The sequence below is a fragment of the Artemia franciscana genome, chromosome 6 (genome assembly GCF_032884065.1).
Source record: "Artemia franciscana chromosome 6, ASM3288406v1, whole genome shotgun sequence".
In the NCBI taxonomy this organism is placed as follows: Eukaryota; Metazoa; Arthropoda; class Branchiopoda; order Anostraca; family Artemiidae; genus Artemia; species Artemia franciscana.
This window is the reverse complement of record NC_088868.1, coordinates 28,276,879-28,421,057: the sequence shown is the minus strand read 5'-3', so window position 1 is coordinate 28,421,057 and position 144,179 is coordinate 28,276,879. Positions and strand designations below refer to the sequence as shown.

Sequence of the window (144,179 nt, the reverse complement as noted above, 5' to 3'; positions counted from 1 at the left end):
TTCTCTAAAAGGAGTGTGTTATGCACCCACCCACCCCCCTCAGAGTCAATTCTTTATTCAGTACGACTGCCACTATTTATTTGGATTTAAAAATAAAATTTTTCAGTAATACAGACAATGGCAAAATCGAAACGAAAATGGTGCATTTCAAACAAAAGTAATAAGCGATTTCAAAACTTAGAATTAACATAAATAATCATAAATAACGTCGTTTAGGCTAAAATTTAGCATTGGTTTCGGTAAAAGCTTATGCACGAAACAATAACTCTCCCGAAGTATCCATATTGAATGCCTAGTTTAAATATATTCCTTTCAACGAGGAGAGATTATATGGAGAGGGGATGTTATTTCCATATCACTCTGAATGATTTTCAAGCAGTTAAAAATTTGGGTTTATAAACTCACTGTTTGAAACTACAATCACCCCTCCTCTAGAAAGATCCATTAACCCCTCCTCAAATCCATAGAAGTTGATTTTTAACTAACCAATACAGTTAGTAAATTAATGGTAAATGAATCAACTCAGTCAAACGAAACCTACAAACAGTTATCCATGCAAATCGTTCATTTCGCTTGGACTGCGTGTAAGTTTAAAACAATTGCCTTACCCCAGTATATTTTCAAAGATAGATTATCTAACCATTTATTTTGTGGAAGATAAGAAACTTAGGGGTGTTTTGTTCATTTTCTAGATTAATCAACCATTCTTATGCTAATACCTTTTGGCAGATAAATTTAAAACTAATACTTGGTGCGTATTTGTAACTAGTTTGACAAGTAAATTATTTAATGTGTATAAATATGTTTTATATTATAACACTGTATATTAAACACAAAATACTTTTAGACTTATAATGTGCATTATTTAATGTATTATATTGTTTTTAACATCAGTTTATTAGACTAAATATATGCAAGAAGAAATTTTTGCACATTTAATAGCAGAGGAGATGCTTTTTCATGCATAACAGATAACTTAATGAGATTTTCCTGCCCCCCTGGAAACTAAAGTCAGATTTAGTTTTGTTAGACAACCTTTAAACTTAAAGCAGAATTCCCTTCTCAAGCAACAAGTCTTGTTGACTTCTCTCAGTTTAAAACTTCCAAAATATAATGGGGGGGGGGGCGAATCAGATGTAACAGATCAGAGAGAAGACATCAGACCTTTAATGAGCGATAAGTAAGGAGCAACCTTTGTCAATATTACCCAAAGCTGTATAAAAAACTGCTGCTCTGAAAATTTAATAACTTAAAAAATTTTAATTTTTATACTGATTCCATACATATAAAATGTATGAAGTTTTAAGTTGCCTGTCGAATTTTATCAGCAGAATGAATTTGTATAGTTTTAGAAAAAAGACAAAAAAAACCTGAAAAAGGGGCGTTACTTAGATAAAATTGCAACATCAAATTCAAAATGTTTGAGACACAAGATCGTTTTTTAGTCGTATTTTGAGTAGTATTGTCGCGGATCCTTCAAGATGGGATCGTTTAGAATTAGATAACACAAGAGGTCGTTTCACAGTTGGGTGTCGTTGTCAGCTATTTTGGCCGTAAAGCAACAACTTCAACCCAAGATGGCAAAAATGCTTTTCACTAGTTTTTGAGGAAAGGTGACTGCGGTGTGGCGCATGCTGTCTTTAAACATGCAAGAAGTCCTCGTCAAATAAAGGCTTAGTACAGACATTAATTAGAAGTTCATTTGAATGAGATGATTCATTTGGGACCCTATCTATTTAAGAATAATAGTGGAGTTGAACATGAACTTTTAAGGAAAGTTAGTAAATTTCACTTAGGGGAGTATTTAAAAATAAATCTAGGACAAATTTTCACAGTTTTTATGGGAGATTCTTTAGATCAATATGCATTGAGTGGTAATTTAGTCTCTAATCTCTCTTCATTGCAAGCAAATTATATAGAATCTGCTTTAATAATATTTTTTGAATAGTGGTGGTTATCCTTATTTGTGAAATGGAATATTTTGAGTACAGAAGAGAATATTGTTCTCATCTGCTTCCTTCGCTGAGGGATGGAGGGGTATATAAGATCTCCACAAAATAAGCATTTGCCTGACAAAAAAACAAACCCTTGAAAAAAGAATATTATATTATAAATTTCAAAGTTAAGCATCTCAGCAAACCCCACACCTTTTGAAAAAGTGCGAAGGTGCGCTTTTCTAGGTAAGCTTTTCTAGAACATATTAAACCAAGAGTTTCAGAAGGTTTAAATTTAAGAAAGAATTCAAGAATTACAGTTGAGAGAGAAGAAAATTGAAAAATCACAGTGCCTTTTTAACTAGTTTTCTAAAATTTTGCCCAGCATGGTTACAATAGTATGTCATTTTACGCTCCATGGTTTCAGGTGATGTTTCCTGAATTAAATATTAACTTAGCCAGCATATTTCACCCTTAAACAAATACCTGGTCCGTATAAAAAAAAGATTATAATAGACTGATGTATAAAATAGAAGACAATAATGAGGACTTTTCTGAAGATATTGAATAAAACCCAACATGCGACCTAAGCCAATTTTCGGCTATATGAGTAAAAGCCGTCCTAAGCGAAATACAATGTAAAACAAAGAAACCAGTAAGAAACTAACTCATTCAAAAACTCATCGACGAAATACTAATGAGCATAAGCCATCATTAATCTACTAACCGCATAAATATACCATAAACAAGAAAATAAAACCATTGTTAATATATAAAGATTATGATAGAGTCTTAGCTTCATTACCCTAAAAATATTTTGCCAAGACTGAAAAAAAGTAATGGATTCAAACTATTCGATTTTGTTAAAATTTAAAAAAAAATTCAATTAAAATTTTAATAATTTAAACAGCTTATTTGATCTTGTTAAAGTTTATTGCAATTTTTCTCTTTTTGCTGCTAGCCTTGTATATATTAAATAAAAAAACTGGTTTTTTTAACTGAAAGTAAGGAGCGACATTAAAACTTAAAACGAACAGAAACTACTACGTGTATGAAAGGGGATGTTCTCTTCTCAACGCCCTGCTCTTTACGCTAAAGTTTGACTCTTTCTCTCAATTCTACTTTATTAAACAGTAAAAAACTTTAGCGTAAAGAGCGGGGCGTTGAGAAGGAACAACCCCTTTCAAAGACATAGTACTTTTTGTTCGTTTTAAGTTTTAATGTCGCTCCTTACTTTCGGTTAAAAAAAAAAACAGTTTTTTTATTTAATATATACAAGGCTAGCAGCAAAAAGATAAAAATTACAATAAACTTTAACAAGATTAAAAATTCTTTTTTTTGGCTAAATAACTTTCTCTTAGTTTTGATCAGACGATTTTGAGAAAAAAGGGGTGGGGGAGGAGGCCTAGTTACCCTCCAGTTTTTGGTTACTTAAAAAAGCAAATAGAACTTGTATTTTTTTACGAACGTTCTTATTAGTAAAAATATGCGTAACTTACGAATTAACTTCCGTAACGAACTTGTATATTCGTATGTTTTTACTACGTATATGAGGGGGTTCGCCCCCTCGTCAATACCTCGCTCGTTACTCCAAAGTTTAAATTTTGTCCCAATTCCTTAAGAATGACCTTAAGAGTTTTCAAGTATAATACTGTCAACCAGCGTGTGTTCCCCGGGGAGACCCTCCAACACAGGTTGACAACAATTCAACATTGTGGAGTAACATGCATGAGAGGTGTAGTATATGTGGGAGTTGGTAACGATGGCAATGAAGGGGGAGGATTTTTTCGGTTAATTAAAATGGCAACTAAAACTTTTAATTTTGTAACGAAAAATTTTTATTAGTAAAAAATATACTTAAGAATATATACTTAAGTAACTTAAGAATTAACTTACGTAACAAACAGACTTCTATGTTTTTATATTTCACTATGTATATGAGGGGGGTTTGTCCCCTCGTTAATACCTCGCTCTTTACACTAAGCTTAAATTTTGTCCCAATTCTTTAAGAATGACCCCTGAATCAGAAAGGCCATATAATAAATAGTTGAAATTACTAAAAAATACTTTAGCATCATGAACGAGGTATTAAGGAGGAGAAGAACCCCTCATATGCTTAATAATATCTGCTCGTTTTAAGTTTTAATGCTGCTCCTTACTTTAAGTTGAAAAAACTTTTTCATGTTTATTTTTTTAATTTTTTTTCTATAATAATACTAGAACATCCTGCAACTATCATTGAATTTCTCTTTCCCCATGATATATTCCTCCAGGGAAAGATCCTCCCACATAGTCCCCTCCCCTCAACCCCACCCCCAAGCGAAAAAAATCCTCCTGGAAATATCTGTAAACTTCCCAATAACCATTACTATATGTAAACACTGGTCAAAGATTGTAACTTGTTCATCCCCAAAGACATAGTTATTACGGTTTTCGACTATGTTGAATGAAATGGCTATCTCAAAATTTTGATCCGTTGACTTTGGGCAAAGAATGAGCGTTGGAGGAGACCAAAGTGCCCTCCAATTATTTTGGTCACTTAAAAAGGGCACTAGAACCTTTTCATTTCCGTTAGAATGAGCCCTCTTGCGACATTCTAGGACCACTTGCTTGATGCGATGACCCCTGGGGGAAAAACAAAAAACAAATAAACACGCACCCGTGATCGATCTTCTGGCAAAATATGCGAAGTTCCACATTTTTGTAGATAGGAGCTTAAAACTTTTGCAGTAGAGTTCTCTGATACGCTGAATGCGATGGTGTTATTTTCGTTAAGATTCTGTGACTTTTAGGGGGTGTTTCCTCCTATTTTCAAAAGAAAGGCAAATTTTCTCAGGCTCGTAACTTTTGATGACAAAGACTAAATTTGATGAAACTTATATATTTATAATCAGTATAAAAATACGATTCTTTGTTGTATCTTTTAGTATCAAAATTCCGTTTTTTAGAGTTTTGTCTACTATTGAGCCGGGTCGCTCCTTACTACAGTTCGTTAGTTAAGGGTAAACTCACTCAAGTCTATATTGAAGAATGAATTATTCTTTAAATTTTCATTATATTTTGTATGATTACAATACTGTTTGGTCTTCGCATTATTTAACTGACCGACGATTATGATCCCGTTTATTTTCTTATGTTCGGAATGGCTGCTCCCCCTCAAAAATACATTTATACTCTTAAATCTATATTATCTAGAGTTTAGTTGGCCTCTTCTATTTATCCTAGGTTGAAATCCAATTTATATAGCATTTTTTTTTTCGATAAAACAATAGATAACACCAAATTTAGCCCCTAGAGTGATAATGACAAACATCTGGACACACATTTTATCTGGCCGGCTCTTATAGAATTAAATAAAAAAATACATTTTTTAAAACTGAAAGTAAGGAGCGACATTAAAACTTAAAACGAAAAGAAATTATTCCGTATATGATAGGGGTTGTCCCCTCCTCCACTCCCCGATCTTTACGCGAAGGTTTGACTCTTTCTTACAACTCTACTTAAAAAAAAAAAAAACTCTTCTTAAACAACTCTTCTAAAACAACTCTTCTTCGTTTTAAGTTTTAATGCTGCTCTGTAGTTTCAGTTAAAAAAAAACTTGTTTTTTATTTAATCTCTGTTATTTAAATTATGCTGGAAAGTCTGGCGTCCCCCTTCATGGAAAATTCCCTTCCCCCATGAAAAGATCTTCCATGTATATGTCTTCCCAAGTAACCTTCTCCCTCGACCCCCCACCAGCAAAAATCCCCCTAAAACATCTGTATATTTCCCAATAACCATTAACACATATATTAACAATGGACAAAGTAGGCGACTTGCAGCCCTTCCCACAGGGACTGTGGGGGATTACGTCATCCTCGAAGACATAGTTATTAAATTTTCTAATAAAATGTTTTATTAGTTATTTTCATATTTATTAGCTATTGTTTGGTTATTATATTTTTATTACTGAACAAAATGGCTATCTAAAAATTTTGATTGGGTGACTTTGGAAAAAAAATGAGTGTGGAAGGGGATCTAGTTGCACTCCAATCTTTTTGTTCCTTTAAAGGGCTCCAGGACTTTAATTTTTCAGTCAGATGAGCCCTCTTACGATATTCGAGGACCACTGAATGGACATTGTCGCCCTTGGGACGAAAAACCAGACAAAAAAGAATAAACACGCACCCGTGATCTTTCTTCAGGAAAAAAAAATACAAAATGCCATACTTTTGTAGATAGGAGCTTGAAACCTCTGCAATAAGGTTCTCTAGTATGCTGAATCTGATAGTGTGATTTTTATTGAGATTATATGACTTTTAGGTGGTGTTTCCCCCTTTTCCAAAAATAAGACAAATATTCCCAGGCTCGTAACTTTTGATGGGTAAGACTGAACTTTATGAAACTTATATATTTGAAATCGGCATAAAAACCAGGTTCTTTTAATACATCTATTGGTAAAAAAAAACCTTTTTTAGAGTTTCGGTTACTATTGAGCCGGGTCGTTCATGACTTGCAGTTCATTACCAAGAACTATTTGAAATTTATACAAGACCTACGTTGCCTAGGCAACGTGAAGTGTTGCGGCAGCCTTTGTCGGCTTCGCCGATTAAAGTGTTGCGAGAGCAACACTTTGGTTTTGTTTCTTCGCTATCGGTTAAATGCTGAAGTTGTCAAAACTATAAAAGCATTCAAAACGGCATATTCAAAGCAGAACAAAATTAGTAATCACATGATCAAATTCTTCAGCGTTGAAAAAATAACATCAAAAGAATATCGGAAGAAGGGACTAAATTGAGTTTGCAGCCAGTTGAACTTTATCCTTTTCAATCGTAGACATCGTGACGGATGGAAACTTGGAATATTATCTTATATAATCTAGTTGGTATTATAAAGCTATCCGTAGCTTTTCAGGATCAAAAGACCATAGATGTGTACCAATTTGCACAAATTTGTAGCCCTTCATCAGCCTCCTCTAGCAACCGATTCTTACTTACAAGTCCCTCTCCCGTGATATACATCAAGTTTACCGGAAACAAATAATGGGTACACCAACTGGCAAAAGTTGCAAACCCCTCATCACTGAAGATCATTGTAGCGTAACAGCTGATTATTACTTACAACTCCCCTATATGTCTTACAATCGGGAACCAAGTTGTTCTTACCATCAATTACACCAAAAACAGATAATAGGTACACCAATCAGCAAAAGTTGCAAACCCCTCATTGCCAAAGATGATTATAAGCTAATAGTCGACTGTTTCTTGAAAGTCCCCTACATATTTCACAATTGGTATCGGCCCATTTTTGGTTTAAGTGTGTACCTTAAAACTGAAGTTGTCAACCCCTTGAAAATTTCAAATTGATGTATCTCATGATACCAGAAAATGGATGACATATACTTTGATCAGCTCATCAAGGTCTATCGATTGCCGTTGAAAAAAAAATTCTATCTGTCTTTGGTCAAAAGTTGACTTTTTTGCCGGAGACCAACTTTCTAACACCACCACTTAAAAAGGAGCAAAGGATAAGCTCTAATTTCATTAGCAATGAGAGAACTTTTAAAGTTTAAGAGGCATATCCGATACCATTTCTCTATTGCAATCTCAAGTAGAAAAAAAAAAGAATGGTAAAGTCAGCTGAAATCACGAACAGAAATGGGTAGAAACAATAGATGGCAGCACTTTCGGACCCGTGGGAAAATCGCACTTTTTTGTTTCTGTAAATTTTTCTATGTATCACTCAAAGAAGATATATTGGCTGTTGGGCCGGGGAACTGTCGCATATATTTAACACTTATAGATTTTAGTCCATCTTCAATTTGAAATTGGTGCCTGCCTGCTTGCCTGCTAGAACGGAGCTTTCCACTCGAAAGCAGAAACATGATTTGATGAAACAAAAGCTTGGCATCACAACTTCAGATACTCCTTTCTGACATAGGCTATACAACTCCACTTCATTTCGCACACCATAGGCTCTGGCTCGGGACAAGCAATAACCATCCTTTTTGGCCCCAGGCAAGAGTTCTACGGAGCTTTCCAAAATGTAATGTCATATTCATCAATCCAGCTTGAGGTCCACACTTTCCATAAAAACCGCACAGGTTAGACCCTTACCAGTTTCCAGGAATAAACTGAGATAGACGGCATAGGAAAAAAAAAAAAAAAAACGGGACAAAACCAAAGTGTTGCTCTGGCAACACAATTACTTATCACTGATGACATTCTGATTTAGATGATAAACAATTTTTCTTCCCAACAATTTTGTAATAAAAATTTCTTTTCTTCCGTTTGACCAAATGAAAAGAACAATTTTAGAAAAAATTTGAAGATTCTTTCCACTTGGGAGACGAGACTGGAACAGTGAAGCCAACTTGAACGACAGAGCTAAGTAATTCATAAAGAACTAGGAAAATATTGATCGATATAGCTTGCCATATCCTATTTTCGTCGATTTAACTCGATAGGAAGTAAATTGGTGACGGCAGGAGATACATGAGGTGAAGAAGCATCTAAAGGTGAAAAATGGATTCATTTTTCATTTTAGATAAAGTGCTGGGAAATATATGGAGCGAAAACCAAATTAGATGGTAATGTTTCCATTTTATTGGTCTTTTGTAAATTTAAGGTGGCATTTCTAACAATTTGTTTTCAAAACTTCGGTGTTGAATTCATGAGCATATTTTTTCCATGAAATGGATTTAGAAGAGAGTATTACTAAGCAAAAGACCAATCTACAAATCCGTAGTGTTTTGCAAAAAGGGGATAAGTCTACTTTTCCTAATTTTATAGGAGAGAAAAATAAAAATGAAGAAACATAATAAAAAAATCTTCCTCATAAATCAGAATTAAATAAATGTTGAGACTTTAAAGACCGATTTCTAGTTAACTTCTTGGTCAGAATCCGCTGGAAATTTTCAAATTGCTGAATTGTTCGTTACTTTAAAGATTACGCCCTTTTGGAACAATATGTAACTTAAACAGTTTTAACAATAAACCTGTTTTCAAAACACCAATCGATAGATTTCTTCAAGCTCTTTCAAACTATATGCTTAACTTATTTAAAAAAAAAATGGACTTAGCCTCTTTCTGTAATAAAATAAAAAAAAAACAAGTTTTTTAACTGAAAGTAAGGAGCAACATTAAAAACTTAAAACGAACAGAAACTACTTCGCATATGAAAGGGGCTGGTCCCTCCTCAACGCCCCGCTCTTTACACTAAAGTTTGACACTTTCTCTAAACTCTACTTTTTAAAACAGTAAATTATTTTAGCGCAAAGAGCGGGGGGTTGAGGAGGGACCAGCCCCTTTCATATACGAAGTAGTTTCTGTTCGTTTTAAGTTTTAATGTCGCTCCTTACTTTCAGTTAAAAAAAACTTGTTTTTTTTTATTTAATTTCTGAACGTTTTTGAATTAATGCATGTTTTGATTTTGGCTCTCCGCAGATGAATAATTAAAACGAAATTTGCATATTTTTTTTTTTTTGGCTAAATGGCTTTCTCATAGTTTTGATCGAATGATTTTGGGAAGAAAGGAGCGGTGGAGGAGGCCTAGACCCCCCCCCCAGTTTTTGGTTACTTAAAAAGGCAACTGGAACATTTAATTTCTTACAAACGTTTTTATTAGTAAAAGATATACGTAACTTACGATTTACCTTATGTAACGAACTTTTGTATTCGTATGTTTTTATTACGTATATGAGGGGGTTTACCCCCTCACGAATACCTCGCTCTTTATAACAAAGCTTAAGTTTTGTCCCAATTCCTTAAGAATGACCCCTGAATCACAAAGGCCGTAGAATAAATAGTTGAAATTACTAAAAGTATTTTAGTGTAAAGAGTGATGTATTGAGGAGGGGAAGAATCCTCTCATATGCGTAGTTATTTTTGTTCGTTTTAATGCTGCTCCTTACTTTCAGATATTTTTTATTTATTTTTTTATTGTTATTTTTTTAAATAATGCTAGAAAATCCTGCGCTCCCTTCATGGAAATTTTCTTCCCCCATGACAAATTACTCCATGGAAAGTTCCCCCAACATATCCCCCTCTCCTCAAAACTCTCTCCCCCCAACCAAAAAATCCCTCTGAAAACGTCTGTAGACTTTCCAATAACCATTACTATATGTAAGCACAGGTCAAAGTTTGTAACTTGTAGCCCCTCCACGGTGACTGTGGGGGGATTAATTCGTCCTCAAAGACATAGTTATAATGTTATTCGACTATGCTGAATAAAGTGGCTGTCTCAGAATTTTGATCCGATGACTTTGGGAAAATGAATAGCGTGGGAGGGGGCCTAGGTGCCCTCCAATTTTTTGGTCACTTAAAAAGGGCACTAGAACTTTTTAGTTCCATTAAAATAAGCCCTCTTGCAACATTCTAGGACCACTGGGTCGATACGATCACCCCTGAAAAAAAACAAACAAAAAAAAACAAATAAACACGCATCCGTGATCTGCCTCCTGGCAAAATATACAAAATTCAACATTTTTGTAGATAGAAGCTTGAAACTTCTACAGTATGGTTCTCTAATACGCTGAATCTGATGGTGTGATTTTTGTTAAGATTCTATGACTTTTGGGGGGTGTTTCCCCCTATTTTCTAAAATAAGGCAAATTTTCTCAGGCTCGTAACTTTTGACGGGTAAGACTAAACTTCATGAAAGTTATATATTTAAAATCATCATTAAAATGCGATTCTTTTGACGTAGCTATTGCTAACAATATTCTGTTTTTTAGAGTTTTGGTTACTATTGACCGGGTCGCTCCTTACTACAGTTCGCTACCACGAACTGTTTGATTATCGAGGATATACAGGGATTATTATTAGAGATGCAATATTCATGAGCCTCATCGTTATTTGAGAAGATTAAGCAAATCCAATTCGGTTTTTCTTTACGCTCAGTTGGAGAAATGCCTGCACGCTGTGGGTGAAACATCTCGAGACATTTTGTGCATTGCAGGGTGATCCCCTTGCCACAAGATCGACCACAGCCAAGACAAATAAATATTGACATTTCTCACTCCTTAGGTCTGGGGCTAAGTAAGCAAGGACAAAAGAAAGACGGCAAAAAAAGTCGCATTTACCGTTCCATTAAACTTATAATGCAATAAAATCCTTCAGGTTAAACTTGCAACAGTACGTCTATGCGGTACGGACACTCAGATATTCAAAGCCAAAGGGGTGTGTGACTATCCCCCGTTAACAGAATATAGTTGAGAGAGAAATGAATTTATTCAATTCAGATCAAATCAGATACACTAATCTGCTCATATAGTTATATAAATTTAGTCACACTAAAGTAGACCGGTTTTACTCATAGTTCATAAATATCCAATTCAAACCAAATCCTTTTACTTTGAACTCTAAGTAAAAGGATTTGTAAACTGGTAAACCAGTAAACTGGATAAATCAATATAATCCAGTTATTTGAGATGTTCTTACTTTGAAAGCTAGTTCAGTACTAAACTAGTACTGTAAACTAGTACTGAACTGTGAACTAGTACTGAATATAGTAGAAGATTTTTATGGATTACGTCCTGTTATTTACCTTGGATACTTTCTTAGAGTTTCAATTTTGAATTCTTGTATTTACTTCATGAAAAAATTAGCCTTTTTATTAACTTTTCAACTTTTATTAAATTTTATTAAAGGTCTGATTCTAAAATGTGGCCTCTAATTTTCATTGTTGAAAGATAAACTGTAATTGTTTTGAACAATTTTCCGAGAGTTCTAAAATAAAGATATTGGTAATTCTTATTTTTAATTAGAGTTCTCAACTGCAAAAAATATGGCTTAGTACAATTTTGAGTTATCCTGTCCGAGTGTTTAGCAGGCTATACTTGAATCCTTTGTTAGTAACAAAGGATTGAATTCTTTGTTAGAATCTTTTGTCAGTGGTGTGATTTTTTATGCTTAGCCAGAGTCAACCTAGATCTAATTTAAATAAAAAAAAAACAAGTTGTTTCAACTGAAAGTAAGGAGCGACATTAAAACTTAAAACGAACAGAAATTACTTTGTAAATCAAAGAGGCTGCTTCCTCATCAACGCCCCGCTCTTTACGCTAAAGTTTTTTACTGTTTTAAAAAGAAGAGTTGAGAGAAAGAGTCGAACTTTAGCGTAAAGAGCGGGGCGTTGAAGAGGAAGCAGCCCCGTTCATATACGAAGTAATTTCTGTTCGTTTTTGAATCAATGCATGTTTTGATTTTGGCTCTTCGCAGAGGAATAATTAAAACGAAATTTGTATATTTTTTTTTGGCTAAATGACTTTCTCATAATTTTGATCGAATTATTTTAAGAAAAAACGAGCGGGAGATGGAGCCTAGTTACCCTCCAATTTTTCGGTTAATTAAAGAGGCAACTAGAACTTATAATTTTTACGAATCTTTTTATTAGTAAAAGATATACGTAACTTATAAATTAGCTTACGTAAAGAACTTTTTATTCTCATGTTTTTATTACATATATGACAGGGTTCGCCCCTTCGTCAGTACCTCTCTCTTTACACTAAATCTTAAATTTTGTCCCAATTCATTAAGAATGACCTTTACTTTACTTTTTTACTTTAAGAATGACATTACTAAAAATAATTTAGCGTAAAGGGCGAGGTATTACGAGGAGGTGAGCCCCTCATATTGGTAATAATTTCTGTTCGTTTTAAGTTTTAATGCTGCTCCTTACTTCCTGCTGAAAAAAACATTTTCATATTTATTTTTTCATTGTTTTTTTTTAAATAATGCTATTAAATCCTGCGCTCCCTTCATAGAAATTTTCTTTCCCCGTGAAAAAATCCTCGATGGAAAGTTCCCCCAGCATATCCCCCTCTTCTCAACCCCTCCCCCCAGCCAAAAAATCCTCCTGAAAACGCATGTACACTTTCCAATAACCATTACTATATGTAAGCACTGGTCAAAGTTTTTCAACTACGCTGAATAAAATAGCTATCTTAGAATTTTGATCCGTTGACTTTTGGAAAATAATTAGCGTGGGAGGGGGCCTAGGTGTCCTCCAATTTTTTTGGTCACTTAAAAAGGGTGCTAGAACTTTTCATTTCCGTTAGAATGAGCCCTCTTTCAACATTCTAGGACAACTGGGTCGATACGATCACCACTGGAAAAAAAAACAAAAAACAAACAAACAAAAAAATAAACACGCATCCGTGATCTGCCTTCTGGCAAAAAATACAAAATTCTACATTTTTGTAGATAGGAGCTTGAAACTTCTACAGTAGGGTTCTCTGATACGCTGAATCTGATGGTGTAATTCTCGTTAAGATTCTATGACTTTTAGGGGGTGTTTCCCCTTATTCTCTAAAGTAACTCACATTTTTTCAGGCTCTTAACTTTTGATGGGTGAGACTAAACTTGATGAAACTTATATAATTAAAATCAGCATTAAAATGCGATTCCTTTGATTAGCTATTGGTATCATTCCATTTTTTAGAGTTTTGGTTACTATTGAGCCGGGTCGCTCCTTACTACAATTTGTTACCACAAACTGTTTGAAACGCCACGGAAGCTCTGCATGGTTATTAAAGTTGCTAGGGGCCTCCAAGAAAAAGCCTAAAATGATACTTTTTTTAAGGTGAATAAATGCAAAATATGCTAAAAGCCTGTTCATGTTTAACATTTTTTCTAAGAAGATAATAATGCTAGGAAAAGGAATTAATTTAATATGTTTTTTTTAAGTTTTCGGTAAATATTGTTTTTCTTACATTATTACCTTCTTGAAAACATAGCCTCCAATAATGTCAAGTAACAGAAATTAGTATAAAGAAACGGTAAAAAAAGAGGTCTTTAAGGCAAAACAAAAATACGGAAAAACAAAACGATTACTTTGAAAGGAAAACTGCCTCTCTTCTTCAGTACGAACCAAAAAAAAAATAACATTTAAGGGAAATGCCAAAAAGGGGCAGAGAAAAAATAAAACAAACACGGAGGGTGGGAAAAAACCAACGAGCGAGTACCAATGGAAAACAAAAATTAAAAGGTGGCTAAAATTCAGTAAATTGAAGAAATCGAATGGTCGTAAGGTTTTTAGCTTTAATTCTTCTAATTTTGGCTTTTATCGAATTTTATTCGTTTTTTAATTTCGTTTTTTTATTGGTTTTATATTTCATTAGTTTAAAAGTGGTATTTTCATTTCATGTCGAAGATCTCGATTCAACATAATAGTTAGTATTGTGTTTAGTATTGTGTTTTATGCTAGTTAGTTAACATTGTGTTAGTTGGTAAGTTATTATTGTGTTATTATGTGTGTTCCCTTTTTATTATTATTAGTTTAAAAAACTATTTTCACAAAATGTGTTTTTCAAAGAAAAGGAAAGTGCTTCATTTAGCCAAAAATGAGCAGAAATAAAGCCAAATAATCTCCCAAGCGTAAAACTACCACAAACCGTTATCAATAAATAAATGAAACTAAAAAGACAGAACTTAAATAAATAATTGAGTCAAACTGAAACTGAACAGAAATTAATAACAGTAGGTCGGATAAGCCCCATGTCTTCTCAAGACCAGAATATGATTTGCGCTTTACTAAAAAAACAAACAAAACAAAATAAACAACAAATAACCGTGGATTATCAGTTTAATCAACACATACTGATGGTTATTCCTTAGAATTTGATAATTTTCATTTAAAAAAAAGAGAACATTTAAAAAAAAAATTTTCGGTAATGAGTAAATTATGATCTGATCTTGAGAAGGCATGTGGGTTATCATCCCTACTCATATTAATTTCTGCTAGTTTTAAGTTCGACTCGGCTACTTATTGTAATTTCTGTTCGTTTTGAGTTTATTTCTGCTTGATTTTGTCTAAATAGAGCTCTTTACTTTTATTTGAAAAACTTGCTTTGTGAAAACATTTATATTAATTTCTGTTTGTTTTTTATAGCATAGTCTTTTTCATTTAAAAAATAATATTTAGACCTTTTCATTTTATTTTTCTTTAAGAATCCATAGTTTGGGTTGCTATTTTTATGTTGGAGAAACTTTTCTACAATTTTTAATCTTGACAAAAACATTATTTTTTGAATTTATAACTCCTGACCTGAAAAATAAAACTTAATGTCATCCCCAAGAGATTCTACATAAACTGTGTGACAACATGATACGGTTACGTTTTATTTATTTTAATTGTAAGAGCAGAAAAAGTAATAGTAGTAGTTGCGACTTATTAAGGGATATTAAGGGGGATATTATTAAGGGGATATTAAGGGGATATTATTAAGGGGATATTAAGTTACGACTTAATATCCCCAGTCTATTTTGAGTACTGCTGCTGCTACTAACAAATCACTGTAGCACCAAACTACGTCAAGCCAACACAGATTCGCACCCCCCCCCCCTTATTCATGTACGGTCAGATTTCTGTTTAGTCAGAAGGTGCAAAGCCAAAAATATTTTTTTGGCAATCTGTCATCCTTCATCTGCAAAAAATGACCTTGCCATTTTAACCTTTCTTTCGTCATGGCCCAATAACGTGGGATAGAACTACATTTTTCTTAGAGCTGACTGTTTTAAATACGGTCAATTACATGGGTACCCAAAACAATCCATAGACAATTTCTCTGAAAAAAAAAACTATATTAGCTGATCCCTTGTTAAAATAGCTCCTTCCATTTACTGGAGGTTAGAAGACTACCATACCTCTTTGAGATCCCAGTTATTATAAAGAGAACCAAGCTATTTCCTTTATTTGTCTATTCTATTCTTCTATTCTAATTCTATTTTAAATTTTTTCGTCTGTTCTATTCTTCTATTCTATTCTTCTTCTTTTATTGAAGGGCTGAATATTCTTCTAATGAGGGAAAAGTACACGGACATGAATCCTTGTGGGTTGCAGAGTTTAAAGGGGGGTATGGCAAAATCACTAAAAAGAGGTGAATCGTATGAACTTTGTGAAATCGCAAAAAAATGGAGACGTGACTTCTCAAAGACCCAGTTATTTCTCCAGTACACAGACTTAATGCACTCGATATTCACCTTTTCTCGAAAATAATTAAGGCTTACAACCTACTAAATAATGATATTCCCGCAATTATTTTGCTACTTTTCTTAACTAAGCAATTTTTCTAAAGATTCCATCAAAATTTTCAAAAGATCCATTGTCATAAAAATCGGCTCTCTGCTGTCTCCAATACTTTAATCCCCATTCTCTCCTTCTACTTTCTATAAGGTGATGACCAAACGGTAATCTTTTAACATCTTGTTTCTTTTCCAGTATTCCTTAAGGCGTTTTTCCCCTTCATTGGTATAAAGTGAAGGAAAAAAAAACAAGAAGAATTTGTTTTATATTCTCACTAAATTTGGGTTTCTACACCCCTTATCTTATGTGTTTAAAACCAGCAAATGTGGTTTGTCCATATTTCTTATATAAAAACCACCGTCTTGAATCGAACCAGTCCTAATTGTAACACAAGAATTGCTCTTATGGTCTTGAATGAAGTGTATGGTGAATGCAAACTAAAAATCTCAGTAGCTCTATTTAGTAGCTTTTAATCTCAGTAGCTCTATTGGAATACAATCCATGTTGGTTGTTAATAATCTCTAGGCTATAATAAGGATTCATCCCATAGCGACCATTAGCCAAATAATAGAATACGTTGGGATAAATACTTAAATAGCAAGAGAAGAATGATAATAAATATGACAGCATACAAATTTGTGTGCAATTAGAGTTTCTCTCTAGTTTCTAATGCATAAGAAAAATTTGCAGTCCTTACAAAGCAGCTGGTGTGTGGACAATATCGGTGAGTACGGTGTATGGTGTGTATGATGTGTATGGTGTATGGTGTGTGGCCTTTAGGATCCCCAAAAACCAAGTAAGTTATTTGTTACACGAAGTATACAATATTGTCATAGGACGGCATGGGTTTCATACGAAGCAAAATATAGCTGAAATCCATTTCCATTACTGGAATAATTTTAATTAATGAAATTCCATTACTGGAATAAACACTGTTAACAAGTTTGCACTAAGAAGATGAAGATATAAATAAAGCTCTTGAAGAACAACGATAATGTCTAGCCCTTTTCCAAACTCACTCTAAAACGCACCAATTGACGCTCAGCAAAAGTAAAGCTAAACCTAGTTTGGTTGTACCATTAATGGGAAACAAGAGCTGCTTGCTGCACTAAAGCATCACAAAAACTAAAGCTGCACCGTTAATTCAAACAAACACAGCAGCATCAACATTAGAACACTGCTACTAGAAGGAGCACTATAGACATAGTTTGCACCAAGAAAGATGAAGAATAAAGCTTTTGAAGAATAGCGATGATCTAGGGGAAATTTTCCAAACTATCTCTAAAACACACCTACCCAGAAAACCAAGATCTAAACCCAATTTGCCTGCACTATCAATTGGACCGGAACTGCAATAAACCATCACCAAAATTTATGCAGTGCCATCAATTCAAAAACTAGCTCTGAAGAATTAACATTAAACAATCTCATAATGACACTGACGAGGAGCTAATGAACATTAAATCTAACTTAATCAAGAATTTTATGCAATAAATTCTCTCGAAGACAAAATTTCCAGGGTAGGAGATAGTTAGAAGAATTCATTACTTTATAGCCAAACTTTCCATGGGGTGAAACCTAGCCCCACTATTGAATTGGTTGATAATGATAATGAAGCAATAATGCAACACTTCATTCAGCAACATTCTCTGAAAGCTTCACCTCTGCCTTTTTGGACACCTTTTTGCCTTTTGATGAAAAGGAAAAATAAGTAATACATAAAGACCACTTTGTTCTTTACTTAGGCGTTGTGGTTGCAGTGCCTATGATGAAAGTATCATGAACTATCAAATTCACCTCACAATTTGACGCTAGAATGATTTGTTTTGATCATGCAAGTTCTAGCTGAAGTGCCCGATAAAACTCGAATATGCAAAATCGATTTTTTTCACAAATTTGCCATTTGGAGATTTGTCGAATTTTATCTTGATTTATTAATCCTTATCTAAATTCATTGTTTTTAATCTTAGCTTTTTGATGTAATTACTTAGGTCGTTACTGAATCAATTTCTTTCCAACTATTACGAAATATTATTTCAGTAATTTAACACTAATTTTTTTCCTTTTTTTTCTTGCTTTTAGCGTCATCCCAATAATTCCTTTTGCTCAATTATATGTTTATAGTTTTATAAGTATTTGGCAGGTAGAGTCGAATTAAATCCTACTTCTGGGGACATTTTATCCCATAGGTACATAGGATTAAACAAAAACTTTTTGACGTAGTAAGGGTAGTGAATAATTCTGCAGGCTATGCCAACAAAAGTAGGCTATTGTAAATATCCTTGTAATTTCTATGTTTTATATATAGGATAGGATGACCAAGGATATGATTATCTTTTGTTACTTCAACTTAACATTCAGGGCCTCTCCTTATCGATAGACAATTAAAATTTCTTATTGGGCAACCTGACATAATTGGCTTGTTTTTGTAATTTTGGGACTCTGACAGTGAAATGCTATTGGATATTCCTGGGTATACAACGGAACAAACAGGACGATGCAGGAAAGCAAACAATGATTATCTAGCTTGAATATATCTTCTAATTTACTCTACTGTGAAAGAGCTAAAAATTCTCAGGGTGTCTTTGAGTCACTTAATATTGAAATTAGGTTTCATGATGGGCTAGTCATCTTAGTTTCTGCTCATTGTAAATTTGACTCAGTTATTTACAGTATTTTTTGTTCGTTTTAGGTTTTATTTATTTATTGATAGTGATTTGCGATGTTTTAACGCTTGGGAGATTATTTGACATTATGTCTGCTCATTTTTTGGCTTAGTTGAGCTCTTTACCTTTCTTTGAAAAACTTGTTTTGTGGAATTTCTTTAAATTAATGTCTGCTCGTTTTTTATTGACATAGTCTTTTTCATGGAAAAAATAACATTTTATATCTTTTTGTTTATTTTTCTGTAAGAATTCATAGTTTGGCTTGCTATTCGTAATAGTTTTGTTTTTGTAGTAGTTTGCTAATTTGTAGCAGTTTTACGATTTGAAAATTATTTGAGTTTATTTTGGCTCATGTTTGGTTTAATGTAGTTCTTTACCTTTCTTTAAAAGACTGAATTTATGGAAGAAACTTTTTTAAGCTAATTACACTAAAGGTTGACTTTTCCATCTCAATATTTAAATAACGGTTGTTTTGACGCAATGGCAGTGTGATAAAAAGTTTAAAATTTTGTATCAAAATAATATTTCAAGAATTAAGCTTTCGATAAAACTTTACTTCTTTTTAACAAAAGCAATTTTTGAACGTTTTCTTTGGCGTAAACAACCTTTGAACTGATTAAATAAAATAAAAGGTTTATTCGACTGAAAGTAAGGAGCAATATTAAAGCTTAAGACGAACAGAAATTATTGTTTATATGATGGAGGTTGCCCTCTCCTCATCCCCTGTCTTTTTACGCTAAAATTTTTTAGTATTTTTAAAAAAAAGCTTCTTATTGTTCTAATTAAACGACCATTGTGTTTCAGGAGTCGTTCTTAAGGAATGAGGACGAAAATTCAAAATTAAGTGTTAACAGCGAGGAGTTGAGGAGGAAAGAACTCCCTTCATATACGTAATAATTTCTGTTCGTTTCAAGTTTTAATATTGCTCCTTACTTTCAGTTGAAAAAGTTTGTTTTTATTTAATTTCTGATTGTTTTCAAATAATCCCAGGAATTCTTGCCCCATCTCCACTGAGAAATACCCTTCCCATAGAAATATCCTCTAGATAATTATATCCTGGTGAAAATTTATCCAGGAAAAATACCCTTAAAAACTCTATGCGTAAAACTGAGACTGAAAAGAGAACGCAATTTTGTAAAAGAGAAGAATTTTACCAAGGAATTCTTACAAATTCTTCAATTCGCCCTGACAAGTTCACCCCCTGAAAAATTCCCTCCCCATGGAAAATTCCCCCATGAAAAAAACACCCAGCAGAAAAATTGCCCCCTTTCCCATCCTAAAATGTATACATGTTTTCCAATAACAAATACTATGCGTCAGCAATGGGCAAATTTACAACTTAAAGATCTTTCCCCTGAAACTGTGGGGGTTTTGTTAAATCCAAAGGCATAGTTATTAGGCCTTTCAACTATGATGAAAAAATGGCTATCTCAAAATTTTGACCAGATAATTTTGGGGAAAAGAGGCGGGGGAGATGGCCTAGTTGCCCTCCAATATTTTTGTTCACTTAAAAAAGGAACAGGTAATTTTTATTTCGTTCAAATGATTCCACTCACGATATTATCGAACTACTGTATCGATACAATAACCCCTGGGGAAAAAACGTGCCTCTGTGATCATTCTTTTGTCAAAAAATACCAATTTCTACATTTTTGCATATAGGAGCTTAATACCTCAACTGTAGGGTTTACTCATACGCTGAATCTGATGTTGTGATTTTCATTAGAATTTTATTACTTTTAGGGGGTGTTTCTTCCTTTTTTGGAAAATCAGCCAAATTTCCTTAGGCCCTTAACCATTAACGGGTAACACTTAACTTAATGAGACTTATATATTTTGAATCAGCATATTAAGCTGATTCTTTTAATATATGTATTGGTATCAAGATTGCATTTTTAGAGTTTGGTTATTATTGAGCCAGCTCACTCCTTACTTACAGTTCATTACCACGAACTGTTTGAAGCAAACCAAAAAATATTGATGCAAAAGTGTGTTTGCTAAGTGAAAAATCTGTGAAGTTGTTTATCATTTGTTTATTAATATTGATACATAGCTGTCAGTCTCTTGGCATAGTATGAGGCCTTTTCCCCGACAAGACAATTCTTGAAATATAGTTTGAAGAATTTCATGACTTGGTTTCAAGATACAGATGTATGAGTGGATCAAAAAAAATCATAAAACCAGATAATAAACTGAATTCTCAAAATGTAAGCAATTGAACAACAAAACATATAAACCTGGGAACCTAGACCAACGAACCGACAAAATCCCTAATCTAAGATTATGATCTTGCTTTCAAGTAAGATTGTTAAGCTCTAACTCTAGGTCATGAGCTTGCTATTCCAATTCTTAATGTAACAGGATTTTCAGTTTAGTTCAGTTCAGTTCTTGATTTCGATTGTCAGTTGAATACCGTTGTTTTATACCAGGTACAAAATTATAGAAAACTAACCAAGGGGAAAGTACGTTGAAGGACAGTCAGTTCAAAAGAAAGTTATTCAAATAATTTCGATCCATAGGATGTGACAATTTTGATTTAAAGGGTTTTATTTATTTACCTCTTCTTCCCTGATCTTTGAGCAGAGCGGGCAGATGTGGTTGGCTAAGAGTATAATTCGCTATCGCTGCAGACAGAAAATGTCTGCAGGCATCAGAAAAGATCATTGCATCTACTCTTTTGTATGTTTTTTTAGGGGGTGCTTTTGGGTGTGACTACCGTAATGAGTGGGATGCACAAAAGCGAGGTATGAATCTTGCATTTACGGTAAAGTAAATATCCTGGGTTTCAGGCGGCAACATTTGATGAACAGGATAAATGTAACTGTAAATGTAAATAACAGGATATTGAATTTAGCGAATTAAGGAAACGTTTTAGCAACTTCAAAATTATCTACTAAACTTTTGTTTTATTTTCAAAGTCTGGTGAATTTTTTCAGCTCACTTCATGGTGAGTAAAACTCTAAAAGTAAAAAAGCAGACTTGATAGTTAACTAAGTTTTGTTAAATCTAAAGCGTTTCTAGAAGCCGACCTATAACATAAATTCAAGGTTCAAATTTGACTTGCTAACTGCGAGACGCTTAAAACATCCAGCAATACCTTCTAGAGCCTAAATAGGTATTATTATTTTTTTTGGTTCATTTGAATTTTTACAAATTTCGAGTTTCGAGGAGCTAATCAACCTAATGATTTTCAGCAATCCTTATTAATGAACGATATGAAATTTATCTACGGTTAAATAAATTAAAACCCATGGAAACTAAGAAATGTATCATAAAATAAAACTAAGTTTCTTATAAAAATAAAATTGATAGAAATAAAGAATTGAAATAAATTATTTGAAGTACTCTAATCTTTAAAATCAGTTTGTGATTCATACCGAAGCTATGGTTTTTCAGTAAATTTTTAGAAATAAAATATAAAAATGACCTTTCTTCGATGTTCGATGATGGTAGTATCTATAAAATCCCTTCTCTGATGATTTTTTGACCGTAGGCTAATCTACATTAAATGTATGCAAAAACACACCCCATCACGACACCGATGTGATCTTGGACAAAGTATGAGTTGAAATTGTGACACAATCGAAACTTCTTTAAATGTATGAAGTCACACACTAAGTATTTCCTTAGATTGTTCATAAAGTTGAAAGTTTAAGTTATGTGTGCATAATGGGTATTGAAATAGTTATTACAGATCCCGTCAAGGTAATTGGGTATATGTCCCATAATTCTATGAGGTATTATTTATATCAGGATTTCCTAAGCTTATGGGGATGTTACGACCTTTAGCGGCCTAGAGGGTAGACTTTTCCCATGAAGCCTTGTCAGTATTGTTCACGTACTAATATCTCTCGAAAAACTATATTATCGAATTAGAAGAGCTATGAGCAAAGGCCCCATACTTGCTTGGATTTGAATAAACTTATTTCTTGAGACACTTACTTTAGACAAAGATAGGCAACTAGTCATATGTCATAAATACAAAACCTAATTCAAGAAAAATCGCCTTCTTGAAAGCAGCAATCGTTAATAAAACATTTCTTTGTCTCGTGGTGAACACTTCTGTAATCTCAGAAAAGATCAAGGAAAACAGAAAAATGTAAAAAAACCCTTAATCTGATTGAAAAAACAAAAGTATAGCAGAAGTCTGGATTGGGTGGACGTGACAGTCGACTGCAAAAAAGATTACCTTTAGGCACGGAAAAGTTCTTATAGCACAAAAGAAAATATTGAATTAACAATTAAAACAAAATCTATATGTACACATTTTAGTCCACGTGTCCCCTCTATTCTCAAAACAGACCATACTTTCTAACTGAAAATAGACCTTGTCCCCAGTAAGAGATGTATTCAGGATTCACAAATCTATGGTGAATGACATGTGGGTCAAAAAATTATGGCTGTTCATAGTAACTTTTAATTTATCAAAGGAAAGTTCGTTTGAAACACTGATTAGGTAAGGTTCCTTTACAATAACAAACTTTCCTTACTTTACAAACGTTCGTTTGATACAGTAATTTTACATTAAACTCTACTATTGATAAATAAAAATATTTTAACCCACCATCCCTGGCTCTGAAATACTTAACGCATACGAAGAGTGCAACATTTACAACACCAGAAAAGTGTTGACACTTTTCAGGCAGCAGAAACAAAAGTTAACCCTCACAGAAGAAATCATGGCAGACTTATCACAAGCTGAAAAACTTGATGCGGCAACCGATACATTCGTCATCAACTTGAAGCCAAAACTTGAAGCAAAACTTCATCAACCCAAAACTTGAAGCCGATAAAAAAAAAGTAATTTGCACCAACTTTTATTTCCATTCTCATAAAATAAATTGCGCAAAGTTGTATAAAAGCCAGTGCATATTTTGTCAATTGGAATTTTCTTTGCATATCTTCTTTGAAACTGACGTGATTTCTTATTAGGAGCAAATGGGTATAACAATAACCATACTTGAACTATTAATTACATAAGTAAAGGACTGAGAGGGGGGATTCTTATAAATTAGTATATATATTCTTATTGCTGTCTAATCTGGGATTCATGCCATTTGTGCCTAATATAAAAAAAAAATCCCACTAAGGCCTGGTAGGTGATGTGCCAAAAAAAACAACAACCTCAGTAAAAAAAAACAAAAAAAAACAAAAAAACAATCAGCAGACAGGTCCTGCGTCAATTTTGTTAATAAGGCTGCTTAAAGAAAGTTTTAGGCTATCAAAGCTGGAATGTATTTTCTGTGAAGCGGGGCGAGACGCAGGCTTTTACCACCACAAAATTATGTCGTTATAACTTCGTTGAATGCTTAATAAAAACGGAGATCAACAACTAGAGAAAAAAAATCATTTTTGAGAAATTTTATTTCTACAGTTTTGGATCCGGAGGTGAATCTGGCCTACATGTGATTAGTTTCCTCCTTCAGCAAAAAAGCTGAGTCGACTTTGCTTAAATGGGAGTCAATATGAAAACAGGTTACGCAGATCAGTATGCTTCAACATCCCTTCAATATGACAATCATGGCACTTACGCATCTGTCCTTGGGTAGCCTTGGGTAGGAAAGATACCTTTTATGACAAGATGCAGAATACAATTGATAGGTACCCAAAATGAGACCAGCTGCTGCCTAGAGATGATTTAAACAACGGGATTAGCGCATCCTGAAGACATTACATTTTACATGGAAATCGAGAGCCAGCCATTAGTTTGCTTGGGTGGATAAAATATTAATCTTCCAGAGAGAGAAGTCATCGTTAGTCATTTGTTGAATTTTCAGGGAAGTCGACCCCAGTCAAAGAACGGCTCAGACCATTTCCATCTTGCGGCTACATTAAAGCTGAAGCCATGAATCCACAAGAAAGCCAAACTACTTCCTAGATATTACACTGACAAACTAAAAATTCAAAAAGTCAGGGTTGAGTTTAAGATTTAGTTGAGGACTGCTTTCCAGTTCCGGTACAAGCATAACAAGAAAAACAGAGTCCAGAAGAGGAATTCATTGAGAGGAACCGGTTGGAGATTAAAGATATCACTACTCAAATCCTTTGAAAGAGAGCAAAATATGCTAAAAAATGGTGCCAAAGAAATCATTGTCTAGCATGAGAAGAAAACAGCATCGAACAAGTTGGAATTCAGAGAGCTCTGTAAGAAACCTCATATGCAGGCATAGAGAGAAGAAAATGCTTACAGTTCAAAGCTGGCTACTGAGTTAGCCTGTGGCTAGAAAAGAGACACGTAAATAGCATAGAATTCTTTGAACACTGAACTTTAAAAAGCAAAAGAATACCATGACGAAAAATGTGAAAAGGTAAAATGGGACATCACAAGACGATGAGTAAGAATGAACTGATGAAAAGACCATTACAATGACTTGTTAGAAATGAAACTTCATGTTGCACCCAAAATTTCTTCCGCCGAGTGGAGTGAAAATTTGTAGCCAGCCACTTCATCAGCTCTGGAACGGTATCCTTGCAATTTATCTTGATATTCAATAGGGAAAGTCAGAGCTACCGTGAAGTGGCTCAAACAATATAAACCCTGGGTGAAGATGCCCTATCAGCTGGAATTAACAAGTTAATCCTAACACTCGTTGACCCTAATGAGCCTACTTAGCAAAGATGAGAAGTTTAATATATTTCCCAGGACCAGTGCAACAATGCTATATGCCATGTATTCAAGAAAGATGATGAAGGAATTTGTAAAAATTGCCGGGGAATCTCACTAATGTGTTTAAGTGGGATTATTTTGCAATTGCTATAGTGAGCCGCTTTAGAAAAGTGCGAGAGCAAAGAACATGGAAGAAACAAGCTGGCTCCCACTCTGGAATGGGATGCGTAGGCCATATGTTTATCCACTGTCTTCTTCTTTACCAACGTTTCACGCACAGATTGGTCAGCTTAGTAATCTTTCTTGACTTCATTGGCACACTCTACCCCGAATTACGGCCCCCACTGTGACAAATTTTATAATACTTTTAGAATATCTTTAATAGCGCACAAATATATGGTTAGCTATTGGAATTACTTGAAATCCTAGATGTCGTCTACCAAGGATGTTTGCTATCGCCAATTTCTTTCAACTATATCATTGATTGAATCATGAAAAATGCATCAAAGGAAGTTGATGATGTTTCCATCTCTGTACAAGAAACCATTGTTGACCCGGCACTGTATATTCTGAAAATGACACTCTATTCAAAGCCTTCGTCCAGAACAAAAAACACAGGATATGACGGAAAAATCGGTAACAGCAGCTAGAGAGACAGAACTTGCGATTATTATTCTCAAAACAAATTATTTCTCAACCAAAGGGAATGCTTTTTCTTAATGGATAGCTGAGAGACAGAGTGGAAGAGTTCAAATGTCCCGGTCATTGATGCACGCAAAAGATACAGCATAGCAACATTTAAGGCAGGATTAGCAAAGTTTGCTCCGTCTTTAACTAGCTCCACAATCAACAATAGACTAGAAGAAAAATCAAGCTCGTGACAAAACTCTAATCTAATCAGCATGAGTGCGTTCAATTTTGTTATATGGTTGTGAGACTCACCCCTTATTGGAGGAATAGCTTCAAGTTGACAATTTTGACCGAAATTCCTCTTTGAATGGGGCCATAACAACATAGCCTACGAATGTCACAAAGATTCAGCATTCAATCGCTGACAAAAAAGTGCAGACAAAAATTTTACTTTTCCAGTTTAATCATGAAAAAGGCTAGGCCTCGTAACGTGGAACTTCAAAGAGCCCCTGGCACGCCAGGTACTATTAGAATCCCCCTTTCCCTTCTTTATGGAATAAAAAGCAAGATGGCCCGATTGAATTTTTAAATTTAGTCATCAAGCAGGATGTCGAAGTTCTAGCAGGTTTCCAGAAGCCTAGTCACAATGAGACAATGCGTGGATGAAATTTGTTCAACCTCACACAGGAAATAGAAACTAATGTAAGCATTTAATCCAGCCAATTTTTAATACTGAGTTGAGATGAAGACCCTGTGCCTTGTCGTCAAATCTGCACGTATTAGACTAACAATGTTTTGATCAAGTTCTAAATCCTTCCCTCTTTCTTGGATTGACGTAGAAAGACAAAAGTTGTAGAAAGGGATAGAGGGAAAAGAGAGTGCATAATGAAAAGAACAGAGAGATAGAGAAAGGGAGAGAGAAAAGGAGAGAGGGAGAAGAAGATACATAGAGAAAAGAACAGAGAGATAGAGAGAGAAAGGAAAAGAGAGAAAGGGAGAAAGTGAGGAGATGATTCATAGAGAAAAGAACAGAGATAGAGAGATAAAGGGAGAGAGGGAGAAGAAGATCCATAGAGAAGAGAACAGAGAGATAGAGAGAGAAAGGGAAAGAGAGAAAGGGGGAGAGGGAGAAGAAGATGCATAGAGAAAAAAGATGGAGAGAGAAAAAAGTAGTTTCTGATTTTGGTTCAACACTTATTTCCTATTAAAAATGACTTAAAATTGAAAAAGCACAACACGCTGTTCCTAAATGTTCATAAAATCTGGATGTTCGCTCAATCTAGAATGGTCAACGTTTTTACTTGAAATGTTTTCAAATGCTAAATCGTTTGCTACAGTAAAAAAAAAATGCATGACTTAGACTTGACTGAGAGCTTGAATGATTGGCTCCTTCAGTCGTGCACAAGAGCAGGGGGGGGGAAACTAATTTCCTAGAATATAAAGTTATAAATAATCTTCCCTGTACTTTTCTAAATACATTATGCATAATTTGCTTGTACTTTTTCAAGTGTTTTTAAAGATCAAAGCCTTTCTTGATCACCAAGTTTCATGCTGTCAAAAGCTCTGTCTAGTTATAGAAGCGTTACATCTTCTTTGGGGTGAACTAAAGGGAGGAAAACTTCGAATTTTAATAGAAAAACACACATCAAAAGCGAAGCATCTAGAATTCAAGCTAAAAGGGGGGATATTAGTTGAGAAATATTTACAGTGCCAGCTTTACTTCTGGCCTAAGGCTAATATCCAGTCATTTTGGCCCACATATACTTGTTTGTTATAATATTTTGTTTTATTTAATGGTAATTTTCAAAAAGTACTTCATTTTCTTCTTTTACGTACCAAATACGTGATATTTATAGACTATACAATTTGAAATCTCAGCTGTCTCCTGAAATGTTTTCCCAGCACCTGATTGTCAAAACATTGAATTCAGTATTGACTAAATACAGCTTTACCATGAACAGCTTTTTATTTTAATGAGTCCTTGAACCACTTTTTAGCTTATAATGCTTTGATTACTTATTTCTCACATTAATTTACTCTAAAGCTTGAAAGCATAGGTTGTTGATCGGCATATCTTTTAAACTGTATTTTAAAAGAAGAGCTACGTTTTTTCCTTGTATGTTCGTTTTGTTTTCACCTTCTTTCACTACGTTAAAATAAATGTATAATGACGTTACAGTTTTACAAATAACGTTACTACGTTACATTGTTAACTACGTTATAATAAAACTGATGAGTAAAATAAGAAAACAACAAAACGACAGATCATCACTGACACGACAAAATTTAAGCCACCCCCCCCCCTTATTAAATTGGCACTTTTAAATAGCAATTAATTAATGATTTCTTCCTTCTGACATTTTAAATTTTCCATTATTTTGCCAGTTTTAAGTGTAGGCCTATCATTCTTTTTCAGACTTTTTTATTTCTGCCCTCTTTTCGGTTATTAACCTAAATATTTGAATTTGGCCCTTTAGGGCTTACAGTAGTGAGTTTTGAAAACAAATTTCTTATCTATCTAATATTTTCTGTCTTAACGATTGATGTGGCTATTTTTTTTTAATTTCTGTTCATTTTGTGTTTAATTTATTCATTGATAATAATGGATGTTCATTTGAAGATTTAACTATTATGACTTTATATCTGTTTGCCTCAAGTTTTAATAAAGACCCACCCCCGATTGTTTATTCAAGTCATAAAAGCGTAACAAAAATACATATAAAAATTTTTAATGCGTCCTTAATGTTTTTTTTGTGTGTATCCCCTCTCCCAAAAAAACGGGATACGGCAGGAAGCCTTTCAAAATCAGTCGCTATTTCAATACCAGTCTTTATAGATGTCGTTGAGTTGCATGCACTAAAAAGTATCGGTGTCTATCCTTCAGCTATTCCGAGCAGGCGTGGCTGCTGAGCTCATTAAGATATAGCCTGTAAAAACAGTTTTGGGCTCCTGCATCCAGTTTTGTAGAACCCCGTTTTTCATGCAAAAGTATGTCTAATTATAAATAAATTGCCCCTTAAAAACTAAAAAAAAATAATTAAAGCGTAAAATTTTCTGTTTGAATAAGCTACCTCTCAAATAACATACCATAAGAAAGGGACCTAGCCGGAGTGGATCCCTGCGAATGCAATGATCTTTGAGTATGATGAACAGCATCTGATAATCCTATCTCAAGGATGTTTCTATCCAGCAAAGCGTCTAAATCTGCACCGGCCTCTAAAGCCAAAAGATCAGTAACTCGAAAACCAGTTTGAGTTTCTGCATCTAATCTCGAACGTCGCTTTTTACCCAAAGGCATTTTACCGAAATACAAATATCCCGTAAGTCCAAAATATTTAATTATTCACTCTGGCATATCACGCAATTGCATCACTTAATCTATATCAATTGATGTAACACAATGTGAATTAAAAATAAGGGAGACCGTCCAGGGAGCAACTATCTTTGGACTTTCCAAAGAGATCGTTGAGTCTTTAAGGGCATGCGTCAAGAAACCGGGAAACTCAAGAACTAAATGCAAATATTCAGGTTTCCTATTGAATTGCTGAGAAAGCGGGGAAGACAAACTGATTATTTATATATGTTGGTAAACTTATATCGATGCTGCTATTCGACCGCGTGGTTTGAAATGAAAACTGTTTAGCTCACATAGCATAAATCTATAATATATTTGGGATTTGTACATATTTTAAATTTGAAACAATATCTTAATGTTTCTCATTAAGGCTTCTTTACAACTTCCGGTTACACTTTGTGATTTGCTTAACTCAAGCCCCCATGACAATTTTGCATTTCTACTTCAGAGCTGAAGTTATGTGACTTAGTATGGGACCTCGTCTTGTGATCAGTCGGTCACAGAAATGCTCACCGATCGAAGATCAGTTTAAAAACAAGTTGTTGTTTTTTTTAACTGAAAGTACGGAACGATATTAAAACAAACAGAAATCATTCCATATATGAAAGGGATTGTCCCCTCGTCAACGCCCCACTCTGTACGCTAAAGTTTGACTCTTTCTCACAACTCTACTTTCTAAAACAATAAGAAACTCTAACGTAAAGAGTGAGGCGTTGAGGAGAGGACAACCCTTTCATATACGGAATAATTTCTGTTTGTTTCAAGTTTTAATGTCGCTTTTACTTGCAGTTAAAAATACTAGTTTTTTATTTAATTTCTGAACGTTTTGGAATTAATGCATATTTTGATTTTGGCACACCACATATGAAAAACTAAAACAAAATTTGCAAATTATTTTTTTTTGCTAAATGACTTTCTCATAGTTTTAATCGGACAATTTTAATAAAATAAAGGAGTGGGGGAGGAGGCCTAGTTGTCCTGCAATTTCTGGTATCTTAAAAATGCAACTAGAACCTTTTTTACGAACGTTTTTATTACTAATAAATATAAGTAGCTTACGAATAAACTTACGAAACAAGCTTCTATATTTGTACATTTTTATCACGTATATAAGAGGGTTTAATCCCTCGTCAACACCTCGCTCTTTACACTAAAACTTAAATTTTGTCCCAATTCTTTAAGAATGCCCCTGAGTCACAAAAGCCGTAGAGTAAATAGTTGAAATTACTAAAAACATTTTAGCATAAAGACCGAGATAATGTGGAGGAGACGAACCTACTTGTATACGTGATAATTTATTTTTGTTTTAGGCTTTAAAGCTGCTCCTTAGTTCTAGCTGAGAAAAACTTTTTTTCATTTATTTTCTCATTGTTTTGTTTTAAATAATGCTAGAAAATTCTATGGCCCCTTCATGGAAATTCTCTTCTCTCATAATAGATTCCTCCAAAGAAATATCCCCCCACTTAATAACCTCCCCTCGACCCCCCCCCCTTGCAACACAAAAAAATTCCCCCTGAAAACATCTGTACACTTCCCAATAATCATTACAATATCTAAACAATGGTTAAAGTTTCTAGCTTGCAGCCCCTCCCCCAGGGACTGTGGGGGAGTATGTCGTCCTGAAAGACATAATTATTAGGTTTTTCAAATATGGTGAACAAAATAGATATCTCAAAATTTTGATCCAGTGACTTTGGGAAAAAAATGAGCGTGGGAGAGAGCCTAGGTGCCCTCCAATTTTTTTGGTCACTTAAAAACGTCACTAGAGCTTTTAATTTCCGCTATAATGAGCCCTCTCACGACAATATTACCCCTGGCGAAAAAATAAAATGAACACGCATCCGTGATCTGTCTTCTGGCAAAAAATACAATATTCTACATTTTTGTATATAGGAGCTTGAAACTTCTACAGTAGGGTTCTCTGATTCGTTAATATCATATGACTTTTAGGGGGTATTTCCCCCTATTTTCTAGAATAAGGCAAAGTTTCTCAGGCTCATAACTTTTGATGGGTAGGACTAAACTTGATGAAACTTATATATTTAAAATCACCATAAAAATGTAATTGTTTTGATGCAGCTATCGGTATCAAAATTCCATTTTTTAGAGTTTCGGTCACTATTGAGTCGGGTCACTCCTTACTACAGTTCGTTACCACAAACTGTTTGATGCTCAGAAAATAATATGAAATAATTGTATAATTAGTCCTACGCCGGTCAAAGCGAAGGGTATCAGTTTTCTTAGACAGTGCAATTCCGCTGCCTAAGAGAAGAGGGATACGGCTTTAATTCACTTTTTATTTTTCCCATGGTACTTCGAATGGAAGGAGTTGTCGTAAATATTTCAGAGAGGGCTGATTTGACTCAAAATTATAGATTTTAGTGTTCCCAATTCTAGTATCCTGGTCTATTGCACATTTCTATACATTTTGGAAGTAAAATCACCCTTGAATGTATGAATATTTCTTTATGAAGGTGAAAGACTTGTTTCCTAGGATTATAATTTCGTAATTATAACAGATATTTCTAACTTCATACATATACACGGGGCTCAGGATCATTGCCTCCTTATTTGTCCAAAAACTTTACAACTGTACTCTTTTTGTAGGGGTTTGACAAAATTGTACACCTCTCCGTATTAAAATGTGACAATCCTCGCCCTTAAGCGTATTTATGCATATATGCTTGCAAAACTAAGCCTAATAGTTTAACATTCCTGGTTATTGGGTATACAAAACTGACTTAGGTAAAACAATGAAATAGCTACCAATCCTATCTTTTTGTGTTGGGCAACATTCTTCCAGTCTTCTAACATTAAGTAACCAAAAAAAAAATTGGGATATAGAAACCAAATATCGAATTTCTACTTACCAGGAGTCGTGGCAAAAGTACTAGTTGTCTCTGAAGATTTCATGTTCTATCTAGGCTGCTTGGAATAGAAATAATATGTATAGATATGGAACATATTAGAACAGAGGGACTATATTATTTGATTAGACTGAACTAAGTACTACTTATGTAGTGCAAATAATCTTGTTCAATCATTTAGAGATAAACAAAGGGAACCCTATTTCAAGAGAATATTGGCCAACATTTGCCTACAATTGTGCCTACAAACTTTTAATATTTACTAAATAATTTCTTAGAACACACAACCTTTCCGTTTACGAATAAAATTTAAATATAGAAAAATGGGTTACTATCAATATTATATTTCAATTAAGTATTGAATTAAAATGTTATTCTTCAATATACTTCAAATTACTATCAATATTATACTTGAATTAAATGCTAAATTGGAATATTATACTTCATTAGATTTCAAATCACTATGAATATTAAACTTCAATTAAGTATTGAATTGAAATATTATGCTTCAATATGCTCCAGATCACTATCAATACTATACTTCAATTACGTATTGAATTGAAATACTATATTTCAATATACTTCAAGTTACTTTCTGTATTATACTTCAATTTAGTACTGAATTGAAATATTACACTTCAGTATATCTAATTAAGTATAGTATACTTCAATTAAGTATTGGATTGAAATATTACGGTTCAATATACTTCCAATTTCTAACAATATTATGCTTCAATATTTCAAATAAGACAGTGATCGATAACGAAAAGATCTTCTTTGAATTACACTAATAAAAGTTCGACTCTTTCGGCTTCACATCCAGAAGCCTTTATCTACGAAAAAAAAAAAATAAACTAAACTAAAAAATACGTGTAAAGAAAAAGGAAAAACAAGAATACAAGCGATCAACCGACAAAATTTTAGGAAAATGTTTACCATGCAATATCACTAAAAAAACACAAGTTGGACATATTAGGTTGTCTCTATAGTATATCACGGTGCAATAAAGTAAGAGCAAAGATATAGTTGGCTGCTGGTCTAATAATCTTTCATTATCAAACCACCAGCCACCTGTCTCCCTGCTGTTGCCGTCCAAAATACCCAAAATTTTATTATTATTTGTGAGAAGAAGTTTATTTGCCATTATCTTATTTAAATTATTTACCCATTTTTCTATATTTTTATTTTGTTTAATTCAATATTTACCATGAACTTGAGCACAGCTTAAGGCTATCAATTTGAAGCTAAGATATACCAAATTAATCCTAGATGTGTATCTGTAGGTGTGGAGCCTTTCTAAAGTGACCCTCCGAGAACCCAGCTCTAAAAAAGGAATCCTGAGGGAGCGACATAGAATTAAATAAAAAAACAAGTTTTTTTTAACTGAAAGTAAGGAGCGATATTAAAACTTAAAACGAACAGAAATTATTCAGTATATTAAAGGGGCTTTTCCCTCACGCCCCGCTCTTTACGCTAAAGTTTGACTCTTTTCTCAACTCGACTTTTTAAAACAGTTAAAAGACTTAGCGTAAAGAGCGGGGCGTTGAGGAGGGAACATCCCCTTTAATACACGGAGTAATTTCTCTTCGTTTTAAGTTTTAATATCGCTCCTTACTTTCAGTTTAAAAAAACCTGTTTATTTTATTTAATTTCTGAATGTTTTTGAATTAATACATATTTTAATTTTGGCTTTCTGCACATGAATAATTAAAACGAAATTTGCATATTAATTTATTTTTATGGCTAAATGGCTTTCTCATAATTTTGATCGGACGATTTTGAGAAAAAAGGAGCGGGGGAGTAGGCCTAGTTACCCTCCAATTTTTTGGTTATTTATAAAGGCAACTAGAACATCCAAAGAAGGGAGGGAACATCCCCTCCCTTCAACCTCTCCCCAATCAAAAAAATCCCCCTGAAAGCGCCTGTACACTTCCCAATAATCATTACTATGCGTAAAGACTGGTCAAAGTTTGTAACTTGCAACCCCTTCCACGGGGACCTTTGGGGAGTAAGTCGTCCGCAAAGACATAGTAATTATGTTTTTTGACTATTTTGACTAAAATGGCTATCTCAGAATTTTCATCCGGTGACTTTGGGAAAAAATTGAGCGTGGGAGGGGGCATAGGTGCCCTCCAATTTTTGGTCACTTAAAAAGGGCACTAGAACTTTTAATTTCCATTAGAATGAGTCCTCAAACGACATTTTAGGACCACTGGGTTGATACGATCAGCCCTGGGAAAAAAAAAACAAAAAAATAAACACGCATCCGTGATCTGTCTTGTGGTAAAAAATGCAAAATTCTACATTTTTGTCGACAGGAGCTTGAAACTTATATTGTAGGGTTCTCTGATACGCTGAATCAGATGGTGTGATTTTCGTTACGATTCTATGACTTTTAAGGGGTGTTTCCCCTATCTTCTAAAATAAGGTAAATTTTCTCTGGCTCGTTACTTTTGATGAGTAAGTCTATACTTAATATAAACTTATATATTTAAAACCAGCATTGAAAAGTGATTCTTTTGATGTAACTATTGTTATAAAAATTCCATTTTTTAGAGTTTCAGTTGCTATTGAGCCGGGTCACTCCTTGCTATAGTCCGTTACCACGAACTGTTTGAAAGATCTGATTCCAAATATTTTGGCTAATGATATAAGCTATTTGGAATAATTCGACACCTCAGGCCAGACTCTACAAAATTCATAAAAGTACACGATAAATTTGGGTAGTTTTTTTTCAATTCGACATATTTTGTATATTTCAACAAAGTAAAGTGATTTGAACCAAGTAACTCACAACGCAAAATGACTCAGCTCAAATCAACAGTTGATAATTCAACTTATCTCAGTCCAGAAGGTTTGACGTGCGAACAATTGTAATTCAATTTACAACGTGAAGCATAATCACTTACCGGGAACAGCAGAAATCAATAAACTAGAACAAACCTGAGCCAAATTTATTTGATACTCCTGTAAAATTTATTTGACATTAAGTTCTGTTTTTGTACCACTTCAGCAACTTCTGAAATATCTCAGCTAATCTACGAGCTAATTCAAAAAACACACTGAGAAATAAGGAATCTCGGTATCGTTGTATTCAGATATCGTTGCTTGGCAGGTGCTGATCAGTTGTGAACGATTACTCCAAAAATACCACTTTACTAATTAGCCCTCCAAATAATGCATTTCGAACTTGAGCATAAGCTACAATAGAAACCAAACGACCATCCAAAGGCGAAGTTGGGTATGCGGTTCAATTTTTAGTTCCAGATGTATTGATATATATATATATATATATATATCGTATATATATAGTATATATATATATATATATATATATATATATATATATATATATATATATATATATATATATATATATATATATATATATATATATATATATATATATGAGGACTCATTCTAACGGATATTAGAAGTTCTAGTGCCCTTTTTAAGCGACCAAAGAAATTGGAGGTCACCTAGGCCCCCTCCCACGCTCAGTTTTTTCCTAAAGTCAACGAATCATAATTTTGAGATAGCCATTTTGTTCAACATAGTCGAAAAACCTAATAACTATGTCTTTGGAGACGGGTTACTCCATCACAGTCCCCGGGGGAGGGGCTGCAAGTTACATGTCTGTGTTTGATCTGTGTTTACGTATAGTAATGGTTGTTTGGAAGTGTACAGACGTTTTCAGGGGGATTTTTTTCTTGGTTGGGGGGAGGGTTGAGGGGATGGGGTTACATGGAAGGATCTTTCCATGGAGGAATTTGTCATGGGAGAAGATAATTTCCATGAAGGGGCTCAGTATTTTCTAGTATTATTTAAAACAAAAACAATCACAAAATAAATATGAAAAAGTTTTTTCAACCGAAAGAAAGGAGCAGCATTGAAACTTAAAACGAACAGAAATTATTAGCCATATGAGCGGTTCATTTCCTCGTTAATACTTGCTTTTTTCGCTAAAGTATTTTTAGTAAATTCAAATATTTATTCTACGGCCTTTGTAATTCAGGGATCATCCTTAAAGAATTAGGATAAAATTTAAGCTTTAGTGCAAAGAGCAAGGTATTAACGAGGGGGCAAACCTCCTTATAACGTAATAAAAATATAAGAATATAGAATTACGTTATGTAAGTAAATTCGTAAGATACGTATATTTGTCTTTTTAAGTAACTAAAAGATTGGAGGGCAACTAGGCCTCTTCCCCGTCCCCTTTTTTTAAAATCGTCCAATAAAAACTAAGAGAAAGCCATTTAGCCAAAAATAAAATAATATGCAAATTTCGTTTTGAGTATTCATGTGAGGAGAGCCAAAATCAAATCATGCATTAATTCAAAAACGTTCAGAAATTAAATAAAAAAAAACTATTTTTTTTACTGAAAGTAAGGAGCGACGATAAAACTTAAACGAAAAGAAATTACATCGTATATGAAAGGGGCTGTTCCCTCGTCAATGCCCCCCTCTTTACGCTAAAGTTTATCACTGTATTAAAAAGTAGATTTGAGAGAAAGAGTCAAACTTTAGCGCAAAGAGCGGGGCGTTGAGGAGGGAACAGCCCCTTTCATATACGGAGTAATTTATGTTCGTTTTAAGTTTTAATATCGCTCCTTACTTTCAGGTGAAAAAACTTGTTTTTTTTTATTCAATTATTTTAAGGACGAAACATATTGAAGAAAAATACTAGATACTATTGCTTGGTGTAATACATGCGTCTGTTACCAAATTTAAGTGGGTGATATCCCATCCATCAGATATATTTGTTGATTACTTGAACCGAAGCTCTAAAACTGCATAAAACCTAGTGATTAAGCTGGAAAAAAGGAGTAACGATATTTCAGGGAGAAGTTGTTTGCTTGGTGCAGCCGAATATGAAAAAGAAATCTTTAACCGTATTATCGTTTGCTATGAATATCTCACAGAATGCATTTTCTGTTTTCTAAATGAGACCCAGAAACCTACATAATTGTGTATTATGTATTATATAATATACATATACACTACATAATTATATATATATATATATATATATATGTATATATATATTATGTATATGTATATATAGTGTATACATATAATATACACTACATAATTGTGTAGTATATAATATATATATATATATATATATATATATATATATATATATATATATATATATATATATATATATATATATATATATAGCGACATTCTAGGACCACTGGGTCGATACGATCACCACTGGAAAAAAAAATAAATAAACACGCATCCGTGATCTGTCTTCTGGCAAAAATACAAAATTCCACACTTTTTTAGATAGGAGCTTCAAATTTCTACTGTAGGGTTCTACGCAGAATACGATGGTGTTATATTCTATGACTTTTAAGGGGCGTTTCCCCCTTTTTTCGAAATAAGGCAAATTTTCTCAGGCTCATAACTCTTGACAGGTAAGACTAAATTTGACGAAACTTCTATATTTAAAATCATCATGAGACATGTTCGGCAAGATTTTTTCTTATTTTTCAGAAAACGCAAACATTTTGTCTTTTTGCCAAGCACACTCGTACATTTCGTCTGCTTCGTGATTAGTTCAGACCAATCTATTTTATCTTAATTTTTCATCTAAATTTTTCTTTCGTAATTCAATAGCCTGCCCAATGAAAAAGATTGAGCCCAGCCAAGGTTGTATCCAGGGGGATTACGGGGTTTGACCCCTCCCCTCAAGAAAAAATTATGTTCAAAAAAAAAGGAAAATGCACATAAGTATTTTTTCCTTTTTAAAAGTTTTTTTGTAACCACCACCCAAAAAACCTTTCAAACAAGAATCAGGTATACACTTTTGAGGCCAACTTAAAGACCTCTGAACGAACAGAAATGGAGTCTCACTAATTTTAGAGTTTCTAAATTGAATTCAAGGAAAAGTTAGTTTCAACAAAAAAGCATGGCTAACTTATAAGAGTGTAAACTGGTGCTAGTGTTGACAAAATAACCATCAATGCCATCTAGCGTTTGGTTAAACTTAGCATTTTCAAGCTTTTAATCATTTTTTCTGTCAGGAGCTGAATTCAGATACTTAAAACCCCACTGATTTTACCAGCCATGCAAATTAAACTAATTATTCTTATTATTACACTGAAGACATGTCAAGTGTCACCAAACGCTAGACGGCATTGAAGGTTTTTTGTACATGATTGTTTAAATTGTAAGTAGTAAATTGTAATTGACAGTATTTAGTGCTGGTGGCAAGGTCGTGGCCCGTAAAAGTAGTACGAGTTTTTTCAAATATTAAGTGGTTCTTAATATGAATTAAATAAACAGAAACAAGTTTTACCAACAAAAAGTCAGGAGCAACATTAAAACATAAAACGAACAGAAACTATTCTGTGTATGAAGGGATTTCCCTCTCCTCCACACCTCGCACTTTACGCTAATTTTTTAAAAAAAAGCGTCATATTGTTCTAATTAAATGGCCCTAGTGTTTCAGGAGTACTTCTGAAGGAATTGGGACAAAATTCAAACTTTAATGTAAAGAGCAAAGCGTTGAGGAGGGGGCAATCTTCTTCATATACGTAATAACTTATGTACGTTTTGATGTTGCTTATTACTTTCGTTTGAAAAAAAACTTTTTCTTTTATTTAATTTCTGATTGTTTTATAAATAGTGTCCGTAAATCTGGCCCTACCTCCACGGAGAAGCCCCTCCCTACGGAAATATCCTTTAGACAATTCAATCCTTGTGAGAATTAACCCCGGACAATTATTCTTAACTACTCCATGCGTAAAATCGAGACGGAAAAGAGAAAGCAAGACGTATAAAAAGAATTTTGTATAAGAATTTTGGCAAATTCCCGCAGTGTTTAATTTCCCCTGGCAATTTCACTCCCTGGAAATTTCCCTCCCCATGCATAATTCCTCAGTGGAAAAAACCCCCAGCAGAGAATTTTTCCCCCACCAACCAAAAATGTATGCATGCATCCCAAAAGCAGACACTATGCGTAAAAAATGGGCAAATTTTATAACATAAAGCCCTTTCCCTGGGAATGTGGGGGGTGAGTCATGTTATGCCCAAAGGCATATTTATTGGACCTTTCAACTATGATGGACAAAATGATTATCTCAAAATTTTGATCGGACAATATTGGGGAAACGGGGCGGGGGAGGGAGCCTAGTTTCCCTCTTATTTTTGGTCACTTAAAAAAGGCACTACCACTTTTGATTTCTGATAGAAAGAGCCCTATTCTGATTTTCTAGGACCACTGGGTCAATACAATCACCCTTGGGGAAAAAAGAAACAAAATAACAAATAAACACGCTTTTGTGATCTTTTTCAGGCAAAAAATACAAAATTCCACATTTTTGCAGATAGAAGCTGAAAACCTGTACAGCACGGTTTTCTGATACGCTGAATCTGATGGTTTGATGGTTCATTCAGATCACTTGACTTTTAGGGGGTGTTTCCCTTATTTTTCCAAAATCAGGAAAAAAATTCAGCTCGTAACCTTTGGTGGGTAAGGCTAAACTTAATGGAATTTATATATTTGAAATCAGCATAAGAAATTGATTCTTTTTGTATGTTTATCGGTATCAAAATTCCGTTTTTTAGAGTTTCAGTTACTATTCAGCCGGGTTGCTCCTTACTTACAGTATGAGGAGCGGAATCTTATGTGTATGTTCTATTGTGTTATTACTATGCCCCTGAACAAATATGGCCTTGTTAAACAATTGTAAGGGTGCTGACATGTTTGGAACAAATCTTGAAATAACCACTGTTTTGCAATCACTTTATGTTTCCAATAATTGTAAACTACATATACGGTTTTGATTTTTGACAGTGGGGTTGAGTAATTTTATATTTGATTCATTTTGTATTCTACAAAAGGCTTTAGTTTTAGGCGTGAAATAGATGATGCTGTGTTATGTGCAATAAATATCGCTTGGGTTTCTGATTTTCGGTAGGTGCTCTGGAATCTATATACAGCTTATTAAAAGTAATTGCAATAACTTGTTGAAGAACCGCAATCGTTGTGCTCTATTAGACGTAATTTTAAAGTCAAAATAAATGTCTTGTGCATAAAAAACAATAATAAAAAAAAAATCTCGCGAACACACCGAACCTTTTAAACTAATCAAAAATATTTTTAGCTTATGCAGGAAGATAAACATACCAAGCATTTTCAAACAGTTCTTGGTAATGAACTGCAAGTAAAGAGAAACTGGGCCTAATAGTAGACGCAACTCTAAAAAACAGAATTTTGATAATAGTAGATACCAAAAAAGATTGGTTTTTTATTTCCGTCAAAAGGTACGAACCTGAGTAAATTTTTCAGACTTTAGAAAAGGAGGACAAACACCCCCAAAAAGCCAAGCTACCCTAATAAAACCACAGTATCAGATTCAGCATATCAGAGAACCCAATGGTTTCAAATTCTTAGTTACAAAAATGTGCTATTTTTGTGATTTTTGGCAGATCAAAGATCACGAATGTGTGTTTATTTTTTCTCTCTCTTTTTTTATTTTCACCAGAGCAATATCAAAACTTTTCAACGAAAAGTAGGGTTCCATTAAACCAAAAATGAGGAAAATAAAGCCAAATATTTTGAGTGTAAGTGTGTCCAGGTTATCAAAAAGCACAGATAAAATTTTTGGGAATATATTATGTTTTTTTAGGCTAATTGAGGAAGCATAAAATTAAACTCAAGAATACTTTTTGTGCGAGGGTTAAAAATTGGTAAAAGAAAGTTGCTCCAGTATACAAATAGCAAAAATAACTATGGATTCTTATAGAAAACAAAAACAAAAAAGATGATCATTCTGATTTGACCTTGAGATTGCAAACCTAGATTTGCTTGAGCCTGGGCCTGTAAATGCCTTCAGTCCCAAAAGGGCTAATATATTTTGCATGACTGCGTAGTTCTAATTTTACTTAATTTTTTGTCAATCCTGGTTAATATTCACACCTCCCCTTAGACATATCCGTCCCTACCTTGGTGGGCATGCCTCTCAGTTTGGAAAATATTGGCGTAAAGATTGAGGGTTGGGAAAGGGTAGCTCCCCTCATAAAAGAATAATATCTGGTGGTTTTAACTATTAATGCTGCTTCTTGCCAGGTTGCCATCTGTAGTACGAAAGTGCTATTTTAGCCCTTTTTCATTATGTGTAGTACGTTCTCAGAGTTGCATACTGTATCAAAAAAGTGCTTTTTAGCACTATTTTATCTTGTGTAGCGTGTGCTCAGGGTTGCCATCTGTAGCACAAAGGTACTTTTTAGCACTGTTACAGTCAAGATTTTGGTTGTAGCACCAAAAATCAAAGTGTAGCACACAAATTTGGGCAATTATAGCACTTTAAAGAACGACTGTGGTGGCAACCCTGTTCCTTACTTTTAGTTGAATTTTTCATTTTATTTAATCCATCAGTTACATTACGAATTGCAGCTTATTGAGCTGAAAAGCAAAATAAGCAAATATTAGTGATTTTTTTTCAGTAAGTGCTTTTGGATCGAGCTCAGAAGCTACAATGACTTGTTGAACATGACAAATTACAAAAATCAATTGCAAAAAAATTTACTGAATGTACGACTACTTGACCATCTGGTAGTCCAATGCCACCATGCGAGTCAAAATAGTCAAAATAGAGTATATTCATGCAACTATTACATTTAGCCAAATTTCAAATTTGATTCACGTGACTTAATTAAAGCTCAAAAGAAAACTCATTTGATATAAAGCCCAAAAGGAGCTTTAAGCTCATTTGAGCTTAAAGCTCAAAAGGAAGTAGATTAATTTTTATTCAATAACTATAACACCGTAAAATTTTCAATTGGGGGATATATAAACATACTTCTTGTAAAAAAAATTTTAAAGACCCTTATAATTTGTAATTTGGTTTATTCTTATTATTTTGATTTTTTCGTGATGGGCTCTTGCAGCCCAAGATATATTTTACTTAAATCTATGAATTACATCTTTAAAAATTAATATTTACTTAATAAAGATGAACTCTCTCGTCTCGACTTGCTGAAAATTTGTTGTTGATGATTTGTTTTTCATCAACGACTTTCAATTTAGGGGTGTTTTCCCATTTTTCGACAATCAGGTAAATTTTCTGAAGCTCGTAGCTTTTGATGGGCAACACTAAACTTCAATAAGCTTTTACATTTGGAATCAGCATAATAAGGCAATTTTTACAAATATATCTATTTATGTCAAAATTCCATTTTTTAGAGTTGGAGTTACTATTAAGCCACGTCGCTCTTTATTTACAGTTTGTTACTACAAACTGTTTCATTCAATTTACAGTATTAACTTTCCTTGCTGAGAATAAGTACAAGCTTTGGAGAGCCTCTTAAGGCTTGTAGTATTAAGATAGCTTCATTCCTCACTTTTTACTTTTTGTTAGAGAATGATGAAGCTTTGATTAACTAAACAGGAATAGACAAACGTTTTTCTTTTTATTACGGAATGTTTCCTTACATATTGAACCAGATTAAGGAGTGATTTACTATAGTAGGGTCTTATCATCCCTGAACCTAGATAGAAAAAAACTTATCATTTCTAAACAAAATTAGAAAAGTTTGCCAGTCCCATTTTAGCTGACTAAAGCTGATACCATTCTTGACAAAACGTAGAAAGTGAAGAAGGAATTGAAATGAAGCTCTCTCAATAAAGCAGACATTTTGTCCTTTAATGCGTTTTCGCTCTAACTATTTATCGATCTTAAAGCAACGTTAAAAAACTCACCAAAATATAATCAGAAAAATCCAAACTTTCTATTTTGTAGTCTTTCCTCAGGCTTCCTCGAAACCAAAAGTCATGGCCAAGAAAACTGTCTGGGGGAAACTCAGATACGAAGGTTAAACTCAATACGAAGATGTGCTATATCAATCAGCAATCTTTTCCCTTCGATCCAATTGGGTGTACTAACTACAAATTGACGAAATGAAATGGGATCGCGGACCAAGAGACATGCTGAACATGCAATATTCATTGATGTTCCAAAGCTTTGGAAAAACGAGGAGAAAATAAAAGGATTATCCTTTGCTTTTAGGGTTGACATGAGGAAGGACAATGAAAATATCAAACCGTATAATTACTGGAGGGATAATCCAGGATCTATGAAAGATAATGCTTACAAAAGCCACTAGGTCCTGCAATTTTTTATCAAATGAGCCTAAAAAGAAGAAAGTTAATCTCAGTGCTGCCTGTTCAAAAAAGGGATTTTCCTTGTTGTTCAAGGTGGGGGCTGTAAGTTAACTGTATGGGGTTTTCAATGATGGTGATTACAACAGAGTCCTTTTTGTTTTTATCTGACTCTGTTTTGTTTTGTTTTAGTGTTTCAGGCTCATTTTTAAAAATCATGTGAATTGATTTTCAAAATAACATTTTACTATTAAGACTAATCCAGATAATAGTCATCATTCCTGCATTAGCTACAAATCAATTGCATTTGAAATAAGTGAAAATCATGTTCAAGATGTTCATTGTTTTATATGAAGGAATGAAACAGAGGGTTGCAGGGACGGATCTGGGGAAGGGCTAGGGGACAGCAATCCCCAGGTGCCAGTTAGTAGGGCGCAGCAGCTCGTAAGGCACTTCTTGATCTCGTCAAATAAAATTTGAGCCTTAATATAAATCTCTGGAATGCACCAAAGTTTTCCACGAAGATGTATTTAATTATGTCTGTATCAGTTCCCTCTAATGAAAGAAGCTTTCGCAAATCAGAATTGATTTAAAACCGTCTTGGAAACAGGACAGGCAAGCAGCGGTTGATAAACTTGAGTATAATCCACATAAAACATCAGAAGACTAAGTCACTAAGTCACACAAGAAGACTAAGTCACTAAGACTAGGAGTAAGTAAAGGTGAATAATTGACGCTGGGTAACGAGAATATCGATCAAATGGAGAGCTTCATTTACCTAGGAGGTGTTATTAGTAAAGACGGTGGGTGCAGTGAAGATATTAAAATTAGAGTATCCAGAGCCCGGGGTGTTTTATTTACAGTTGACTAAAGCTTGGAAGAATAGGATGATCAGTCTGTGAATCAAGAATATAACATAGGAAGCTAAAGTGATGACAGTAGTCAAGTACAGATTTGAAGCGTGGGCACTTCAAAAAGTGGAAAAGGAGTTGATTGATGCTTTCCTGAGAAATTGCCTATGGATTATTTTGGGTACTAGACCGAATGACCTTATCTCAAATTAAATAAAAAAAAAAACAAGTTTTTTTAAATGAAAGTAAGGAGCGACATTAAAACTTAAAACGAACAGAAATTACTCCGTATATAAAGGGGGCTTTTCCTCCTCAACGCCTCGCTCTTTACGCTAAAGTTTGACTCTTTCTCTTAACTCTACTTCTTAAAACAGTAAAAAACTGGTGAGACAAATTTAACCTGCATTACTTGAAAAACAGATAATAAAGAAAAAAAGTTTCTTTTACTGAAAGTAAGCAGCAATATTAAAATTTTAAACGAACAGAAGTTATTCCGTATATAAAGGGGCTTGCCCCTCCTTTACGCCTCACTCCTTACGCTAAAGTTTTGTTGTTTTAAGAATTAGAGTTGTGACAAAGCGTCAAACTTTTGCGTAAGGAGCGAGGTGTCGATTCTTTCATTCATTTACTTTGTACTGTCATACTTTGTACTGTCATATTTTGTCCTGTCATACTTTTGCAGACAGCCCCTCTCGCATACGGAATAATTTCTGTTCGTATAAATTTCAATGTCACTCCTTACTTTCAGTTTAAAAAAAAAAAATTATTCAATTTAACATAGGAATTTCATAAATGACTTAAATCCGCGTTCTTTCAGCTGACTCTTTTTTGCCTGGCTCTTTTAACTTCACCTTATTAACGGTTAAATGTACGCCGCACTGTTTTCGAAACTTCATCTAGTCTCTTATTTACTATTAAATAAAAAAAACAAGTTTTTTTTAAATGAAATTAAGGAGCGACATGTAAACACAGGTCAAAGTTTGTAACTTGCAACCCCTCCCAGGGAGACTGCGGGGTAGTAAGTAGTCCCCAAAGATATAGTTATTAAGTTTTTTGACTATGGTAAATAAAATGGCTATCTCAGAATTTTGATCCGTTGACTTTGGGAAAAAAATGAGCGTGGGAGGGGGCCTAGTTGCCCTTTAATTTTTTTGGTCACTTAAAAAGGGCATCAGACCTTTAAATTTCAGTTAGAATGAGCCCTCCCGCGACATTCTAGGACGCCTGGGTCGATACGATCACCCCTGGGGAAAAAAAAAACAAAAAACAAACAAACAAATAAACACGCATCCGTGATCTGTCTTCTGGCAAAAAATGCGAAATTCCACATTTTTGTAGATAGGAGCTTGAAACTTCTAGAATAAGGTTCTCTGATACGCTGAATCTGATGGTGTGATTTTCGTCAAGATTGTATGACTTTTAGGTGTTTTTTTCCCTATTTTCTAAAATGAGGCAAATTTTCTCAGGCTCGTAACTTTTGATAGGTCAGACTAATCTTGATGAAAGTTATATATTTGATATCAGCATTAAAATGTGATTTTTTTGATGCAGCTATTGGAAAAATTCCATTTTTTAGAGTTTTGGTTACTATTGAGCCGGGTCGCTCCTTACTACAGTTCGTTACCACGAACTGTTTGATACCAGACATATCCAGACCTCGCTGCTGCGCAATGTATTTATGATTTACTCATATTTACATCAGTATCTTCCCGTTTGATAAAGCCATTTATTTGAATTTTGAGAACAGAGAGCTGGAGGCCAGATTCCATCTACTTGGACCCTATTTATACTTTCCTTCCGAAACAAGTAAATCTTTCACTTAACCTGCCTTGTTTTTATCAGGCAATTTCAGATTAACCTTATTAACGGTAAGTGAGGGCTGCACTGTTTTCAAAACTTCATCTAGTCTTTCATCTACCTAATCATGACATATTCAATCAATGTAAGTACGTCTCTTAAAAAGGTCAGGTCTTCCTTCCATCTCTAGAAACAAATCCATTCCCCCAATCTACTCTTTCTTATTGTTATTAGAATTGGAGAATGGCTAGTGTAGTTATCACTCATTTCGTACCGTGACCAGAAACAGCCCCCATGATAAATCAATCATATATATAATAATCATGTTAAGTTGGGTATGAAGAGGAATTTTGTCCGAGAAAATGTTTTTCTTTTTATTATTTATGGTGAGCATTTACTACATCTTAAATTATCTACATAAGATTTGAGCTATCTGGATAGCAGTGTGAACTGAATTTCACAAAGCCAAAGTTTCCGGACAAAGAATAAATTGAATATTAAGCTAATCACTATTTAATCAAATTAATTAGCGTGTTGAGAAGGGAAATAAAGTAAATTCATTTTTTTAACTTGACTTTATACGTAGCTTTTTTTGGCACTGATTTATTGAATCGTTGCCAATTTGTAAAGAAAAAGGAGCCGATTTGAACGTGAAAAATTTTCTAGTTTTCGGTGCCGATTTAAAGAAAACGGCAAAAATTTCCTGGTGATAACAAAAAGAGAAGTCCTTAATCGTTTCCTTCTTTCATCAGGAAAATCAAAGAAGTATGTAATACTAATAATACTTAAATATTTAATAATAAAAGTACTTCTTAGTTTAATAATGAAAGATTTAAAAATTTAATTAATTTTTTTTTAGTGAAATAAAAATTTAAGAGAAAGAAAATTTTAATCATAAAAGAACTTAATAACTATAATAAATAAATAAGTTGAGATCAATTATACAACTGCTGATAATCTGCAATTGACTAATGGTGTCCATGATATTTAGTTTTGAACATCTCATACAAAGCCATTGTTTTTATACTGCTATCACTTGCCCCCCGATCTGCTGAAATCGATGCCAAAATTAAAGCTACGTGTGTAGCTTACGCTTTAGTTTACTCTTCAATTTGTACGTAAACAGAGAATACCCTAATAAAAATTATCAACAACTAAAACATATAAAAAGCGAAGCTGAATAAAATAATTTGCTCATCAAAAACTAGCGTTCCAGAGCCACTTTAGAAGCAACTTGACTAAAATTTAGTGATAAAATATCGCTGCACATACGTCTTCTCATGTGTAGACTATAAAACATAAAATCCACGAGGTGGTTGTCAAATCATGGTTATAGCGAAGGCTGCAACCTAGTAACCAGCGAACAACGACCCATAGTAGCCAAAATTTAAAAGAATAGGCTTCAAAAAAATGTCTTGTGAAAAAAATTGACATCTGTTACTTATTCAGGAGCATTAATTGTTATTTCAATTGATCATAATGTGAAAATTCTACTTTGAAAATAAATATTCAGGAATTCTGGAAAAGAGCTAGAAACTCTTCGAAAATGGACGAAAGTGAAATGTAAAAACTGGGACATCATTTTCGAAGTCACTATATGCAAAATTACAGCCCCCCAACTTGAAAAACAGGAAAAATCTTTTTTTGCATGGGTAATGCTGTTGTGTCTGCTTCTTTTTTTTCTTCTGCTGAATGTTTTTTTTTTCTTCACCGCCAGCGGGACGCTGGAAATTCATAAAGAGCTATTTAGGGTCTCATTTAAAGATAATTTTTATATCTACATGCTTCTTATAAATTCATTTTGATAATGTCGCCAAAAAATGCAATATGGTAACAAAAAATGACACTTGTGGGTGCCATATTTGGAGTAGAGATGATAGGAAGCATGGAAAGGATACTATCACAATTTCCATGGTCAAAAACCTCAAGCCCGCATTTAAGAGCCCTCCATTTTGCTTATTCTTCTCCCAAACCCCCTGAATATTTTTCTTATAAATCGTCTGCTGACTAATCTAGGCTGGGCTAATTCTAGGCTAAAATGTTCGTGGCAAGTTACAAGAATTCAGCAAGGGGAAACGAAATATATTTGTGATATATTTCTTTCAGTTTTTCATTGAAAACGCCGAAAAGGGGCATTTTCAAATGAAAATGTTTCAAAAGGTATTTCTCAAAACCTAGGCAAGAAACTAGAGGATAAGAGAACTCCCCCTCCCTTCCTTAACTATTGTCACTAGAAGTAGCACACAGGCAACGTCAAAGAGAGATGTTTAAAGGCTGAATTCAAAGTTATTGGTCATTTATAGTAGATTAAAGTTGAAAAGAGCATTAAAAAAGCTGCATAGAATGGTGATAAGACTTTGAGGTCTAGCTTATCTAGCGAAAATTACTAAGCAGACTTCTTATTCAAGGCATAACAAAAATTCAAGGTTATAAAACAAGGTCATTTTAATCAAGGTTACAAGAAAAACTTCGTTATACGCCACAGCTGAATCCGCTATAACAATGAGCTGAAAACTAGAACATGACATTAGACCTCGCCTAACTGTAGTTAGGTAGGACAAGGCCTTAAGGATTTACACCAGCTTTTTCTCGCCAAAATGTAAAACATGTGCTTCTAATAAACCCTTTAAAATCCTTATTAACAGTTTTTAACCTCTTCCAATGTGTTGGACCCCAAATGAAACAGTTATGGCTACGCTAATGCTAGCTTATAAATAATAATGGCGGAAACATCAAGTAATCAAAACTTAGATTAATCAAAAAATTTTCATACTCCTTCAGAATCAGATGGAAGAAGACCCTACTTACACATCCAGGAACTTTATAGTTTGCTTTTTCATTGTAAATGAATAGCGACAAATGATATACCTTTAAGGATTTGGCGCCGTGAATGTAGGAAAAAAGCACAAGAGCCTTTCAAAAAACAATCTGACCAAGTCCACTATTTACATTTCATATATCTTTGCGCAAAGGCCTTTGACTGCCTCTGATCTTTTCAACCTAACAAGGATACTGAATAAAAGTAAGGATTACTACTGAATAAACCTGTTTTTTTTTCTGACGAAAGTTAAATATTTTTCTCAGAGTCAGAAAAATATAAGTGAATTTTGATTATACTATTTTTGCATTAAAATAGAATCTGTGACGACACTACTTTTTGGATTCTTTCTCTGCTTTTATTTTATGGACTATTTCAGACTGGCTTTAATGATTATATTCGCCACATTCTGATTGGTTTAAAAATGCCTCTCACTCAATTTGACTGTCTGTCTTGGCTTTTTGTACAATTAGCCATATTAGCCTATTCGGAAAACTATACCTAGTCCGTTGATTTTTGAATTAAAATCGAATAGTTTATGGGAATCAAGTCATGGCTAATTGTAGAAAAAGCCAACACAGATAATACAATTGAGTGAAAGGATTATGCATACTAAGCCCCAGAGCCACCTAAGGGGAGATAGTAGCCCACTTTGGCTGAGTTTGGATTACCTAAGAGGCCTCTTCCTGTTTATCTCCTACAGATCGCATCTAGAGGAATTGCAGTGTGAGCTCTGGTCATTGAAACACAGACCCACTGTTTAAAAGAGCCTTTAAAAGAGCAAAAAAAAATCTTCACCTTTTCTCAAAAATAATTGTGATGGCTGTAAAAGGTTGAATCGTCCTAAAAAAGGTTTCGCATTATCATTCGGTTTTTCTGGGGATGGTTCGTTGCTTCGGGAAGTCGATTCTACATCGTACAGGTTTTTGCCCATCGTTCACGTTGTTTCTTAGTTTAAAACCAGCATATAACTGTAAAACACTGAAATGAAAAAATCTAATTAAAGGCAAAATACAAAAAAAAATGCAATTAATGGCAGGTAAAAACTACTGTAATCAATGAAACCAAGATTCTTCAAGTGCCGTTAAAAATGGCATGATAATTGAACCACTTGGTAACTCTGGTGCCGGAGCGTATGGCTGGCACATTCTAAGGTAGGTCTGTGCAATTTCAGTAGGTAAGTTGAAATTGAAATATGAACGATCAATTAGAGGCAATCCAATTAATATTAGCAAAGTTGAAAAGTATGGAAGAGAAGTTGAAATCTATTAATCCTATGTCTCTCAAAGTTGATAATGTACTGAAAGATTTCCAAAGCCTCGCTACAAGTCTTTCTGGTCAAATTAGTAAAGTACTTTCTGCAGTAGACGTTAATGCAAAACGAATCGAGAGCACTAGCAGGGAACTAGCGTCTAGCATAGCAAGAGCAGAAAGAATAGAAAAAGAGAAGAAAAGGTGCAATGTAATTTTCTTTGATTGTAAGAGGAAGATATCTAAAAGAAGATCTTATTACGTATTTTACCCGTATGGTGCCCCATTTAAGTATAACTGAACACGATACTAGTGATGCATTTTGTTTAACATCAGAAAAAAAAGTCCGACCCATTGTGATGAGGTTTCCATCTATAGATCTCAAATTTGCGATCCTGAAATCATTTCGGAATTTTCAAAGATATGACCTTTCTGTAGCTCCTGATTATTCAGCTAGTGAACGGCTCGCCCGAGGGAAGCTTATATGATACAAGCGCAAGAAGAAGATCAAACTGTTCGTGGTAACGAACTGTAGTAAGCAGCGACCCGTCTCAATAGTAGCCGAAACTCTAGAAACTATATACCAATAGTGACACCATAAGAATCGAATTTTAAGGATAATTTAAAATATATAAGTTTCATCAAGTTTAGTCATACCCATCAGTTACGAGCCTGAGAAAATTTGCATTATTTTAGAAAATAGGGGGAAAACACCCCTTAAAAGTCATAGAATCTTAACGAAAATCACACCATCAGTTTCAACGTATCAGAGAACCTGACAGTAGAAGTTTCAAGCTCCTTTCTACAAAAATGTGGAATTTTGTATTTTTTGCCACAAGACACACCACGGATGATTGTTTATTTGTTTGTTTTTTTTTTGTTATTTTGTTGTTTTGTGCCAGGGGTGATCGTATCGACCAATTGGTCCTAGAATGTCGTGAAAGGGATCATTCTAACGGAAATTAAAAGTTCTATTTCCGTTTTTAAGCGACCGAAAAATTGAAAGGCACCTTGGCCCCCTCCCACGCTCATTTTTTCCCGAAGTCACCGGATCAAATTCTCAGATAGCCGTTTTATCCAGCATAGTCAAAAAACCTAAAATCTATGTCTTTGGGGACAACTTTCTCCCCCACAGTCCCCATGGGAGGGGCTGCAAGTTACAAACTTTGACCAGTGTTTAGACATAGTAAGGGTTATTGGGAAGTGTACAGATAACTTTTGGGGGATTTTTTCGGTTGGGAGGGGGAGGGTTTAGGGTAGGGGGTTCTGTGGGGGGAACTTTCCATGGAGGATTTTGTCATGAGGTGAGAGAATTTCCATAAAGGGGGCGCAGGATTTTTTAGTATTTTTTTAAGAGCAATGAAAAAATAAATATGAAAAAGTTTCTTCAACTGAAAGTAAGGAGCAGTATTGAAACTAAAAACGAACAGAAATTTTGACGCATATGAGTGGTTCACCTCCTCAAAATACCTCGCTCTTTATGCTAAACTATTTTTAGTAATTCCAACTATTTATTCTATGGCCTTTGTGATTCAGGGGTCATTCTTAAAGAATTGCGACAAAATTTAAGCTTAGGTCTAAAGGGCGAGGTATTGACGAGGGGGCAAACCCCCTCATATACGCAATAAAAACATACGAATTTAGAAGTTCGTTACGTAAGTTAATTCGTAAGTTAGGTATATTTTTACTGATAAAAATGTTCGTAAAATTAAAAGTTCTAGTTGCCTTTTTAAGTAGCCAAAAAATTGGAGGGTAACTAGGCCTACTTCTGCGTTCCTTTTTTTTTCTCAAAATCGTCCGATCAAAACTATGAGAAAACCATTTGGCCAAAAAAAAATAAATTAATATACAAATTTCGTTGTAATTATTCGTTTGCAGAGAACCAAATTCCAAAACATGCATTAATTCAAAAACATTCAGAATTTAAATAAAAAAACAAGTTTTTTTAACTGAAAATAAGGAGCGGCATTAAAACTTAAAACGAACAGAAATTACTCCATATAGGAAAGGGGATGTTCTCTCCCCATGCCCCACTCTTTACACTAAAGTTATTCTTACTATTTTTAAAATTTTTAGAGGTAAAATTTGGGTGTGATGCACTATGTATCTGAGGTTTGAGGGTATGCAGAGGGAGATGCACTAACAGAAAGTACAATTAGGATATTATAATATCTGGCTAGGGATAAGCAGGCATACTAATAGTCTAGAAGTTAGGGAAGATTTTGATTTGTTTTCTATAAGAAGTCGTAGGCTAATTAACATAGTTAGGCCCTCGGAAAAACATCTAGTGATGGGTAGTATGTGGGTGATAAAGGCGGCATATTTAGAAATGTTAAAGGGCAGCTCAAGTAGGGGGTGGCCGTACCAAATTAAGAGTGAATTAGATCAATGTGGATGTCATATGTGGGGGTATCGTTTAGGGCTTGAGGATATGGGAGACCAAGTTAGTCGTTTAGTTTAAAGGATTTTACCGGATCAGGAAGTACAGGCATGGCAAGCTCAGCGTTCGCTTTCGAATTCACTGGGTCTTTATTGTCGGTCAAAGGAGAATTGGGATAAAGTTTTATTTTTTAAGATGAGTCGGAATAAAAATAAAATAAAGTTGTTAATTGAAATGAGGGCTGATGGTTTGCCACTGGGCAAAAGAAGAAAGTTTATCGGGAGGGAAAGGTCAAAGGCTAGTTCCTATCTTTGTCCTATGTGTGAAGGTTTAGATGAGAGCGTTTATCACTTGATGTGTGAATGTGAGGAGCTGAGTGATTGGAGGCGAAGTTTTTGGTAGGTAAGATTGTGATTTTGAGTGGTTGATCAGAGTGTGTACGGATGAGTGTTTTGTGATTAACAGTAGCTTCGCAGGGTTCCTTTGTCTCGCGATGAATCATAGAAGTATATTTCTTTAGGATTATATTAGGATATGTGCAATCTCTTTGTAATTGTTCTTTGTTTATATTTTTTAGCAGGGCCTACGGGCTTTTACTGTAAATACATTGTATTCTATTCTATTATTCTGTATGTCCTTAAGAACAGAGATGTTGAATACTTTTCAGGGAGGGATTAATTCAATTTTGAAGAGTAGGACCATATTTCTCGCTTTGAAAATCGTCGTTACTAGCCATTATATACCCAAATAGTAAATATTTAAGCATTTACTTAAATTTGATAAGTGTTTATAGCAAATGTAGCCATATTTTTACAATATGGGAATCAGGGTGGGGGGTGGCAACTTTCCAAATTCTCTATAAACAGTAGTTTTTGGTAGCTTTCTGACATTGATTCAACACTCTTGCTACAAAGCTACCTGCTCAAGCTCACAAATAGGAGAGGGCAGAATGCTTCAACCTTCTCCCCCTTGAAAGCCAAATCTATGCAAATCGTTACTAGCCATTATATACCCAAATAGTAAATATTTAAGCATTTACTTGAATTTTATAAGTATTTATAGCAAATGTAGGCATATTTTTACAATATGGGAATTAGGGTGAGGGGGATGGCAACTTTCCAAATTATCTATAAACAGTAGTTTTTGGTCGCTTTCTGACATTAATTCAACATTCTTGCTACAAAGCTACCTGCTTAAGCTCACAAATAGGGGAGAGAAGAATGCTTCAACCCTCTCCCCCTTGAAAGCCAAATCTAGGCAAAAACACAAAGCTTTGCAGCCTTAGAAAAAACCTGACTTTTTTTTAGAGAAAACACGACCCTTTTTGAAGGCTTAGCCGTCTGAAAATGATTCTGCAGGCCGACCCCTCCCCTCTCCCAAAGAAAAGGGAAGGGAAAAACTATGAGTACACTATCGTCTCCGTTAAAAGCTTTCTCTCCTTTATTCAAGATTCCAGCCGATAATCTTCTAGGATTCTTATGCAAATATATTTCTCCACTTACAATCAGAATTCAAGAGCTTTTTGTGTCAGCGAAAAACATGAATCTCTTTTGATCGATAGCCTTCTTGAGAAAGAATTTGAAGAAAACGTTTCCAAATACAAAAATGCACTTGGAAGGACATCTCATTAGAAACACAGAACGACATAAGCAGAAAAAGAGTTATAATTATTATCTCGTTTGCAGTACTGGTCTCTCAATTGGACAGTGGCACCAATTCAAGGAAATGTGGGGGAAAGGATTTTTTCGATTTCTTTAAGTAAAGATGCGAAAACAAGCATTCTTCCTAAAATCTAGGGTGGGGGGCAATTGTCCTTGTTCATTTGGTGCTAAGGGGCGGACCAGAGGAAAATTTCCATTTATGTACAGACCGAATGGGTTTTACAGCTGTGTCCGCAAACGCAAAGTTTTGTAAGTAGTTTTACTTAGCTTGGATTTCAAAAGAGTTTAAACTTTGAAAACTTCTTATGATAGGGATACCACAAGAATTTTTATTATATTAACTAAAATTCTGGTTTAATTTCCTTCACTATAGTAAGGCGCGTCAAATCATTTTCGAAAAAGTTGGGGCTAAATATATAAAATTGTAAAGGGGATTTCCCAAAAAAAATTGATTTTGCCCTGTGGGCCTGTGTTGATTTATGAATTTAGTCATCCTACAAAATATCCTCGTAATATAATTCCCACCTCATTGGGAGAAAAATATATAAATAAAATCTAAGGAATGTATCAAGCAGATTGTTTGATACATTCAATTTGATACATTCGTGGTAATGAACTGTAAGAAAGAAGCAACACGGCTCAATAGTGACCGAAGCTCTAAAAAAGTGAAATTTTGGTATCAATAGATATATCAAAAGAATTGACCTATTGTACAGAATTTAAAAAAAAAACAAGTTTTTTTTAACTGCAAGTCAGGACCGACATTAAAACTTAAAACGAATAGAAATTATTATGTATATGAAAGGGGTTGTTCCCTCCTCAACTCCCCACTCTTTACGCTAAAGTTTGACACTTTGTCACAGCTCTACTTTGTAAAACAATAAAAAAGTTTAGCGTAAAGAGCGAGGCGTTGAGGAGGGGACAACCCCTTTCATATACGGAATAATTTCTGTTCATTTTAAGTTTAATGTCGCTCCTTACTTGCAGTTAAAAAAAAACTAGTTTTTTATTTAATTTCTGAACGTTTTTGAATAAATGCATGTTTTGATTTTGGCTCACCGCGCATTAATAATCAAAATGGAATTTGTGTATTAGTTTTTTTGTGATGGATTTTTCATATTTTTTATAGAACGATTTTGATAAAAGGGATGGAGGAGGAGACCTAGTTGCCCTACAATTTTTAGCTACTTAAAAATACCACTAGATTTTTGATTTTTTTAATGAACGTTTTTGTTAGTAATATACCTATATACCTTAAGAATTAACTTACTTAACGATCTTCTATATTTGGTTATTTTTATTACGTATATGAGGGGTTTTGCTCCCTCGTCAATACCTTGCTTTTTGCACTAAACCTTGAATGTTGTCCCAAATCCTTAAAAATGACACCCGAATCACAAAGGCCGTAGAGTAAATAGTTGAAATTGATAAAAATGCTTTAGTGTAAAGATCAAGGTATTGCGGAGGAGACAAACCCCCTTATATACGTATATTTATTTTCATTTTAAGTTTTAATGCTGCTCATTACTTCCAGTTTAAAAAGAATTATCTATTTTCTCTTGTTTTTAATAATGGTAGAAAATCCTGCGCCCCCTTCACGGAAATTTTCTTCCCTCATGATAAATTCCTCCATGGAAAGATCCTCCCATGTAACCCACTCCCCCCGACCCACCCCAAGCCAACGCGAAAAAATCCCCCTGAAATGTCTGTACATTTCATAATTACCATAACTATATGTAACCAAAGTTTGTAAATTGCAGCCCCTCCCCCGGGGAATCTGGGGGATTAAGTCGTCCCCAAAGACATAGTTATTAGATTTTTGACTACACTGAACAGAATGACTATTCCAAAATTTTGACCCGGTGACTTTGGGGTCAACATGTGCGTGGGAGGCGGCCTAGATGCCCTCCAATTTTTTTGGTCATTTGAAAAGGCACTAGAACTTTTAATTTTTGTTAAAATGAGCCCTGTCACGACATTCTAGGACCACTTGGCCGATATGTTCACCCCTGGAAAAAAAACACATCCGTGATCTGTCTTCTAGCAAAAAATACAAAATTCCACATTTTTGTAGATAGGAGCTTGAAACTTCTACAGTAGGATTCTCTGATACGCAAAATCTGATGGTGTAATTTTCGCTAAGATGCTATTACTTTTAGGGAGTGTTTCCCCTTGTTTTCTGAAATAAGGCAAATATTCTCAGGTTCGTAACTTTTGATGCGTAAAACTGAACTTGAAGAAACTTATATATTTATAATCAACATTAAAATGCAATTCTTTCGATGTTGCTATTATTAGCTAAATTCCGTTTTTTAGGGTTATGGTTACTATTGAGTCGGGTCGCTCCTTACTACAGTTCGTTACCACGAACTGTTTGATTCCAAATGTATAAGGCTCATTAAGATTAGTATTACTCACCAAAGGTTTCGACCCTGAGAAAATTTGCCTGACTTTCGAAAAAGGGAGAAAACACTCCCTACAGTCAAAGAATCTGAATAAAAATTACAACATTAGATTCAGTATATCAGAGAACCCAACTATAGAGGTTTCAAGCTCCTATATGCAAAATTGTGGTATTTTGTGTTTTTTTTTGCTAAAAGAAAGATTGGGGATCTGTGTTTATTTGTTTTTTTCTCAGGGGGGGGGTCAATTCGAGCCAATGATACTAGAACATCGGAAGAGGGCTCATTCAAACGAAAATTAAAAGCTCTAGTGCCCTTTTTAATTGACCAAAAAGATTAGAGAGCAACTAGTCCCCCTCACACGTCCCTTTTTCTCAAAATCATGCGATTGGAATTTTAAGATAGCCAGTTTGTTCAACATCGTTAAAACGTCCAAAAACTATACTTTTGAGATAACATGACCCTCCAAAGCTTCTGGGGATAGGTGTTTAAGTTGTAAATTTCGCCCATTGCTTTCGTGTAGTATTTGTTACTGGCAAGTATACATACATTTTTCGGGAAGGCAGTTTTTGTGTCTGGGGTGGGCTTTTATGGCGAGAATTTTCCGCAGAGAGGAAAATTTCTAATGGTGAACTTTCCAGAGGAAGTTTTACTTTTGGTGAGATTTGACAAAATTCCTTGGCGAAATTCTTTTTCTTTGTCTTACTTTCTGTTTGCCAGCTCAATTTTGCAGATGGTGATGTTCCGGGGGAATCGTTCGTGAGAAATTTTCAGTGGGTTTGGATTTTCGGGAAGAAAATTTCAAGGAAGGGGGGCTTCTGCAGTGATCGGAAGAACGATTAGAAATAAAAGTCTTTTGCAAATGAAAGCTTACGAAGAGGGGAGAGGTTAAGCAATGATGGAATTGCCCGGGGGAATTTTAAGGAAGGTGTTTTTTACATGGGAGGGACTTTAAATGGAGGATTTTACCGTGAGGGGAGGGCATTTTCTTTAAGGGTGAGCCAGATTTTGGCATTATTTGAAAACGATCAGACATTGAATTTAAGAAACAAGTTTTTTTTAATTGAAAGTAAGGATCAACATTAAAGCTCAAAACGAACAAAAATTATTCCGAATATGAATGAGTTGCCTCCCTCCTCAATACCTTGCTCTTTACACTAAAGTTTAACTGTTATCCCAATTTTTTAAGAGCGACTCCTGAAACCAAAGGGCCGTCTAATTAAAATAGGAAGCTTTTTTATAAGTTCTAAAAGCTTTAGCATGAAGAGCGAGGTGTTAGTGCTGTCCATTATTTTCATTTGAAAAAAAGGTTTTTTTTTTATTTAACAATGAAACAATGTGCTGTGAAACTTAGCGTAAGTTAAGCATTAGCTGTCATAAATAGATTTTACATCTAAGTTTAAATGAGTTTCTAGAAATTAGTCAGTTTACAGTTCAGCGGGTATGATAGACCATTTTTAGACTAAATCCTGAATGTGCTTCTTCTGAAAATTACCAAGTTGTGGGGGATATGTTAAGAAGTTTAAATTTTTCTTACTCTGGATCCTTAGGTAATTTCGATACTAATTTGTATAGACTAATCTTATTTACGATGCTATACCTTAACTTTGGGTAAGAACTAGGGGCAAAGGAAGTGCAACGCAACTTGACACTCTTTTAACAACACATTGACGCTGATAGAATCCTCATTCAACTGCGTTCGCTATACGGTAGCTCCTTGGGAGGAAAAGCAAAACATAATTTGATGTGGGGCAGAGGGGAACAACTGCCCCTTCCAGATCTTAGTTTGTCCCCCAGCTGAAATTTACTTTCTGCAAGAAAATCGTGACAAAACTAAGATTGTGATACTATATGGCTCATTTTTCATTTTTCAGTGTCATTTTCACTTATTTCGGGAAAATTGGCTCCAATCCCCCTCCCAAGGATTTTGACGAAATTACGCCACTGAAGGAAAGACACAAAACATTGTGCAAACCTTTAGTAGCTAAAAAAACAAATTCTTTACATTCAAGATCACAGGTTTAGATCAATCGGAAGAGTTTCAAGTGTGGTTCAGCGTATCAAAACGTGTAGGGGTTGCATTTTTGTCACAACAGTTTTTCAGACCTTTACTTTCATCAAAGGTCTATAGGCCTTGCAGCCTATGTATGAAAACTAGCCCCGTCACCAGATAAGCCCTAATCCCAAGACAAGATCCCAATCCGCAGATAAGGAGGGAACTTTAGTAGGTGCCGTTGTCATCGATAATTTTATTGCTACGGCTCTGACACAACCATTTAAGAGACAAATGCAAGATTCAAGTATATTATCAAGGAGTAAAATTTTAATGATTGTTTCTGATCCTTTGTCTTGAACATTCCTAGCCTAAGGATCCCTACAGCGGCATAATTAATATAATGAAAGGCCTTAGATTGTCCTTAGAATTTCAATATAAAAATGTATATTTAAGTAATATGAATTTTAGAAGAGAGTGGAAAAACTGAAAACAATGCTTTCCTCATTTTTTTTTTAAGAGAGTCTTGGCAATATCCAAAATATAACATAAACTTTTTTTTATGTTGAATATTCCATCTCCTAACTATCTTTAAGCGTGAAAAAACAGATAAAACGCAATTAGACAAAAACATAAACTTCTAAATTCCTTAATGATAAAATAAGATAGAAGAAAACAGATGGAAACTATTGATAGAACTTGTTTAGTTTAGGAAAATAGTGTAGTTAACTCAAAGCTTTGAAATTTTCCGAAAACTTTGTTTTAATTTCCGCAACCAAAATGTGTATTATAATTATCAAGGAGTCAATACAACTTGCTCCAAAATTGAATAGCTATAATATACAATGAAACGACTCAAAGTAACATATCATATAAAATATGCTGCGTTCTCATTTGTCGTTTTATGGAAAAAAAAGCGAAAGCAAATCGTCCAATGAAGCTTCGAGAAAACTATTTTTCCAATACAGCACAGGGAAGCAAGGTTTTCAATTATCTGATTCAGTTGGTACTGTTTTCAATATTATGAAGGTATCCGAGGAGTTAGCCAAGGATAGTCCCTAATAGAACAGGTATACCTTTCTAAGCAACTGCATAAACTTAATTACAAGCAAAACAGCATCTTCATCAGGTTCAATGGCTGAAAATTTTGCTTATTGAACTCCATCTTTTTGCAAGTCAGTGACAGTGACATGCTGACAGTTCAGTCTATGGTGTAAACCACATGATAGAATCGATAGTTTTGAACCAAGGGGGATTGAGAAACCAGCCCCAGTTCATTGACTCATTCTAACGAAACGGGAGAGGTTTCTGAAAAGATGGTTAAAATAGCTTTCTTCGCACTTGGCTTCATAAAAAATCTTCTAGTTCTTCACTACCTCCCCCCCCCAAAAGAAAAATGTGACTTCCTCTTTAGATAAAAACTTAAATTTTTACTGTATTTATCTACTTTTAAACCATAAAAAAGTTTAATTTAATTCTATAACCACGAATCTGTAAGAAATTAAAGATTTCTATTATATATTTTCTGACTCGATTGCACAGTCAAATGGATTATTACAACTGGATCCATAATTTCGATACTCTTTTAGAATTATTGGATTTTCTTAACAAAATGGACAGTTTTTTTCCTTTCATCACTTTTTTCTTTGTGTCTGAATAAAATACAGGAGGTCCTGTTATACTTCCTACAATCAAATTCCATCCTTGAATAGGCATATAAAGTAAAGTGGATTCCCTTCATGCTGGAAACTGCTTATTCCAACATAATTTAAGAAAATTAAAAAAAATTTTTTAGCTATTTCCATACGAAATTACTACCTGAAGGATGAAAATGCGAAAGAGGAGGATTGTCGAAACGTCAGAAGAAACTTTTGAATCTTGATTTTTGATTATCTGTTGCAGCAACTTAGAACGACTTTTCAATTTCTTATGAGCTCTTTTTTCTTCGATTTGTATATGTTTCCAGTTAATTTATTCCTATTTAGATTCCTTACACAAACTTAACCCTTCTAGATTCGGACACTTAAAACCTATCCAGAGCCAGATTTACAGTTTTGACGCTTCTAGGCCTAACAGTTTTTATTGCTTCATATTCATACCATAGGGGAGAGGGTAAATTTTCCCTAAGAAAGAAAATAATCTTTATGATGACAGTTTTTATTTTATCGTAAAATAACATTGCTTATCATAGTAATTTGAGAATCAGATATTTGTACTTTGGGAGTATTAACTAAATTTAATAAACCAACGAGCTATTGGAAATAAGCCGTAATCTGTCGGTAGATAACGATACATAAATACATGTACACATTTTATATTATTCGTAAATAAGACTATTTATCTTTAAAGCCAATTGATAAAGTCTTCCTCCCTACTTTTTTTCGTATGAAAGTATCTATGATGTTATCGTACGGCATCTCATGAGTCAGTCTTCCCATTATAGTGAGCATGGTTAAGGTGTCAATCCGTCATGGCTGTTTAAAGATCTTAAAAAGTTCTTCACTAGAAGAAAGATGTTGAAGAATCTTTCTCCAGTGCAGTTTGTGGCCGGAACATTAAAAACCATTCTTAAGGCAAAGTTAATGATGTGCCAAGAGGATTTCAAATAAAATAATTTATCTACAACCATAGGCTCAAGATCATCGGGCAGAAAACTCAGTAGCTCATTTGCATGCTTCGTGATTCCTGAGGCGTGGTTTGCGTGACAGCGGAGTGCACTTGGCACTTTTACAATAAATCTCATCAATCCCGTGTTTGTTAAAAAAAAATCGTTCGGTAATAATTTATTACACCCCTAGATCCGGCCTTAGTTGGCCTATTGGTAAATCTTAGCCTGCACCTACCTCTGACATAATAAAAGCTTTAGATTTATAACCATCCGATTTCTTTGTAATCTCATTCATAAAATAATTTAGATGATTTTGCTTTTTAAACTATAATACCAAGGTTCATAAATAATTTATTAAACAAAATTACTATAAATCACACACTACCTGCGACTGCAGGACTGCAAGTAGCAAAGTATTCACTTTACTCCCCTAAAAGGTAATTAATTTATTGGTTTAAGATAGAGATCTGAATAACTTTAAAATCAAAGACACCACAGTATCCCTTGAATTGAGTTGAAACTGTAGCGGTTATATTTTCTTTGAAAATCGTTATTTCACTATACTTGCGACTAAAATAAACATCCTAACCTTCGGGATAGTCATAAAGCAATCGAAATTCACCAGTATTTTCACGTCAGGTCGCATGAAAGTACCTGTAAGTATTTCTTCTTTTTGAACTTTCCTCCTTTCAGTCGCAAATAATTTAAAAAGCTAAACCGTGATTTCGGTTCACTTTCGGAATAATTTCAGAATAAGATAAATACCAGTTCCTAACTCTCAGTGCTGAAAATTTCCGTCTTATATGCCTTTGGAGGCAACGAGAATTTGAACACTCTTGTAATCAGTATAATTGAGTTAGCTAGGATGGACTGGGTACATTGTAACAAATGCCTCAAGGCCCTTATTTCCAACAAAGACATTCGTCTGTACATAACTACATGTGGGTGCATATTTTGTGACAAATGTAAGTTTGATTTGGTATAACATCTTTAGCAATGCTAGTCCAAGATTTATTTTCTGAACTATACTAGGCTAGTTACTATAGCAAAAGAGAAATATCATACACCTAACTATCAAGGAATTAACAATTTTATGCATTGCCTCTTCTGAAACAACCAATTTAAAAATTATTACTTCCTAAAAACAGCAAGTTCATATCAATTCTGATCTTCAGAGGGGTTTTATGTTTAACTGCATTCCAGCCTTCCCTTAATATTTGAATATAGCCTCACACTTGGGGCTGGATTGACAAAGTGCAGGGGCCCAGTAAAATTCTAGTTAATTGACTTCTTGCTATCTTGGAAAGGGTTTAGGTTAGGAAAATGAAACTTTCAGGGAAGGGTCTACAGGCTAAAGTATATCCAGGGAAGGTATTTTGAAGTACCTGCCTCCACTCCTTCTCCCTCTAGAGGGCCCTCATGTTTGATGACCTTTGAAATATATATATGTTATAAAAGTGAAACCTTGCTAAATAGATCTTCTGCTTAATTGAAGTAGGCCTACAACAAAATTTTTTTCAGCTTCATTTCTTTGCTCAATCCAATTTTGTAAGGTTTTAAAGATATGCAAATACATTTCCTAAATTTTGAAACAAAACATTGATATGGCTCAAAATTCTACTCAAATAACAGGAATATCATTTTCAGAACTAAAGACAGAGAAAAAGCAACTAGTAACTGAAAATTAAGGTAAAATGTTGTTTTGTCAAAATTTCAATAGGTATAGACCTGTCACGTAGGCAAATTTCAGGGCCCTCTAGAGGGAGAAGGAGTGGAGGTGGGTACTTTAAAATACCTTCCCAGGACATACTTTAGCCTGTAGACCCATCCCTGAAAGTTTCATTTTCCTAACCTAAACCCTTTCCAAGATAGCAAGAAGTCAACTAGAATTTTACCATATATATATATATATATATATATATATATATATTAGTTTTCTTAGATGTATTACTTACTATTTTGATAAAATTCTAGTGGTTGACTGAAGGAAAGGAATAACTTAAAGAGCCCCTCTTGTACATATTACAGTTCTTGCTAGAGCAGGGTAAACTACCCACTGATTGGAAGACAGCTACAGTAACCCCAATCTTCAAAAAAGGTTCAAAAACAAACCCAAGAATTACAGACCTATCAGCTTGACAAACCTGGTCTTTAAACTCATGGAGGGAACCCTTAGAGATGGCATCATTGAACATGTACTGGAAAATAAGTGGATCAACCCAAAACAATTTGGCTTTCTACCAAGAAAGGGCACCATGACTTGAATGACTGGACAGAAACCATTGAGAGTTGAAAGTCTGTTCTTGCAGTATTCTTTGATGTGGAGAAGGCCTTTGACTCAGTCCCCCACTCTGAATTACTAAACCAGCTCAAAATCTTCAACCTGTAACCCTCCATCACCACCTGGATTGAGGATTTCCTCTAAAGCCAATCCCAGAAAACAAGAGTCAATGGAATTTTCTCCCAGCTAAGTCATGTAGAAAGCAGCATCATACAGGGCAGCACCCTTGGGCCCACAGTGTTCCTACTCCATGTAAACTCTGCCACCACAGCACTAAGCAGCCACCACAAAATCTATGCTGATGACACAAAGCTCTACTGTATGTACAACAGCCAAGATGATGTAGACGCCCTGCAAAGAAACATCAACATTTTCACTTCAAACCTTCCAAATCTTGGCCTCAAACTCAACATTATGAATTGCAAAGTAATGTGGATTGGAAGACCAAAAGGCAGCTCCCTCCTCATCTAATTATTTGAGATAAGCTGGGCTAAACACACATTGTGCCAGTCAATGATAAAGAAAAAGACCTTGACATCATCATTGACAATTAGCTCAAATTTCACCTCCAAACAAACAAAGCTAATGGGGTATGGTCTTTGATCCACCAATCCTTCAAGTACTTCAGCAGGAAGACAATCACCCAGCTGTACAAAACTCTAGTCCAGCCAGTCATTGAGTACGGAAACATAGCCTGGGGGCCGTCCTACATCAGAGACTGCACAACCATAGAAAAGGTTCAATATAGAGCAACCAGAATGATGCCAGGTGTAAAAGGGAAGCCACATGAAGACTGCCTAAAAACTCTTGAGCTTTCAAGTCTGTCTTACAGACGTAAGCAAGGAGGTTCCATCCAGATGTTCAAGATGAAAGGCAAAATAGAAAATCTGCCCTTTGAAAGTTCTTCAGGAAAACAGCCATTAACCAAACCAGAGGCCACTCAGAAAAGGTGTACAATCCAGAAAACATGCCCATGCAAACTTTTTCTCAGCACAAGCAGTCAACACATGGAACAACCTGTCTGAACATGCCATCCAAGCACCAAACATTAATAGCTTCAAAAACAGCATTGACAAGTCCTTGGAGAAACACAACAACAAATTCAATGCATTTGTTGAGTGGTCAACATAACTTAAAGATCAACCGCCTACAAACCTATCAAGCAAACAGAGGGCATTAAACAAGCAGGGTAACTGCCAGATGGTGCTGAACAACTTTAAGAAAGCAATGTATAAAATACTATTCAGATAGTGGAAGCAAAAAACTGAAAAAATTGCCTCAAGTATAAGGACAAAATTGGATAATTGTATGGAGTGTAATTGTGTGACCTAGGTCTCTATAATATAATGTGTGATATAGGTCTCTTTATAAATGCTATCTGGAATGGCCCACTCTCTCTCAGCTTCAATGGTCCAGCAAAGATTTCTTTGTTGTTAACAGTAGAAGTATGGTCAAAATTTGACCATTTCAAAGTTAATCTACCAGTTTAATCCAGTGTTAAAATTTTTAGTTTTGACTATCTTTTGTCTGGAAAGTCCAGAATTCTTGAAATATGCATGTCCTGCTTAAGAATATTAGAAGTATGTGACATTGAGGAGTTTAACATGTTTCATCAGCATTTTGGGTGGGATAGGAATTCCATGCTAATTAGGGAGGGATTCAGAGAGAATGTTTTGTATTTTAGAGCTTAGGATCTATTTAAAAGAAAACATATATAAAATTTACTGAGAAAGGGTATACCTCAAATTTATTCCGTGATAAATGAATTAGGGTGTTGGGATCAAAGAAGTCAAATACTTAAAAATATGAACATAGCATGAGGCCAAGCAGCAGTTCCTGATGATAGAAAAATATAACATCAAATCAGTAAAACAACAATTTAAAAAAAAATAAATGCTTTTTTAATGTGAAATATTATTACAAATAATTATCATCAAAATCTCTTGTTGTTGAGAAAGTACCCATAAATTCAACAGCTATGTTTTCATTCAGCTTTGGACATTCATCAATGAATGTCTGAATTACTGTGAATTACCACCTGAATTACCATTAATGTCTAAAATCTGGTTAATAGTAACATTCACTGGTGAATGTCCAAATCCTTTTCTCTGCTTAGAGAAAAATGAGCTTTGAATCAACTTTTTCAATCTCATGCAAGCTTTCATAACACAAAGATTTTTAAAGGCCACTGCCCTCTGCAGACAGAAGGAGCAGAGGTAGGTATTTCAAATTACCTTCCCAAGACACACTTTAGTCCCTGAAAGTTTCATTTTCCTAATGTGACCTCTTTCCAAGATAGCAAAAAGTAGCCAAACTTGAATTTTATCCAGTGCAATTAATTAAGGGAACTGTAGTCATGCCCCTTCCTCTAGATTTAAAAAAATAGGTAATACTTGAGATTTCAGGTTTATCAGAAGGAAACAACTTAATAACATAAAAGTATTCAACTAAAATTAGATTCATATTTTATGTTTTTTTGAAATTTCACATTTGCATCTCTGTTTGTGTATTTCATCCTCCTGATGGCCCGGTATATAGCCCTAGAATACACAACTAAAAGAAAGCATTAAATTTTACTATCTTTACTATAGTTTAAACCTATCTTTGCTTTATTAGTTTTCTTTTAGTGTAAATAATCATACCTTGAAAACAAGTGTTACCACTTTGTACACTTGCTAAAATTAGTTATTTTAGTGTTTTTAGTAAATGGTGTCATCATATTTCAAACAATAGTAGAACCAAATGAAAGTCAACTCTTGGGTCCATTTATCTGTAGCTCACTTACTTATTTGGGTTAGGGATCCATATATAAGATAAAAAACGACTAACAGATCTTGATTTCATTGATGACATCACCCTGATTAAGGCAAACAAGGAAACGCTCAAGGTGCTTCTTGATGTCATTCAAGAGAAAGCAAGTCTTTTAGGATTGAAGATTAGTTCAGACAAGACAAAAAGCATGGCAACATAACAAGCAACTCACCACTTAGCATAAAGCACAGGGACAATTCAGTAGAGCAGATAATGGAATTCAGATACCTAGGAACTACAGTTGAAAAGTCTAGAATTGGACAAGCCAATGGAGCTTTTAATCAACTAAAGCAAGTTTGGCAGTCAAAAAAGTACTCCTTGAGCCTGAAAATGAGGTTGTTCAACAGTAACGTCCTCTCTGCCCTCCTTTATAGCTGGGAATGCTGGAAACTGAATCAACAGCAAGAAAAGAGGATTTTCGTTTTTGAGAAAAACTGTCTTCACAGGATACTGAATATTAACTAGAGGGGGCACATAACTATCTAGACAGTTTGCTCATCATGCATCAGCCCCTGGTAACAGATGTCATACACCAACAAAGATGGCGCTACTTGGGACACATATTCTGTATGGTGGAAGATAGACTCCCCAGAATGGTACTAGAGTGGCAATCAGAGGGAACCAAAAGAAGAGGAAAGCCAAAAAATACTTTTTGTCATACCTACCAGCAGAACCTGAAGTTTATTAGTTCTACAGTCCAACCCCAATAGGAAGACGTCTGGATAGCACCCCATATGAGGGATGGTTGGTGGTTCTTTCTGGATGCCGTGGGTGCCTCTGGTGGCACGGGAGAAACTAAGGTCTCTTGCTTATTGAGTTACAAACTACTCAGTAACTACTTTTATGTTTACTTTTTACTGCTTACATGCGAGAGAAAATAGTTGATGCAGGTGAATAAAACTTGAATGAATTCTCAAAATTCATATTTGGGCTGATCCTTGACAATTTTCGTTCACCTGGCTATTCCAATCCTGGAATTTTGTGTGAGGTTGTATGTTCTATCCTAAAGTCCTTTGACCAATTTGACTTCAAAATGACATGCTACTATTTATTCAACATTTGAAGGAAGTTTGTCCAGGATGCAATTTGATGTCATACAAAAAAATGTATTCATGTCAAGAACTTGAGTTCAATGTAGGAAAACCAGAAACATTTCTAGATTTTCACACAAAATAGTAGTTTTGCATTCAAAACATCAAAACTTTTCAAAACTATTAATTAAAAAAAAAAGCTTTCTGAAAAAAGGTTTTTCAAAGAAAAGTAAAGACAATACTAAACTTAAGATCAGAAAAAAAATACAATAATTCAAACTCAAAATGATCAGAAATTACTATTAAAGAATAAATGAAACTCAAAACAAACAGTAATTAAATAAACAACCATAGCAAACAAACATACAATAGGTATTAATGTAAATAAAAAAAATCTTAAAATGAGCAAAATTTTAATTGAATATGCAAATCAAGTATAAAGCTAACAAAATCACTGCAAACAAGAGTTTGGTTATTGCCCCCTTCCCTAACTGTAATAGTCAAAAGCCTACTGCATAATTGACACTTTACTGAAAACTATATTACAAATATTTTCTCTTGTACTTATTACAATATTGTAGATAAAACAAAAATTACAGTGGAATAAAATCTTGAACTGATGAGCTTTCAGCAATTGATATCATTATGCATCAAATATTCAGTTTTATTTTATTAGTTGTGACTGTTCGCGACATGTGTAGTTTTTTGTGAAGCACCAATGAGGCAGTAGGCTTTAGATTTTTACTGTTAGGGAAAGTTGCAGTGGCCAAACTCTTATTTGTAGTGATTTTTGTTCACTTTAAGCTTGATTTTTATGTTCAATTTCAGTTTAACTCATTTCAAGATTTATTTATTCATTTATATTAGTACCTGTTGTATGTATATTTGCTCTGGTTGTTTATGCAATTTCTGTTTGTTTCGAGTTTGAATTATTATAAGTTTCTGTTTCTGCTGACCATAAATTTAATATGGTATTTACTTTTCTTTGAAAAATTTCTGTTTTAGATTTTTTAAAATTAATTTCTGGTTATTTTTGATTGCCAAAGTTTTCAACATCAGAGTCTCACCAATGAATCAAAACTCGTATCAAAGCAACAATATCAAAGTATAGAAAGTATCAAAGTAAACAAACTAACAATAAGCAACTTGCATAATTTATAGCCTTTGCCCTAGGGGCTTAAGGGATTTTAACCCTGGAAACATGACTATTTGGTCCTTGGACTATTTTGAACAAAATGGCTATCTCAAAATTATGGCTGGATGCATTCAGGGAAAAGGGGGTGGAGGACTGGTTGCCCTTTGATCACTTTTGACTCTGAAACAAGAACTAGAACTTTCAATTTCCAATCAAATGAACCCCCTCTAAAGTTAATACAACCACCTCTTCTACAAAAACCTAATATGTTAACAATGGGCTACTTACAGTTGTAGTTATTTGTAGTTATTGTTATTTGAGTTGTTTGTTAGTTTTTGAGTTATTGTTATATTGTTTGAGTTCTAGTTATTTGACTTTTGAACTATTTTGAACAAAATACCTATTTCAAACTTTTGATTGGACGCATTTGGGGAAAAAAGCACCAGGGGGGGGGCTGGTTACCCTCTGATGTCATTTGATTCTTGAAAAGGGCATTAGTACTTTCGATTTCTAATCTATTGAATCCCTCCAAAGTTTAAAGACCCTTCAACCAGGAGTGTCCCGAGTCTCATTTCATTGAGGGGGGGGGTCTTTGTTAATTTTTACCAAATTGCTGCCGGATGTATGCTGCATTTTCTGCAGAAATCAGGGATTTTACTAAATTTATGTCGATTATGCAAAATTTGTAGAGAATTTTTTGCCTTTGGTGAAAATATTACCAAATGCCAAAAAAATTTTTTTTGGGGGGGGGCTCCCCCTGAGACGCCCCTTTCATAAAAACCTATGTAAGCAATGGACCACTAGTATACCTCATGACCCTGCACCAGGGGGGTGAGTCAACCATGGAGGTATAGATATTTTTTCTTTGAACTATTTGGAACAAAATGGTTATCTCAAAATTTTGACTAGATTCGTTTGGGGGAAGGGAGGGGGGATTGGTTGCCCTTTGATCACTTTTGACTCTTAAAACAAGAACTAAAACTTTCAATTTCCAATTGAAGAAGCGCCCCCCCCCCCAAAGTAAATACAACCACCCCTTCCAAAAAAAACTTACATGTTAACAGTGAGCAAATTGCATAAGATATAAGCTATAGTCCTTGTCCCAGGGCTGTGGACCCCTGACTTAGAGCTGTTAGACCTTTGGACTATTTTGAACAAAATGCCTATTTCAAACTTTTGTCTGGATTTTTTTTCGGGGGATACAAGGGGGTCAGTGGGGGGCTGGTTACCCTCTGAGTCCATTTGAGTCTTAAAAAGGGCACTAGAACTTGCAAGATCCAAATGATTGAGACCCCTCCGAAGTTTATACGACTAATTCTTCAATAAAAATCTTATGCTAAGAATGGATCACCATTCAATGTCATTTGGCTCTTAAAAAACACACTAGGATTTTCGATTTCCAATTGAATGAGCTCTTTCCAAAGTTTATATGACTGTACAACCATCCACTCCATAAAAATCTTGTGTGTTGAGAATAAGTAACTAGCATAACTTACAGCCTTAGCCCCAAGGGACAGGGGGAGTCAAACTAGTAGCATAGTTATTCTGCTTTTGGACTATTTGAAGAAATTGGCTATTTCAAAATTTTGATTGGCTGAATTGGGAGAAACGAGGGCATGGGGATGGGAGGTCTAGCTACCCTCCAATCTCTTTTGACTCTTTTAAAATAAGCTAAAACTTTCAGTTTCCAATCAAATCAGCCTCTTCCAAAGTTTATATGACCTCCCCTTCCATAAAACCTTATATGCCCCCAGGGCATAACTTATAACCTCTGCCCCTGGATTACGGAAGGTTATGCCAACTTATATGCCCCATGGGCATAGCTTACAACCCTTGCCTTTGGATTCTGGAGGGTTGTGCCAATCTTGGGGGCATTGTTAAATGGCATTTAGACTATTTTGAACAAGAAGGCCATCTAAAAATTTTTATTGGATACATCTGGGGAGAAGAGGATGTGGTGGAGCTCGTTGCCCTCTGGTCACTTTTTACTCTTAAAAAGAAACTTGAGATTTCAATTTCCAATCAAATGAGTCCTCCAAAGTCTATAGGACCACCCTTTCCATAAAAACCGTATACGTCTCTGGTGGATAACTTACAGCTCTTGCCCCAGGCTATGGGGGTTCTATTGACCCTGGAGGAACTGTTATATGATCTTTGGACTATTTTGAACAGAATGATTGTCACAGTATTTCCATCTGGTGTATTTTGGGGATGAGGGGAGCTAGTTGCCCTCTAATTACTTGTGACTCCTAAAAAGGGAACTGGAAATTTCAGATCCAAATCAAATGACCCTCCTCCAAAGGGTATACAACTACCCCTTCCATAAGAACCTTATATGCTCCAGGGAATAGCTTACAACCTTTTCCCCAGGTTTTGGGGTGGTTGCATCAACCCTTGATTTTGAATAAGATGTCTATCTAAAAATTTTATGCATTTTGGGAAAAGAGGGTGTGGGGGGTTGTTACCCTCTGATTAATTTCGACTTAAAAAGGAAATAGGAGTTAAAATTCACAATCAAATGAGCCTCCTCCAAAGTTTATACAATCAGCCCTTCTTTAAAACCTTATATGCTCTTGGGCATAACTCACAATCCTTACCCTGGAGCTCTTGGGGGATGTGTCAACCCTTGAGGCATTGTTATATGATCTTTGGAATTTCCACAAAATGGCAATCTTAAATACTTCAGTCACATTCATTTGGGGGAAAGACAGTGTAGGGGTAGGCTAATTGCCCTTCCATAACTTTTGACTCTTAAAAAGGGAACTAGGCCTTTATATTTCCAATCAAGTGAAACACCTTCAAAGTTTATGCAACCATCCCTTCCATAAAAACCTTACATGTCCCTGGGGCATAACATATAACACTAGCCTCCGAGCCCTAGGGCTATGTTTACCCTATAGTTTTGTTATCTGATCTTTGGATTATTTGGAACAAAATGGCTGTCCTAAATTTTGATCCGATGCTTTCAAAGAAAAGAGGGCGTGGGGTGGCTATTTGCCTCTCCAATTATCTTTTACTCTTAAAAGGGCACTAGAACTTCCGGTTTCCAGTTGAACGAGCCCCCTCCAGGGTTTATACAACCACCCCTTCCATGTGAAGTACCTGTTAAAAAGATAAATTAGAAAACATGAGTTATATGACCTTTACAATAGCCAATGCTATAGTGTTGGCTCTGATTAATCCATTATAATAATGCCACTAATTGTTGGCTGATTACCAAAGATCGTCTTTGCTGGCCGACCATCTATTGCAAAATGAAAACAGGTCATCCCCAAATGGGGTGGAAGGAGATTGTAAGGAAAGACTTATGGGAATTTGAACTTCTTGAGAGGGTGAAAAAGGAAGGCTTTGAGTAGATTGGGATGGAGGAAAAGTGGGAAGGAGAAGTCTGTAGCTTTGTTGGCCTCATTTGGCTTGGTACTGCAACGAGTTCTTAGCAGTAGTAGTAGTAGCAATTATTGGTAGGTACGATATTTTATGGGGTAGTGCCACACTATTAAGCCCATGTCTTTGAAGTAAGTATAATAAATCGGATCTTAGTTTCAGTCACTTATCTCTAAAATTTTAATCGCTTTTCAGGACCAAATCTTCTGCCTCCTTTCTTTTCTTACTGAAAGTCAATATATTGTTTTATGTTGAGTGAATTATTTGCTGATACAGAAAGTCAATGAGTAGCCCCTAATGTCAGGGGCTCCTATGATGCAGTCTATACAATTCCATTTTGCTGTCTAAAAATATTCAAGGATAAATAAATGTGTGTCTATAGAAGGCACCTTTTCTTTTTTGAACTATTTACTTTACCAAATATTTCTTATCACGTTGGACGTTTAGTTGAAACGTATGGGAAACTTATAAGGGGACAAGCTCAAACTTTCTTAAAGAAAAGTTGTTTTTTTTTGTTCATTTATTTTAATATTCAAAATCACTTTTTCTTTTTTTAATCTTTTTGAAAAATCTTTCTGTATTTTCTTTAATATTTAGATTAAAAATATGACATATTTGGGCAAATACAGTCGTTTTCCCCCTTCCTTAGAGAATGTTTCCCATCTCCCCCACAGGCTTCAAAGAAAGTGCCTGCTGATGCTCTTGTTTCGTTCCGGTTTTAAACTTTGAGCTTTTAAACTTTACTCTGTATTGGTATATATCCAACAGCAACAGTCTTCAGAGTTACTGCTGCTCGTATAGAATCGGTTATTGGCAATTTTTTTATTTGTAATTAAGGGGGTTAACATTATATTCTTTGTTTTACTTGTAGTTGCAATTCTGATTGTTTCAAATAGTGTAGGCTATAAAAGAGTTGCTTTAATGAAAAATTTTCATTTAAAGGGAACTCTTACTTGCTACTATGCTTGTTCAGAATTTTACTTTGCCTGGTTTTCGTTTTAGTAATAGTATACTATTACTATTAAAGTAATAAAAAAGTAATAAAAGTAAAAAATTAATATATTAAAGTAATAGCGCAGCATTTTTTTCTTCAATGGATGTTATTTAGAACCAAATTTTTTAAATTGTGAAAAGTAAATGTGTTTTCCTAGATCTTTTTGCCCCCCTCTCTTGATTTAGACAAATATATTCTTAAATATTTTCATTGAAAAAGTTTTCCTTTTCATTGAAAAAATTGAAAAAGGGATAAGCTTCCCTCAACTCCTTTACATTTTGAAAAATATATTTTGCCCACACCCTTCTAAATTTTCACGAATTGGCGCCATTGCATTGAATTTGAATAAGAGGAAATGTTTAAATTTTATTTACACGGAATATTTCTAGTTAAATATCATTTTTACTATGCAATATCCTTAATTCTATTTGAGTTCCAAGCTTTCATTGTAGTAGCAGGGACACAACCAGTTGAGGAGGATAGCCAAGACCCCCTCCTCCGGGCCTCAGGCTGAGGGACCGATCGGAGGATTGTAAATAAATATAGAAAATAAGAGCAAAATGCAAATGTACCTGCTCACACAAACTAGAAGGATGGTCCAAAGGGCCTGCCCACAAAGTGCCTCAATAAGTTATGGCAGTTTGAACCTCAGTGATCTGCTGTAAAAGGGTTCAAGCTTACAAATGAGAAAAAAAGAATATACATAAAGAATAAAAATATGTTGTCTTTGCAATTCAAGAATTTCAGGAAAATATACGGAACATTTTATCTAAGGATGTTTTTGTCGAAGGATCTTTTTAGGTACTCATTTGAGCAGCTGAGTTTCGAACACTAAGCTGTACATGGCACAACTTAATATTACAGCTTCATCAGTCATTTTGTGATTTTGTATACTTATTTTTCCCATCTCAAAAACGATTTTACTGAAAGCATGAGGGTTGATTAATATTTGCTAAAGAAATATTTTTGACCTTAGCAATATATAAGAAAACACTTGAAGAAAAACTTTTATCCAGAAATCACAATTTTCCCTGATTTTTTTTTTTTTTTTTTTTTTTTTTTTTTTTTTTTTTTTTTTTTTTTTTTTTTTTTTTTTTTTTTTTTACCAGTCTCAGAATCTGACGGTTGTCACAAAATTATCGAAATCCGGGTAAAATAAGTTGAAAATTTGGATTTTCCAGAATTATATCATTTTGCTCTGAATTATGGGTGCTACTGCCAGACAAAGATCATTGCCAGATCAGACTTCCACATCAGTGCTAAAGCTGATAGTTTTCAAGTTTCAACGAAATTGTTTTGTATTTTATTCCAGCATCAGTTTAAAAAACAGAAATAATTATAAAATCGTGGGAATCCTGATAAAAGTGACGGTACTCTTCTAGTAGTTGTACTCTTCCTAAGCCCCCCTCCCCCAACAAATCTTTCTTTTCCCCTTTACACATTCTTGGACCTAAAACTTGATCAGAATTTTTTTCGAGATCCTTGGTGCCACCAGCTAGTTGATAGCATGCTGCTAATCTTGGCAATTTGACAAATTTAATTGTATTGGAAGAATAGTTAGCCCACGAAACAGTTGAGAATTCTCCAGAGGCAACTATATAAATTATGGATAGTCTAACCAGTGAACTAGCATGACCAATTACATGCTCTTGATCTGTAACCATACCAGTACGCAGGGAGTCAGAGGGAAATCAGAAATTCTTCCACCCTGCAATTGTGTGAAGGGACTTCTTGAGAAATCGTTGCCTAAAGAATGCACTGTTTGGATTTTCAAACACAGTAATTTCAAGCTATAATTACTCAAAGGGATTTTTGGCCATCATTGTGTTTTGACTTTGGGTGGCCAAAGTATCACTCATTGAGATCATAAGCCAAATTAGGACTTCTAAGGATTGCCATGTACATTTTTAGAAAAAGTATTTCATATTCTTATATTGAAATATTCCTATCCCACAATATGAAAATTTAAATTTTATCGACTTTTTTTTAGTTGATTTTGACGCACGAAAGCGATTTGTAATTTGGGTTCTTTAGGAAGGCATTAAAAAATTCAATTTTTGGATACCAGGACTTTTGGCTAAAGTATTGCTGACTCTTAAAAATATCCAGAGAAATCATATAACTCTGTGACTACTATCATGTCTTATAGCACGGTATATTATCATTCTTTAAACTTTCTTAAAATTTTATGACACTTTATAAAAATTTATATGAGTTTGTTTTCATGTTTCTTTTATAATGACACTGAGGAACTTATGCTTAGAAATTTGGGGAGTGGAATTTTAACGATTCTTTTCTGAGAGAAGAAAAAATGACATGATATTTGTGGTTTGCCTCCCAAAAAGCTGAGCTTCTGGGGATAAACAGCTGTTGTTAATGATTTTCTTGCATAAATTACGTGATTTATGATTGATTTAATTTCCTACTGCTTGAAAAATTATCATAATTCCTTCAATTTCTAATATAATTTTCTTCTATCTCCAGGCCTTGGTGAGTTTAAGGACAAACAGTTCAAGTGCTGCATATGTGGCAAGATGGCTCAAGCGACGAAACTAGGTTCAACGGTAATGTAGGCTAAATATTTTTTTTTTAATTGATTAGTGTTTCCAGACTAAATATTTAAATCATTCTAAATAAATAAATAAATAAATCTAATATAAAACTAATCAATATCTAATTTTTTCTAACCTGAACCAATGCAAAATTAAGGAATCAAAAATTTGTTATGTTGAATTTAACAAAATAATCAAGAGTGGTAAAGTGCCCTTTGCGAGTCTTATCTTCGACGGGAAAGAAAACATTAAAACTTACAAAAATAGAGAAATTGTTATTAGGCCTTAATGTGCGATTTTTCAAAACCTAAGTACCCCACAATTCTGGGGGGCGGGGTAATTCGAATCCCATCCCCTTGACGTTTTGGCTGTGTGGAAAAATGAATATTCGCTACTGATAAAAATTTCTCTCTTTTCAAATGAAAATTCAGTTAGACATCGATTTCCCTCAATTACGAGTATTCCAACAAATGAAGAGATCCTAATTGGCATTTTTCGCCCTAATAGTTCATTGGTGGGCGCTGAACGGTATCATTTTCTTTCTTATTTTCCTGCTACAACTAACTTCCTTAAGAGAAATCCTTGCAGATATTACATTCTTCCTAGGGTGCATTACATTCTTCCTTGGGGCTAACAGATAATTGTCTTTCGATGTTGAATAGAATAGGAAATAATTCTATGGGATCTAAGACACTGACCATTGTAATTAACCTTAATTTGGGATTTGATTTTGTAAACTCTGTGGGTTTCCTTGCTTTTCAGCAAGGAAACCCGCTGTACACAATTGTTTAGTTTGGGACGGGGGTCAGTGGCGTGACTCTGTAAGCTTAGCCAGAGTCGACCCAGCTCTAAATGGGTACCTGGATAAATCTGGGGAAGGTAAACAGGAAGGGTGTGCGAAAGCACAGGATGGTTGGCCCCCAACCCCCCATTGCACTTCTTGGCTGAAGGGCCAAGAAACGGAGATCAGCACCGCCAGTAGGGACTATAATGTCTAATGCCTTTTACCTTTTACTTTTTACCTTTCTAACAGTTCGTGGTAACGAACTGTAGTAAGGAGCGACCAGGCTCAATAGTAAACGAAACTCTAAAAATTGGAATTTTGATGCTAAAAGATACATTAAAATGATCGGATTTTCATGCTGATTTTAAATATATAAGTTTCTTCAAATTTAATCTCTGTCGTCAAAAGCTACGAGCCTGAGAAAATTTACCTTATTTTGGAAAATAGAGGGAAACACCCCCTAAAAGTCATAGAATCTTAACGAAAATCACACCATCGCATTCAGCATATAAGAGAACCCCATAGCAAAAATTTGAAGCTCCTATCTACAAAAATGTGGAATTTCGTATTTTTTGCCAGAAGACAGATCACGGGTGCGTGTTTATTTGTTTGTTCGTTTTTTTTTTGTTTTTTTTTTCCCAGGGGTCATCGTATCGACCAAGTAGTCCTACAATGTCGCAAGAGGGCTCATTCTAATGGAAATGAAAAGTTGTAGTGCCATTTTTAAGTGACCAAAAAAATTGGAGGGCACCTAGGCCCCCTCCCACGCTCAGTTTTTTCCCAAAGTCAACAGATCAAAATTTTGAGATTGCCATTTTGTTCCTCATAGTCGAAAACCATAGTAACTATGTCTTTGGGAATGACTTACTCCCCCACAGTCCCTGGGGGAGGGGCTGCAAGTTGTAAACTTTGACCAGTGTTTACATACAGTAATGGTTATTGGGAAGTGCACAGACGTTTTCAGGGGGATTCTTTTGGTTTGGGGGGTTTTGTTGAGGGGAGGGGGCTATGCGGGAGTATCCTTCCTTGGAGGAATATGTCATGGGGGAAGAGAAACTTAAGGAAAATGGCGGAGGATTTTCTAGCATTAATATATAAAAAAAAAAATGAAAAAATAAACATGAAAAAGTTTTTTCCATTGAAAATAAGGAGTAGCATTAAAAATTAAATCGAACAGAGATTATTAAGCATATGAGGGGTTCTAAAAATACTTTAGCATAAAGAGCGAGGTATTTAGGAGGAGATAAATACATCGCTCTTTATGCTAAAGTATTTTTAGTAATTTCAACTACTTATTCTACGGACTTTCTGATTCAGGGGTCATTCTTAAAGAACTGGGACAAAACTTAAGGTTTAGTATAAAGAGCGAGGTATTAAAAAGGGGACAAACCCCCTCATATACATAATTTAAAATATAAGAATATAAAAGTTTTTTACGTAAGTTAATTCTTAAGTTACGTATATTTTTTACTAATAAAAACTTTCGTTAAAAATTAAAAATTCTAGTTGCCTTTTTAAGTAACCGAAAATTTGGAGGGCAACTAAACCTCCTTCCCCACTCCTTTTTTCTCAAAATCGTCTGATTAAAATTAAGAGAAAGTCATTTAGCCAAAAAGAGAATTAGTATGCAAACTTCATTTTAATAATTTATGTGCGGAGAGCCAAAATCAAATATGTATTAATTCAAAAACGTTCAGAAATTAAATAAAAAAACCTAGTTTTTTTAACTGAAAGTAAGGAGCGAAATTAAAACTTAAAACGAACAGAAATTACTCTGAACATGAAATGGGTTTTCCCCTCCGCAATCCCTCGCTCTTTACGCTAAAGTTTGACTCTTTACCACAGTTCTAATTTTTAAAACAATTAAAAACTTTAGCGTAAAGAGCGAGGGATTGCGAAGGAGAAAACCCATTTCATGTACAGAGTAATTTCTGTTCGTTTTAAGTTTTAATGTCGTTCCTTACTTTCAGTTAAAAAAACTAGGTTTTCTTATTTAATTTACAAAGAAATGTGTATTTTTGTTACTGTGTTTGCATGTTGTTTATGGTAGTTATCTATAAGTAAAGTGGTAAGTAAGCAGTACCGTCAATGCACGAAATTTAGGTGTGTGTATCTTTCAAAATCTAGGGGGTGGTGAATTTGTCTTTTTTCAACGAAAGGCCAAACACACATTTTTCCATGAAGATACCCCAAAAAGGTATTTTCAAAATCTAGGGAGGCCAATAGACCGTGCCAATAGAAATTTTATTATAAAAAAACGGTATTTTGATGACATTAATTGTATAAAAAATGTGAATGTTTGTTCATTAGAGGTAAAAAAAAAGTTTGAATAATCTTAGAAAAGGGGGAGAAATATTTTCCATAAAGGATATGATCTTAATGAGTTCAGCATATTCGAAAACCATAGATCAAAGGTTTCAAACTCCTTGCGACAAAAGCACAAAAACTGGGTTTTTTTCCAAAAAAATATTTTAATGTTTGTTTCTTCTTAGAGATGATTGTACCAACCAGTGGGTAATCCCAAGAGAGAGCCCATGTGAATCGAAATTTATTGTTCTATTGCTCTTTTTAAGTAATGAAAGAGATTACACTGTAGCAAAGTGTCGATATTTCTGCCCTTTTGTGCTACAAAGTAGCAATATTAAACCAAATAAGGTTAAATAGGGCTAAATACTCTGAGATTACCAAATGGGCTAAGAATTATCGAAAAACCATCTCTATGGTCTTTCAGTCTCAGAAAACTATTCTGCCATGCCGTGGCGCATTCGCCTCTAAGCGTATGACTGTATACAGAGTGTACAGTATATAAAAACAGTATGTATGCAAAAACAGGTCTAAGTTTATAATTTGAATCAATTGCCTTGCCTGATGCTCATTGCAGAATGGCCCAATTTTGACTTTACTTGTTTACATTACTTGTTTGCCTCTGATTCTAGGCGAAATTCATGGTCTCATGTTTCAATTCTAAATTCTTGGGTCAATCTGCCTGAGACTCTTGGCAGGCATGACTTGCTAAAAGATAACAAACCGTGCATTGGTCCAATAAGAGAGGCACCCGCATACTTCTGCCGTTTATCCAAGCCAAATTAATCAAACACTTGGAAAACTGTAGGTTCTCTCACTATATTAGCTCTATGACTATTTACCTTGGTTCTACTGCCCTAGGAACGAAGCATGGGCTGATAATAAATATACATACCTATTAACAAATGAACTAGCCTCCTTTTTATGCAATCCTAATGAGGGGGGAATTAATGGCAGGTTTTTCTTCTCACTCAATTGGACTATCTGTCTTGGCTTTTTCTACAATTAGCCATGACTTAATGCCCACAACTATTCCATTTGATTCAATAACTTTACAGTATGTAAAGAAAGGGCGCCTGTTATATACATTTTACGCAGCAATACTAACAGTCACAGGCAGTAGCATTGCTGCCCCCATTGATTTTGGACACAAGGAAATTTTCTCTCTAACATCTCCTTGTATAGAGTCTGGTCAACTGAATTTTCCTTCTCATTCCTGTTGTTTTCTTTTAATATTCATTTGACTATAATTACTATATATATTTTGCTCTTCGAGGATCCATATAATTCTCCAAATTATGAATTTGAATTTTCAATTTGAATTTGAATGCACAAAAACTTGAGGAACAGCGGAAATTAACTGTACCAGTTTCCTGACTAAAATTACGCAACAAGAGATTCATATAGAACCAATATTAAAATTGGTGTAAAGCTAACGTATGGTGAAAACTGGAAATAAAAATGAGAAAAAAACACCGGCACTAAGAGATATCAGTCAACAATTAAAAATCAGTCCATATCTTCTCATGTGTAGTCTGGTGACAGGATTTTCCGTCTCATTCCTGTTTTTTATTTATTTTTTTTTCTATTTGACAATAATTATTGTATAGATTGTACTCTCCAAGGATAAGCAAGATAATTATATGCATTCAAAGTCTGATGGTCTTGTGAGCCTGAGATGAATGCAAGAATAACTTGAGGAACAAGAGATTCTTAATTAGGCGTGAATTAGAGGTCTGGACTTGCTGCACCCGAGGGATCTTCTATATTTCCTCAGTGAATTTAACCTATGAAGATGTCTGTTAAGTTGTGTGGCAAGAATAACAAAACCTCGTTAATTAGGTTTGTGTTAGAGAACGTGCATATGGTTTAGAGGAAAAATTATTCTATAAAAAGCAATACCTCCTTGTCTTCTCTAGCCTTTATGAGTTCTAAAAAACTCATATTCGTAGTTTTTCTTGCATATTTTTAAAATTAAACCAACTTAATAAGAGAAGTCTTCCATATAGACCAGTGGCTCTAAACCGATTTTGACCATGCCTCGCCTAGGCATTTCTAAAATCCTGATGCCCCCTCATGAAATTTAAATTTTGTTTTTCAAAATTTTATGTTTATTCACCTGTAAGGTCATTTACACGGTATCTTTTTTTTGGGTCTTCCTCTTAGCATATACTAAAGAAAAATTTTGTCTGAATATAATGCCTTTATACAATGTATAACGTCATAGCAATTCTATCATGTATCTTTTGTGCTCTTTAAATATGGATTCACATATGAATATGACGTCATTCACATGAAAAATGTTTTAATTTTCAAAATAAAGACTCTGAAGTATAGTTAACCAAAGGGATGGGCGTCGTGCCGGACAAATACACAAACATACAACTTATCTATATATATATATATATATATATATATATATATATATATATATATATATATATATATATATATATATATATATATATATATATATATATATATATATATATATATATATATATATATAGATTATTTCTCAAATGTCGATTTTTCGGATTAGTCATTGATAAATAATTGTAATTCAAAATGTGTTTGGTTTGATTCTCTTTTAATTTAATTTGACTAAAATCTATCCTAACTGATATCTATGAACGTTTCATGCTTTAAGAGAAAGTTATTTAATGACTGAAATAGCAAAACAATAATATTAATTGGTCTCTACGTTCAAGCGACAAGTAACCCCTTCGATTCCTGGTACCGGCATTTTTCTTAGCTATTGGATGTTTGAGAAATGCTTAGTAGAGCACACAGGTTTTCCAACGCTGTTACTGGGATTACGCAAGAGTGTTTACTTTTTACGCTCTACGCACAGGTGAATGTTATATTATCCTTTATCGGGTGCTATTGTTTACTTATGCAAATTTAAATGCAGATAATATAGGTTTTTTGCTAGACATAAGACATTTTTCAAGATGTTATTTTCTTCAAGACGTTTTAAGACCTTTTTCTTTCTGATATTTTTCTTCAAAACGTTTGAAGACGTTTTTTCTTTGAGTTGTTTCTTCAGGGCCTTGTACGTTGCTATTGTTGCTATTGTTTAAATTTTACGCACAGGTGGTTGTTAAATCATTATTCGGCAAGTGCTATTGTTTACATGTGGAAATTCATAATGATTAAGAGCTAATTAAAAGTAGCTTAGTGGAGATAGTTTTGGCATGCTGGTAGAGTGTTTTCATTTTATGCTACACATAAGTGGTTGATACGTTTTGGTTTAGCAAGTGCTAATTGTTTGCATATGGAAGTTCAAACGACCTCGTCAATGACGTAGTTTGTATGTCAACTGTCCCTTTTTGTAGGGCTTACGAAGAGTGTTTACATTTTACCCTACGCACACAGGTAATTGTTATGTCATGGTTTAGCAAGTGCTATTGATTACATATGGAAATTCATTATGATTAAGAGCTAACTAAAAGTAGCTTAGTAGTTCTAGGTTTTGGTCCGCTGCTACATTGTTTATATTTGGCTCTACACACAGGTGGTTGTTACGTTTCATTGCATATGATTTAGCAAGTGCTATTCTTCACATTTGGTAATTCATAATGATTAATAGCTAAGTAAATGTAGCTTAGTGCAAATTGGTTTTGGTACGCTGGTATTGAAGTCAATGAGGTGTAACGTAAGCATCAAGGCGCAAGAGCACATTGATCCTCCGAGGGCATTACGAAACTACAGGGGATTGACATACTTGGCGCAATGCGTGCACATTTGACGGGTTTTATATTAGATTCTTTTGGAGAATCGAAAAAATTCCAATGTCCCAGTGATGGATATACCAGAGTAACATTTGCAGAGATGATGGTGCTCAAAGAGAATTCAAACATAAAACTAATAATTGATGACGAGGATCGACTTCTTACTTATGGTTCTGGTAACACGTTACCCGTTGATAAATCATATTGCCATCTTTCTGGTATTAGCATTCAAATGAAAACATGGAAAAAGACCTCACGCTCATGTAAAGAACATTTCTGTACCAGAAACTTGGACGGAAAACGAAGCAGCGTCGAAGGACTGGCTTCTTGCATTTCTTAAACGGAATTAAGACATTTCAGTCAGGAAGCCGGAACCCACAAGTCAGGCGAGAGCCTCCGGCTTCAACAAACCTGTAGTTCAGACGTTTTTTGATAAGCTGCTTGATGTCTATGGGAGATTTGGAGCCAAGCTGACACCCGATCGCATCTGGAATGTGGATGAGACTGGCATACCCACGGTTCTTCCACCGCCGAAAGTCCTAGCGCCGACTTGACAAAAACAAGTTGGTCAGACAGAGTCTGTGGAAAGAGGTCAAAATGTAACTGCTGTCTGTTTGGCAAGTGCGTCTGGAGCAACTATCCCTCCGGTTTTCATTTTTCCACGAGTGAATTTTGTACCTAGAATGATTAGCGATAGCCCCCCTTTTTGCCTGGGACTTGCTCACCCCAGTGGATGGGTCAATGGTAACTTATTCTTGGAAGCTGTGAGATATTTTACGAAGATCACCAAGCCAGATGCAGAGACTCCGATACTCCTGCTAATGGACAACCATGACAGCCACCTCGATGTAAGGGGGATCGAACAGTGCAAGGAAAATTTTGTGACACTTTTGACATTTCCGCCTCACTGTTCGCATAAACTGCAACCACTCTACGTAGGTGTTCTTTCTCCTTTCAAGAACGCACGAAAAGGGCACTTCAATGAGTGGCTACAGTTACATCCCGGCCAGCGTATTTCGATTTACGAAGTAGCTCTGCTCAGCAGGGCTCCCTTCCTAGAGAAATTTAGTGCGTTGAACATTGTATATGCGTTCCAAGCCACTGGCATCTTTTCTTTCGATCGTGACATATTTCCGGAGGGAGCTTTTACACCGTCGCTAGTGACAAACAGGCTCCTAGATACAACAACCGTTTCACGAAGTCCTCTGTTACAGGCTGACTCCGAGCTCGTATCCTCACCGGCTTCTTCCATGATTAGGTCTCCGGAAGAAGTTAGAACCTTCCCCCGAGTTGAAGCTAGCTCTGTTTCTGGTCGCAGGAATCAGAATCGAGGCAAGAGTCGCATTTTAACAGACACATCAGAAAAGGAAGAGATTACAGCTATACAGCAGAAAAAGATCAGACCACCGAAGCAATCTGCGATGAAACGCAAAAACAGTGCAGCCCGTAGTGACGACGACGAAAACGACGGAGCAGAGCTTTATTCCAGATTAGCTGCCTTGAATGATTCATCAAGCGACGAGTCTCTTTACTGTGGAGAGCTTGGAGAGGACTTTGAGCCTTTTGACATAGAAAATGCTCGAGTTGAAAGCTTTGTTCTTGTGAAAAGTGTGATGTTTTCTATATTGGCCAAATCAAAGGAAAAAGTGGAAGTGACGTGGAAGTCTCTTTCCTGAGCAGAAATGGAGCATGGTTTGTCTTTCCAGATATCGAGGACAAAACATTTGTGTCGTCAAATGGCATTATACTTGCGCTCCCATCGCCTGGTGCTACCGGCGAGACAGAGCAGACAAAGCGAGGCCTCACTTTCCATTACGACCTCAGCTGCTACAACGTGAGATAAAGAGGGTCCACTTGTTTACATATTATTGGATTTTAAGATTTCTATGTATCCAAATTTTTAAGTACATTGCATTTTATTGAAAATTTAGTGCTGTCCGAATCCACCCCCATACAGTCCGAACTCACCCCACACGATGGAGTGACTTCAGACATTTATGAAACAGGAATAATTTGAGTTTAGTGCTAAAAGACGGAAGATAAAAATCTGCAAAAATTTTCAATGAGCATCAACACATTCTCTTCCGTTTTAGCCAAGAACGGAACTAAAAAAGTGACTGAAGTAGAAGCCACAACCAACCCAAAATTTCCGTCCGAACTAACCCCACTCTCCCCTATAGGTGATCGTGTAGAATATATTCTTCGAATCGAAATGTTAGAACGACTTTCATAGTCCAGATGTCCAAGGCACAGTTCACTTGAGGGAGAGTCCCTATTAAATCCTAATGCCGACAAAAAATCTGCAGTTAGTAAAGGTTCCTCGACAAAAATATCGTGAAAGAAAATGAAATCTCTTAAAGTATTATGTAAGAGCCCACGTGCTCATTGTCATTACGTAACACCCACTTGTGTGTTCTCTTCAGTTACAAGGGGGGATTCTGCGTGGGCCCTGAAAAAGTGTGTCACATGTGAATACGTTATTCTTAACACTGGTGGCATTCCCAATTACGTAAAAACTAAAGAAATCATGGAAAAAAACGTCTTTAAGAAAAATGTCTTGTTTTGTCTTGACAACATCTTGAAGAATAAATGTCCTAATAAAACTCCCGCTTGACTAGGAGACTCTAAAACGTCCTATTACGGAACAATAAAAAACTATTATTTAACAACCAAAAGTAAATAAAATCTATTACGTAAGAGACACCTGCATCTCCTAGAAAACATTCCCGATTACGTAGGTGTACTATACTGTTAAAGGTGCGCTATTGCGTCAGTTGAGCCAGTTGTACGTAATAACGTCTTGTGGGGATAGTAGCTCGATTTGTACACCCCCTATGTTGTCGAAAGCATGGAGGGAATACTGCTCTGATTTAGTCATTTTTTGTGTGCCAATATAAAAATCACTGCAAATAGTGATATACCAGCCGGGGTCGCAACCCTGCACCATAAATGCGCAAGTGCACTGACAGTACACATCTGTGCTGGTTCAAAATGGTGACACTTGGTTCTTACGTAAATGAAAACTTGTGGAACCCGTTCGCCAACCTGTTATAGGCAACCTTTACTAAAAATAAAGCCACATAAATAAGTTTGAAGGTGTATGTTTTTTTTGTGTCCGGTATGCATTACTACACTGTTAATCTCAACGCAAGAAACTTTGAAAAGTTGTTCAGTACACTCTTGCGAAGGCATTAAGCATAAAATCCCCCACACCCTAAGGTCTTCTTAACCTTTCAAATGCTTCCACGCCGACTGAAATTAGAGATCTGGGAACAAAAATACTTAGAATGGGAGGTGTTGAGGTGGTAAAGAGGGAGTTAGTAATCCCAATATATATTCTTTCAAATACTTTTAAACTTAAAAATATGATCGTTCTTAATATTTGGAGGGATTGTCCACGAAGGAGGAGTTTTCTACAGGGTGGAGTTTTCGGGATGGAAAATTGTCGGTGGAGTAAATTTTTTAAATATTTTAAATTTAGAAGTCCGATCGTTATTAATTCACGGGGAGGAATTGCCCAATGAGGGGGAGCTTTCTGCATTGGGAAAATTTCCAGTGGAGGTCCTTGAATTTCCTTTCTTATGAAATTGCAGCAATGCACGATGGGTAGTCTAGTATTATATTAGCTGATGCTTCTGTTATCGAAGGTAGATAGTGTGTGTTTTATGGCTAACTCTGTTACTTCTAGATGCCCCCCGAAATTGCTGATTTTTTCAAAGAGCCGATGGAAGTTCTTTCTTCACTGATCACTGTTGCCGTAAGCAAAGCAAGCAGGATCGTGGAATTTCAAAAAAAACACAGAACACGACTCACGAAGGCTCATTCAATGCAGATGGAAAAAATGAGATCTTTTTATGAAGAGTACAAAAAGCTACAAGGGCTTATAGCCGAACTGAGTAAGGAGAAGGAAATACTTCAGAGGTACCCTCTTTTCTGAGATGTGTCGTAACTTTTAGCCTATTCTATATTTTCAAAATTTGCGCCAAACCGGGGATACTAAACTGCAGAAACCGTTTCTTTCGAGAGATTTACTATATAACATTTGACATTTTTTTAAAGATGTTAGATGGTTGTGGGGGGTGAAGTAGGTTGTTTTTTAATAAAAATACGAGAAAAGCTATATTTCAAAATTGTATTTACCAAAAGTTAAATTTTCAAAACCATTGGGAGAATACACCCCTGCCTCTGCCCCTCCTCCCTCCAAAATTGGCTCCAGTACGTTAGATTACTAGGCACTTCATAAATAAATTTTTAATCAATCTATAAGCGTCCTTTCTTTACGGAGAAGCTATATGTTACCTTTTATTCCAAGTGAAATTCTAAGATGAAGTCCATTCTTGCTTGGACTGTTCAATTCGTCAAATTTGATTTTATTTATTATTTATTTTTTTTTTTTAAGCGGCACCGTTTCATGAAATTGTGGGGGGAGAGCAAGGATTCTTTCGATTTTTTTTCAATCTTGCAAAATGAAGATGCAACAAGGGTGTTTTACAAGATATAGTTAGAGGGGGTGGTGAAATTTTCCTTATTCTCTGGTATGAAGTTTAAATGATTATGATCTTAGGCATGACCATATCCAGAATTTTGTCGTAGGCTTTACTAATAATGTTCAGAGGCAATGGCTTCTCCAAGGCTTAATTTTTCTAAAATAAATATTAAATTGGAAAAATGGAAAAGTGTTATACTACCTTTAAAAAAAGTTCTAATTTTAATTGAACGGCCTTTGTGTTTCACGACTCGCTCTTAAAGGATTGGGACACAAAGTCAAACTTTAGCGGAAAGAGCGGTATCTTGTGTTTAAGTATCATTTCAAATTATTTGTTTTGTGTAGAATGGCGAGGCCTACAATTAAAAACTGCGAAAAGGTCGCTAGTAGATATGCCTGGTGATCAAGGGTTGGGAGTTCCGGCTAGTAATTGGGAAATCTTAGGTTCAATTCCCACACCATGAACGATTTTTTCAAGCAGTTATATTTAAATACCAACATGAACATCAAACATGTTTCCTTAATTCAGCTTAAAAGTGCCGTAAACCGTTGTTAAGAAGCGCTGTTAAATTCGTTAAATGTGTTGCTAGATCAAGGAATTTTGAAGTGTGAACATTAAAATCACAAATTCTTCTGTTTTATACATATATATATATATATATATATATATATATATATATATATATATATATATATATATATATATATATATATATATATATATATATATTAGCTGTGTAAAAATACATAGAATTAATACTTGAAGTACTACCTAAGTAAAATTTTGGCAAGTACCTTAAGTATTACTTAAGTATCAAGTATTAAGAACTCATTGTTTTTTTACTTAAGTAGTACTTCAAGTACTTATTCTATGTATTTTTACACAGCTTACACATATATATATGTATATATATATATATATATATATATATATATATATATATATATATATATATACTAGCTGTTGGGGTGGCGCTTCGCGCCACCCCAACACCTAGTCGGTGGGGGCGCTTCGCGCCCCCTCAAGCCCCCCCGCGCGCGTAAGTCGTTACGCGCCATATTAGTTACGCGCCATTGTAGTTGTGTCCCTATGTCCCACCTGTGAATATAGATAGATATATATATATATATATATATATATATATATATATGTTTTTAACTACGTAAGACTTGCGAATATACAACATTCTTTGCTGTCCCATTGTCTGTGCATATAAATAGATTGTCAGGTTTACCGACTCTTGAACATGCAACATATAATGGTCCATGGGAAAACAATCCGTATTCAGATATATACCTCATGATTCTAATGATTGCCCTTGAGCTTTGTTGATGGTGATTGCTAATCGACGATTCCCTGTGTCGCCGTCGTCATTTATATATCCCCGTGTGCCCCCCGGTGTCCCGGTCGTCATTTATATTCCATGTGTTCCGGTCGTCATTTATGTCCCGGTGTCCCAGTCTGTGAATTCTCTTTGAGGGTCCCGGGCGTCATTGATATTCCTTGTGTCCCGGTGTCCCGGTCGTCATTTGTGTCCCGGTGTCCCAGTCTGTATATACATTCGTTTTTGAATTGGTCTTTTTTTTAGGTTTTAGTTTTCTGCCTTTTTTTTAGTTTTTTTTAGTTATACCTCATGATTCTAATGATTGCCCTTGAGCTTTGTTGATGGTGATTGCTAATCGAACATTCTCTGTGTCCCCATCGTCATTTATATATCCCCCTGTGCCCCCCGGCGTCCCCGTTGTAGTTGTGTCCCTGTGTCCCGGTCGTCATTTATATTCCCTGTGTCCCGGTCGTCATTTGTATTCCGGTGTCCCAGTCTGTATATACATTCGTTTTTGAAATGGTAAATGATGAAATAAATTTTTGTATTTTTCCCCTTTTTTTCTTTTTAGTTTTTTTTTGTTTTTACATTTTTTTAGTTTTTTTAGTTTTTTTTTTCTTTTTTCTTTTTAGTTTTTTTTTTATTTTTATTTTTTTAGTTTTGTTTTTCTCCTTTATTTTTCTTTTTGTTTCCTTTTTTTAGTTTTTTAACATGACGTCAGCCGACACAGAAACATGACGTCACCTGATCCACAGATCCACAGACAGACAACTTATTTTTATATATATATATATATATATATATATATATATATATATATATATATATATATATATATATATATATTCTGATATCGAGCCCATACTACCTTTTTATTATAGCCATTCTGAAGGCCTCTTAACCCTTTCCCTTGCCTATAAAACATCCCCCGTCATTCTTCTCCCGGAAATCTTAATCAAGAACCAGAATTTCCATTTTATGGTTTTTAACTGTTTCCCTCGTTTGACTGGTACAAACCCAACGAAGTCCAAAAATAAACTGAACTGATTTTCAACGCAACGGCTTGAAAGGAAAAGACTATCAAAACAATTAAGTGCAGTCAAAAAAGTCCTGATTGGATCAGACAGATCACATGACAGGATTAACACAGTGCCTGTAGAGTTGAACTTCTGGCGATTAGTGTTCAGTCAAATGTGGCCCGTTTGAAAAAACACAGGGTTATTCTGAAACGTGTGGGCATGATGGATAAAATAGGGAAAATAGATAAAGAAACTTTGGATTGGCTTTAAAACAAATGAAAGTTCTTAAGCCGAACCGGCCAGACATGACAATAAAAAACAAAGAGAGATAAAACTCTACAAAAAAAAAAAACCCAAACGAGACTATGGCCAGTAGAGAGGAAAGACTAAAACAACGCGGATATTTCGTCTGTGTCAAAACTAGGCGTCCTCAGCACAAGATAAAAAGAAAAAAAACACTAAGCTAAAAATAAATAAAACCACCACCAATAATAATGCTACTGATCCACGTAGGGAAAAGAAGCTATTAGAGTTACTTCAATGAGAACATCAAAGAAACTGAGGAAAAATTATGAAAATTAAAACTTAGTTAACTATTCTGTTGCGAAATAATCCTCTTGTAAGCTAATATTGAAGCAACTCTTTTTGGTCTAGTAGGTAATCTTGTCCCCTGGTGAGTGTGTAAAATTTTAATTCCCTTATTGATTATTGGTTCATTTTTCCAAAGACAATCATAAATTGGGTCAGTATTTAAATTTCCCTTGTCTCTATTTACTGAAAGATTAGCAAACATATGTTTTTTATAATTTCTATAGCCTCCCTTGCCCACTGAGGAAAACCATAAGGTTTTCATTCTTATTCTTTTGGCATCTTTGGCTTAATTTTCATTGAGATCCATTTCTTCATTCGCAAGTTAAACTGAGTTAAACGAAAAACTCAACTTTTTTAGCACTTATAGCCCCATCCCCTCGCACTAGTTAAGCTAGGGTCTTCGTCCCAGATGCGTGTCATACTCTTAGGCATCTTTATTCAATGTGCATCGAAATTCATCTCCCCATTCGCAAGTTACCTTGAATTAAATGAAAAACTCAATTTTTTTAACACTTAAAACCCCCTGCCCATCGCCCTAATTAAGCTCAATTTTAATCCAAATAGTTAAATTTTAATCCAAATCTGATCGGTGGTTCTTCCGCTATACTTGATTGAACAGACGAGTGGACGGACAGGTGGATTTAAAAAACCTGTCTTGATGTGTTTTTTCACCATCCAAATAGGAGATGATAACTGGGCGATGATATGCTGTTCCTTTCTTTTTTGGGATCCAATGAGCCAACATGGCTACCTAAGACGTCGCAAAATCTGTCCGTCCATCTGTCTGTCTGTCTGTCCATCCCTCCGTCTGTGCAATAGAGTATAGCGGAAGAACCGCCGGCCGGATTTGGATGAAAATTAAAATATAGGTGGCAATGACCATGAGACACATCAAGTTGAAAGGTGAAAACTCGAGCTCAAATAGGACAAGAGGGAGGAGGCTTTACCTGCTAAAGAAAAGTTTTTCGTTTAATTCAGAGTAACTTGCGTAATTCAGAGTAACTTGCGACTGGAGTGATGGATCTGAATGAAAATTAAACAAAAGAGGCCTAAGACCAAGACACGTATCACGTTTTAGGATGAAGACCCTAGCTCACATATAACAAGGGAGAGTGGGTTTTAATTGCTGAAAAAATTTAAGTTTTCTGTTTAATTTAGTATAGCTTGCGAATGGAGCAACAGATCCGAATGAAAGCTGGACCAAAGATGCCTAAGATCAGGGCCCATATCAAATTCTGGTATTCAAACCCTATCTAAAATAGGGCGAGGGGGAGGGGATTTCCAGTTTTAAGAAAGTTGAGTTTTTCTTTTATTTAGTAGGGCCTATAACTTATGAATGGAGTGACAAATCTGAAGTCAGATTCGTCTGAATACCTGAATTTGCCGGAATGAGTTTGACAAAATACCACTGCATTGGACCCAGCTAGAATTCCCCAGACTTGTTTATTGCAGACAGCATTTAGATGGGTAAAGATTCATAGCTTCTGTAGTTTTACCAATAATATGATTTTGAAGAGGATGAAATGGTAAAAGTCTGGTTAAGTTGACAAGATTACAAAACTTAAAGACTAATGTCAGAAACATAAGCCTAAATGGACCACAGTATGCAACATTTAGCACAAAACAAGGGATTTTCGTTTCAAAGGTAAAGTATTTGAAAAACAAGTAAATTATCAGTATATTAAGTAATAAGTATTTTTTAATCTTACTTAAGTATCGAGTAATAAGTACACCCTAAAGTTTTTGCTTTAGTACAAGTAAAAGTAATGGAAAATTTTACTTAAGTTACTTCAAGTAAAAGTACTTCAAGTAAGTGACAGCAATGGCCCAAATTATATATTTTCCATCTATTCTGTTTTTTTTCTCTTTGTCTTGTCTCACGCTAAGCTGAAAAAACTAACAGGAAACAAAAGTCAAACAAACAGAACTTAGAAACAATAGAGAGAATTTTCAAGACAGTTGAATTCAATTCAGCTGTCTTGAATTCAATATTCAAGACAGTTGAATTGACAGTTGATTCAAGACAGTTGTATTGACAGGTGAATTCCCATGTCCAAGGGCCGTCTTCAGCACAACGCCAGAAATATATATATATATATATATATATATATATATATATATATATATATATATATATATATATATATATATATATATATATATATATATATATATATATATATGTATACATATGTATATATATATATATATATATATATATATATATATATATATATATATATATATATATATATATATATATATATATATATATATATATATATATATATATATATATATATATATATATATATATATATATATATATATATATATATATATAATATATAAACTTCCGTTAAAATGTGAAAATCAAAATTGAAGATGTATTTTTCAAAGACCTTTTTAAAATAGCCCTATTATCCTTACTTGATGAATGACTTTACGCTGAAGTTCAACGAGGACTGATAAATAAAATGATGTGAGAGGATAATTTTATTCAAACGGAACAAAACAGTAAGATTTGGGGGTAACACAGGTGAAGATCGGGAATCAATCGAAATTAGTCTCAAAATATATAATCATATTTCTTTAAATAGGTACTTGAGGGAGTATTCACTAAATTCTTTATGCTCTAATTTAATTAAAAATGATCTAACAAAATATTCTATTAAACCAATGTATAATAGTATTGAACCAGCTACAAAAAGGCCTTTGAGGCAAGCTGCCCAATAAGCAAGATTACGTTTGAAAACTTGTATTTAATTATTTTGTTCCGTTTCGTTTCAATGAATTTATCCTCTCACGTCTTTTTATTTATCAGTCCTGGTTGAACTTATTTGAACCAAGGATGCTAGGGCTGTTTAAAAAAAAATCTAAGCATTTTTAGTAAACCTATTTAAAGAAATATTATTATTTAATTTGAGATTAATTTTGATTGATTCTCGAACTATCCCCAAATCATTACTAATGAGAGAAGCTTTTTCAAAGTATTGTATGAGAGGGATTATTAAATATATGCCATGCTAAAGCGGAATATAAAAAAAAACATTTTTAGTTTTAATTTTCACATTTAATGTATATATATATATATATATATATATATATATATATATATATATATATATATATATATATATATATATATATATATATATATATATATATATATATATATATATATATATATATATATATATATATATATATATATATATATATATATATATATATATATATATATACTCTTTTATTATATCTTTTCAGAACAGTGTTTTGAAAGTTATTTTAAGACGCTGGTCTTTTTCTTAATTACGTTAAAGTGCCAAGATAGTTAAAATAAAATTAGATTTTTTGAATTTGAACTTTGATTGTTTGAGCAGTATAAAAGGCAGTAATTATAAACGCTAAGTGCCAAGACAGTTAAAATGGAATTTGATTGTTTGAATTGGTTAAATGGAAACATACATAACAATGTATATCTTAAAAAAAAAATCAAACTAAATTCGGAAATTCTAATGAAAAGAAGTCCATATGCAGTAAGGCAATGGTAGTAGTAGTAGTAACCGCCAGATTGAAAAAATAAAAAATGAAAATGAAACACGGATGACATATAAGCGAAACCCAAACTAAAGAAATATGACATAAAACAGTTTAAGAAGGAGTGGTCCCTTTGGGAATCGACATAATGTTAATATTTAAAGTTTTACTGACGAAAAGCTGCAGCAAATTTAAATAATTAATTTTGGCTTATTTATTTTCACGGTTCAACGTGACAGTGCCGACAAAGATGTGGTGCTCCCCTAAAAACTTAATAGTTATGAGATACCCAGAAGAAAAATGTTAGAAATTACGGTTTTCAGGTATAATTAGACCCAAGATGGATCGAGGGGTAAAAGATCTTCTAATCTTGATGTAGTGGGTATTTCAAAGTTTTTCGATTATATACTCCTTTGCTGTTTTCAAAATATAATACAGTTGCTGAAAAAAAACTGAAGTAAAGATACCAAAATAGGTAAATTCTGGGCAAACATAAATAACAAAAAAACAAAACAAAAAAATAAACATAAACAAATAAACAGAAAACAAAACCCGGAAAAACAGAGAAATAACAAGCTGATATTTTTGCAAAAATCTTTGTCGGGTCTTCTTCAATGCTAAATAATACAAAGAAAATAAAAGGACTAACCTTCAAAACAGAGAAAATAAATGACTTCAATATAAACTGAAATAAAGAAAAGACAAATTTGAGCCGTTCTCTTACGACGGAAGCTAAAAGGGAACTCACCTTGGTCTTAGTACTTAATAAATACGATTGATTAATAACCTATTTCTTTCACGTTCAATATTTCCAAGTCATATATATTGCTAAGAAGCTGGGCAATTTTATGCTAAATTAAGATCCTCTGCGTTATTTAAAAAGAAAAATAAACACAGAATGCACGATGAATATTAAATAATTCTCTTAGTTAAAAAAAAATACAGCAAAAATAAGATAGATATACAAGGAACTAATTACACAAGTGTTATTAATTGACTGGGATCATATCAGAATGCACGAGGAATATGGAATAATTTTCTTTGTTTTTAAAAGAGCTCAAAGATCATACCGACATGCAAAGGGAATACTAATAATTGGAGGATTATATGGAATTATCGAGAAATGCAAGTACTCAACAGCACTTAGTCTAAATTTCCTTTTCCTGGCATAAAAGCCCTTTCATGCGGAGAGGGGGGGGGGCTTCCATCCAAGATGCAATTTTTACAAATAAAAGGAAAAATGCTTAACAAAATTGCCTTCGGTGGAAGTTGAACTTATGAGCACTCTGGTAACTAGCTGCAGGTTCTCTCCGTATACAGTGGTAGTCAGTAAGCAAGCCACCCTATGCTAGTGGATGGCACGCTGGACTTGCAATTCCACGTCCTTCGGGACGGGGGTTTGAATCCCGTTGTCGCCAATCCTGTGGCTTATGGTGGTGGCCAAGGGTGTTACTTTGCAAGCGCAGCCGCTGTGAGTCTGGGGAGGTTAGGGTTAAATATTTTCCCACAAAATATATAAATTTCAGATCGCAGGTGAGGCGGGAAACGCCTCGACCTGCTGCAAGTAAGTTATCCAGCAGAAATATTTTTCGTAGTGCTTTAATGTAGACGTTACTATTAAACGAGGCCGTATCCAGGGGATGGGTAAGGGAGTTTGACTCCCCACACCTAAATTATTGTCCAGCTCGTAAAAGCATAACAAAAATGCATATAAAAAATTATGCGTTTTTAAATTTTGTACCCTCCTAACCATAACCCCCCCCCCGAAAAAAAAATCCCTAATACGGCCTTGCTAATCAAGATAAACAAATTGGTATTCCAGAAAATCCAGCATTTTCAAACGAAGTAAATTCCCTCTTGTGTTAAAACAGCTAACTTGCGCATTTCCAAAGCTATGTGCTTTCTATTCATAGACAGTAATCGTGTTTTTGATTAAAGTAAACTTTTTTGATTGGTTCTTTTTTGGATACCGAATTTCAGAAAAATTTCCTGCTTCCCAGCTCTGTTTTCCATTAAATAAAAAAAAACAAGTTTTTTAAACTGTAAGTAAGGAGCGACATTAAAACTTAAAACGAACAGAAATTATTCCGTATATAAAAGGGGGTTGACCTTCCCTCAACGTCTGGCTCTTTACGCTAAAAGTTTTCTTAGCTAAAAGAGTGAGGCGTTGAGGACGGGTCAACCCCTTTTATATAAGGAATAATTTCTGTTGATTTTAAGTTTTAATGTCGCTCCTTACTTGTAGTTTAAGAAACTTGTTTTTTTATTTAATTTCTGAACATTTTTTTTTTAATTAATGCATATTTTGATTTTGGCTCACCGCACATGCATAATTAAAACGAAATTTATATGGTTTTTTTTTCTTTTTTTGGCTAAATTGCTTTCTCATAGTTTTGATCGGATGATTTTGATAAAAAAAAAGGGGGTGGGCGAGGAGGCCTTGTTGCCCTCCAATTTTTGGTTGTTAAAAATGCAACTATATTTTTTACGAACGTTTTTGTTAATAATAAACATACGTACCTTACAAATTAACTTACGTAACGAATTTCTATATTTGTGTATTTTTATTACGTATATGAGGGGGTTTGCCCCCTCGTCAATACCACGTTCTTTACACTAAAGCTTGAATTTTGTCCCAAATCTTTAAGAATAACCCCTGAATCACAAAGGGCTTAGAATAAATGGTTGAAGTTACTAAAAATACTTTAGCGTAAAGAGCAAGGTATTGTGGAGGAGACGAGCCCCCTAATATACGTAATATTTTATTTTTGTTAAAGTTTTAATGCTGCTCATCACTTTCAGTTGAAAAAAAATATTTATTTTCTTATTGTTTTTTTTTTAAATAATGCTAGAAAATCCTGCGCCCCCTTCATGGAAATTCTCTTCCCTCAAGAAAATTCCTCCATGGAAAGATCCTCCCACGTAACTTCCTCTCCGTTACCCACCCCCACCCTAACGCGAAAAAGTCCCCCTGAAAACGTCTGTACACTTCATAATGAACAATTACTATATGTAAGCAATGGTCAAAGTTTGTAACTTGTAGCCCCTCCCCCGGGGACTGGGGGGAATAAGTCATTTACAAAGACATATTTATTAGGTTTTCGACTAAGTTGAACAGAATGGCTTTCTCAAAATTTTGATCCGGTGACTTTGGGAGGAAATGTGCGTGGGAGGGGGACTAGGTTCCCTCCAATTTCTTTGGTCATTTAAAAAGGACACTAGAACTTTCAATTTCCGTCAGAATGAGCCCTCTTGCGACATTCTAGGACAACTGGGTCAATACGATCACCCCTCGAAAAAAAAAAATAACACGCATCCGTGATTTGTGTTCTGGCAAAAAAAAAATGCAAAATTCCACATTTTTGTTTCCCCCTATTTTCTAAAATAAAACAAATATTCTCAGGCTCGTAACTTCTGATGGGTAAGACTAAACTTGATGAAACTTATATGTTTAAAATCGGCATTAAAATGCGATTCTTTAGATGTATCTATTGGTATCAAAACTCTGTTTTTTTTTAAGTTTCGGTTACTATTGAGGCGGGTCGCTCCTTACTACAGTTCGTTACCACGAACTGTTTGATACCGTCATTTTCTTCACTATTGTGAATGCAAGTATGTTGCTGAAAAATGCAACGGTTTATTCCTAGTCCTATCTTTCAAGATTTTTTTTTTGGACGGGAAGAGGAGGTAGTTTACGAAGGAATTCTAAAAGGTTTGTATATATAGTGGCACAACTGCATATAGGCTGATTTTGGTATAAAAAATACGAATGTTTAGAGTATAAAAGGATTTCGGGTGGGGGAAACCAAGATTAGTTTTATATCTGAATATCCAGATATTTTTAATTAAATAAATTCTATCATTTGAAAAAGCCAACTTGTGTCTCTGTGAAGTTGTTTGCGTTCTATTCAAAAATATTATTTTGTTTTTTAATTGACTGTATTTACTCGTGTTGTGATTTTATTCACTATTGGCGTGTTACTATAGCTCCAACAATGCTGTGTTGACCTTTGGTTTTTAAACCTCGTTTTTGGAATTTTTTTTAGAAAAATTCAGAAAAATGTTCGTTTTTTCAGAAAAATGTAAAGTTTTATTTTTCCATTGTTCATTAGCATTACGCTTGCTAATTTTATTGTAGAGCTGGAATTTTGATATTAATGGATATTAAAATCTTATTATTATGCTGACTCCAAACATATAAGATTCATTAAACTTAGGTTTCAAGCAGTTCGTGGTAACGAACTGTAGTAAGGAGCAACCTGGCTCAATAGTAACCGAAATTCTAAAAAATGGAACTTTGATACCAATAATTACATCAAAAGAATAGAATTTTAATGTTGATTTTAAATATATAAGTTTCATCAAGATCAGTTATACATATCAAAAGTTACGAGCCTGAGAAAATTTGCCTCATTTTAGAAAATAGGGGGAAACACCCCCTAAAAGTCATACAATCTTAACGAAAATCACACCATCAGATTCAGCGTATCAGAGAACCTTATTCTAGAAGTTTCAAGCTCCTATAGTGTTTATTCGTTTGTTTTTTTTTTGTTGTTTTTTCCCCAGGGGTGATCGTATCGACTGAGTGGTCCTAGAATGTCGCAAAAGGGCTCATTCTAACGGAAACTAAAAGTTCTAGTGCCCTTTTTATGTGACAAAAAATTGGAGGGGACCTAGGCCCCCTCCCACGCTCATTCTTTCCCAAAAGTCACCGGATCAAAATTCTGACATAGCCATTTTATTCACCATAATCAAAAACCTAATAAGGTTTTATTAATCGAAATTTTATTAATCGAAAAACCTAATAAGTCTTTAGGGACGACTTACTCCCCTGCAGTCCCCGTGGGAGGGGCTACAATTTACGAACTTTGACCTGTGTTTACATAAAGTAATGATTACTGGGAAGTGTACAGACGTTTTCAGGGGGATTTTTTTGGTTTAGGGAGGAGAGCTGAGGGGGGGGGGGTGACGTGGGAGGATATTTCCATGGAGAAAATTCTCATGGGGGAAGAGAATTTCAATGAAGGGTGCGCAGGATATTCTAGGATTATTTGAAAAAACAATGACAAAATAAATATGAAAAGCTTTTTCTACTGAAAGTAAGGAGCAGTATTAAAACTTAAAATGAACAAATATTATTACGCATATGAGTTTACCTCCTCGTTATACCTCACTCTTTACGCTAAAGTATTTTTAGTAATTTCAACTATTTATTCTACGGCCTTTGTGATTCAGAGGTCATTCTAAAGGAATTGGGACAAAATTTCAGCTTTAGTTTAAAGAGCGAGGTATCGACGACGGTTGAACCCCCTCATAAATGCAATAAAAACATACGAATATAGAAGTTCGTTATGTAAGTTAATTCGTAAGTTACGTGTATTTTTTACCAATGAAAACGTTTGTAAAAAATTAGAAGTTCTAGTTGCTTTTTTAAGTAATCCAAAAATTGGAGGGCAACTAGGCCTTCTTCCTCGCTCCTTTTTCTCAAAATCTTCCGATTAATTGCAATTAATTAATATGCAAATTTCGTTTTAATTATTTATGTGCGGAGAGCCAAGATCAAAACATGCATTAATTCAAAAACGTCCAGAAATTAATAAAAAAAAAATTTTTTTTTAGATGAAAGTAGGGTGCAACATTAAACCTTAAAACGAACAGAAATTACTCCGTGTATGAAAGGGGCTTTTCCTCCTCAACGCCCCGCTCTTTACGCTAAAGTTTCTTACTGTTTAAAAATAGAGTTAAGAGAAAGAGTCAAACTTTAGCGTAAAGAGCGAGGCGTTGAGGAGGAAAAGCCCCTTTCTTATACGGAGTAATTTCTGTTCATTTTAAGTTTTAATGTTGCTCCTTACTTTCATTTCAAAAAACTTGTTTTTTTTCTTTAATATCCATAAAAGACAACGAGCTTTGCTAAATTTGCCAGATTTTCGAAAAAATGGGGAAACATCCCTTAAAATCAAATAATTTTCATTAAAATCACACCATCGAATTCAGTGTAGCATAGAACCTTACTGTATAGGTTTCAAGCTCCTGTCTGCAAAAACGCGAAATTTAGTATTTTTGTTAGAAGAACGATTACAGATGTGTGTTTACTTTTTTCTTTTTTTGTGTTTACTTTTATATAATAGTCGAAAGTGATTGGAGGGCAACTATCCCCCTTCCCATGTCTCTTTTTCTCCGAAATGGTTTGATCACTATTTTGAGAAAGCGATTTTTTTTTTTCAGCATAGTTGAAAGGTCTCAAAACTATGTCTTTGGAGATAACATAACTTCCAAAGTCTTTGGCGATAGGTCTTGAATTTATAAAATTTGTTCATTGTTTACGTAGCCTATAGTATTTGTTATTGGGAACTATACAGACATTTTAGAGAGGATTTCGTACTTGGAGTGGGTTTCTATAGGGATGATTTTCTGTGAGGAGGGACATTTCCGGGGGTGATTAGATGGAATTCCTATTCGATTTTATTTTTTATTTGTCTTACTTACTCTTTGCCAACTCAATCTTTTATTTGGAGATGTTCCGGGGAATTATCCGAGGGAAATTTTCAGCGTGTTTGATTTTTTTAAAAATTCCGTGGAAGGAGTGATTGGAAAAATAATTAGAGCTCGAGTTGGTTTTTTTTTTCAAATGAAAGCATTTTAAGGATAATTTTTGGGGGCGTAATCGTCTGCAAGAAATTTTACAGATGGGGTGGGGGATTTTCAGCTATAATGGAATTGTCCGGAAAGAATTTTGATGGGTTTGTGTTTTTCATGGGAACAAATTTTCACGGAGGAATTTCCCGTGAGGGAGAGGAATTTTTCGTAAAAGATGAGCTAGGTTTACTGGTATTTGAATTTGAATCAGAAAATAAATTTGAAAAACCAAGTTTTTTCCAGTGAAAGTAAGGAGCAACATAAAAACTCAAAACGAACAGAAAATATTCCGAATATAAAGGGTTTGCCACCCTCTTCAGTACCTTGCTCTTTATGCTAAAGTTTGACTGTTTTTCCCAATCTTTAAGAACGACTCGTGAAACAAAAAAGCCGTTTAATTAGAAGAGGAAGCTTTTTTAAAAGTGCTAAAAGCTTTAGTGTGAAGAGCATGGTATTGAGGAGGGGGGCAACCTCTTCATATACGAAATAATTTCTGTTTGTTTTGATTTTTAACGTCACTCTTAACTTTCAGTTGAAGAAAAAACTTGAAGAAATATCAAGAGATGAAGCCAAACTGGGTTAATAAACATTATGAGTTTATGACATACTGAAAATCTGTCCAGTCTAGGAGACTTTCAGATAGGCCTCTAAAGCAAAAAATTGAATATAATATTATTTGCTTTACATGGCAAAAAATTTAAGCTATGAAAGTAATATTTCGGACTTAGAAGAAAATAATGATCCTTTTTATATATGAATAAACTTAGTTTAAAAAATTAAACTTTATATATGAATAAACTTAGAACACTAAAGGGATAAATGTAACTAAAGAGAATAATTGTTTTTTTCCAACAAGATGTTCTTGTTGGTAAGTCTATTCACTAATAATTTGAAGCGTTTAATCTTGAATAATTTTGAAGTGACTTTATTAATGCATAGCTTAGATTTTTAGCTGTTCAATGGTATATACATTTATTTTGTATCCCTAATTGGTAACGAGAGAGCTATATTCTTACCAAATTTTAATCATTCAATTTTGTTTAACCAGTTTTTGCTAGAGTTATATTCTTACCTTATTTTAAACATTAAATTTTTTTTTACCAGTGTCTGCCTTTTGCTACAACAATCAGTAAAGTTACACTTCTTAGAGCTTCATGACAATATTTTTTGTCGCTAGTTTTCTTCTGATTTGTTACATACGTTCCTTATTTTCAAACTTGGTGCTCGCTAAGTGTTAGAACTACATAACTTCATATGAGAATTTTTTCCATTAAAAATTGAGTTATCAGGTTTTTGTAATTTTTTAAGACGTATACCTATGTTTAAGTTTCCACTTAAACTATTATAAAAGCAGATTTAATTTCTAATGTCCATGTCACTGTAAGAAATAAAACTATCTTACTGTAAAGCATTTAATTTTGGTCTTTCCAAAGTTGTTTAGTCACTGTAGACTTTCTTGATTAGATACATCTTTCCTCTCTTCCGAATTTCGAAGACTTTCCTGGTTCCTAACTGTTTTTATCCCATCTTGTTCTGTATTCTCAATGTGGATATATTGCAAGGAATTTTGGAGGTTTCATTCCTGAGGCTTTCTTTGAATGCTATATTAGAGCTGTTTTAGTTGCATAGATTCTAAGAATTTATTTCTTTTTTGGCATTTCTAAATGGGATTTGTAACTAAAAGATAGTAGAACGTATGTATATTTTTATTGCCTTTGAAAGTATTGGCGCACTGCCAGAAATATGCTTAGGGCGTCACAGAATGGGAGGGGGCGTACAAAAAAAGTGTTTTATGTGGAGATGTCTAAATTATATATCATATATATCTAAATTGTATATCATATATCATTCTCTCTCTCTCTATCTCTCTCTCTCTCCCCATCTCTCTGTCTCTTTTGTGGTGAGCGTAAGCTAGTGAAAAGGAAGGAACAGAAAACCTATGTAAAACGCAGTATCATCTGTTTAAACAATAGAGTAGAAAACCTAACAGAAACACAATCACAGGTAAATAATAGCTTTAGGTGTCGGAGAATTGTGAGTGGTTTCAAGTGTAAGTTATATGACGCTAAATCAAATATCGCACTTCCAATATAAAAATTGGAACATTTCCCTATTTTTTAAATAAGTTTAGATAATTCTCTAAGTGAAATTTAAGCAATACCATAATTCTTGGAGAATAGATAAAGTGAAAGCAGCTGAATAGTACAATAAAGATACAAAAAAGGGGTAAACATCGAAATTTGAAACAGAATGAATTTTACACTATTCGAGAGAAAAATGCGCTTATTAATATATCCAAAATCGGTATCACTTCCTACTGGCAAAAAGGGCCAAATTCATCCTTAAAATGCGGAGGAGGGGGCAAAAGCTGAAAGTTCATTATGTTACTAAATATAGAAAAATATGTCTTCGATGGGGTTATCGGGGTCGTAGATAAGGCAAATATAGGTACAAATGTACCATCACCAGTAGTACAAAAAAAAAACAAGTTTTTTTTCAGCTGAAAGCAAGGAACAACATTATAACTAAAAAAGAACAACGTATTCCGTATATGAAGGGATTGTTCCCTCCTCAATACCTTGCTTTTTACGCTAAAGTTTGACCCATTTTCGTCCCAATTTTCTTAAGATCGATTCCTGAAAGACAAGCACCGTTAATTAGAGTAGAAAGCTTTTTTAAAAGTGCTAAAAACTTTAGCATGAACAACAAGGTATTGAGGAGGGGGCAACCCCTTCATATACGGAATAATCTCTGTTCGTTTTGAGTTTTAATGTTGCTCCTCACTTTCAGTTGAAAAAAAATTATTTATTTAATTTCTGATTGTTTAATAATGCCTGTAAATCTTGCTCGCCCTCCATGGAAAATTCCCTCTACTCATGGGAATCTGTGCGGAAAGTTTTTCTACGTCTTTCTGGCAATAGTTAATTTAAAAAAAGAAATTAAAATTGTCAATGACAATTTTCTGACTTGGTCTTTCTTCTGACAATAAATACAAAATTCCACATTTTTGAAGATAGGAGCTTGAAACTTCGAGGGTCTTCTGATACACTGATTCTTATGGTGTGGTTTTCATTAAAATTCTTTGATTTTTAGGAAGTTTTTCCTATTGAGGTGTATCGCTCCTTGCTTACAATTCGTTACCACGAACTGTTTTAATATCAGGGAATTCGAAAAACAACGACAGAAGCGATTTTAAGAGTAAGGTGTTTTGTTCGTAGATATTCGTAGAACCTGATATTTAAGTATCTTGTTCAAGAATATGGATAAATTATAAAAGAGGAAACTGGTGCAAGTATTGGCAAAAACGGCAATGCCATCTAGTATCGTTTGGTAATATCTGGCATCTTTTCAAGCTTTGTAATCGTTTTTCTGTCAGTAACTGAGATCAGACACTTATTAATACACTAATTTTACCAAATACACAAATTAGATTATAATCCATATTATGACACTGAAAAATACCAAGCGTTGCCAAATGCTAGATGATGCTGAGGGTTTTTTGTCGACACTACTGCCAGTTACACTCTTGTAAGTTACCCATACTCTGATCTTTTGTTTAAAGTGCGATTTACAGCTGTAGTTTTGTCGCTAAATCGCGTGTTTCACAGTGAAGATAAGCCTTAAAGTGGTGAAAATACTGAAAATGAAATATGATTGTTTGTATTTTTTAATATACATCTTAAAAATAAGTGACCGCTCTTCTCTTAAAGATCTGTTCTTCCGATGCCCAGTTATCTACCATTCGACTGCAAAGACATTAGAGCCTCAGTAAGAGCATATTGATTCTGTGAAATCGTTGTCCAAATACAGCATTATTTCTGCTCATTCATTGTTATTGTGTTTTAAGTTTTCTTAAGAATAGGATATACAGTAAGAACAACAAACAATAATTAATACGAGAAGAATGAGCTCGGTCGCTATTTAATGAAACCCGAAACGAGAAGAACTTAAATTCGACCACTCTTTGATATCTTTATAGTGAACTTGTCATGGCGATAAATTATAAATGAGGAGCGACATTTTTTTTAATAGTAACCGAAAATCTCTAAAAGGAAAACAAAGGTACCGAAACTTAAAGTAAAACAAAGTTGGCTTGGATAACTGTTGGTGTGAAAGAAAGAAGTTCTACACTGTGTAGAATACTTTTGCAAGTTCTAAAATGTCGTGGTCGATATACGAATTAGAATTTTGTTCGTAAAATTACTGATAATATTAATGATCAGTCAGTGGCGTCAAATGGGGAGGTGCATTTGCCCCAAAGATTTTTATCCCTCACCCCTCCTACAATCTAAAAGATGTCTTTTGGTGTTTCCTTTGAAAAATAGCTTTTTCGTATTTTCATTAAGAAAGTTCTGGAAAATTGATTTTGAAAAATGAATTTTACCTCCACGCCCCCTGCTGATTTTCTGGAGATCAGTGCCACTGGTACCGGCACTTTGAAATTTATTACCTGACGGTCAGGTCTTGATTAAAAAGAAAAGGTATGAAAATGGTAAGATAAAACAATCACAGACGACATTTTTTAGTTAAAAAAACAGGCTTTGTAAAAAAAACTCACTTTTTGACTCCTTTTTGAATTTTGTTTCTTTATTTTTTTTATGTCTTTTTAAGATCAAGCTTACTTTTATAATGAAAAATTACAACCAATGCTTGAACACATAAAAAAAACTAGCATAAACTGTTGCCAACTGTACCACATCCAACTTGAAGTGGATCTTTACTACTATCTTTCAATAGAATACAGCACTACTCTAGGGGGGTAACCACCCCCTCCTCGATTTTGAAAAAAAAGTTGTCTGGTATTTTCATCGAGGAAACATCAAAACTACCTTTGTACACTTCGAAAACAAAAATTTATTTTGGTTGGGGGTATATCTTCTAACTGGGGTCAGTGGTGTGACTCTGTAAGCTCAGTCAGAGTCGACCAGCTCTGGGTAGCTGGAGAAATCTGAGGAAGATAAACAGGAAGGGTGAATGAAAGCACAGGATGGCTGTTTCCCCATCTCCATCAGACTCCTGACTGCAGGGCCATGAAATGGGGAATGAGTACTGCCGGCTGAGACTATAAATTGAAATGCCTCACTCTTTACTTTTAAATATGTTTTCTAAAAGGGACAAATAGAAAACATGTTTTCGCGTTATAGGATTAATCTTCAACTTAGCAGGAAGAAGACGAGTTAGCCTAAGCTCCTTGTTGTTGCGCTGTCGGTATAAAGCAAGTTCAATGAAAGAGTCAATTAAAAGAAGAAAGAATTTTTTCTGGAAGTATGGGCATTGAATTTGTAATTTGTGATTTGGCTTATTGGTCTTCCATTAGGGTGTCATAAATCTAATAATGCTTTCTGAAAATTTTGGTGTCTTCCAACTTAAGGGTCATTTTAAATTAGTTCTAATATAAGTTTAACCGGATTTTTTTTTTTGTAAAGTTACAGATTTTTCAATAACGTTTGAAGCTCGTAGGAGAATGTTTTGATGAAATTAGGGAAAGCTTCTAGATTCAGTCTAGGAGTTTTGATGAAATTAGGGAAAGCTTCTAGATTCAGTCTAGGAGTTTTGATGAAATTGGCAAATGCCCACCCCAGATTTTCCAGGGGGCCCAAGCTTCCACCACAAAGGGCCCTTTTCCGGCCATAATTATCCATTATGTCCAACATAATTCATTCTGTTCAAATGGTTTAAACTAATTGCATGCCTATTAGCCAAAGAGCGTAATTACCTGACGACCCTTGGGATGATTACGCTATTTGCTAGTAACCATTGTAAACTTTGAAAGTAGGTTAGATTCATAATAAAAGTCTCAAGTTCCGTCAAATGCCCCATGCTCACCCCAAGATTTGGCCCAAATGGCGCCTCTGCTTTGGTCATAACCCCTCTTACCAGATACACTTTTGAAGTTTTTTAAAAAGCCCCAAGTTAAAACATATCTGAGAGAGGAGAAAAGTTGGAGAATTGTTTGGGGAAAATATGCCCTCTTTTTTAAAATCTCACCTTTTGAGACATATTTTAGACAGAGTATTGGGAGGATATAGCCCCCTCTAAATAATCCGCCGAAGAGTCCCTCGGCCTCCCATTTGGGATTTCCCCTTTTGAGACATATAGAGGTAGAGTCTTTGGAGGACATTAACCCCTGTTAGTCATCAAAAGAGGCTCCAGGGTCTCCAAGTTGAGATATCTCCTTTTGAGACATATTTGAGGCAGAGTCTCTAGAGTTTATTAGCCCCTGCATGTCACCCAAAGGGTCTCTGGGTCTCCCATTTGCTTCTCTAATCGCCTATCTGTGCATTTTCCCTTGAATTTGAAAGTTTTTCCAAAAAGGAAAATGCTCCGCAGAAATAATTCCCTTATTTCAAGAGGTGTTGAAGGGGAGTCTTGGGAGGATATAGACTCTTGTTAGTCATCAAAAGAGGTTTCTGGGCCTTCAAGTTGAGATCTCTCCTTTTGATGCATATTTGAGCAGTCTCCGGAGGATGTGCCACCCAAAAGGGTCTGTATCTCCCAGTTGTTTCTCTAGTCTTGATTTGTCTATCTGTGCGTTCTTCCTTGAGGTTGCAAGCTTTTTCAAAAAAGAAAATGTTCCATAGAAATAATCATCTTGGATCTTCTCTAGATTTGACAGTGGAGGCCGTCGATCAAAAGAATCTAGAGTAATCTTGATTGAAGTATTTCATGGGGCGAGGGAGCTGTGTCATTTTGTCCCGTCTTATGTTTCCGATTTCCTCATTTTAAAGTATGTACGTTCACTCAAAGGTTCCTTATTGACAAGGGTCCGTATTTTTGGAAAAAGGAATGTGGGCAAAGTCATAATTTAGGAGCTTTATGCTATCTTTGTAAGATTGCATACATGACAGATCTGTTACCTATGTAAATTTTGACAAAAAATATTTCCTTAATTTCAGTTATCAATCTTTTGTTCATCGGCTTTAGATTTTTTTAAATACAATTCCCATTATTTAGTAGAATTTTAAGCCATGTTTAGATTTACTCCCTAAATTTAAGATGTAGTTCTATAGATCTTTAAAGCCTTATAAATCAGGATTGAGTAAAGATATGAGGCTCAAAATACTTTTCTTCTGCCTCTATTTCTCAAGATTTCACTTTTTTAGAGTAAGTTTGTTCTTTTCTTTTTTAGGGAAAATGTTCTTTTCTTTTTTAATTATTTATTTATTTAAAGGTTAAGCGACACACTCTGTAAAAGTCACCAAACCTGATATAAATTTAGACAAAAAGCTAGACAATTTTTTATCTTTTTATTCTTTTTTTCAAGCGAAATAATAGACAAAATCCGAATAGGAGAGATTTCAGGCCGAAAAATGTGATTTTTTCAAACCTTCTTCTGCCTCATTTCAGCAATAAATCTATTTCTCAAGATTTCACTTGTTTAACACAAAGATTGTTAAAAGCTATCAAAGGTCAATGCCCTTGAAAGGGGAAAAGAGCAGAAACAAGTTCTAACAATACACCATCTGGGAAGGGGGGGGGAGGCATTAAGGCTCTGGATCCATTCATGGGAGTTTGAATCGCCTAACTCAATTAGTTTCTAAGATGAATAGAAGTCCCCTAATCTAAGATTACCAACGTTTTTTGTTTCTAAAGGGTTTCACTATGTGTGCCCTGAGAAGTATGTGAGAAAGTGGAATGGCTTAATTAAAAAAAAAAACATTTTGGAGAGAGGAATAAGGTTTTAACTATGTTTTTTCCCTGAAAATCCTGATTTTCTTTTGTGGGTCTTACAGTTCTTTCTCTCTTCTAAGGATGTTGTGGTCTTCTAAGGATGAGACTGAAGTATACCGCACTGTAGGCAACGACTGGCTCTTAAAGAGTTTTGTGGCATAACCTTTAGGCTATTACCCCATCATTATGACATTATTCTGTTAAATCATATATAAATATGTTTTATAAAATATGATATTTATATAATAGAATGCTTATATTGCAAATAATTCTATTAAACCACATTAAATTATAATCAAGAGAATCATTATTTGCATTTTCCCTCCAATTTGTGAAAAATGTCCTACCTTTTTCCGTGTGATTATCCTGTTATTAAAATTCGATATATTTCGGTCACTTAACTGTCGAACACTAACAGAACATTTTAAATCTTTAGACGTTGGGTGATTCCTGAGTTAATTTATTTTATTGCGAAAGATTTTCAGTTGAATGTAAAGTAATTGAATGGGATTATTCGTAGATTCTCATAGGATTTTTCCTTGTTTTATATTAGAGGTTGTGTAATAAATTCGTTCGGGAAGGTTGTGAAATAATTTATGAATTTGACTATAAGTATGGAATTTATTTTAATAACTTAATCTTTAAGATTTTGGCTTTTCGCGAACGGTTTCTTCTTTAATATTTTCTCTCTTTTTTACAATTTACTGTTTGTACCGTGCGTTGTATTTTGTATCCTTATTTAACAAAAATAAATTTAACGCTGGATTTTGACGCAAGCATTTAATTCTAGGAAAAAAGAAGTAAGTCTAAAATAGGGTGGTGTAAAGAGGGGAGTTAAAATTATAAAATGTGCTAACCAGGGTTGCCACCTTTGGCACGAAAGTGCTGTTTTAGCACAATTCCATCATGTGTAGCACCGTAGCACGTGCTATATTTTTTAGAACAAAAATGTTCGTATTTAAGTTTTGGTTTCCATGAAAAAACAAACAGAGATCATTGAAAATGACCGTTTTTTCTATGTTTATAAACGTGTCGTTTTAATAAAACTACACCGTTTCATGAAATGCAATTAAGCAAATGCATAAGATTTTTCAACTAAAAGTTAGGAACAAACTTACTTAAAACTAAAACGAATTGAAATTATTCTTCTTAGAAGCGGGACTGTCCTCTTAAACACCTCCCTCATTAGGCTAAAGCTTTTTGGCACTTTGAAAAATCTTCTTTTCCAATTCAAAAACCCCTGACTTTCAGTAAATGTTCTTAAAGAATTTGGCAAAAAAGTCAAACTTTAGATTAAAGAGCAAGGAGTTAAGGAGGAGACAGCCCCCTTCATAGAAAAAAGAAAATTTTTATTTTTTTTCTTCATAGAAGAAAAAAAATTTTTTCTTCAAATATGTTTTAAAGCTATTCCTTACTTTCAGCTAAAAATAAACTGGTTTAAGAAATTTAATTTCTGATGGTTTTCCAAGTCATGCCCAGTCCGAACCAATATATAATATAGGGTACAGGCCCCTTACACTCCTGGTTAATTGTTTTTAAAATGTATATATCAATATTTTAAATATGATTAGTACCTATTTATGATTAGTGTGATTAGTTTTTCTGCTTAAGGATTAGAATGATGGATAGCAATTTAAATTTTTGACAAAATTTGAATATACCTAAAAAAAATTGTGATGAATAGGATTTTATTCAATAAATTCCTATTAATATTTCCAGTCCAGGATTTCGGTCGGACTAAGAGGAATATTGTTGTTCATTATGGATGGAAATTCTGTCAGACTTTTTACATTCTATGTGGCTGAAGTCATCATAACCTCTACAACACATTGATTCTTCGATTGATAAATACGCTACATACATACTTTTAAATACATTGGAATATTTTTTATAAGTAGAAAAAGAGAAATATTAGTATTTATAACTGCTGAAAAATAGTTATTAGTTACATTGCTCCCCCTCCCAAAGAAATTTCTTGGCGGGACTCATGATGGCCAGCCCTGCTTTTTCTGCTGCTGTGATGGTAGACATGGGAATGTTGTCTTTTATGCTACATAGGGAATATTTTAATTGATTTCCTAGTTTTGCCTATCTTTCTACATCTACTGAAGGCTTCGGGAGAGCTAGAAGTTGCAGTATTTAAGCTTTACCCCCCGCCCCAGCCTACACAATGACTCTCCCCTTCATTATAGCTGATAAATAATCACGCATCACTAAACCTTATTTCCTGAGAAATAAAGTGAATCGACTTGGCTTAATAGAGTATCAGTGGCGTAGTATTGTCAGTATCCTGTGGATAGAGGGTAAAACTGAAGCCAATTTTCCCAAGTCAATTGAAAATGACAGTGAAAATTAAAAATGAGCCATATACTACCTTAAAAGCGAATGTATACTAAAGAAAACGGATCTGATTCTATGTGTGCTTGAAGTATACAGTAGTTTTGACACGATTTTTGAAGACGCTCAATTTCAGCTAGGGGACAAACTAGGATTGAGGGGGGGTGTATTCCCCTACCCTATAGCAAAATACGCGCCTGTTCAGTCCTGTCATCTTGTGGTATTGCTTTCTTTGCAACTGTGAAGTCTAAAATATAGTTTATTAGCACTTTTAAATCAATTAACTTCTCAGAATTTGCTCAATTAGCTTCTCTAAATTGATTGCAAATTGGTCTTATTTGGAGAAAAGTCGTAGTTTGGTGACCTAAAGTGGCAGAAAGCAATAATTTCCCGTGGCACAATCTTTATAGTCATTTAATAAGGAACTTCTATTTTACGTTCGAATGAGCTCATCTAGTTTGCCAGGACCTTCGGTTTGGTACGCTTCTCCCTGGGGAAAAAAACAAAATCTTTCTTCTGAAAGTGTCCTGATGATGAAGTGTCCCATGAGCGAGGCCAACAAGCAGGCATGGAAAATTTTCAAAGCTGCTAGTAGCCGATTTGGACATAATTCTAAACACTGCCAACGCTTTAGCAGCACAACTTATGTTCTGACAGCTTTTCTTTAAGCAAAAAGTATTTTTACATGTAAAAATGGTATTTTCAGACAAAATCTGCGTAACAAAATGTCTGTAAGCTGCTTTTTTAATGAAATTTTTACAGAAAAAAATGGATATTAAAGAATGTTGTAACATATTATTTAACAATATTAGAGATTAAGTATATTTTAAACGCTTGCAAAGGGTGCTCCAAAGCCACTGTATAAAGCCAAAGCCACTCCAAAGCCAAAGCCACTGTATCCCAAAATTATAGGATTTAAATCTTTTTAGAATGAGGCATCCTTTGATTTTGTGAGTTCTCGCTAAAACCGGGTCTTCATTATCCCAAAAACCGGGGCAGTAGTTTCCTAATTTTGTGACCCAAAGGCATCTAAAGTCAGGATAGCAGCTTCCTAAATCCTGTACCCTAGAAGTTTGCACCTGACAATTTTTTTACTCGGTTCCATGCAGTGGCACTAATTCACGAGAAAATATGGGGAGGGAGCTAGAAATTTTGAAGATGAACACACTAAAAAGCTATTTTTCAAATTCTTGGATAGGAGCTTTTTTACTATTTTTTTTTGCTAAGTAAAGATTAACAAATCAAGGGGGCAGTGGCGAACTCTACAGTTTCTCTACAGTTAGAGCAACCTCGGATATTTTATTGAGGATGTAATGTTTTGTTCTTATAACCTTTTAATTCTCCCTTAGGGGTGGGGGAGGGGGGTTGAAGTAGTACATAAATAAACATTTATACTCTGTTTTCTTTCATCTACATTATTGACTAGCGTTTCCAATTAGTTTTCACAAGTAATAATCCCATCAGTGCCTATCAAATGTAATATCATATTGTCTACATTTTCTTGAACACCTAAATTTGCACACAACATCCCTGATTTTCGATTGCTTCAGTTTTCTTGGGTACGAAAATAGTAAGCTACTGTCCCGAATTCTGATCCATAGAGCCCCGGCTCGGGTACCGAAGCACCGACTTTAGTTTAACCGAATTTTTAGCGACGATTAAAAGTAAGGTATTTGAGGCCTTCCATTCTCTCCATGCTGGGATCGTCTCTCAAATTTCAACTGTGGTTATACGATTTTGGATTATTCCACGCAAAATAATATATCGTAAATGTTGTCGATGTTACTTTTTCGAAATTTACTCTAGTCAAAAGTTAGAAGCATTTCAAACTAATTATACTTCGGCACCATAAGCTTTTTTTATTTTTCTGGCAATTGAAAATTCCTATCGCTTGCAAGATTTGAATTTACAAGATCCTTTCTACTCCCTAATGGATTCCACAAAGATTTTATACTCTATAACCTCCCCTCAGCCGCTGAAAAACCTTTTTAATAGCTTCTAATTTCATCAAACCACGCAGGGATTTCGGGAGATCCCTGTAGTTGTATAAAAAAAAAAATTATTTACTGCTGAGGTATATACTTCTGAATAATGTGTGCCAAGATTGTACTACAGGTGGAATCCAAATTCCTGGGTTTTTACAATAATTTGAGGATTGATTTAACTGTTATTTCTTAAAACTATATGGTGATTAGAAACTGGTCTGGACTCGAAAATTCTTTCGAACTCCCAAAGTTCCGGTAAATAGTTTTGAAAATAAGTTATGATCAAATTTCGCTGAATCAAAAACGATTTAGGGACAAGAGAAAGAGTTACAATAAAATAATAAGTTTGTCGATATTTTCTTCGTTATCAAAACGCTAGAAAATCGTCCGAAATAGCGTTGTAACTTATTTCTCTGACTATAATTTGTCTCTTATTTTTTAACTAGATGGCGATACAAAACAGTGTTTAAAACGAAAGTTAGCACCTGAAGTGAAAAAGTTGCTGTTAATGTAATCATAGCTTTTAAAAGAAAGTATGTGTTGTTACTCCTGACATTGTAAGTTGTTTCAATAATTTTTTTCTTTTTTCATGTATTTTCCTTTTTGAAATGGCATGAATATGATGATGTTTGTATATTATCTCTCAAGCTGTTGTTGTCTTGTGTGATGCACCTGAATGGCTTATTATTTTGAACAAGAATTGGGATTGTGCATACTCTGTTCCTTGCTGTGTCCCTCTGCTTTTAACTCCTTTATTTTTAATATTTCTGTAAGAAAGGAATTAATAGAATTACTTTCTTTAGAAAATGTGCTGCATATGAGAACGAAATCAAGAACTATCAAAACGGTGGTGCTGCCATCTTTAGACATCCGAACACTGCAAGCCCAATGGCTGGACCTATACCGCAACATAAATTTGAATTTCTGTTATCTCAAAGCTCTCAGGGGGTAAAGCTTCAATTTATATCCTTTTGACACTTGTTGTAATTCTCTATTATTTGTTTTCTGATTGGACATGATCAACTACATGTCTAAATGTCTCCTCTAGTCTGACCTGCGCAAAAATGCCTTGAAGTTAGGGTGTTTTTTATAACAACCTAGCCACCTCTAATTAGTTTTTTGATTATACATTATTCACTACAAGCAGGAGATTTAATGTGACCGAATCAAAAAAGCTTTGGAGTAAGGGTTTTTCTCTTTTTTTTAATAGAGTGGGTACCTACTTAGGAGATAGGGCCTTTTAAATTACAATAATTTCTTAGTGTTTGATAAACAAGTCTAAAGACATATAGTGTGCAATCTAGGGTGAATGGGAGGAATCAAAAGCACCCTTAATGTTAATTAGTATGAACATCAAAGAATATTAAAGATCTATTAATAAAACATATTAACAACTAATTAAAACCCTATCAAAAGTAGGGCTAAAGCTGATGCGTTAGCTTAATCTATAAATAAATGAAACATAACGCCAAGTTACACAAAGATCTTCTAGCTAAAAAGTAAGGTCCAACAAGAATACAAAAGGCAGATTGGGGGGGGGGGGTAAACACACCAGAGATATTACATCGTGTCCCCTCATCCTGACGAATATTAAAGACAGTCTTGTTATCTGCTCTTTAAGGAAACTATAAATAGGTTTTGATAATATTTGATGATAGTTTTAAATCCTATAAGGCTTTATGTAGTGCTTTGAACCGTACTGATATTGTTTCCTTTACTCTTCGTCTGTACAACGATTAGAAAAAAAGTTTGTTTCTTCAGTCCAAAAAAAAGACTAAATTATTGGCATCAGACCAGTTATACAGTTATTTTCCCTTTCTTCATGCAGTTAATTTAGGTGGGGCTTTAATTTTAAATTCAAAATATTACCACTTCAAAATACAATATTTATGATTTGATATTTTAGATAGGATGTTATGATAATTTAGATAAGGCTTATTCATTCAAAAAAAAAAAATTAGTTAATTAATTTGATTTACCTATGTTCAGGTAAAGATATGCTAGTTGTAATTATTCACTGTGGAAGTACGGCCCAAATTTGATTGATAAGCCATTTGATCCTAACCATGTTGTATTTCCCTGGCTAATTGGGTTATTGCCTTATTTGATTGATAAGCCCATTCTTATAATTTATGAGCCCTTTCTTGAATTATTATAAAATTCAATTCAAAAGCTTCACCTTTTTAATTAAATTCTTAAGAAGTTTTCTTGACACGGGCAGTGAATGGGAATAAAAACACAATTAATGTATTTAAAAACACAATTATTTAATTGTTTTTAATTGATATTAAAAACAATTAATATTCCGTCCATTGTAGCTGCTTGTGTTTTAAGTAGTTTAATTGAGCTTTTGAACTAAGGCATAAAATTAACAATAGACTAAGTAATATAGGGATTATACAATGCCAGAATTTTTCCCTGGTTCCTGGTCATATTTGCTGGAACACATTTTAAATATATTGTGTCTACACTTAGTAGCGAGTTGAAGGGTGAGACAATAACAGAGGTTAATTTTGATTGCTTTAAGTTCAATAACGTATTACTTTTTGTTTAAGTCTTTGGCTTACTTTTGTTTAAGTCTTTGTTTAGTCTTTTAGTTTAATGTTTTTGTACGTTTTGTCGTTCAGATATCGATTTTTATCTCATAATTTTTAAATAATTAATTTTACAAAGCAAATTTCGTGTCTTTTTTAGAAAAAAAAATATATACACCCAAAATCTATATTTGCTCTTCAAATTTGGTCTCAGTTTAAAATTTCCTGTTTTAGATTATCTTATGCTTACATGCTGAATGGTATGCTGAAGAATACTATCAAGCTAAGGATGATGCAAATGAAACATAAAGAGAGAAAAGAAACACTAGTTAACAAAGTGAATCCAATGAGATTGCAATACGAATAAAATTAGGGGTAAAATAGGAAACACTTGGAGAAAAACGTCAAAAGAACAATTTAGACTTACAAAGCGATAAATTTTAAAGTTGGGCAATAGTTACCAAATTTAAGGGGACTGAGATTGATTCTAAAGTGACTTGAAGTAGTAATATAATTAAAAAATGACACCTAAGCCGTATCCGGGGGGGGGCTCTATTCCCCCCCCCCTCCGCAGCATTTCTATGTCCGATACGAAAAAAGTAGCAAAATGCATATAAACTAATGTTTGGTGTGCTTTGTTAAGTATTTTTTTAAGAACCCTTCCCCCACCTCTGAAAGGAAATAACCCCTCTTCCGTGAACAAAAACACTGGATAGGCTCCAACATGACATGCTTATTGACAGTTAGTGGAATTTGAACTTTTATAGATCAACTTAATCAGTTTGCAGAATTTGTGAAGTGAGAGTTAACACAAAGTAAACCACAGGGCTCATTTTTGTAAAAATACGACAGGTAGCTTTCCTTAACATTTTCTAACATGCGCGGCCTTCAAATAAAGATTATAAATTCGGAGATTTATTAATTAGGTTAATCAATAAATGGAATTAATTAAATATATTCAACCAAAAATTATCGTAAAAAGCCGCAAAAACTGTCCTTTACGTTATCTAGCTTATTCAACCTTCAAATCAAGATTATAAATTAGAGAAATTTATTAATTAACTTAAATTAATCAATTAATGGAATTGATTAATTATTTCCAAACAACAGTTATCGTAACTGTATGGAAGCTGTCCTTGACGTTTTCTAACTTATTTCAGCTTCAAGTAAAGATTCTAAATTAGGAGGGTCATTCATCAGTTTTGATTAATTAATTAACGAAACTAGTTAATTAGTTCCAACCAATAATTATCGTAGAAAGTGACAAGAACTGACACTTTTATGGTGTCTACTTTATAGTGTCTTTCCTACTTTGTAAGTAGGAAAGTGACATTTACTTTTTCTAGCTTATTCTAAACTCTGATAAAGATTCTAAATTAGAAGATTTATTAATGAGTTAGTTAATTAGCGAAATCAATCAATTGGTTCCAAATAAAAATTATCGTAAAACATATGACAGGAAGCTCTCGTTGATATTTTCTAGCTTATTCTACCTCAAAATAAAGATTCTAAATTAGAAGATTTATTAATTAATTTTGATTTTTTTTTTCTTTTGTTTTTCATTAATAGAAATGTAATAATAATAATAGACACTTTTTAAACAGTTCGTGGTAGCTACCTTTAAATAAGGAACGACTCGGCTCAATAGGAACTGTAACTGTGAAAAACAGAATTTTGATATCAATAGATAAATCAAAAGAATCAGCTTATTATCCTGATCCCAAATATACAATATTCATCAAGTGTGGTGTAACCCATTAAAAGTTAGGATTATGAGAAAATTTGCCTGATTTTTGAACAGGGAAAACACCCCCTAAAATCTATGAAATATAAATGAAAATGACACTATCAGATTCAGCGTACCTGAGAACCCTACTATGGAAGTTTCGAGCTCCTATATTCAAAAATGAGGAATTTTGTTATTTTTGCCAGAAGAAAGGTGACGGAGGCATGTTTATTTATTATTGTTTTTTTCCAAGGATTTATCGTATGTATATAATGGTTCTCGAAGATAGAGAGAGGATCCATTCGAATGGAAATTGAAAGTTATAATGCCCTTTTTAATAGCCAAGAAGATTGGAGGGTAGCTGACCCCCTCTCACGCCCCTATTTTCTCCAAGGCTATCTGATAAAAATTTGAGATAGCCATTTTGTTCAGTATGGTTGAAAGATCAAATAACTATGTCCTAAGGGGTAAAATGACCCCCGCCCCCACAGTTTCGTATGGAGATGCCTTTAAGTTATGAAATTTGCCTATTTTTTACATATAGTATTTGTGATTGGGAAGTATATAGATGTTTTTCAGTGAGGGGTATTTTGTGCTTGTTTGGATATCCTTATGGAGGATCTTTTTTGTGGAGGGAAACTAATGGGGAGTAAATTTTTCAGGGAAATTTTTACATCGGGAGGGATTTTTTATACGAATTTTTATAAGTATTTTTTAAGAATTTTTATACGAAATTCTTTTTAATTATCTTACATCCTCTTTGGAAACTCAGTTTTTCATTTGGAGATTTTCCGGGGGAATTATTCGGGGATATTTTCCGTTTCTATTGATTTCTGGGGAAAAATTTCCACGGAAGGGGGCATTTCTGGAGTGATGGAGAAGCCAATTAGAAATTAAAGTCCTGTGCAAATGAAAGTATGCTAAGGAGAATTTTTCAGTCTCAAATGTTCGCAAGAAATTTCACGAGGAGAGTTTTTCAGTGAGGACGGAACTACCTGGTGTAAATTTGACAGGAGGGAAGAGGCAATTTACAATTTTCACGATGGAGTTTTTCATTAGGTGGGGTGGTATATTTCATGGAGGGTGAGCCACATTTACCGGCATTATTTTAAAAACAATCGCAATTTAAATAAATAAAAAAAAAAATTTTTAAACTGAAAGTGAGGAGCAAAATGAAAACTCAAAACCAACAGAAATTATTCCGTATAAGATCGTTTGCCTTCTCCCCAATTCCTTGGTCTTTACACTAAAGTTTGATTGTTTCTCCCCCTTTTTTAAGAACGGAAACTCGGTGACCGTTAATTACAGTAGGAAGCTTTTTTTTAAAGTACTAACAGCTTTAGCGTAAAGAGCAAGGTATTGAGGAGGGGGCAAACCCTTCATATACGGAATAATATATGTTCATTTCAAGTTTTAATGTTGCTCCTTTCTTTCAGTTAAAAATTCTTTTTTTATTTAATTTCAAGAAGGCTTTACTAAAGTTTTACTATAGTAAAACAAAACTATATAATTAATAGCAATCGTTACAGTATAATAGAATAAATTCAGGTTCAAAGTTTTCGACGGAGACCTTCATCACTACTGTACTATAGTAACTGACAACTAAGGAAACAGTATTAACTTCCATTTTATTTAAGGTTTTAAAAATAAATTTTTTCAGACTTTATTCGTACTTTTAGAAATTTTGCTGGCTCACCTCACCGCTAGAAATTCGTCGGCTGCTTTTGTAGCTGACATACCTCAAAAGGTTTTAATTTCTTTTCCTTTCAGGGTTTAGACGAACAATAAAGTCAGTCTGAAATCTGTATAAAAATGGTGAATGTGACACTGCATTGTAAACAAAATGAATCTACAAATATATAGAATTGTGATAATTCAGATGACACTGACATTCATTGAGAATACACTGTTGACTTTTGATATACAAGAAGATTAGCTCATTTTCAATCAGAGAATTATTGAAACTGTATGTTTGCGTAGATGGACTTCCTTTAGGGAAGAGGTAGGGGCTAGTGGACTTGCGTAAGTGGACTTTCTCTAGGGGGGAGGGGTAGGGGCTGAAACTTCTTGAACTAATTAGCGTTAAAAATGGTTATTTTTCAAATTATTATTAATAAATCAAGAGATCCAGAAAAGTGTTTCTATACTTAAGTCTCAAGAGATTATAGCTGGTATGAAATGTAAATATCAATAACCCGAATGCGCACAGGGTAGGGTAAATGGAACGGATATTCTAGCATATCAGAGTTAGTGACTGCTAAGGGGGAATGGTATAGAAAACCTCCCAGGTATCTCTTCCATGTTAAATGTTTTAGCTTGTCCGGCGATAACAAACGTATAAAACTATTGATTTTAGTTTCTATCTGTTCCCTGATTTGGCAACGTAATCTGTGTTTGCTCTTCTTTCTACTGGCCTTTCTAAATTAAGCTTTTTCATGCAAATTTTATTCCAACTCGTCCAAGAAAACGGTATGTACAAGATTATTAATTTTAAGACGGGCTTCTAGAGAGTTTTGAAAAGAACAACTTGACTTTTAAGTTATTTCTTTCTAATTAACTTAAAAAACTTTTCATCAGTTTTTTTTTATTAAAATTTGTTATCATCAGTATTATTTGAAAATCCTTATGTTTTTTTCTTTATTTGAATTTTTTATTTTTAAACAGAGTCCTTCTTCAACTCAGCTTTTCTATAGGCTAATGCTGAGAGCAGAACAAAATTCTTCATGTGTCCACTTTTTACCTTTTTTTGCGATTTCGGCTTTTACCCTTTAAACCCATTTGTATTTACTAAATGATTACTGCCCTTTCTTTTATAGTAAGATCCCTTTTGCATAGCGAATTTTCGGTAATTATGTGGTCCGGCCTTAAGCAAAAAGAATAATTGTATTAGCAGCAGTGAAACACTAAACAACCAACCCCAGCCACTTAGTTGAGAATGAACAAATTCAGCTATAGAAGTTTTAGCACAATTTTTTTTTTTCAACTGAAAGTAAGGAACAACATTTAAACTAAAACGAACAATAATTATTACGTATATGAGGGGGGTTCGCCCCCTCGTCAATATCTCGCTCTTTAATTTTAAACTTCGTAAATTTACATGCCATCTATTTAGTGTTTTAATATTGCTTCATCGTCCTAAATCAGATTTCATGTTCTACCAACACACATCAGTATATATCAGTTATATATTTTAGTTATTACTGATTCAGAGCAAACTTTGGTTAATGAAATTCCAAAAATTGTAGAACTTCAACCATATTGAATTTAAAAAAAAGTGGTTCAAATGAAAGTAAAGAGTGACATTATAACTTAAAACGAATAAAAATTCTTGAGAATGTCCAAGAATGTATTTTTTATTGTTTTTCTCGCAAAAAAAATTGATTATTGCACGGCTTCCTTAGCACGTTAAATTGTATTTGTATTAAAATTTCTACGTTTTTCTCCATATTGTTTTATTTTGTGAGCTAAAATAAACAAAAAAAAACACTTGGAGTGAAATTATTTTCTTGCATAAGTAGTTAAAACTCTTTAAATAAAAAAAAATGTGTGTCTTTGTAGAGATGATGCCTCGATTTTTCCCTTAAATAAAATTAGTTAGTATGTACAACCAATGGGGACTTTCAATCCCTTCGGCTTGGGAATTTTGACTACCATAGTAAGTTACGTCACGAATTTCTACACCGATGGAACACTTATGGTTGGATTTTATCACTCAGATTTTGATTCAACTCACCATATTACAAGCAAAACAGGTATAAATTCTTCAACACTGACTAATTAAAAACCTTCTTATTGTTTGTGTTCATTTTCTTAACATATACCATTCACATTATCACTTACTGAACTTAGCAATTGAGTTAAACTGCAGTTGACCGTGGTCAGTAGGTTGAATTGAAAATAATAGTGAAGGTGATGCCAAATCCCTGCAAGTTTGAAGGTCGCAACGATTATAAGACAAACTTTAGTTTCTTGTGGTAGATATACTAGAAGATAAAAAGAGCCTCTTTTTTCTTTCTTTTTAGTAATAGAAACTTCCTGAAGCTACTAAACTGGTTCGTCTGATTTATCTATGTAGTGTATGTATGTATGAGCACATTGGTTTGAGTTTTAATAGTGATAAAACAGTTGTTCTTCCATTTAACTATAAAGTAAATAGAAGTTCAATAAGTCTATCTGGCTCTGAAGTTCCTTTTGCTAGCAGCCTGGCTTACCTGAGAATGCCTATTGGAGCGAACCTGAAAGAAACTACAAACCTCACACTGAAAAACTATGCTAGTAAGATTGGGGCTGCGTATGCATCCTTGGCTTCAAACTTTCCGTATTTGAGGGGAGTGTACCGTTCTCAGTTATATAATAGCCTGACAGTTTCTCACTTACTTGTTCTTGCTCATGTTTGACTTGTTTTTGTACTGTGGTAAGAGAAAGCAGGTTCAGCGCCTTTATTTAAAATTTGCAAAGTATTTAATGGAAATGACAACATGGACAAGTGACTCTTTTCTGCAAAGAAAGTATCAATTAGTAAACCCAGCTGGGTTTAGTGGGAAGCGTATTCGTGATTTCTCTACTAAATGTCAAGAAGTATTCCCATCTTTGGTCATTTCTGTTTGTCCTCTGTCAAAGTATTTTTATTCTGTTTCTTTTTCATTATACTTGATTTTTACTCTGTCTTTTTCTGGGCTTTGCCCACTTTTTCTGTGGCGGTTTATAAATAAAATGATGAGTTGTGAATTCAAAGCCTTTTCGTTTTAGGATGGATCTGACACACAGACACCAAGACTTACAATGCCTCGTTTTGGTAAGATGACTCCAACCAATGACAAAAACTTTTCCACTCCTGCCAGTTCCAGTACAATGAGTAGGTAAGCATCAACTGTTGGTGGGTATGAGCAAAATATTACCAACATTGGTCTTATAATTAAAATAGCCAATAAAATGATAAATTAGCCTATGACAAAATGTATTTTTATTCCAGTCGGCAACAGCAGCATGAGCAGGTAAATATCAGCTGTTTACGCACACGAGCGGAAAATTACCAGCAATTATCTTTAAGAGGCAACGCTCTAGCGTTGCTTATAGTAAAAAACCATTAAGCTTCAATGCAAGATTATTTTTTTTTCGCGGAACCACTTAAAATGGACGGGGTCATATAAGCTTTGAAGGGGGCTCATTCAAATGAAAATCGAAGGTGTTTGTCCCCCTTTCCTACTTGCATCTGTGACTGCGACTGCTTGCGACTGTAACTGCTTGTGACTGTGAATACTAGCGACTACTTATTACTTTTACTGCAACTAAGGCTACTTGCAATTGCGACTGTGACTGCTTATGACTTGCGACTTTTCGCAACTGCCAAAACATACGGCCTTGGCTACTTGTGACTATGACTTCTTGATACTGCGTCTACTTTAGCCTGCGAACACTTGCGGTTGCGACTATTTCTGGATGCAGCAACTTATCCCTGCTACTGCAACTGCATGCGACTATGAATATGAATGTAATTCATCTTACACCTGTGACTGTCACTACTTGCAACTGCGAGTACGACAACTTGCTACTGCAATTGCGACGACTCGTGACTGCAACTGCTTCTACTTGCGACTGTGACTACTAATTCTACTATTAAAACTAGGACTATTGAACTAAATAAAAAGATTTGAACTGTATCCTGCTTGCCAACACTGCATAATACATCAGGGTTGTCGGAAGGGCTTATTTCCAATAAATCATGAATGACTCAGGTTATTAATTTGAAAATTTGAGGGAGGGGTTGCATTAAATCAAAGACACTGAGTGCATCGAAGCTGCCAAATAGGTACGTTTAGGCGTATCTCTATCTCAGACACGACTACGGGTATTAAGTTGAAATTTTCTTGGAATGCTATGGGGGGTGTTAAACAAAATCAAAAGACACTGTGTGTATCCAGGCTGTCAAAATGATATATGTCCAATATTCCAATGTTCAATATAGAGGATCAAGCTGAAACATTCAGAGCATGTTGAGCACGATGTTGAACTTAAAGGTACTGTAGTGGACCCCAGTTGTCAGTGGGTGTGGCTACAATATATCAGGAACGGCTAAAAGTTGTTAAGTTGAAGCTTTCAGGAAATGTTGATTGGGACATTATGCCATATGCATCCTGGTTGTCAAAATGGCCTGTCTGCAATATTTCAGGTATAAATAAGGGTATTAACTTGAATGTTTCAGATAATGTTGAGGTGGATGTTGGGCCTAATCAAAATACAACTATGTGTATCCTAGTTGTCAAAAAGCCGCATCTGTAATATCGCAGGATAGGTTGACGGTATTTAGTTGAAACTTTCAGGGGATATTGAACTATAGGACTCATGCCCATGCCTGAGGTGGATGGGCTTCGCTCCTGTCTTTGGCCCCAAAACTCAATATTTTTACTTTGATTTCATATAATTTTGCGTACTTTACATGTATTTTTGTGTGATTTTTTTTTTTTTTAACTTGATCCACTCTACCCCTTGGCGTTTCAAGATTTATTTCTTACAATTTGTTTCATATTTTCTTATATTTATCAGCTAATTTATTCAATTTAGTGTTGTCCTAAAACTTTCCAATCCAGTTGCGTAATTTTGTCAAAAGCGTGGAGGAGGGACCAATATTGGAGCCAATTTTCGCAAATCAAGTAAAAAGGACTATGAAAAATGAAAAATTATATGATATGCAGTCTTCTCGGATTTGTTGTGATTTTCACTGTTGCTTCTCTTCTAAGCAGACACTTCGCTTACAATTCCATGTGATCATCGCTGTTTATTGTCTTCCAACTGTAGATTTTGTTTTTCATTTTCATTCATCATTACCTCAGATGTTTTTCCATGCCTTTTGCTTTAGCCATTTAGATTCTTGCATCATCTTATATATTTTTAACTTAACCTAACATGGATATCAAAAAATGCCTTTTTCAGTTTCTAATCATAGGTCACTGTTCAAAATTTTTGGTTTTCAAATCAATGTGACCCTCGATGTCGTTTGCTCCATGCCTTTTGCTTTAGCTGTTATGATTCTCACTTTCGCTCGTTTTCTACTTCATTTGCTTCATTGCTTCATTTTCATTAAGCAACCCCTTAAACATTTTTTCCGTGTCCTTTGCTTTAGCTTTTTGGATGTGTCTTGTCACAATGGGTCCGGGCATAAATTCTCCCTGAAAGTTGTGACCTATTTAGTTCGTTTTTGTGGCCAGAAATGTCAATATACAACCTAAAAAAAAAAAAAAAATTGTAGTCGATTTCGAGGCCTGGTCCCGGCACGGCTATACGGCAGGTTTATGTATATTGATTCTCGTTTTCGCTTGTCTTCTAACCACAGACAATTTCTGAGCCTCTTCTTATGTCATCCTCTTCTTCTTGAAGAGCCTTTTCTTATGTCATGGCGTCACCATAGGTTCGATACAACCCCCCTAAAAAAATACTAATTCTTTCCTAAACTTGTATCCTATTTAAGTCATTTTTGTGGCCAAAAGTTTCAATACGCCAGTTTTAATAAATAAAATAACTATGTAGCCGACTTCGAGTCCGGACCCCGACACTCGGTATGCGGCAGATTTGTATATATTGACTCCCGTTGTAAACAGCAACCTTAAATGAGTCACCTTTGTTTTCTACCCTTTTCTCGGGAAAATGGAGGGTTGCACAGGGGGGTTCATATAAAGTTGAAGGGTGCCAATGATCTGCAATTGGGGTGCCAATGTAACAATTGTGTAGGCTTTGGCGTCTTCGTAGATTTGTTTTGGGTTTTGTGCCACACTTCGTTAGCGTCTAAGATCGCGATAACACAACATTTGATTTCCTTCTTCTTCATTTTCATGTCTGACTGGTTCTGAATGTCGCTGTGGCTTGTCTTTTAACAGCACAATTATAGATAGTTCTTAACTTAATTTTTGACACGTTTTATACTTGGTTTCTCGCTATCGCTTGCTATTTTTGCTGCTGCTTATCTTCTACCCGAATATTTCTGTGCTCTTGACATTCATTTTTAATTCATTTCAGTGCTCATTGTCGCATGTGCTGTAACCGCATATTTTTTTGTTCTTCACTTTTGTTTTGACTCGTTTTAATTCTTGCCGCCGATTATCTTCATGGGCCCTTAAAATATTTCTCTATGATGTTTCAGTACCCCACTAATGGCAAAGAAAAAAGGAAAGAAAAAAAAGCATTTGCAAACAATTGTGTCACCATTGAAACAGTGTAACCGACGAAACAACAGCCAACACAAGGGGAATCCTCAAAAGTTGTATCTGGTCCCGTCTCCTTTGAGGTGGACTTTCCCTACTCCTATTAGCAACAATTCTTAAGCACCCAATCTAGAATTTGAGTACCCGGTGTATAGTTTGTGTACCTGGTCTGGGATTTGAGTACCCAATCTAGAGTGTCTTAAATAGTACGTTGCCTCAGTTTATTTGTAGAGTCGCAAGGTATCTGGAAATTTTGTTAAATAAAAAAAAATAATAATAAATCTATATATATAAAAATAAGTTGTCTGTGGATCTGTGGATCGTGGATCAGGTGACGTCATGTTTCGGCTGACGTCATGAAATTAGTTGCCATCATTTTTGCTTTGAAGGTGACGTCATTCAAGTTATATAAGACATATGTTCGCGTAGAATTCTATTAATGTTTAAGTTTACAATGACTGATGAAGATGCTCAAAGAGTCTATGCCAAAAAACTTGCTGCTGATAGAGAAAGTCAGAAAAGAAAGCGTGCCGAGGAATCAAAAGAACAGCAAGGAAACAGGCTTGAGGCTAAAGAACGCAAAACCGCGCAGTTAGATGAAGATCCACCTGGACAGCGAGAGTCAAAACATATTAAAACTGAAAATGATAGCGATGATGATTGGGTTTGGGATTTTGACTTGGATAAGGTCATCAATGACTACCAGATTTTAGTTAAAAAACAAAGGTTCGGCGATATGTATTTCATAGTGAAGCTGAAAAATAAAGAAGAAAAAGAAAACTGAAAAAAGAAAAAAGAGAAATTACAGACTGGGATACCGGGACACAAATGACGACCGGGACACAGGGAATATAAATGACGACCAGGACACAGGTATTTAAGAATATCGTTCAAAGACAAATTTTTAATTGTAAGAAGACCGTTGAAAGAGAAATTTCTAATTGTAAAATGACTGAAAAACCTACAATGGCAACGGTACCACCATCGAAGTAGATAACCAGTGGGTTTACGGCCAACCTACCATCTTCAAAGATACCACGATAGGAAGACTCTACACCGTTCACCCCAATCAACATGAATGCTTCTTTCTACGCCTGCTTTTGGTGAATGTACCCGGTCCGACATCCTTTGAGTATTTGAGAACTGTAAACGGTACTATACATGACACTTACCGTAGTGCATGCCAAGCTCTGAATTTATTGGAGAATGACCAACACTGGGATAACTGCATCAATGACGCGTGCGAAACGTCAACCCCAAGTCAAATTCGTACACTTGCTCTCCATCAGCTCCTACAGAGTTATGGGAAAAATATAAGTCAAAAATGTCCGAAGATATACTCCATCGAAAACAGTTAGAGACGTCAGAAATGACTTTTGATTTTACATCAGAAATTTATAACGACACTTTAGTTATTATAGAAGATTTGTGCGTACGTATGGCAAACAAACCTCTTCAGGATTTGGGAATACCTTCACCTAACCGTATCGCTGCTGTTTCGACATGTGTAGAATTGGATCGTGAACAAAGTTACAGTACGAGTGATCTATTGTCGTATGTACAAAATAACATTTACAAGTTAACGTCGGAACAAAAAGACATTTATGATACGATAGACTCAATTTCAGGACGTATACAACTACCTGCTGATTTCTGTACTTTAGTGACGTCCAAAAATGAATTGATTGAAAAAGTATTTCCGAATATTCTAAAAAATTATAAAAATAATAAAAGGCTAAGTGAAAGAGCGATTCTCGCACCCAAAAACATAGACGTTCACGAAATCAACAATATTGTTTTGACCAAGATTCGAGACCAGGCAGTCCTTTGCAAGTCAGTCGACACAGTTTTGGAACCAAATGAAGCGGTTAATTATCCATCTGAATTTTTAAATTCCATATATCTTTCAGGGTTTCCACCACACGTGCTACAACTAAAAATAGGCGACCCACCAAAGCTTTGCAATGGCACGCGACTTGCCGTAAAAAAAAACAATGGAAAGCCTAATAAAGGCGACAATCTTGACAGGGCATTTTGAGGGTAAGGCTGTTCTTATTCCTCGCATTCCCATGATTCCAACGGATCTGCCTTTTCAATTTAAAAGATTGCAATTCCCAATTCGATTAGCATTTGCAATCACCATTAACAAAGCTCAAGGTCAATCATTAGAAAAATGTGGTATAGATCTTAATACTGATTGTTTTTCCCATGGACAATTGTACGTTGCATGTTCGAGGGTCGGTAAACCTGACAATCTATTTATATGCAGCGACAATTGGACAGCGAAGAATGTTGTATATTCGCAAGTTTTACGCAGTTAATTTGTATTGTATCCATCTATCTATCTATCTATATAAAAACGAGTTGTGTGTATGCATGTTTGTTTGTTTGTAAAAAGAGCGTTTGCATATGACGTCATTATTAGTGCATACGGCTTTGTATATGCACAGACAATGGGAAAGCCAAGAATGTTGTATATTCGCAATTTTTACGTAGTTTAACTCCTGCAGACGAAATGAATGCTTGCCTGAAAAATTCTAATTTATGGGCACACGTAAAAATATTAAAATTAACTACAAATATGCGTGTCCGATTGCAAAACGATGATTCTGGTCAAACATTTTCAGATCAATTGCTGGCAATTGGAAACGGAAAGCTTCCAGTAGTGGGAAAGCCAAAAATGTTGTATATTCGCAATTTTTACGTAGTTTGAAACACATATATAAATCTATCTATATTCACAGGTGGGACAAAGGGACACAACTACAATGGCGCGTAACTAATATGGCGCGTAACGACTTACGCGCGCGGGGGGGCTTGGGGGGCGCGAAGCGCCCCACCAACTAGGTGTCGGGGTGGCGCGAAGCGCCACCCCAACAGCTAGTAAATAAATAAAAAAGATCTCAGTATAAAATAAATATTATATTTTATTTGTGTCTTTTTCCGAGTGTTAAGCGTTCTTTTCAATGACCCTTTTTCAAGTATTAAGTAATAAAATTAGGTTAATACAGTGTTTCATTTAAGCGTTTTATGATGATCACTGATCAAAGTTTATGTTATTTGTGTCTTTCGTTTATGTTATTGTACTGTGTTCATGGCTGTATATTTGGCTTTAAAATACACCTATCTATCTATCTATCTATCTAGAGTATCAGAACCTAGCTCTCTATAGTATTCACATATTCTATTAATGAATTTGTTTTCAGTTTGGCGTTTCGTGTTAACCAGAATCTTGCGGTTAGTTCTTCAGGAGGCTTTTTAACACCTGTACCTTCTGACCCAAGTCCTCAAAGTGGACGACCCACTGGCTCTAGTATTACTGCGTTTTTGAAAGCATTGAGCGGCAAAAGCTAATTTTTAGTTTAGCTTTTTCTCTTTTGTTTTGTTCTTTTTTATGTTTTTAGTTTTGCTGTGCTCCCTTGAAATTTGATATTCCAAAACATTAAGCATTAAGTGGCAGAAGCTAATTTTTAGTTTAGCTTTTTCAGTTTTGTTTTGTTCTTTTTTATGTTTTTAGTTTTGCTGTGTTCCTTTGAAATTTGATATTCTCAGAAATGGGGGAGGGTTAAAAGCATTAAGTGGCAGATGGTAATTTTTAATTTAGCTTTTTCAGTTTTGTTTTGTTCTTTTTTATGTTTTTAGTTTTGTTGTGTTCCTTTGAAATTTGATATTCCCAAAAATGGGGGAGGGTTAAAAGCATTAAGTGGCAGAAGCTAATTTTTGGTTTAGCTTTTTCCGTTTTGTTTTGTTCTTTTTTATGTTTTTAGTTTTACTGTGCTCCTTTGAAATTTGACATTCCCAAAAATGGAGGAGGGTTAAAGGCATTGAGTGGCAGAAGCTAATTTTTACTTTAGCTTTTTTAGTTTTGTTTTGTTCTTTTTTATGTTTTTACTTTTGCTGTGCTCCTTTGAAATTTGATATTCCCAAAAATGGGGGAGGGTTAAAAGCATTAAGTGGCAGAAGCTAATTTTTCAGTTTAGCTCTTTCAGTTTTATTATTTAATGCTTTAGTTTTGATATGCTCCTTTGAAATGTGATAACCTGAAAATGAGGGGAGTGTTCAGTTTAGCTAGAGGTATTGTTGCCAGATTGGACTTATTTTTTCCAATTGAATAGGGAAAATTCTGACTTGGTTGGACAAGGTCTTCAACAACTGACCTGGCCCAAACTTTGCTTTAGGCTTGTAGATTTCATTTCCAAGATGGGTGGGATGATTTTGAAAAGATGGCTTAATAGCTTTAGCTTTTGGTAGCCCAAATAGAGGGAAGCGATTCAGTTTGGCAACAGTGGTTACGTTAGGTTGAAAACTTACCTACTATTCAATGTATTGTAGGTTTCCTTTAATTTTTCATAGCTTTACCATAATCCGTGGAAACTTAATATAGCCAAAAATTTGAAGAAGGTCATTCAAGTATTTCTTTCGTTTCTGAAGAAATATTTGTTTTAAATTTAATTAAGTTCAAAATATATATTACTTTTGTTCTGTGGCTTTTGGTGAAGTGTTACCTTTTCCAAAAATTAAAATAATAGAGGCTAATTTAAGTTAAAAATACCCTTTTCGAAAACTATGTTTTTTGTACACCATGGCTTCTTAAAATGTCGGAGACTCTCAGTATTAAATTAGATCAAGTTTGTCTGTTTTTTAGGTATTGATGCTTTATTAAACATAAGGGGGGAACGTTTCTTGGCCCCCCTTCCTTTAAATTAAGATTTTATTGTTCAGTGCATAACTTAATATATGAAAGAAAATACCAATAGAAACCAATGAGGTTAGGCCAATAAAACAGCCAAATAAAAACCAAACAAGTTTACAAAGGCCAAAAAATAAAATGAAAATATTTGTATTTATTTTGGAGTGGCAGTAGGCCTATCAGTGTCTTCAGTGCCTCAGTAAAATAAGTAAAATTAAATAACCTATGTGGTAAAAAAAAAATTACAATTATAAAATCCACAATTTGCAATATTCAATTATGAGCTTTTTCTTGAAATATTATACTTCCCTTTTATTTTGGTTATTTAATATGCAGCCTATAGCTGTATATTCCTTATAGTGTGTCCTTAATTTATATAATTTTTTTATTATGTAAGTTTTCAGAGTCGTAGATATACTAATTAGACATTTGGGATAGACTGGTAATATTGATCCAAAAAAATACTCTCATTTTGTTATGTCTGGCTGTTTTAACCTAAAAAAGTATCTTTAAAATAAGTAGATATAACTGTTATATTATTCTTATGCAAAATTAAAATAGGTTTTAACACTAGAGAGCAAGCCTCTCCTGAAGGCAGGAGTTAATTTTTGGCAAAGGGTGTTGTTGAATGGAGTTGAGCACGGGTGGATCAAGAGCAAGATTTTGGGGGGGGGTACAATATGACAAGGGTGCCAATAATGAAAAACTTGGGGGCGCCAATAATTGACCAAATTGACAAATTTATTTTTGAAAACTAGTGAAAAGGAGAAAAAAACAAGGAACAAGTGTGCCAAAAAAAAAATATTTGGGTTACCCCCTCCCCTTGATTAGCCAGTGAGGCTGAGTGTTCAAAAAAAGATATAAATATGGGGACTATAAGGGAAATAAGCAGCATAGGTACGACAAGCATATACAATTCTTATGCTTCCTTTTGAAGGCTGGAGAAGAATATTTTGCACCCTTTCCCCGAACTAAAAATTTGAAGTCACCTTGCCTTCTGTCACCCCAAAAAACGTCTCATAAAATTTTCAACTTTATTGCCTAGCCGCTACAAAAAAATAAACGTAACAAAATTGTGCATAAAATTTTGTACTATTTCAATTAAACCTCAAACGTTTTCGACTGTATGTATAATGAGGAAGACTCACCTAGCTTTAGCCAATCTTGTTTTACTTCACGGTATTGTTTTCAAAACTAAAGGCTAGTGATTGGCTGGGAGCTATGGACACTTACCATTTACATAGGTATAGAATAGGGAGAGTAGTAAAGGATATTTAGATGTCGGGAGGAAGGGCTCGGGCCAAAATCTCTTGGCCTGAAGGATTTACAATTTAGCAGAGCCTCATTATTTATTATTATCTTTTTAATTATTATTTGTTTATTAAATAGTAATTATTATTAAACTTTATTATTTGTAAATTATGAAACGAGATATCGGAGTAGCCGTCAGAGCGTCCTTAAAAACCTATTTCATAGCAGAAATGCATGGAATCCATTTGCTTTTGTGTAATGCTCCCAGATTTATTGGAGAGTCATCACGTACATTCTTGTCAAAATGGCTAAGAACTATTTACTTAAACAGTTATAACTAAAATTAAGTGATTTAAACTCAGTTACTCCTGGCATTACATTTTTTGTTGACTTGATATATCTTAATACTGAGCCCTCTGTGATAATCCGGCATATAGGAGGATTCAAACTTGCCATCCGCCTAAAGGGAGCCAATAAAATGCTCTTTGTGATTATTGTTCCTGCTTTTAGTGTTGTTTTCAAGTGCATTCTCAGACATGCTTTTGGCCCTTTTTTGTATGTCATTTTAATATGCTCTTTTCTTTAAAGTGTGGTAGCTAAAAACTGGGGGTTAAGTTTTGGTCACATGGGATTTGATAAAACACTGTGACTTTGAAAGTGAAATTTTTATTCTCTAAAAATATTTAAGGAATAAAGAAATATTGGAAAAAGTTTAAAAAGAAGTTAAAAAAATAATTAGAAATATCAAAAAAGATAAATTGAGGTTTGACTCTCTGTAATCGATTGTTTATTTATGATTTTAGAGTTTCAAATATATCCTAAGGCCTTTTAGTGGAATTCAATCTCAAAAAAGTATTTAATATTGGATGGCCTGAATGTATTTTTTTTCAATTTTTTGGTTATTTTAGAACATCTTTATGAGTTTATAATGATTTGAGTAAGTAAAGTACTTTAGTATAGACGTCTCGAAGAATCCAAATTGTGGACTTAATCAATTGTGCTTCTAAATGAACTATGCAGATCCTTTCCAAGTCAACTTTAAAGTTTAGTTTCTTATATCCTTGTTTATGTTTGAGTCTTACCGTACTTTGGGAGTTCGATATTCTTCTTAGAAGCAGCGTGTCAATTAGTTCTGGAAAAATTAATCTATCTAGTTAATGTATTAGGATTGAATTTAGGCAATAGGATTGTAATAAAAAGTGATTCAAAAATTTTAAGCTTTTTTTGCACGTGTGTGCATGTATTTTTTTCTTCGCAAGAAAATAAATAGATTAAGAGAAAATAAATGAATATAAATAAAATAAATAAATCAAGAAAAGAAGTCCTTTTTTTCTTTCATACATGTGCTTTCTTCACAGTAAGAAATTCCCCCTAAAAATGGTTGAGAGCTATCCATTTTTTTTTTTTTTTTTTTTACCACGTTTTTTCTAAAATCCAATAATTCTAAAAACAGTCAGGGAATCAAGTCACAGTCAGTGGATTTTTTGTTAGTTCAAAATATGCTTCTTTATTCTTTATTTTCTCTTCTAACGCCAGATTATAAACTATATACACCCTTATATTGACTCCCTGAAACTAAAACTCATTACGCATTCAGAAATTAGTATGACCAAGTCCACTTTTTCGAAGTACTTAATTGACTCTTAAAGCTACACAGTTGCAAGGACATTTCCTGAAAATGAATACTAATCCCATAAACTACTTTTCTTGTCATTGATTTTTTAAATAATTTTGAAACCAGTCAATTCTTGAATATACCAAAAATCATTCCGAATAATCAAGCCCAAGAGGAAACACTTAAAATATTAGATTTCTTCCCCGCCAGGTTAAAAAGAAAATGAGAAATGATGGTTCTTTCCACTGTTAAAGTTATTATTATTTGCTATAAACGGAGATACAAAACTGAGTCAGGGCTTGTATCCCTATCCTTCCCCCTCTCCCTAAATCCCCTTACGTGGCGGGTTACATTATTAAAATGCATTATTAAATTTTCCATTCCGTGGGAAAAGGAAGTTAAAGAAAAACCTGTGGTGAAAAGTATTTTGATTGCAGATTTTTGAAAATCTAGAACTTTTCAACTTGAATTTCTCATTGAAAAAACTCAGTGATTTTACCTTGCCCATTTACCCCGATCATTTAAAAAAATGTTTGTTTTTGGACCTGTTTGTATTTGTCTCGGTTTCATAGTTTTCCAATTTCATGATGTTTGTGCCATATCGGCTATCCTTAGGTTAGTAACCTAATTAGTGCCATAGTTAGTAACCTAGTTAGTGCCATATCGGCTATCCTTAGGTTAGTTTCTGTCAATTTTGCCATTTTTAAAATACACAACAAATAATAAAATTTAAAGAAAATAACCGAATTGATTGCTGGAGTTTGAGGAATCCTTTGATGTTTCTTTTTATGTTATTGTCGACTTAAAATACATTTAAGCATTTTCTCTCGTACTTTTTAAATGCGTATTGATATTGGAAGTGTTATTTGTGTTCTCTGATTTGATACGCATTCTGCTATTTTCTGACATTAGTGCCTTTAAATTACAGTCAGGGACGTATCCAGAATGAGGGGTTATTTGGTTTGAACCCCCCCCCCCCCTTCGTCTTCTTTCCGAATTTTTTGTCTGACTCGTAAAAAAGTAGCAAAAATACAGATAAACGATAATTGTTGTATTTTGTAAAGTTGTTTTTACCCTCTCCCCCGACCAAAAATCCTGGATACGACCTTGCTTGCAGTTCTTTGTTTTTTCTTCTTTTTTTCCACAATACATTTTTGTATATTGATTGACCTGCGCCGTCCATATTTTCTATATTTATTCCTAAGTAAAAAGGCAAGCGTTTAAGATTTGAAAGCCTTTGAAAGATATTACCCTGTGAGATACGTCGTTCATATATTCCAAAGAATTGTCAATTGGCTCAGGAATCTTTCGGTTTTATATTTTGTAGCATTAATAAAATTCCGATTCCTGCTTATTATCTGTTTAAGTTTTTCAATGTATCTGAAGTTTAGTAAAGTCGCAATATTTCGGTTATTTACAACGGCGAGACATAAGCTGCTGCCTTAAATCGGCCCATTTAGCGAAGAGCCGTTCTCGCTTAGTCCGAAGTAAGTTCGAAGTTCAATATTTCGGACACATCTCGTCTTTGACTTTCTCTAAGTCTCTAAACTCCTGTGGAAGAAATTTATGTCGAATTCTTAGGGACAAAACTTTGCATTGCCAACATAGAAAAAAAATTAGAAAAGCTTTTACCTTCAAAGCTTTTATGAAATTAATATAACTAAAGACCAGAAACATACATTCACAGAGAAGAGGGGGCTTTTTCTATGATAATCCCTAAAGATCAATTTCCTTAAACAATAGCAAATAAACATGTTTATAAAGAGTCGGCCACATTTCCATTCCCTTTGGTACAAATAACAGTTTAATAGAGATAGATCATTTTATTAGACAACGAAAATGATGACAATATTTCTGGATATTTTGGTCAAATATACGGTGATCGTTGTCAGCAGATAAACTCAAAATCTTTGGATATTTCGGTCACATACACAGTGCGGTCATTAGCAGATGAGTAACCTATTCCCATAAAAAAAGATGAATGCCCTGTATATCTATAAATGGGATTAAAACACATTGTCCTTACCCATATTTATTCCATCTTACAAACGAGGAGAGAAATAAACAGGCTTTGTCTAAAGAGCTCACAAGCTTTAAACAGCGTGTAATATCCATATGTTCCTCTATTGTATAGAAATCCCCTAGAATTTATTTTAATTTCTGTTGCAATGCTCTTCAATCCTTGGTCTAAGGAATGGCCAAGGATTATTTGAGGTTTTCCGCTGGCCCGTGCTAAAAGCTATCAGAACTATGTAGCAGCTTCTCAATTCACTTTTTTTCGTATCATACAAATCGCTATAATGAATCTCATATCTTGGGACCGATTTCCCTTTCTTGGGCTACAATAAAAGAAAGTTTGAGATGGCTAGGCTACGTTTTAAACGTGAATGGTGCTCACCTTAAACCATTTTTTTACAATTGGTTGTATGTTAATTTGAGCAGAGGATAAACCTTAGAAGAATCGGCTTCAGGAGATTTGACTCCAATCCGTCACAACTTTGGTTCATAGTTTAGAAACAAATTAAACAGAACAATGAAAAAAAAATCTAAAATTTCTAAAAAATTGTCACAGAACTAAACCACCTATGACCCGTATAATGGCTGAAAGCGCTACCTAAGGCAAGCGTATCATCCCTCATTTCGGCTAGCTTGAAACTTCTGCTTTAGCCGAAGGAATCTCCAAAGTTGTTAAGTATAGGGGTATGGCCTTTGTCTATCCTATGAGAACTCCCAATCCATGTATGATGGCTGGGTGTCCCATTTTCCAAATTGGAAAACGGTGAAGGATGTTCGTTTTACACGATGGCTAGGAAATGTTTTGCAGATGAACGATGACAGATTAATCACAAAGATCTGCCAATTTTCCAAGAATTTCCACATATTTCCCTTCTTATTCGCAGTCTTTTACCATCCAAACTAAACCCTACGCATGTTTATGATTGCCCTTCAAAATCCAATATTTGCCATTTAATCATGACACTCAAAACTATATTTACACAAAAATTGTTTGTTTTAAAGAATATGTTTTGATTGTAAGTCTTTTCCACTGACAAGCGAAATCGTAAATAAAATTTTCGATTGGAATTTTAACGTTCCACTGGTGATCAAAATGATGAAAATATTATGATGAACACCAACTTTCTCGGGCAACAATGAAAGAAAGCATCAGATGACTAGGATACGTTTCACTCATAAAGGATGATATTTGTGTTTTAGCCGTCCGTCTTGAGGCAAACATGAAGTATGATGACCCCAAATTGGATTGGGAAGAGGGCATAAGGAATGATTTGAAAGAAATCAGTGACGTAGACCACACTGTCTTTCCAAAAAAAGCAACAAGTAGAACAATAAGAATTCTTTTTTATACATAAGAAAAGAATATATCGACCTTATATCCAAGGGCTGTCCTCAGCAAAACAAAAGAAGTAAAAATAAATATAAAAGGTGTCACATTAAAATACAATTTTTGAAATTAAAATGTTTTCAAAACAACCCTAGCATCATTACGTCAAGGAAGTTCTGGAAGAGCTTCACAAAGTATTTTACCACAAAAACTGAAAATAAAGTCTAAGGTGAAACCTAATCTCGGATAAGCAATCTGCAATCTCTCTTAACTAGTATTACCAACAATTCACTACTGCACTAAACTCCTGTGGCAAGCAAAACCGCGAATATTACCTCATCCCCAACTGCTGAGGGTAACACCTTGCTCTCCTGATAGCTAGATTTCAAAAATTGCATAATTTTTGATAACATCTTGCTGGTCAGAGGAGGGGGTGATCATAAGAAATATTTCTTAAAGGAAATCTGAACTTCATTGGATGGATTGAGGCTATAAATAGATTGGAGAGGATAGAAGTTTATAAAGTAAACTTGTTTACAACTGTTAATTTTTAAATACTTTGTATTAGTATCTGAGATAGTTTTAAATTGGCTTTAAACCAACTTTCTTTTTCATTATTATTCATTACTGGTACTTTTTTATTATTAAGAGACTGCTTCACGCAAATATACCCCTTGCGTTTAAATTTTCGGAGTTCGTACTTAAAATTATAGAAGAAAGAGTTGCAAGTTTCTATTTGATTTTATCTGAAGATTTCAATTAATTTTTGGATCATGTTAGGTCACGATTGATAAAATCAGAGCGTAAATGTGTAATTTCAGTCTTGTGAAAACACTGCTGATCAGCTTTTTCGTTGTTTTTGTAATTTTAAGAAAATCAGAAAGAATAGTGAAGCTCAATTAGTTACCTACATTAAAATGCAAGACTTTTCCTCCTATTACCCTAATGGTAATGAATCTATCACTTTCGATATACTGTGACCCCCCCCCCCCATACAAGGGTTTTGATTGTGTATCCTTGTCCCTCATTTGGGGACAGCACTGAAACCCAAGATGGAATGGCAAAATTAGAATTGTGTAAAATAAATTTCACGATTTGACTTCACTTTGCTAACTTCTCGTAAAAAAAGCACTTTAGTATACAACCTAAATTAAAGTGCTTTTTCTTTTCAAGTTCTGTTTCGACATCCTCTATGATGAAATACGATAGATGTCAGTGCTGAAAACTAGCGGAAAAGAAGTCTTTACTGAAGAAAAGACATTTTGTATTTTGAGAGAATCATCACTTAAGGTTTGACTTTGCATGCATTAATTCTTGTTAAATGTTGTCAGAAAAAGATTCACATATGAGAAGAAAATATTTTAATATTGAAAGAGAAGCAAACCTACCGTTTAACACTCCAAATAGGTCAAAAATTTCCATTAAACGAGCATTAGCTGAAACTTCATGAGGGCCACATATCCTAAGCCTATAGTCTTGACTATCTGCAAGACCACTTAAACACTATAGTAACATTTGTCTCGGTTTAAGCCAAAATTAGGAAAAATGCTAAGAAAACAAATCATTCTTCATAATTTGCAGATTAAGTGTAGCTAATGTAGTTTAGGCCTACCTACCTAGGTAAAATTCTAGTTTAGCAATATTTTGTAAAGTGGTTAGGTTAGTAAAATGAAGTTCTCAGTAACAAATCCAGAGCCAAAAACATAATCTGGTAAGGTATTGCTAAGCTTTCATCAGGCTAACCTTCTTCATCTTTTAAGTCTTAGAAATTTGGCTAGGCTACTTGACAGGTCTCTACTTATTGAAATTTTGACAAAAATCATCATTTTACCTGTAATTATTATTATCAGTTTCTTTTCCTCTGGTTTTGTGCTGTATGTGCAATTCCAGTGCAGCTGAAGTTTCTTTTGCTTCTTTTAAGCAAAAACTTCCTAAACTAACCCCTTTCCAAGATAGCTAGCTAAACTAGAGTTTTACCAAAATTTCTTTTAATCATGCATCTTGTGTGACTATCATTTCAATGTAGGCTACATCTTTCTCAGTTTTGTCTAAACTCTTGGTTGGTGACAATGCACCATACACTACACTCTCCATGATTGTCTCTTAAAGGGCTTCATTTTTTGCTTTCGTTCTTTTCTGTTCATAATAATCAAATAATGAGGTAGAGCAAAATACCTAAACTGTACCAACATCAATCTCATCCAAAGCAGAAAGGGAATTCTTAGGCCCCATTAAAAAAAAATATTTATTGCTTCAGCTTGGCCCCATTTCTTTATAAGTCAAATAGAGAGGTTGAATGAAATAGTTGATCTTGTCTGATTTCAAACCATCTTAGGGAAGAAAGGCAAGCAACTCTGTCAAAAGGTTTTCTGATCTTGAAGAACACACCAAGCTATACTCTCCATGATGGTCCCTGCTATAGCCCTAGTAATATATTTTTCCATTGCTTTGCATCTACACTGTGTAGTCTTTATTAACTTTTTTGGTAACATTTTGGATTGGAGGCTTCTCTGAAGGAAATGTTTGAATAAAATAAAATTAGTAGGCTTCCATTAGGTTATATGTTTTATGCTCTTTTTGAACATCATGCATGTGCTTCTGGCTCTGGACACAAGCCACCCCCTCCCACTTCTGCCTTGATGGTCTCATATAGCCAAGGATAGAGTAAGGCCCCTAGTGGGCTATCTAGACAGTGTCAAATCTTAGACATGATCTATTGAAATGATAATCAATTACTTGACTACTTGGTGTAATGCCCTAGTCTATATAAAAAACAAATGAAACCACTAGAATCAAGAAACTTACTTTATAATATGCTGTTTGTTTGGTAAATTTTCTGACTAAATCCCCATTGAGATAGTTATGAAATAAACATACATACCTGTAGAATCATAATTTCATCCTGAATCCAAATATAATATTCATTTGCATTGGAAATGAACTATACCTTCACCCCACTTTGAAAATACAAATATAGGTCTATACCTTGAGTTATATATATATATGCACCAATTTCTCAATAAGTCACTTATCTTCAATTTGATGCAACAGTTTGTAAAAATAATAGAAAGTCTATTACATATAAACTATTCAGGGTGTGTTTTGCATATTAGGGGGGGGGGGGGAGAGATTAAGATTCTTTTCCATCACAAATGACTTTTATTTGGATTCAGGATGAAATTCTGATCATGAAGGTGTATGTATTTCTCTGCTATCTCATTAGTGAGTTAATTGGTAAGTTTACAGCTTCTTTGAATTAATCATATTATCATCACATGTCTGTCCATTGCTATCCATAATCTCAAATCATTTTGAGCAATATTTTATGGTCAGTTTTGTTGTAGCCTAGCCATTAAAGTGAAGCTGGGGCTCATTAAGAAAATATTACAGCTACCTATCATATAAATGCATCATGGGATAAAGACAACAAAGAAAAATAGATACACTAAGTTACTTGTCATCCATTGCTATAGTCTCAAAAGAAAGTTAACCACTATATATTAATAATGATTAAATTTTATACTTTGAAAAATTCCTGTCCTGCAGACCCCCCTCCTCCTGCCTGGAAATATTTCCAGATTTAAATTAATGATCATATCTTTTTAAGTTAAAAGTATTCAAAGAATAAAGATTATTGACTCAATTGGGGATTGTTGTATGATTAATATAAAAATTTGAATAGAAAAAGTGTCAAGTATTTGTGTTGTAGATCCTAATCTAGTTCAGCACAATCCTAAAGCCTTTGCAAGAGTATACTCAAAAACTTCTTGAGGTTTCTTTACAATTTGATGTACTGTATAGTCCTGCATACAGGGCACAGACCTAGGATCAGATTTTATTTATGAAGACAAATTTAGGATTGATTCCATTACATACATGGAGACATGGCAAATATAGTTGTTTTTCCAGTCACTTCTTCCCAAATATTAAACAAAAGAAACAAGTTTTTTCAATTGAAAGTAAGGAGCAACATTAAAACTCAAAACACACAGAAATTATTACACAAGGGGTCTTCACCTTGCTAAAGTTTGAATTTTGTTCCAATTCTTTAAAAATGACCCATGGACCACAAAGGCATTTATTTAGAATAAATGGCTCAAAAAAAATTGGTGTAAAGAGCAAGGTATTGGCAAGTGGGTAAATTCCCTCACATACATAATAATTTCTGTTTTCTTTCAATTTTTATTGTTGCTCTTTTATTTCAGTTGAATAAACTTGTTTTTATGGCCCTTGGTATTGACCAAGTGACATATAGTAATCACAAATTCTGTCAGTCTGTCTTAGTCCTTGTTTTGCTAGTTTAGGTACTTCCAGATAAGCTAGGACAATGAAATTTAGCAGGCGTATCAGGGACCAGACCAAATTAAATTAGAAATATTTGTTTTCCTAATTCAACCATCTGGGGGGGGGGGTTTGGGGGACAGTTAATTTGGAAAAATTAGAAAAAATGAGGTATTTTAACTTATGAATAGCTGATCAGATCTTAATGAAATTTGATATTTAGAAGGATATTGTGTCTCAAAACTCTTATATTAAATCCCAACCAGATCTGGTGCCCTTGAGGGAAGTTGGAGAGGGGAACCTAAAATCTTGGAAGGTGCTTTGAGCAGGGGGATCAATTGAAATTTGGTAGAAAAACTAAGTGCAAGTCCTAGATTCAGGATTGACATAGCCAGAATGGATCTGCTCTCTTTGGGGGAGTTGGGGGAAGGTTGATTCTGAAAAATTTGAAAAAATAAGATATTTTTAACTTACAAAGGAGTGATCATATCTTAATGAAATTTCAGATTTAAAAGTACCTCATAACTCAGATCTCTTATTTTAAATCCTAACTGGATCCATTGTCATGGGGGGGGGGGAATCTTGTGATTCCCATACCCCCAAATGAGGTATTTGTAACTTATGACTGGGTGATCAGATCTTAATGAAATTTGATATTTAGAAGGATCTTGTGCTTCAGAGCTTTTATCTCAGATCCCAACCAGATCCGGTGACGTTGGGACAGTTGGAGGGGGAAACTGGAAATATTGGAAAATGTGAAATTTTAGGTATTGTTATCTTACAAATGGATGATCAGATCTTAATGAAACTTGATATTTCTGAACTAGTTATTGCTAAAAACAAAAATAATAGATGCAACTGAGGCTGGATCAAATGCAATGTTTTTTTACAAATGAAATAACAAACAATTGCCAAAGAACAGAGAGAGAGAGAGGAAAAGTTTTTTATTCATCCTAAGATATTTAGTCTCCTCCCCCCCCCTCTGATCAAAGTACAATGTGTATGCCTTCATCCATTAACACTTTTTCACAATCTTTCTTGTTCTATGTATAAGATTTGGATATAATCTTTGGACTTCTGTATTTTGTTGCCTTTGCCAAACTGGTCTAAAAGGCATCTGTCATGGGTCCAACGCCCCCTTCTGCAAGATTTTCTGGCAGTCTCATTTCACTCTTTACTCTTTTTTAAATAAATGAGCAAATTTGGTTAATTATTGGTGTTCTTGTCAAACTGACCCCCCCCCCCCCAAGAAAAGAATGCTTTAGATCTGCCTTTGCCATCAGTTGGCTTGGGGTGATGAGATTAACACTATGGTTGTATTTTATACACTATTGGGGTGTACCTTGCCTCCCCACAGTCATGAGGCTTAAATATGCTAGGCTACTGATCCAGAACTGAACCAAATTCTTAAACTAAACAATCAAAATTACTTTTAACATTGTATTTACTGCACTTGTTTTAGATTTAACTATCCTTTGTTCATCATTTTTTCTCTTGGTCATTTTTATGTTATTCTCTCAGAAGACAAACTTGAATCAAAGACAAGTAGACAATTAAACACAAATATGACGCGTCTTTGCCTTGGGTATGTTTCCAGTCAGGGGGTATAAAGTGGGGTTATGTAGAACAGGAAAAACCGAGTAAAAAATTAATTTTTTTCATAAATATACATAAAATTATCAAATTGGTTTAGAAACTGAAAAATTTGGAATAAAATAAATAAAAAAGAAGTTACAGTTTGAATTTAATTTTGACTTTTTTACAATTATCCATGCTGTGCAACAGTCCAAAATATAAAAACACAAAAACGATCATGGATGAATAAATTAAAAGAATATAGAATTTTAATCCAGCCAATTAATTTAATTTTTTGGAATTTATAGTACTTTTGATGGCTTCAAATTTTCCATTTTTTATTCTCCAGACCTTTAAAAAGAAAAAAAAAATCCAGCATGTTGAGCCACATTTTAGATCCTTTTTCAAAGATCACTTGTGCAAAATTTCATTTTGCTGGTGTGTCTGGTCAGGAGCAAGATCTCTTTTTGTGCCATAGGAAAATTGGGATTGCAATGTTTTAGGGACTTTCTCCTTAAGGTCTCTTTTAAAAGATTAATAAATGAAAGTACTTACATTTGTTTAGCAGTGTAGTCATATCTTAACCAGAGAACTTGGGTCATATTTTGAGCAGAAAAGGGTGGCAAAAAAAATGGAATGGTTTGTTAACTTGACATTCTCCAGTATACGATTAACTTATTGTTAGATCCCAACTGCTAAACAGTATAGTGCTTGCTATATCTGGGTGAAAAAGAGCTTGGTGTGGACTCTCTTTAAAGTTCACAATTCAGTTTAATTCGATTAGCTTATCGTTAGATCCCAACTGCTAAACAGTATAGTGCTTGCTATATCTGGGTGAAAAAGAGCTTGGTGTGGACTCTCTTTAAAGTTCACAATTCAGTTTAATTCGATTAACTTATTGTTAGATCCCAACTGCTAAACAGTATAGTGCTTGCTATATCTGGGTGAAAAAGAGCTTGGTGTGGACTCTCTTTAAAGTTCACAATTCAGTTTAATTTTGATGCTGCTAATTAAAGAAAAATAGTAGATCTTTATGATCAATTACCTTCATGTTTTACAAAATTAATGTATGTCAAATTTGGTTTTTACATGATTTTGGAAATTACTTTCATTTTGCAACCCTTCAGACCATTATAAAAAAGTGGTAAAAAAATTTGCTTTTAATTTTTCAAATACTGCAGGATTTAGGACTATGTAAGAGTTTTCATGTATGCAACTTGTTTTTGTTGACAAATAGCAAATAACTTAAAAAAATATATGTTATTTCTCTTAGTCCAAAACCAAGCTGAAGGAAACTTTACAATGACAGAGTTAAAGATTTTTAGTGTGATTTAAGATGCATTAATACTTGTCAGATTTATAACAAAAACATGTTGTGACTGTCCATTGGGGGGTTGAAGAGAGGTCAAAGCACCCAAAAAGTATTTTTGAGACAACAATTTTTCAATCTTAATGGGGGTTCTTTGGACCAACCTCTTCTTCCACCTTCATTTGGACAGGTTTGATGCTACATATTCATATATTGGTCAACTATGTGTATTTTGTTGTCAAACAAACAAGAGTAGTTGTCTTTCTCTGTGTACATTGTTTGATTCTTTAGGACAAAATTGCAAATAAATCAAAAAAGAGATTAAATGTTAAGTTTTTGTCAAATGTATTATCAGTGACCTTTTTTTGGTTACCATTTTCCTTAGCCCTTTTTCTGTTTGTCCTTGAATTTTGAGTAGTCATCTCCCCTCCCTTAACTAATCTTGATGGCTAGTTTTGATGCTAAAAATGCTAAAAAGAAAATTGTACATGTATTTGAATTCATTTGGATGCTATAAACAACTGAACCATATGAGTATTTTTAATGTACAAATTATGGGTGCTTATTAATTAAGTCAAACATATTCAAGAAGCGGAGTTAAGCTATATAATAATATAATTAGGGCTTTATATTTGCAGATTAGGGGAAAATATTTCGACAGTGCTCCAAGCCTACCACCCCCCAATGTGCAAATTACCCAAATTATACAAGTCCCAATGTGTTCTGTCACCTGTGATTTGTCTTTGTGGCTATGAAGCAGTATTTTTTTTTTTTTTTTTTTTTTTTTTTTTTTTTTTTTTTTTTTTTTTTTTTTTTTAGTTCAGCAAACTTCTCAACCATGTTTTGTTTAATTAACAAGTATCAAATTATGTAAGGTGGTAAAAATATTTTAAAACATGATTAAAATTTACATCATTTTCAAATTAATTATGTTTGCTAAATAAAGCAAGGTAATAACTATTACCTGAATGTTGACAAAGATAATGGTCCAAAGCTAATTTATTGTGTTTCTTAGAAAATCTAATACAGACTTAGAACTTGTTTGTAATTAGAAAGATCATTTTGAAGCAAGTATATCTTAAGTTATAGCCTTGGAAGACATTATTTTTCCTGCTATCATTTGTTCTTTTCGTTTTTTGTTGCATCTTGGGTCTGTTTTTGGGAAACGACACTATAGGATAATCATGTGTTGTTAAAATTTCTAACCCCTTAGGTCTATTGCCTCTTGGATACCCCGAGAAGAGAGGCCTTTTGTTACCATTTCAGGAAAGTCAATTTTATTTATCATAAAGAAGGGTTTTCATTAATGTTTGTGATCCAGTGGTAGTGACAAGAGGGTAAGCAAATTTGTTTTCAGTTTGATTAAAAGATTATTTAATAATTACGTTGATATAACTGGAAAAGAAATGATGCTCCTCAAAAAAGAAAGAATCAAGTTTGTTTTTCAAATGTAAGTAAGGATCAGCATTAAACTTTAAGTAAACAGAAATTTTTTCAGTTATTTTCTTCTCAAGTCTATGCTGATTACACTGAAACTTTTTAGTGCTTTAAAAAATTTTTCTTATTCTAATTAAATAGCCCTTGTCTGTCAGTTGTTCCTAAAGAATTGGGATGAAAAGCCAAACTAGCATGACAAGCAGAGGATTGAAGAGCAGGTAGTCTACCTGTGCATAATTTCTTTTCATTTTAAGTGTTGCTCCTTACTTTTGGTTGAAAAAATAACTGTTTAATTAGTGACAATTTTTCAAATCATCAAGAAATCCATCTCCCCTCTGTGGAGAATACCACTAGATAATTCCCTCCTTGCTAAAAATGCTTACATTCATTTTAGAAAAACTTCTTGTTTGTTCTATTTCTAATCATTCTGGAACTTCTTCAGACGAAAATTTTTGCTGAAAATTGCCTCCGGAACATTCTTTCCACATGTAAAATTGAGCACCTAGGAGAAAATATGGCAAATAAAAATTGTTCTTACCTTTCGTAAAATTCCCCCAACAAACTTCTATCCCCATGGAGAATTCTTGCTGGAAATCTGATGCAGAAAATTCCACCCCCCTCCTTGTCCAAAAGTAGATCTGTATATTCCCAGTAACAAATAATATATATAACCAATGAGCAAATTG

The 144,179-nt window shown here is 34.3% G+C and overlaps 2 protein-coding genes across 3 annotated transcripts in view; one reads left to right on the top strand and one right to left on the bottom strand.

The window, feature by feature from the left end:
• Positions 1 to 29,277, bottom strand: part of LOC136028534 (solute carrier family 12 member 6-like) — a 236,358-nt gene extending 207,081 nt beyond the window's left edge. The window contains 1 exon segment of the mRNA XM_065706380.1: positions 28,926 to 29,277. Coding sequence (XP_065562452.1) covers positions 28,926 to 29,136 — 211 coding nt within the window. The 5' untranslated portion in view covers positions 29,137 to 29,277.
• A 32,355-nt stretch (positions 29,278 to 61,632) lies between these two features.
• On the top strand, positions 61,633 to 132,902 carry LOC136028280 (RING finger protein 212B-like). 2 transcript variants are annotated; one of them, XR_010617799.1, is made up of 7 exons: positions 61,633 to 61,902; positions 75,058 to 75,137; positions 85,636 to 85,868; positions 112,341 to 112,485; positions 120,547 to 120,656; positions 127,199 to 132,163; positions 132,226 to 132,902. XR_010617799.1 is itself a non-coding variant. In XM_065706021.1 (6 exons), exons 1-6 carry the CDS (start codon positions 61,803 to 61,805, stop codon positions 127,344 to 127,346), a joined length of 816 nt encoding a protein of 271 aa, XP_065562093.1. In that variant the 5' UTR covers positions 61,633 to 61,802; the 3' UTR covers positions 127,347 to 132,902. The 2 variants fall into 2 exon arrangements, 1 of the variants encoding a protein (XP_065562093.1); XM_065706021.1 differs by having other exon boundaries at positions 127,199 to 132,902.
• The last annotated feature ends 11,277 nt before the right edge of the window (positions 132,903 to 144,179 follow it).

Bases quoted from the DNA above. Each gene is read 5' to 3' on its own strand.
- LOC136028280 (XM_065706021.1), top strand. From the start codon at position 61,803: ATGGACTGGGTACATTGTAACAAATGCCTCAAGGCCCTTATTTCCAAC. The intron at 85,869-112,340 runs GTACCCTCTTTT...TACTTTCTTTAG, and splicing joins GAGAAGGAAATACTTCAGAG to AAAATGTGCTGCATATGAGA. The intron at 112,486-120,546 runs GTAAAGCTTCAA...TTTTCGTTTTAG, and splicing joins TATCTCAAAGCTCTCAGGGG to GATGGATCTGACACACAGAC.